Source organism: Perognathus longimembris, chromosome 20, assembly GCF_023159225.1.
Source record: "Perognathus longimembris pacificus isolate PPM17 chromosome 20, ASM2315922v1, whole genome shotgun sequence".
NCBI classification, from domain to species: domain Eukaryota; kingdom Metazoa; phylum Chordata; class Mammalia; order Rodentia; family Heteromyidae; genus Perognathus; species Perognathus longimembris.
The window spans coordinates 20,204,310-20,340,971 of NC_063180.1; the positions used below are offsets into that span (position 1 = coordinate 20,204,310).

Sequence of the window (136,662 nt, forward strand, 5' to 3'; positions counted from 1 at the left end):
GTGGCCTGAGAGGTCACAGACACACCGATGGCAGCCAATGACCTGTGTCAGTTTATTCTTTTCTTCTAGGTTGTTCCCAGAGATGGAAGCCTCACTCATAGCCTAATATCCAATCCTACTCCAAAGAAGCCCGGTGGGGTGGTGCCTGCCTGTAATCACAGCACAGGTAGGAGGATCAGGAGCCTAGGCAACACAGCAAGATCCCAGCTTAAAAAATAAAAAGGCAACTCCCCCCCCCAAACAAAACATTGCGAAACCCAGGGTGTTGGACACTGGTGCGTACACAGCTGCCCTGCCTTCCCTGTCGACGTGACTCCTGCTGTCACCAGGACAGGAAGTGCCGGGCAGCAAGGGCAGGCAGGCGCAGATCGGGCCAGAAGCAGGTACAGCGCTTCATTCCTCTAATCCCAGCACTAAGGAAGCGGGAGAGGGCAGGATCATGAGTTCCAGGCTAACCTGGGCTACAGAGAAAGACCCTCTCTCAAACAAAGGCAGTGTAAATGGCAGAGAAAGAGGAAGACACACTGTGACCACAGGTTATGATCTGGGCATAGTGATGCATGTCTGTAATCCCAGCATTTGGGAGGCTAAGGCAGGAAAATGGTGAGCTCCAGGCTAGTCTAGGCTATACAGTCTGTCTCAAAAGAAAAATATTATATGTTGAAATATTTTGAGGGATATGGTTTTAAATAAAACACATTGAGTTTCACCCATTTCCTTTTTGGTGGTCCTGGGTTAGAACCCGGGGCCTTGCACTTACTAGGCAAACCTACCACTTGAGACACCCAACTCCAGCCATATTTATTTTTTTTTTATTTTTTTATTTTTTTGGCCAGTCCTGGGCCTTGGACTCAGGGCCTGAGCACTGTCCCTGGCTTCTTCCCGCTCAAGGCTAGCACTCTGCCACTTGAGCCACAGCGCCGCTTCTGGCCGTTTTCTGTATATGTGGTGCTGGGGAATCGAACCTAGGGCCTCGTGTATCCGAGGCAGGCACTCTTGCCACTAGGCTATATCCCCAGCCCAGTATTTTTTTTTGCTAGTTATTTTTCAGATAAGCTCTTGTGTTTCTGCCTGGGCTTCACCTCAAACTGAAATTCTCCCTACATGTCCCCTGTAGCTAGAATTACAGACATGTGCAACTACGCCCAGACATCATGCTTGGTTGTGGCCTTCAAAGCTAGGCTGAGGAGGTGGTGGCAGGGGCATGCTGGGAACATGCCAGTCTCTTCCAGCTAAGGCTGAGCGGCGTTGCACAGGATGCTCTGCCCATCATGGTCCCTATGTTCCAGTGGTGGGAATGGGTGTGCTGTGCCACCCCCCTCCTACCTGCGCCTCAATCACTGGCCTTCATCTTGCCCCACTCTTGCATTTCTTAGACGCGAAAGTGAGGACTGGCTTAGGTGACTGACCGCGGCCAGGCTAGGTGGCTGCTTCCCAGGTCCCCTGACCTGGAAGAAGGTGTGGTAATCTATTAACTTCGTCCTCCAGCTTTCCTGTGGCAAGAGGCTAGCTCCAAATGGCAGCTCTCACCAGGCGCCGGAGGCTCATGCCTCTTACCCTAGCTACGCAGGAAGCTGAGATCTGAGGATCGCAGTTCAAAGCCAGCCCGGGCAGGAAAGCCCATGGGACTCTTGTCTCCAATTCACCACCAGAAAACTGGAAGTGGTGCTGTGGTTCAAAGTGGTAGGGCGCTAGCTGTGAGCTGAAGAACTCAGGGACAGTACACGAGCGACAAAAAAAACAAAAAACATATATATAATATATAAATGGCAGCTTTCACCCTGTCACTGAATTAGCACCCACTGTGTACCAGGCAATATTTGAGGTGCTGGGGGTGCACTGGAAGATAAGACAGGCAAGGGGTCAAAGGCCTTAAACAGGCAACAAAACAAGCAAATCGATAAGGTCATTTTTGCTACCAGGAAAGGCAATTTGGCCAACATGGGTGTGTAGACTTCCTCAGGGTGGTCAGGGAGGACCTCCCAGAAGGGGCAATAACGCAGAGACTTGGTGGGCTAGAAACCCGAGGCTGGAGGCAGAGCATTCTGGGAAACAACAGCAAGTGCAAGCGTCCTGAGACCTACAGCTCCCTGGGGAAGGAACAGAGCGGCACTGCACCGTCTTGTGGCATGCTGCTGAGCCTTCAGCCTGTCCTCTCTCCACTTCTCCCCATCTACCATGGCCTCCTTTTCTGTGGTCGATGAGGAATCTGGTGACACGAGACTCTTCTTTGCACGTGGCTGATGGCCCAGCTCAGTGCTGGCACAGGGGCCTGTGCCTGTGCCTTACTCCTGGTGCCTTCTCACGCCCTCAGCCTGTCGGGGGCACTCTTGCTCACACAGCACCCTGTGTGCATGGGCAAGCTGAGGCCTCTTGGGGCCCCTGAGGAAGCAGGCCATGCCCCAGATGTCTGAAGTAGAGCCTGGGGTGTGGCTCAGCTGGAGCCCAGCATGCACAAGGCCTTAGGTTACATTCTCATGGCACATGTGCACACATACACACGCGCCTCAAGTCGTGAAACCGTTTACTTGCTTCTTTCAAAAGACAGATGAAGAAAATAGCAGGCCAGAAAGGGCTACAGTTACAAAATGACACACACTCACACAAATCTTTAAATAGGAGACACACACCTCCAAGACACCCGGATCACCTAGCACCCGTAAAATGGGGGTAAATCAGTCACGCCCCGTGTCAAACTCATTGAGAGAAAGCAACTGCCGGGATCCAAGTCCACCATGGACCTGCAGGAGGCATCTGAAGTGTGGGCTCCTGGCCCCCACCTCCCCTCCCCAAAGCCCAGGACTTCCTCCTGGCCTCTGGCTACCCTCACCAGGCCCAGACCCACTTCAGTTTTGTAGAACCATTCTCCTTACACCAGACCCCTGGGGTCTCCCTAGATGGAGGCTGCAGCTCTCTTCTACCATCTACAAAACAACAACCAAAGTTCACAGCCCTGGGACCCAGGAGTCTGAGACCCTGGGGGCACTCCCCAGTTAAGGTCTACTGCCTCTTGGGGGCCTGTATGCAGGTCTTTTCCTCCCAGAAAACCTATTGAGGCTGTTTGTACTTGAGGTTCAGTGATCTAAGGGTCCTGAACTCACCTCAACATGGTGGGGGGGGGTGTCCACTATAATCAGGAACCATCTGCCTCCCCCTGGAAGGCCAGGAACTCCACATGGAGATCAAGATGTAATCCCCTTCTAGGGGCCGGCGAACCCGGAATCCCTCAGCACGCAAGGGGCCTGGAGGCCACACAACCTGGAAACGGGGAGTCGTGACCTGCACGCTTTCTCCCCAGGCCTGAGAAGCTAGGCAGGCAGAAATCACACACGAGGACTACACGTCAGCGTCAGCACCCCCTCCCCGGACCCCACTCCTCACCTCAGAGGCCCCGATTTCCAAGCCCCCCACCCCACTTCTAACGGAGATGCTGGGCCCTTCACTGGGCAGACTCCGGGGGCGCCAGCACGGCCTCGGCGTCTGCCTGCATCTCCTCCAGGGCCTGCAGCAGGACCCCGTGCGCCGCGCGGTAGCCGAGGCCCCCGGTGGCGGCGGCGCCCCCCGCAGGCCACAGGAAGGAGAGGGCGCCCAGCGCCGCGCCCCCAGCCGTGCCCTCGCCGGCCCAGGCGCCCAGCCGGGCCTCCACCTCGGCGCGCGTCACCGGGCCCGGGAAGCGCGCGCGCGCCGCCAGCGCCCCTGGTGCCAGGCCCAGGGCCCGCTCCCGCCGCGCCAGCACCCCGGGTTCGAGCCCCAGCGCGCGCCGCCACTCCGCCAGCTGACCCCGGAGCAGCGCCACGTCGCATGCCCAGCCCAGCCCCGGTACTGGGGCCGCCGCCGCCGCCAGGCTGGCCAGCAGCGCGGGTCTCCAGGCCCCGGCCCGCAGTGCTGCCGCCTTGCTCCGTGCGGCGCCCGGGGACGCGGGGGGCAGCGCTAGCAGCAGCGCCCCCGCCTGCGCCGCGGGCAGCGCGCGCCGCAGCCAGGCGCCCAGCGCCGGGAGCCCGGGCCGCAGTGGGAAGACAGGCGGCGGCGCCGCCTCCAGCACCTCCCACGTCTCGTCCTCAGGGCTACAAGGCCCCAAGCGCCCAGGATCTGCGCCGCCGGCCATCCGGAGATCCCCCACCAGTGCACGATCACCGCCACCCGCCTCCAAACCTGGCGACCTGGCGCCGGGGTCCTCCACCCGCCTCTCGCCCGAGCTCCCCAAGTGCCCGCCGTCACCACCACTGCGCTTCTCCAACGTTGCCTCGTCCACCCGTGCCTCCGGAGGATCCTCGCCCTGGCCATCGGTTCGCACGGCCACCAGCGGTGCGTCAGGCGACACCAACCCACGGGCCTGGGCCCAGTCCTTGTCCGTGGGGGCCCCTAGGGTGACGAGGATGAGAGCATTGTACTGGGTTGGGTGAGGGGTGGTCGTCACCCCTGTGGGGTCCAGAGGGATGGCCCACAGCACCACATTGGGGCGCTCCGGGGCTGGGAAGGCAGTGGGCACCGTGGGCATCGAGGCAGGCACAGCTCCTGGGTCCCCAGGATCCAACCCGAGCAGTTCGTTCAGCACAAGGCCTATGTTGGAGGTACCAGCCACTGCCAGGTCCAGCCGGGCACTTCCCAGGCGCTCCAGGCCAGCGCGCACCCACGACAGTGCAGCTTCCAAGCCACCGGTCTCAAAGGCCTCACGCACGGCCTCCAATTCTGCAGCACCAAGCACCTCAAAACCATCCTGGGCCGGTGGCAGGAGCCTGCAGAGGGCAGGAAAGGATGGGGGCGGGAGTCAGGGACAGAATGGCACTAAATGTGGGAGAGGATCAAGGCTATAGTGGATGTGTAGGAGCTTTCTAAATAATCTCTAGGGAGGAGCAGGAAAGGCAGGGGCCAAGCTAATGGAGGAGCTTAAGGTAATGCTGGAGACAGGATGAAGGGGGGGGGGGTGTGGACAGAAGTTCATATTTCCAATGGAGCCAAGGATGGGAAGCCTGGTAAGACTGCCCTGGGTTGCAGTCTTTGGGGAGCAGGGTTGCCCCAAGAGTCTGCTAGGCAGGATAGATAGGAGAGGGGTGGGCTATACTGTGGCCTGAATGAATGCCAAGCTCTATTTGACAAGAACCTTGTTGAGGTCCCCAAGGGCAATCTCTCCTAGGGCGCTAGAGGCCCTCTGTCAGCAGAACTCTCATCCTTTTACCAAGGACTGTGGCTAAGGAGACAGGAAAAACAGAATATTAGGCCTGTAACTCTCTCTGAGCCTCATTTGGAGGCCTATAAGATGGAGCAGTCAGCAGGGTGCCGGTGGCTTCAGCCTGTAATCCTAGCTACTTGAGAGACTAAGGGCTGAGTGAGGGAGGATTGTGATTTGAAGCCAGCCCAGGTAGTAAAATCTGTGAGACTCTTTATCTTCAATTAACCACTCAAAACCCGGAAGTGGTGCTGTGGTTCAAGGTGATAGAGCACTAGCCTTGAGCACAATGAGGTTCAAGGAAAATGCCCAGCCCTTGAGTTCAAGCTCCACAACCAACCAGCCAAAAAAAAAGTAACTAGCAAGGAGGCAATGAAATAGTAATGCTCAACAAGGCTTCTGTTTTAGAGAATGAGGATGGCTTTTGATCCAGGCTTCTAGAATTCTTGCTAGGGAGGGGAGATGGGGCTTGTTTTCACTTCTGAAGTCAGGACATTCAAGACAAGTCTGGATCTCCAATAGATCTGTGGCTGGGGCAAGACCTAAATGACAGCCAAGGGTCAAACATACACAGCTGATTTGGGGTGGAGCTTCCTGGCTCTCAACAACTGCAGAGCTGGGTGGGGTCTGGATGAAGAATGAGAACCTTTGCAGGTGGTAAAGCTTAGGTTCAAACTCCCTGCACTGGGGTGGGGTCTAGATGCAAGGGACCAGGCCTCTCTCACCCACCCAAGTCTGACCCCACCTCTCACCTCTGCAGAGCCTCGGCCTGGCTCCGCAGCGCCACCCTCAGGCGCTCTAGCTCCTCGCAGTGGTCGCCGCTGCCATAGTCCACCGGCAACACGAAAAGAGAAGCTGCTCCTAACCCCGCGCCGTCCAGCAAGGCCGCTGTCTGATCTCGAGCCTGGGCATCGTTCTGTGAATCGCCAGGACGTAGATTCCGCACAGCCAATAACGGGGTCCCTCGAGCCAGGGCAGCCCGCGCTGCCTCGCCCAGGGCTGGCGCTAAGGGCTCCCCATTCTCTTCAGGTCCCGGCAGCACCAATACCAGCACATTGGCCTCGGCCGCCCAGGGCCCTGGAGCCGCGGGCGGACAGCTCAGCTCGCCGAGGAAGAGTCCAGGTCCCGCAGCTTTCAGGCTAGGGACCCCGGATTCCGGCTGTCTCTCGGGGATCTCTACGGTCTGCACGTTCTTGTCGCACAACGCCGAGATCAGTGCAGACTTTCCCGAGCCTGGAGGCCCCAGGAACAAGGCAGTCACGTCACCCTGCGGAGGAGGCATTGCTGGAAAGCAAAGGGTGGGGAAAGACACCGATCAAGGCGAATCTTTCCTTACATTTCCGTTTTTCCTAACCGCCCCACTCTGGACCCCAGACTTCAGTCCTCCTCCGTCCCCGACTTCCACTCTCGGGTGTCACCCTTTGGGACCTAGAAATCTAACGCCCAGGGCCATATTCCCTAGACACCCAAGCACCTGTCAACCTTTTTTAAAATTTCCTCCGAAGGACGCAAACATTTCCCATTCGGCTTCAAATACTTAGAAATCCGGCAAGTCAACCTCTTATTTCCCTCGCCCTTCCCATACTCGGGAACCGCCCTCCCCTCCCTCGTTCCGAATCACCGACCGATTAAAGACCAGACACCCCGGGAGGCGCACTGAGGCAAACCGGTCCGCCGCCGAGGAGACCCCCGCCCCCCGCCCCCCGTCCCGGGTGTCCCGAGGGCAGAGCTGGGGAGAGATCCGGGGGGGCGCCTTCTGGCGGCTCTAACCTGACACCACACGCTTCCTGGACGAGGGGGAGCGTCCGGGTGCCCGACTGGGGAGGTTTGGCGACGGTGACGGCGCCCCCCACTTTCCCGCCCCCCCGCCGCCCCAGGAAAGGCCGAGGCGCGCCCGGCTCGCTGCTGCGTCCGCGGCACCCGCCGGGGACAATGATGGGAGCCACGGCGCCTGCGCAGTAAGCGGGGTATGACGTCATCACCGTGCGCCCCGGCGCAGAGAAGGACTCCCACGCTCGCCCGAGGCTGGCGTGACTCCACTATGTCCGGGCGACCACCGTCTGCGACTTGGGCTTCGGACAGACTTTTTCGGAGAAAAGGCTGACGACACCTCTTGGGCCTCGGGACCATGTGATGGGACCCTCCCACCCCATGCCCCAGACCCCTCCATCACCTCCTCCAACGCCTCGGCCGCCCGGAGATCCCGGTGACCGGGGTGACCGGCCTCGGAACCGTGAGCCGAAGACGGTGCTCGGGAGCCGCAGGAACCGCCCCTCCCCCCCTCCGGCTGGCTGCGGGCGTAGGCCCTGCGTGCTACAGCAAGTGTCACAGGATGTCACCTGGGAAGAGATGGGCTAAAGGGTGGGTACCACATTTCAGGTCCCTTGGGAGGCTGGGATGGAGGTGGCTGGCGTCAAAGGGTCAAGGGTAGGGTAGGGACGTGCCTCAGGCGGTTTAAAGCTCTGGTCTGGCGTGTTCGAGACCCTAGGTTCGATTCCCTGTAGCCGCTCCTCGCCCCCGCCCCCCCAAAAAAATCAAGGGACTCATTGTCAGTTTGGTAGGAGAGGACGTAGGTCACATAGGTAAGAAGGCCCTCGGACAACCCCGTTTGAGAGGGATGAGACCTTTTTTTAGTTAGAACGTCATCAGGGTATGTAGGAGATGATGTGTCGTGGGGCCATAGTAGACCGTGTAAGGCTGCTGACACGATGACCGGCCAGCCAGCCTCGCCCACATATGCTCTTCTTGATCAGAGGGGTCCCAGTTGCCACGGAGGACCAGCATCCCGAAGACATCACGGGGCCGCAGGATTCGCTCAAGGAGAAGAGTCTCTGCAGCCCAGGAGGCAACCTCTGTGAGTACCGCCATCTAGAGGAGGGTGGGTGCAGGAGCCAAGCTTTTCAAGGGGCCTCTCTCGGTGTCCCCAGCTGCAGGACTTTCCTTGTTGGGAGGGGCTGGGATGGTCCAGCTGCCTTCCAGGAACTGCCTTCTCTTCACCCTATGCTCAGATATGCACGGCCTGCTTGGGCCACACAAACTGAAAAGGACTTCCAGCTCTAGACTTTCCGCAGAATTGAGCCTCAGTTTCCCTGTCAAGAAAGTGGTCACTGCTTGCCCAGCTGGGCTTTTACAGGAGCAACTGAAGAAAAAGAAAACCTAAAGCTAAAGTGCTGGTGGGGGGAGGTATGGCTCAACCGGTAAAGCACCTGCCTAGCATTCATAAAGCTGAGTTCAAATTCCAGTACTGCCCCCCAAAGGTGGGTGGAACTTGATGCTAAGGAAGGTAGCTAGTTTTGATTTATAGCAACAGCCACTCTGGTGGCTGATTGCATGCTAGATGTGTCCAGTGAGTTTAACACTCCAGTTCTGATAATGGACTCCATGTCATTGGGACTGTACCAAGAACCCACAAACCAAAGACCACCAGGAATGCACTTACCTTGAATAAGTTATTGTGCATTCCAACACCCAGCAGAGGGGACAGCAGTGTCAGAGAGAGGGGTAGAAAGTATTGATAGGGTCGGAGCTTGTGTGTGATTTTTCAGGAAGACTTCAAAAAATCCTTTTGCTCAGGATATTTCCTCTGCTTCCTAGCAGTATCCAGGACTGGCTTAGTCTTATCTCAGAGGAGGGAAGAAACAGGTGAGGCTCAAGCTGTGACAGGTACAAAGCAACTGTCACTGATTTTAGATGATATCCTTGGTTTATGTTCTGACCTGATTGTGCTGTGATCTGGTCTTGACTAGAGTCATTCATCTCGATTCATTTTATGGCCTTGTCTGCCATGGATATGTTCTGTGAAATTGTTTACTTATATTGGAACACCAAAGCCTAGCTGCGAGTTAGCAGTTCAGCTACTGGACACTGAGGTGCTTTTTTGCCTGTCTCTGTAGCATTAATTGCAAAGATTGTATAGCACCATTTTGAGCACTGATATAAATTACTTCATTCCTTTCAACAAGCCTGTGGAGTAGCTACTGTGATTATTGTCCAGATGAAGTAGCTGTTGTCCTTGCCTAGGGAAGTGGAGCTAAGCTTCAGTCCTAGAGAATGCTATAATCACCTCACTGCTTTGTTTGGTGGGCAGACTCTCTGAGTTCTAATCCTGGCTCTGCCTTTTCATTTATGACCCTCCTGACTCAGTCTGCTCTGTCCACAAACAGTTGTCCTATACCACTGTCTAGCTTAGAGCCAGGCCCAGAGAACATCAATGGTAACTGTTGGTGTGATTCTGGGGCTCAGGAGAGGCCCTGGAGGCTCCTGCTGGCCTCCCCCGACCTCTCCCCATCCCTCAGGCCACCTAGGGGCCCCACAGTGCACCCACTGCCTCATCACCTTCGCCGATTCCAAGTTCCAGGAGCGTCACATGAAGCGGGAGCACCCGGCGGACTTCGTGGCCAAGAAGCTGCAGGGGGCGCTCTTCATCTGCTTCATCTGCGCCCGCTCCTTCCCCTCCTCCAAGGCCCTGATCGCCCACCAGCGTAGCCATGGTCCAGCTGCCAGGCCCTCCCTGCCCAGTGCACACACCGCTTCCCAGCCCACCTTCCCTTGTCCTGACTGTGGCAAGATCTTTGGGCAGGCTGCTTCTCTGAGGCGACACCACCAGGTACATGAGGCCCACACCCCTCCTGGCCCCTTTGCCTGTACTGAGTGTGGCCAAGACTTTGCCCAGGAAGCTGGCCTGCATGAACACTACATCCAGCATGCGCGGGGGGAGCTCTGAGTGCACCCCAAGCCCTCTCTACAGAGGGACACAGACCTGGGGATCCTAGGAGGGAGTCTTTCCATCCCCAGATGGCAAAAGCTCTTGACAGGGTTTTTACTCAGAGTTTCGGTCTTTGGTGGACACAGGGCCTTTAGGGAAGCAGAGAAATCAGATCTTTTGAAGAAAATAAGGAAAAATGACTTCTATCTCCCTCATTTCCAGCTAACTAACTAGCTGCAGATTATAGAAGCACCTTTAACTTTTCCCAGATGGATGCCATGGACTGCAGGGCCCAGTTGCCCTGGCTCTGGCCTGTGTGGGTAGCAGTGGTGGAGGCAGGGAGGTGAGACCATGTTGGTCTGTAGTGCCAAGCAGAGTCTTAGACCTGGCGCAACTTCAGGCTGTTGGGGATGGAGCATCAGAGACCAGAGTTGGACTCAAGAAGGGGTTTAGGTTCGTCTGTCCCCTATTTCTGCTAGCATTCCCCACTCCAAGAGGGGGGCCATACCACTGGATGGCACTAGTCCCCCAGATAATTTATGTTCTATTTAAGTAATTCTGTGTACATTCTAGTTGTACTAGAATACGTCTTATATGCAAAGAAGAGATGGCATGAATAAGCTAACAGTAGCTAAAAACAAAGCATCTCTATTAAAATGTCTAAATTGGGAGCTCTGGCTTTTGAGTGGGAATTGCCAGAACACATAAGGATGGGGGAGAGGGGGCTCAGGCAGTACTGGCCTAGTCCTTCAGGAAAACTAGTTTGGAATCAAACAGAAATACCTTCTGTCTCATGATTTACTTGGCCAACTCCAGAAGAATTACGGTTGAGGTCCTATTTTCAGCTTTCTTAAGGCCCAATGCAAGGGTTTTACATGGTCAGCACAGGCAAGGCAGAAGCTACAAGCTGGCGTTGAGCAGTGGCAGCCTGAGGGATTGCAGAGCAACAAGATAGTGGGTGCCCGGGCCTCTGGCCAGCTTCACAGAGCACTTGCTAGCTACTATATGAGAGAAACCTCTATCTCAAGCCACCATTACTATGGATCTTTGTAACATGTAGCATAACTTGCAACTTAAGGCAGAGGTCTATACTACAGCCAAATCCAGCCTACTGCTTGGTTTTAAAAATAAAGTTTAATTGGAACACACTTAGACTCGTTCATTTATTGCCAATGGTCAGCAGATCAGAGTAGTTGTGTGAGGCCCCCATGGCCTGCAGCAGCTCTTTACAAGGGAGTTTGTTGGGGCTAGGGATATGGCCTAGTGGCAAGAGTGCTTGCCTCGTATACAAGTGAGTTTGTTGACCCCTCATTGATAAACTTAGACTTTGCTGGCCTTACCTGCCTCTCAGATGAGTCTAGAAGGATTCCCAACCTAGGAACTATCAGCTCTGGCAGAAGTGTGTGCATGTGCGTGTGTGTGTGCAGGATCTAGGGCCTTGAAGTGTTTTGCTGGGTGACTTATGCATGCCAAGGGTTGGAGGAGGCACACAGACCCTACGGTGCCTGTTCACCTAGTGTCTCAGCTGCAGGCCCAGCCTGCCACGTGGCTGTCCTGCCAGAGCTTCTACAATCATTTCCCAGACTCCCTTGAGCTGACTCCTTTAAGTTCCATACCTGAAAGATGTAGATAGGGTAAAGAATGGCTAGGGGGCTGGGAATATGGCCTAGTGGCAAGAGTGCTTGCCTCGTATACATGAGGCCCTGGGTTTGATTCCTCAGCACCACATATACAGAAAATGGCCAGAAGTGTTGCTGTGGCTCAAGTGGCAGAGTGCTAGCCTTGAGCAAAAAGAAGCCAGGGACAGTGCTCAGGCCCTGAGTTCACGGCCTAGGACTGGCAAAAAAAAAAAAAAAAGAATGGCTAGGCAAGGGACTTGCCTACTTTGAGTGGAAAGGAGGGTTTCGGAAATGTGATTAGAGAGGTTGTGGAGGCTGGAGTACCTCACCTCTCCAGCAGCTCCTGGGGCTCCAGCTGGGCCCCTTTGATATTTAACCCCAGCCACACCACACCACGTCTTGGTCCCTTGCATCAGTCCCCTGTGCCTTGTTCTCCAAGTTTCAAATGCCCAGCAGTCTCACTTCTCTTTCTCTACCTGACAGTGTTGGAATGAGAGGGATTCTCACACACTGATCCCAGAGTAGCCTCGTGTCTTTATGTTGGGGTTTCTGGCCCTCTGGCACCTGTGAAGCCAACACTCCTCTCTTCAGAATGCCCCAATTGCTGCCCACATTCTGCCCAACTGGATGCTGATGCGCCAAATGTCCCTATGATATGATGGTATGAAGACGGGCATTTGGGCAATGTGCTGTTAATCTTGTCCACTTGCATGAGTGGTAATGCGCACCCCTGCCCATTAGCACAGCCTGTCCTGGCTGCTGTGAGGCAGCTCTGCCCTCCTCTATGCCCTCCTGCCATGCTCTGCCCCGCCATGGCCCATAGTAATGGAAGCCACGCTCCACAGACAAACCTCTGAAATCCTGGCCCAAGTCCATCTTCAGGTCTCTGTCACAGCCAGGGTAAGTCTAAACAACACAGGAGGTGGATAGGATTCTGCCCTCACAAATAGGACTTCTGTCTCTTTTGCCACATGACATGGTGAGGTGTGCCATCGTGGAAGCAAGAGAGAGCCCTCCCCAGATACCACATCTTGATTTGGGTCCTTCCTGTCTCCAGGCTGTGAGGAACCTCTATTCTTTAAAACATACCCAGCCATGGGTATTCTGCAATAGGAACACAAATGGACTAAGATGTTCTTCTTGTCTTTGGTAGTTGTGAGTCCTCATTTCAAAGTGTGGGGGTCAGGCCCTATGGTGAGAGATGTGAGAGAGTTGGGAGTATGCAGGACCTGGCTATATGGCTCACGCTGGTCTGGAACTCAGGATCTTTCTACTTTAGCCCTTTAAGTGCTAGGATTACAAGTGTGTACCACCACACCTGGTTGAGACCCATGGGGTTTTTTGTTGTTGTTTTTCCATGGGGCTTGGGACTCATGCCCTGAGCACTGTCCCTGAGCTTCTTTTTGCTCAAGGCTAGCACTCTGCCTCTTGAGCCACAGTGCCACTTCTGGCTTTTTCTGTGTAAATGGTACTAAGGAATCGAACCCAGGGCTTCATGCACTAGGCAAGCACTCTGCCACTAAGCCATATTACCAGCCCCCCATGGGTTTTGAAAGACACTAAACAGGTATTTTGAAATCCTCTAACAGGTATCAGAGTACCAATGTCCCACAAACCATTTTCTTCTTTCTGGGGCATGGCGGGGTGGCTGTTCTCAGACTCCCTTTGCACACTGGCTGTGGCCAGTGAACTGACCTCAGTGAGGGCACAGCAATGGAGGCAGAAGGCTCTCTAGCCTGGCCTGAAGGAGTAGTGTCCATCTTAAGGGGCACCTGGCTCCCTAGCCACGCACCTGGCCCCATCACATGAGTGAGAAGCACAAACTACTATGTCTGGAGTCTGAGGAAGTGAATGAGCCTCACATCCATGTTGGTGAACACAGGTGCCCACAGGAGGGCCTGGGCAGTGACCCACAGGAGTGCCCTGCACCCCCCTCCACATTCACACGCTGGACCCAACACAGAACTGGTTTTTATTCTGGCCTTCATGGATCTACTGCTAAGACAATACAGAAGGGGGAGCCCAGACCCCCGGGGTCTCCTCCACCCCTCCTCCCACCCATCCCTTGGCGGGGCTCAGGCTTACACCTCCCCACGCGCATGCAGCATGAAGTGGCCATGCAGCTCCCCCAAGTTGTCGAAGGAATCCTCACACTCTGTGCAGTGGTAGGTGCCCCCCTCCTCCTCATCCTCATCCTCATCCCCCCGCCCCGCAGCTTGGCCCTCCCCTGCCCGAGACAGCTCCTCTTCTTCCTCGCCCAGGGCCTGGCCTTCGGGAGCTGGGGCTTCCTGGGGTGTTGTGGCCGGGCAACAGAGCCGGCAAGGTGGAGTGCCTGGGGGAACCTCCCCAAGTGGTGAGCGGCCACACAGCTGGCAGGGCTGGGCTGGGGGCCCGGAGGGCTGGGCTGCCCGGGGGGCCCGGCGGGATGGGCCTCCCCGGCCCCCTCCAAGGCGCTGCTTCACCTTGTAGCCAGGGTCATATTCAGGGTCATCAGTGGTCTCCTCTTCCTCCTCCTCCTCATCTTCCTCTTCCTCAGAGTCTGGCTCTGAGAGGGTGTATTCAGAGTCTGAGGAGTGCTCAGGGCCTGTGGGGACACATGGGACAGACAGCATCTCAGAGGACACAAGGCCCTGCAGCTGTCCCTCCCAGAGCCCTATTCAGGCTCGCCAGGGTGGAGGGTCAGCCTGGCCCTGGGCACACACCCTGTAGCTGTGCAACAGCATGCAATGGCTTGTAAGGACTGCACTTGTTACTGTAGTTCTGTCCACTACATTCTCTCCCTCCCTCCCCCTCCTTCCCTCCTTCTCTTCCTCTCTCATTTCACTTACTTGACACAAGATCTTGATATTTACCCAAGGTTGGTCCAGAACCTAGGCTCCTTTTGCCTCGGCCTTCCAAGTGCTAGGATTACAGATGTGTACCCCCACACCTGGCCATCTATTGTTATCTTAAAAGCTACTTTAATCAAGAACAGTTCCTCAAAATCTGAGATGGGTCCTAACTAGTTCATGTTGGGTGGCTCACGCTTATCATTCTACCAATTTAGGAGGTTGAGATCTGAGGATGGCATTTGGAAGCCACCCAGGCAGCAAAGTCAATGAGACTCTTATCTCCAATAAAGTACCAAAAACTCAGAAGTGGAGCTCTGGCTCAAGTGGTAGAGAGCTAGCCTTGAGAAAAAAGAAGCTCAGGGACAGCACCCAGGCCCTGAGTTCAAGTCTCAGGACTGGCAAAAAATAAAAGTAAATTCAAATGCCAACCAGGCACACTGGCTCACTGGCTTGTAATCCTAGTTTCTCAAAAGACAGAGATCAAGGGCTGGGAATATGGCCTAGTGGCAAGAGTGCTTGCCTCGTATACATGAAGCCCTGGGTTCGATTCCCCAGCACCACATATATAGAAAACGGCCAGAAGTGGCGCTGTGGCTCAAGTGGCAGAGTGCTAGCCTTGAGCAAAAAGAAGTCAGGGACAGTGCTCAGGCCCTGAGTCCAAGGCCCAGGACTGGCCAAAAAAAAAAAAGATAGAGATCAAGAGGATTGTAGTCCTAGGCCATCCTGGGCAAAAGTTCAAATACTTCCATTTCAACATAACTATAGAAAAAAAAAGATCTTGAGGTATAGCTCAAGTAGTAGAGTACTTGCCTAGTGAGCACAAAGTCCTGAGTTCAAACTTTGGTACTGCCAATAACAGAAGGGAGGGAGATGAAAAGAAAGGAAAAAGGAAAGGAAAGGAGAGTGGGGGAAAAAAATCAAATCCCTCTGATAAACAGCCATCAGTTTATCAAATCAAGGATTGGAGCTGTGGCTCTAATAGTAGAATACTGACTATGAGCAAAAAAAAAGGATATTGTGAGGCCCTCAGTATACTCACACACGCGCGGGCACGCACACATACATTATCAAATCAAGATGAGGCAACTTCAATGAATGAATATGTTGAGCAGCACAGAAATGAGAGTATAAGGTTCTATACCAGACCAGTTACCTGGAACAGATCTGTTTATGAAAAATTTGGGGAAGTGGCACTGTGACTCAAAGTGAGCGCTAGCCTTGAGCAAAAAACCTCAGGGACAGCACCCAAACCCTGAGTTCAAGCCCCATGACCAAAAAAGTTATCAAGATCTCATTTCATCCCAGACCTGTATGCATTGTAGTTTACATGGCAGTATACATGTATAATCCCAGCTTTTCAAGAGGCACAGGTAGGAGGATATTTGTCTAAAGCCCGCCCTGGGCAAATGATGGGACCTTATCTCAGAAATAATTTAAGCAAAAACAGCTGAGTGTGTGGCTCATGTGTCAGCCTAGCATGCACAGGGCCAGTAAACTCAACCCCTAGTACCACACACACACAAAATACAAAATAAATTAGGGGCTGGGAACGCGGCTTAGTGGTAGAGTGCTTGTCTAGCATGCATGAATCCTTGGGTTTGATGCCTCAGTACCACATACACAGAAAAGGCCAGAAGTGGCGTCGTAGCTCAAGTGGTAGAGTGCTAGCTTGAGCAAAACGAAGCTCAGGGACAGTGCCCAGGCCCTGAGTTCAAGCACCAGGACTGGCAAAAAAAAAAAAAAATAGACCTCGTCTATGTGTATGTGTACTTGGTAGTACTGAGTATCTGGTGGTATTGAGGGCCTCCAGCCTGCCTGCCTGCCTGTCTGCCTGCAAGGATACAGCTGAGGCAGCCTCTGGCCCTGGTTTTCACTGGTTATTTTTAGGACAGGATCTGGCTTCCGCTCAGGCACATGCCTGAGCTGTGATGTCTCCTTTTAGGATTCCATCTTCACTTCGCTGGGATCCCTAGGTGCCTGTTACCATGTCCTTCAATGCAGACAGAGTCTCAAGGACTTCTTCCTGGGCTGGCCTGGCCCCCTGATCCTCCCCATCTCAGACTCCCAGGCAGCTGGGATGAGAGGCATGCACCTGTCAGCCCACCTGTGGGTTGAAAAGGGAAGCTCATGAACTTCTCTGACTGGCCTAGGCTCAAACCAAGATCCTCCCTTCTTCAGCCTCCCTAGTAATTAGGATTACAGGCATGAGTCACCAGTGCCCAGCAAGGTCACATGTCAAGGGCGCAAAATCTACATGGATATCCATTAATTCTCAGCAACCTTACTCTCCTAGACTATTGCCTCAACAATGCAGTCGTTCATCGTCTTAGGACAGATGTAAGCCTCATCGCAAAAATGTGTGCGTATATGCAGACATTGCACAAATGGAAGATTACTATAACTACCCCCGTGGAACAGCACCCCTGTCCCTGTATGCTCCCAAAAGATATTTCCTTCTTCCTTTTTTTTTTTTTTTTTTTTTTGCTTTTAAGCACAATGTTGCTATATCTATTCTTGTGTGTGATTTCACACATGTGACACAAGTCCTATATGGAGGAACTAGACCAAAGGGAACATATATATTTTATTTGCTTTTTTTTTAACCTCAGGGCCTTCACACCTCCCTGTCTGTAGACAGATCGAGCTCACCCTCCACCCCACCATAGCTGTGTCACCTTATCAGGAACACCAAGCTCCCTAGCACCCCCTCACATGATTCCTCTGCTTACTTTCCTCTGTTCACATTTCTGGTGGTATGCTCACTCCTGTCCCAGCAGAGCTTGGCTCACCACAGTAGCCCCAGCATCTAGAGCTCTCTTCATGCCTGCCTATTTGTGCAGTAGACACTTGAAGGCTGGACTTGCCCGTCCTAGGGTCTGGGCCCTCATGCACTCTGCCATGACTGTTCTGCTGACCCAGCCCCAGTGTCCTGCAGCTATGGTGTGTCTGGTACCTGCCCCACAGGACCAGGCAAGTGGGACAGGTCTGCTGTTGTGCCATGGGGCAGGCACAGAGCAGGTTCTGAATGTCTGCTGAGCCAGTCACTGGTGGCTCATGCCTGTAATCCAAGCTACTCAGGAGGCTGAGATCTGAGGATCATAGTCAAGTCCAGCCCAGGCAGGAAAGTCCAGGATACTCATATCTCCAGTTGACTAGAAGTGGCACTGTGGCTCAAAGTGGTAGACCGCTAGCCTTGACACACCCAGGCCCTGAGATCAAGCCCCATGACCCATCAAAAATAAATAAACATCTGCTGAAGAGCCTCCCTTAGCTCTTGCTATCTCCTATTCCTGCCCCACCCTGCTATCTCCCAGACATTCAGCAAACACTTTATGAGTGGAGGTGATGGGGTTGGAACCCAGGGCCTAGAGTGTGCCAGGCAAGCGCTCTGCCACCGAGCCACATCCTCATCCCTTTCCTGGGGCCTTCCTGTGTGCTGATCCCTCTGTCTGGAACACTGTCCCTACTCTGGCTGCCTCCTATTCAGCCTTCAGGCTGTCTCCTATGAAGTCACCACTCTGATGCCCCAGGCTCCAGGCCAAGGTCTCTCCCCAACTTTTTCTGCCCTGCCCCCCCCCACTCCAGCATCCCCCAACACTGTCCAACAGACTGTGGCCTTGAGGGCCCCATGTCTCCATCAACTTCGAAACTCCCCCCAGGGTAGGCATGACGGTGGGCCCCAGCCTGACCTCCCTCCTCTGCCAGCAGGGGTTGCTCCCTCCATATCACCTGTGGCCCACCAGGTGGTCAGCAGCCCCTCCTCAAGGCTTGTCCCATTCCTGCACCCCACAGTACCCTGGTCACGTGGGGCCATGACTGCTTAGGTCTGGAGACTCCTCAGGACAGGTCATGGGTCCTTCCCATCTCATATTCCTAGCAGGAACAGGGTAAGGTAGCAGGACACATTTGCTGAATGGCTGTGACATGGAGGGAACGCCCCCGACTTCAGGCTGTGCTCCCTCCCTCATCTCCCCTCACCTGCAGGGGCTGAGTGCCCACTATGATGCCCACTATGACTTCACGCAGCAGGCCTGTGACAGGCAATCAGGCTGTTGTCCATAGCAACAACCAGGTCTTGCCTGTCCACAGGACTAACAGAACCCCAAGCCCTACTGTGCCCACCATGTCTTCTCCACCAAAGAGATCTTCAAAGTCCAGCATGGCACCGGCCTCCTCCACTGGGCCTCCCATGCCCACCACGGCCCCCAAGTCTTCTGCCACCTCGAAGACCAAATCAACAACGCCCAACAGCTCCTCACTGCCCCGGAAGTCAGCAACAACCTTCAACGCAGTTACCAACCCAAGCAGCTCCAAGTCCACTAAAGCAACAAGTACGAACCGGCGCAGTAGCAGGTCCCAAGTACGAAACAAGACGAGGACACCCAGCCGGGTGAGCACCGACACAAAGGCCAGCAAGGTCAGCAAGGCCAGCGGCATAGGACACCACCCACGGAGGGGCACTCATAGCCGGGGTCGAACTCCCGGCAGAAGGGGAAGCCGTGGCTCCAAGAGGTCCCCAAGCCGGGCCAGCACCACCAGCAGGATGAGAAGTCAAGGTACAAGATCAGGTAGAGCCAAGAAGGCGAGAACTCCTACTTCCCAGAGAAAACAGAGTCGGGGCAAGAGTTCTACCCGACCTAGGACCAATGCCCAGGAAAGGAATGAGAGCCAACCCAGAAAGATGAGCAGGGAAAAGAGTTACAGCCCACCAGGAGTGTCTGCCAAGGGCTGCTTCACACTGGCTGCCCTCCTGGGAAGGGCCAAGAGCCACAGCCCAAGTGGAACCGGCTTCGAGCAGAAGGGTTACAAACAGGCTGTACTGTCATTGAGGAGAGTGAAAAGCTTCAGCCTGATGATGCCCTACAGTAGGGAGCAGAGTTACAGCCCCATTGACCTGTCCAGCAGGGGAAAGACTTGCAACCACCCTCGAGTCCCCAGTAGGACACGCAGTCCCAGTGTACCGAGTGGCCTGAGAAAATCAAGAAGTCGCAGTCGGAAGATGAGTCCCCACAGGAGCCACAGCTATAGCAGGTCTAGAACCCCGAGAAAATCAAGAAGCCACAGTCGGAAGATAGCTCATGGCAGGAGCCACAGTTCCAGCGGGTCCAGAACCCCTCGAAAGTCAAGGAGTTACAGTCGGAAGAGAACCCATGATGGGGTAAGTTACAGTTGGAAGAGAAATAGTAGTCGAGCACGAAGTCGCACCCGGAAGGCAACTCCCACCCAGATGACAAGGCAGAGCCAGTCTAGACCCCCCCGAAAGGTGAAAACCCCAAACCAATCTAGGACCCCCAAAAGGGAGAGAAGTGCTAGCAAGGAGAGAATTTGCATCCGGTATAAACTTTCCAACAAGGAGCAAGGGTACAGCCAATCGCAAGGCTCCAGCAAGGAAAGAGGCCACAGCCAAGCTAGGGTGACCAGCGCCAAGAGAGACCATAGCCACTCCACACCCCCCAGCACGGACAGGGGCCACAGCCACTCCAGATCATCCAGCAAGGAGACAAATCGCAGTCAAGCCGGTACCGCCAGCAGGGAGAAAGGCCGCAGCCGATCTAGACCGCCAAACACTAAGAAAGACCGCAGCCGATCTAGAACCTCTAGTAAGAGGAGAACCTATAGCCAGTCTAAAATCTCCCAAGCAAGAGAATGGAGCCAATCCAGAGCATCCAGCAAGGAGACAAATCGCAGTCAATCCAGTATCTCCAGCAAGGAAAAAGGTCACAGCCGACCTAGATCGTCCAACCTGGACAGAAAACGCAGCCGATCAAGAACCTCTAGCAAGAAAAGAGCCCACAGCCGATCTAGAACCCCCAAAACAAGACAGCGCAGCCAATCCAGAACATCCAGCAAGGACACAGATCCTAGCCAACCTAGAACTCCCAGCAAGGAGAAAAGTCGCAGATCTAAAATATCTAACACAGACAGAGACCACAGCCAATCCGGAACCTCTAGCAAGAGAGACAATAGCCAGTCTAGGTCCCACTACGAAGAGGTCAAATACAGCCAATGTGCAATCTTTGCCACAGAAGCAGATGTCTGCCAAACTGGAAGCGGCAGCTTCTGCATCATCCCTCAGAGATCTTCGTCTAAGACGAGGAGTCCCAGTCAAAGCAGAGACCAGAGCAAGACACAGAGCCCCCCACCATCCAATCTACCCAGTGAAACCCAAGCCCAAAGCCACAATGACAGTCAAGCCAACACCACCACCTCCAAGACCATCTTACCTGGGGAAAGGTCTTCATTGTCTTCCTCCAAGCTGGCATAGCCTCCGGTCTCAGCTGGCTCCCGGGTCTCAGTCATGGCCAGGGGAGCAGACAGGAGACGGGAGCAGAGCAGCAGCTGGGCAGCGTCCCTCCCCGGCCAGCTCTCCAGTCACAAGTTCTCCTAACACAGGATGTTGGCAGGTAGAGAGGGATGCTGGACATGAGGAAAGAAAGGCCTGTGGTAACTCAATAAATTTTTACATATCACTTATCCCTCAGAGCAAGCCTAGCTACGTGTTTCTGAGCAGGTAGGGGTGAGACACTAGTGGCTCCAGATGCCTCTGACTGCCCACCCAGCCTTAAGCACCCATCTTGCCGCCTGTAGTTTTTCATTTCCCCATCTGACCAAGACTTATGGATGGGGTATCCTTGGCATGGGCACCAATGAGAACTAAGAACAGAGTGGGGCCTAGGGCAGACATTACCTCTAGTTGCTGTGGGGGGGGGAGGGGTGCTAGAAGAGAATCCAGTAGAGAATCCAGTGTGTTGAGGACACACAGTACTTGGTACAGCAGTGGTATGTCCAGCAAAACTGGAAGCATGTCAGTATTTAAACCACCCATGGAGCTGCACTAGTAAGTAAATGTTGACCACCTTCTGCATCAACTGACAAGTGCTTAGGTTTGAATGCCACAGCTGTCACTTTACAGCTATGTGGCTTCAAAGGTCTTCACCCCTCCAGCCTATCCCCTTCTGTAGGAATGGCATGTACTACTCATATCCAAGTGGAGATGGGATCTCTGGAAAGCAGATGAGGAAGCTGAGCCACAGAGAGGATAGACAGGTGGTCCAGTGTCTCACTGTCTTCTAGGTGGCTGAACTAGGGTTTACAGCCAAAACTCAAGATGCTTTCCAGACCAAGTATGCTTACTGGCATAACTTGCTAGTGCAGCCAGAACTCTACACCACTCTCATTAACCCTAATCTTGCCAACGGGAATGTTGTCTTTCTTCCCAGTCAGGCTAGAGACCTCACTCTTCAAAGCCCAGATTTAGTCAATAAAAACAGGAGTTAGCCAGGCACTGGTAACTCATGCTTGTAATCCTAGCTACTTGGGAGGCTGCAATCTGAGGATTGCAGTTCAAAGCCAGCCTGAGCAGGAAAGGCAGTAAGACTCTTATCTCCAATTAACTACCAGGAAACTGGAAGTGGCACTACGGCTCAAAAAAGTAGAGCCCTAGCCTTGAGCACAAGAGCTTAGGGATAGTGCCAGGCCCTGAGTTCAAGCCCCATGACAAAATAAAAACAGGAGAGTTAATGTTTAATTTCATGTAAATTATCAGTTGTTAGGAAAATGGAGGTGAATGGAAAAAAGGCAGGACTCATCAACAGGCCAGGACTATTTGTTGCCAGTGAGGGGCACAGACCTGCCTGCAGGTCTGGAAGTTGTGCAAGGGACTGGATTTGGGTCTTAACAAAGAAGCAGAAAAAAGAAGGCTATGGTCTTTTGGGGGTGCCTAGAGCAGTGTCCTTGGCCAGGCCCAAAGTAGAATGCTCCACATGGGGTGAGGGGCTATGGTCTCCTGGGAGCCAAGGGCTGTGTCCTTGGCCAGGGTGAGTGGAATGGCCTGGGGTACGGGAATTTCAGCCAGGTTGGAGTGGCTGGCCTGCTGAAGAGCAAGTGAGTGGGCATCTGGTGTTGTGCTTGACCTGGAGGAATAAGGCAGGAGTCAATCCTTCATATTCCATCTTTAGATACATAAAAAGACGGGGCTGGGGATATGGCCTAGTGGCAAGAGCGCTTGCCTCGTATACTTGAAGCCCTGGGTTCCATTCCCCAGCACCACATATACAGAAAATAGCCAGAAGTGGCGCTGTGGCTCAGGTGGCAGAGTGCTAGCCTTGAGCAAAAAGAAGCCAGGGACAGTGCTCAGGCCCTGAGTCCAAGGCCCAGGACTGGCAAAAAAAAAAAGAGGAGAGAGGCAAGTCCTTCATATAGGGTCTTTGAAAGGGGAGCAACATGGAGTTATAAGAAGCAGATTCCCATCAAATTATATGTATGTTTCTTGCACTATTTGAGTTGTACTCTTCTAAGAAATTCAAAATTAACTAAATGTATTAACGGTATGTGTATGTACACATACACACATGCATACACACATACCCGTTTTTATGCTGGGGATTGAGTCCAAGGCTAGCAATACTGCGTTCTACACATAAGCCATGACTCCAGCAACTTTTTTGTGTGTGTGTGCCCCTGTCCTGGGGCTTGAACTCAAGGCCTGGGTACTCTCTCCCTGAGCTCTACCACTTTGTGCCACAGATCCAGTTCTGGCTTTTTTTGGTGCTTAATTGGAGATAAGTCTCATGGACTTTCCTGCCAGGGCTGGTCTTAAACCATTCAGATCTCAGTCTCCTGAGTAGCTGGAATTACAGGTGTGAGCCACAAGCACACAGCCTCACCTTTGTTTTTATGTGTGTGTGTACACATACACATACACACACACATACACACCCTGGTTCCTGAACTTGAACTCAAGGCAACTCTCAGCTTTCTTGCTCTACCACGTAGGCCACGCCTTCCTTTGGCATTTTTTGCTGCTTATTTGGAGTCTTGCCAGGCTGGATTAGAATTTCCATCTTCAGATCTCAGTTTCCCGTGTGACTAGGATTACAGGAGTGTGAGCCACCAGGGCCTGGCTATATCTTGTTTTGGGACAGTTTGCCTTGGCTGGCCTCAAACTCCACATCCTTTGGCCTCTATGTCCCAAGGAGCTGGGACTATAGAGGCCCATCAAGGCACCACACCCACTTGAGGTATTTGCTATCCTAGAGGGCAGTCATGCTTGGCGACAATCAGCACATCTGAGGTTTCCAGGAGACAATTTCCACCAGTCTAGCTTACCCTTCCCTTTGCCAACACAAGCAGTACCAGAGCATTCCAGTAATCAGATGGAGGTTTCTCTTGGTCCTTCAATCCCACCCCACCTATGGCGACGGGGCTGGCTCCCACATTAATAAAGGAGCAAAGGAGGCTCTCTCACTATTGCAAGTAACTCGGACACAGACTTGTGAGGCAACACTAACCCGGCCCCAAGACGGGCCAAGAGACCCCACAGGGCCCAAAGGCTTCCCCAGAACAATAAGGGCCAGGCCTCGCAAGGCCCACGGCCGCTTCCCAGGGTGCCTCGCGTCCGTAACGACCGCGCTCCCCGACGCCATGCTGGAAGCCCTCGGCGTCTGCACGACGACGGCGGCGGCGGCGGCCGGCGGCCGGCCACGGCGTGCGACAAAAGGGACCGGGGTCCTTCCCAGAACGCCCGGAGCCGCGCGCCCCGTCCTCTCCGTGTGCCGCCTCCCGGGCCGCCTGGGGGTGGGAGGACGAGGAGCCTCGGGTCTCGGCCCTCCGATCCCACGTCGGCGGGCTCGGTCTCCGCGACGCCGGCCGCTGCCGCCCCTCGGGTCGCCGCGGCCGAGACTGCTCGGCGGGCTCCGGGGTGACGCCGGCCGCCGCTCCCAGCATGCAGCGGGGCCGTAGCGCCCGCTTCCCGGCATGCCCCGCGCGCCCCGACCCTGGACAACTCACCGGCGCCGGCGGCCCCGGCTCGGGCTCGGCGGAGGCGGCTGCGCGCCCGGGCTCTGCGCCTGCGTTGCAAAAGAAAAAAAAAAAAAAAGAAAGGAAATAAAAGAAAAGAAAGAAAGAAAGAAAAAAGGCAGGGTGGGAGGGGGAGAGCAAGGGGCGTGAGGAGCCCAGGGCGCTTGCGCGGCCGGTTGGAGCGTTCCCGTTGCACAGTGGGAAGAGGGGGCTGTCAGGAGTCGGGTCGTCGACGCCACCCACGCAGAGATGGCGCGGCGTTTGCCCCTCAGTACCCGGCTTGCACTTGGTACGGTCCGCGGCCTGAAGGACCGCGGCGCTTCGGGGGCATTGCGCGTGCGTGTGCCAGGCAGGGACGCGCCTCGTCAGATAAATAAATAAACGAGCCGAGCTGGAGGTGGAGGTCGCCCGGGCCGCCGGGTCCCAGGCAGGAGGCTCGCTTTATTTGCATAATCCTAGCGCGGAGCCCTGAAAGGCCTTCAGCCACGGGGAGATTTGCATATTCCTGGGAGAGGCTGCACTCGGAGAGCGCAGTGATTTGCATACCGGCCGGAGCTGGGGGGCGGGGGTGGGGTGGGGAGGGGAGGGGAGGGGAGGGTCGCCTGAGCAAAGAAAGCGCATGCGCGCAGCAACGTCCGACTAACGCCAAGTGGGGTACCCTGGCCGTCTTCAGGGGCCACTCGCACCTAGGAAAGCGCCAGGACCTCGACTTGCGCTGGCAGGCACGGATGGGTTTTGCAGTCCCCATCCCAGTGACGCCCCCAAGGAAAAGAGGACCACACCAAGGAGATGGTTACCCAGAACTGTTAGACCTAGACTCCGGGGGAGCACAGCCTACGCGTCGGCCCCAGCCTGGGGTTCTAGAAAGGCTTCCACGAAGTGATTTTTAAGCCAAGTAAGGAACCGGAGCCAACTAGAATGGAAATCATTCTGGCAGAGGGACCGGCAAGGGCAAATGCCCAAGGAGCAAGGGAGTGCGTGGTTTGATTGAGGAAAGAAAAAAGCAGCCTCCTACGCCAAGAAAGGCTCCTCTGGGTGTTTTTTGAGTCAGGAGTGGGAAGATCCTCTGACCAGTCAGGTTTTGGAAGATGTTACTGTCATGTGGCAATTAAAAAGTCTCCAATGGATTCCCATGAACTCTTCTACTTTTCTGACCTCACCCACCTTTTCACCCTTCACACACCCTAACAGCTTTACCCTCTTGAGCCTTAGGTCTTGCTGTTCTCTACCAGAGCATATTTCCCCTCTGATTTCTGTGGAGCTGCTCTGGGCTCACGATTCCTGTTTTGGCACCATGCCAACCCAAGAGGCAATAACCAGGACTCCAGTCTGAGTGGGGTTATAAAAGAGAAGGCTAGAAGGTGGTTGGAAGCAGGTTGAAGTAAGGGGACACGGGACGTAGAGGCCCCTAAGGTCTACTCTGATATGCTCAAAACTTTGCATAAATAATCCCTCACATCAATGACTTTAATAGTCCTCAATCTAATCTGAAATTGTTTCCTTCTAAAGCCCGTTCCCTCATAGAGGCTCCCTGAGGGTCTCAGAATGTGCCCCACCTAGAACAGCATCTGATTTCACATTGTATCCGTGGTATCACCTGACTTTTCTTGGTGTGTGTGTGTGTGTGTGTGTGTGTGTGTGTGTGTGTGCTGGGTACTGAACTCCAAGCCTAGGCACTGTCACTAAGCTGCTTTTTGCTCAAGACTAGCACTCCCACTTGAACCACAACTCCACTTCCAGTTTTTTCTGTGTATATGGTACTGAGGAATCAAACCCAGGGCTTCATGCATGCTAGGCAAGCACTCTACCACTAAGCCCAGCCTTTTCTTGGCTGTTTCAAGAACTTTATGCAGTATCAGGCACATTGTAATGATTTTGTTATGCTTGTTTTTGAACATGGATCTTGCTTTTAGCTCAGCCTGGCCTTGAAGTTTTGATCCTCCTACCTTTGCCTTGACTTGATTTGGTTTTTTTTTTTTTTTTTTGGCCAGTCCTAGGCCTTGGACTCAGGGCCTGAGCACTGTCCCTGGCTTCTCCCCGCTCAAGGCTAGCACTCTGCCACTTGAGCCACAGCACCGCTTCTGGCCGTTTTCTGTATATGTGGTGCTGGGGAATCGAACCTAGGGCCTCGTGTATCCGAGGCAGGCACTCTTGCCACTAGGCTATATCCCCAGCCCTTGATTTGGTTTTTAACACAGTCTCAAACCAGGTACAAAGCCAGCATTTGGGAGGTAGAGGCAAAAGTATCTAGGGTTTCAGGCTAGTTTAATCTACATATCAAAACCCTATCTCAAAACAAAGGCAAGTTGCACTGGTGACTCTCACTGTAATCCTAGCTACTCAGGAGGCTGAGATCTGAGGACTGTTGTTCAAAGCCAGCCTGGGCAGCAAAGTCCGTTAGACTTTTACCTCCAGTTAACCACCAGAAAACCAGAAGTGGCACTGTGGCTCCAAGTGACAGAGCACTAGCCTTGAGCTGAAGAGCACAGGGACAGCACCCACACCCAGAGTTCAAGCCCCATGACTGACCAAAAAAAGACAAAAAAGAGACGATGTCACCATGTTACCCAGGCTGGCCCCAAACTCCAGCTTAAGCAGTTCTCCTTCCAGAGCCTTGGAGTAGCCACATGCATGCAGCAGCCCCAGTTATAAAGGTTTGAGTCTGCCATGCCACACTGAAGGGACTTGATATGGAGGACATGGGAAGGAACGGAGTAAGATGTGAGCAACTGGAAGTTTCCTTGGAAGCTAGGAGGAGTGGGACTATGGCTCTATCCCAGCCCTCAGGGGCTGAGGGCAGGAGGATGGAGACAGTTCACAGCCAGTGGCCAGCTTGAATTATGTAGCAAGACCCTGTCTCAAAAATATAAATAAGAAAAGCAATCAAGTTTCCCTGGAGATGAATGTCAGAGTAGAGGATTCGCATCTAGGCTGTGAGGATGAGACTGGGTGGTTCAGGAGCTACCAGACAGATTCAGTGACTTGTTTTATTAGGCTGAAGACTGGATGGTGGGTGAGGTCAAGACCTTGTCTGGGTCTAGGCACCAGCAACCTGGGCTCTCCATCCTTTCCCTCCCTTCCCTTTAGTCCCCCAGGCAGTGATGCAGCCCTGGGCCTAGGGACAGACAGACAGCCACCCCACACACTTGTTCTCTCCTCAGTTTAATGGTGGTTAGTGGGATTGCCAAACCCCCTCCCTTTCCCCTCCCCGTACAAAAATGTGTGTTTTTAAACAAGAAAAAGGGGGCAAAAGCCAGGAATAGGGGGAGGGGGGTGCAATCTGATATTTTCATACAGATTTTTGAATTTTTAATATATTATATATAAAACCATAGAGACCACGCACCCTCCCCCCAAACTCCTTTCTCCTCCCCGGGGGGCCTGGAGGAGAGATGGGGAAGGCCCCCCCAGGAGTGGGTGGACAAATATGGGTGGGACAGACATGGGGAGGTGGAGGGAAAGGGAGCCCAGGAACCTAGGGAAGAGGGTTGGGGATAGAGTTGGGGCTGCCTCCCTCACTGCCCCCATCAGAGTTTTGACACAAAGACACAGAATCCTGTTTCCAGGCCCCTCCCCCCACCCGTCCCCCCACCGTGCAAACATGGCTTTGCAAAGAGGTGCCCAGAGCTCTGTGGAACTCTTACAATGGCTGGCATGGGGTCTGGGACCCCAAAGAAATCTGTATTCCCCTTCCCTGCCCACCCCTCCCTTCCCAGAATCTGACCCCTCCCCACAAGACCTGGTTCTGTTGCCGAGGGGCCTTGGCTTTCCCCCAGTTCTCTTCCCACAACCCAATCCCTACTGCCTCCCTGGACTTGGGGGTGGGCCTTTGGCCCCTACCCCCCGGGGGGCCCGGACCTCTGGGCCCTCCCTCACTTCTGGCCCTGGCACAGATCCAGGCATCCAATCCCCCATCCCTGCCCAAGCGTCTGAGGTGTTAGTGGTGAGGGGGAAGCCCACCATCCCAGACTCTGGTAATGTCTTTGCTGGTTCCTTGCAGCTGGCAGTGGGGGGGACCTGGCCCAGGCCCAGGCCTGGGGTGGGGGTGGGGTCAGATGAAGAATTCTTCTTTCCTTTTGTGCCCATCGCTGCCATTGAGGAAGGCTTCTCTTGCTTCTCCCTGCTCATCCAGGCCGCTGGCCTCATGGGTCAGATAGGAACCTAAGGGATGATCGATCCCACAGGCAGTGGGGACATACATGGGGAACCACATGTTGGGCAGAAATATGGAAAGAGGAAGACAGACCAGGCAAGACAGAGGGAGAAATAGAACACATGAAAAGGGAGTCACATCCAGGGAAGAACAGAACAGTGGTAGAGAAAGAGGTAAAACCAGAATTAGAATTACAAGTGCTCTGTTCCCTGTAGACTCTCAGCCTGAGGTTTCGCAGAATTTCAAATCTTCAATTCCACACCCCCCTTATTCTGACTCTAGGCCACGCCCCTCCCCAATCTCACAACCATCCACACCCACCGCTGATGCCCAGGCCCTGCCCTCACCCTCACTCACCCTTCTGTCGCACGGAGCACCACACCATGCCCACTAGCACACATATGATCAGAAACACCAGTAGTGCCAGGATGCCGCCTACAATGGCGTAGGGAACTGACGTCTGGGCTTCTACCACCGCACCGGGGTCTGCCGGAGGGACAGAACAGGGCACAAGACCATATCCTCAGAGATGGTCCCGGCCCTGGCCCACCGCTACCACATCTTTCTGCAGACCACATCTGAAGCTGGCCCCTTTCTGTGGCACGTCCTTTCAAAAATTACTGCTCCCCAGCCCCCTTCTAGGCCTCCTCTTTCCAGATGCTCCTGGAAGAATACTTGGTTTCTTCTCCCAATACCTGCCCTGCCTCCCACCCCGACAGAAACATGACAGACATCCTCCACCACCACCACCCCTTTCTTTTTTACTCAGGCCTCTTCCCTAGGGAGGGAGAGAGAAACAGTCCAAGCCTGTTACAGAGGCCGGAGAGCAGTTAGCCCCTGAGTCAGACTCGTGGCTCCAGCCCCGTCCCCAGCCCTGCACCCAGCCCAGTGCTGTCCAGCCCGGCTGCCCTCACCATAGACCACCAGCACGTAGAGTGCCCTCGCGTGGCCGTGCTTGTTCGACGCCTCGCAGGTGTAAGTGCCGTTATCTGCGGATACCAGGCCCGGAAGCGTGAGTGTCTCCCCGACGGCCTCCGCCCTCTCAGGCAGAGACTCATTTCCCCGGTTCCAGCGGATCTGGTTCGGCCTGGGGGGGGGGGGGGTATCAGTTGGGTGGGGGTGGGGAGAGAAAGTACAGTGATAGTTAAGGACCCAAGCTCCTTCCTAGCCCTTCCTTACTGGAAAACCACCAGGCCTGGGTCCGACCTCCCTTGTCCCAGGATTCAGGCTTCCTTGCCCACCCTGAGCCCTTCTGAGAATCCCGGAGTCCTGGGCTCCAGAGAATTCCTTCCTGAGCGCCCCGCTGTCGGGTGCTGGGCCCTGGGCGCGCCCAGGCCCCTCCTCCCCGAGACTCGGGTGTCCCAGCCCCCACCTCAGGACCCAGCGCCCACCTGGGGTTGCCAGTGACGGCGCACGTCAGCACCAGCGTGTCCCCCTCCCTCACCACGGCTTGGGAGGCGTGGATCCGGGCGGTCGGGGAGTCTGTGGGCAGAGGGAAGAGGGGAGATCGCGGAGGGACCAGGCCGCCCCCCCCCAGGCGGCGGGCGGCTGGCGCGGGGAACCCCGGTGCGGACTCTGCCCTCCAAGCACTTACACTGCACGTCCAGCACGTACTGCGTCTGCTTGCTGTGCCCCGAGGGCAGCGCCTGGTTCTGCGCCTCGCAGATGACGATGCCGCCGTCGTCCTTCCGGTCCACGCGGAACCGCACGGTGCTCGCCACACTCCAGACTTTGCCGTTCTCCTGGCCGCTGCTCACTCCTGCCCCGTCCCGCCCCCGACAACGTCAGGCCGGGCTCCAACTCCCCACCAATCCCAACGCAGGCTGCGCGCCAAGCCCCGCCCTCGCCCTCAGGCCACGCCCACAAAAGACCCAACCTCCACGGCTAGCCCCGCCCCCTCCCGCATCCAGCCTGGGCACCTTTCAGCTCCTTGCGGTCGCGGTACCAGCGCAGGACCGCCGCGGGACGCGACCGAGGAACCAGGCAGCTGAGCTCCACCTCTCCGCCCTCCACCGCCTGCTCCCGGACCTCCACCACAGGATTCTCCGGGGCCACTGGGAAGGAGAGAAGGGGCTCAGTGTGTTATGGGGGCGGGGGGGGGGGCACCAGACCAAGCGGTGCACTGGGGGCTCACGCCTGTCATTCTAACTATTCAGGAGACTGTGGTATCTGAGGGCCACTACATCAAAACCAGCCTGGGCAGCAAAGTCCATGAGACTCATATCCATGTAACTACCAAAAGGCCAAAAGTGGAATCGTGGCCCAAGTGGTGGTGCACCAGCCTACACACACACACACCAAAAAAGCAACCAGGACCAAAGATGTTCTGGGTATCAGGGGTCAATCACAGAAATTAGATGTCAGGAAGGCAGCCATGGTCACTGGAGCCAGATGTCCAGAAACTTAACCACAGCCAGGCTGAGAAGCCAAGCCAGGGCGAAAGAGATGCAGATGAGGAGGGAAGGAAGGGGTCTGAGGAGGAGGACAGTACCTAGCACCGTGAGCGTGGCAATCTGGTGGTGAGTGTCCTCTGTGTAGAGCTGGCAGAAGTAGCCGCCCTCATCCTCCAGGCGGGCATCTGAGAGCCGGATCCGCACCCGGCGTGGGGAGAACTCTTCAAGCTGGAAGCGCTCGTCCTTCAGGGCTAGAGAAGAAAGGGAAAGGCATGAACTCGGGACAAGCTGACCACAAAACCTCACATCCAGGACTTTGCTTTGTTCCAGCTGGACCTATGAATAGCCTGAGCTATCCAACTGCTTCCTCTTTCTGGGACCCATAGTGATTCAGGTCTTTCTGCCTGCCAGAGCCAGGAGCCAAGTCCCAGGCCCCTTCCTCCCTCCAGACTCAAGCCCCAGCACTCACCTCGAGTGCCATTGAAGAAGAGGGTCTGCCGGGCTGGGTTCTGGATAACAACAATAGATCCATCGTATTGGTGCAGACGGCAGGTGATCTCAGCCACACCACCCTCAGCCACTGTCACATTCTCTGTCTGTACTTCTTGTCCTGCCCCTGGAGCAGCAAAGATAATAGGAGAATCACTGAGGGTTACAGTTCAGTCTTCTCTTTCTATCTCACGTCCTTGTCCAGTCTGCCTCCTGTCCTCTCAGCCAGTTCATTACTAGCTGGAAGCCAGGACAGCTCCAGTTCTAGGAGTCAAGACCAAGGCCCTGTGACCTATGCTGTGTAGGGACAGTCCAAGGACTCACCAAGCACACCTCAAGGTCACAGAAGGCTCTAAAACAATGTCCTATTGGGATGCTGAGCTGGAGTGCACTAGTGTGGGAGGCTGAGGTGTATTCACCAAATCACGCCTATCATACCTGGGCCCTCCTTGTGGCTTGTCTCCAAGCCACAGACCAGGCCTCAGCAAATAAGCTTGGCTGTTCCTCCCAGAAAGGAGGGGGAGCTCCACCTACCCTAAGCGAGGCAGGCCTTGCAATGGCACCCACCAGTGGCATTTGCTAGAGGTGACATAGAAGTCACAGAACCTTCTGCCACCCATGGATGGTTGGTGGTCATGTTCCATTAGCATCGAGCCCCATGCCCCAGTGTCTGCCATGTGAATGGATCCACATCCTGGATCCCCCAGCCACCATTGCATCACAGGGTAAATGGGGGTTATATAAATAATCCCAAGTGAGACCAAGAGAAGACTGCCCACTTGACCTAACCTGAATCAGTAACCCAGCATCATGAACAAATAGAGTGTGGATGTTGTTTGTGTTAATAAGGTTTTGCTTTATTTTTGTTTACTGTTTTTTGTTGTTGTTTATTTTTGCAGGTCCCAAGGGTTGAACTCGGGGCCTGGGCACTGTCCCTGAGCCTCTTTGAGCTCAAGGCTCTACCACTTGAGCCACAGCATCACTTCCAGCTTTTTCTGCTTATGTGATACTGAGGAATCAAACCCAGAGCTTCATACATACTAGGTAAACACCCTACCACTAAGCCACATTCCCAGCCCTCTAATGTTTTTTTTTTTGTTTTGTTGGTCATGGAGCTTAAACTCAGGGCCTAGGCATTGTCCCTGAGTTCTTGTCCTCAAGGCTAGATCTCTACCACCTTGAGCCACAATGCCACTTCTGGTTTTCTGATGGTTCATTGGAGATAAGAGTCTCATGGACTTTCCTGCCCTGGCTGGTTTTGGACCACAGTCCTCAGATCTCAGCCTCCTGAGTACCTGAGTAGCTAGAATTGCAGACCTAACCTAAGCCACCAATGCCCAGTAGTCTACTGTTTGTTTTTTCCCTAGTCCTGGGGCTTGAACTCAGGGCCTAAGCACTGTTCCTGGCTTCTTTTTGCTCAAGACTAGCACTCTACCTCTTGAGCCACAGTACCACCTCCAGCTTTTTCTGTATATGTGGTGCTGAAGAATCAAACCTAAGACTTCATGCATGCTAGGCAAGCACTCTACCACTAGGCCACATTCCCAGCCCCTCTATTGGGTTTTGAACTAAGCTTGTGTTTGGTAGACAGAGACACTAGAGCCATGATCCCAACCCTTTTTGATTTCAAAAGGGTTTTGAGCTTTTGCCCTGGTTTTCTGTTTTGAATATAATTTTATGATTACTTTTTTGTTTATGTGGTACTGAGGAATTGAACCCAGGGCTTCATGCATGCTGGGTAAGCACTCTACCACTAAGCCATATTCCTAGCCACTTGCCCTGTTCTTAATACTTCTGCCTCCCACATAGTTGGGATTATATGCATATGCCACCAAGCCCATCCCTAGCCACTAAGCTCGGAATGGTCTGTTCCACTGTAAAGGTAATGGATACTGTAAAATTAATGGCTACTTTCCCAGCATCCTTTGCAGCTGGGCAGGACCATGTGACATCTCTGACCATCTGAGTATAAACAGGAAAGATAAATACCTCTTCCTATGTAGCTCATAACCCTTGCAACCCTTCAGGCATGGGTGTGGAGGACTCCAGGGAGCCCCCAAGAAGTAAAGGAACACAAGCTGGCAGAAGCTCTGGTACCCAACTGATGGTTCTCTATAGTCTGCCCATTTAGGACTTCGACAAGAGCAAGCAACACACTTTTTTGTTAAGCCATAAGATTTCATGGCTAGGGGCTGAGAATGTGGCCTAGAGGTAGAGTGTTTGCCTAACATACATGAAACCCTGGGTTTGATTCCTCAGCGCCACATAAATTAAAAAGGCCAGAAGTGTTGCTGTGGCTTAAGTGGTAGAGTGCTAGCCTTGAGCAAAAGAAGCTCAGGGACAGTGCCCAGGCCCTGAGTTCAAGCCTCAGGACTGGCAAACAAACAAACAACAAACAAAAAAACAAGACTTCAGGCTAGTGGGGGTGGGCAGGAACTACTCAGGAACCTGAGATCTGAGGATTGTGGTTTGAAGCCTACTCAAAAAGCCAAAAGTGGCACTGTGGCTGAAGTGGTGGAGCGCTAGCCTTGTGCCCAAAGAGGCTCAGGGACAGAGCCCAGGCCCTGAGTTCAAGCTCCAGGATGGCAAGAAAAGAAAAACATCAGGACTGTTTGTTATAGCAGCTAACCCACCCTGACAAATCTACCAGAGGAGCAAGGGGAAAATTAGAAAACGTTGGCTGGGAAGCTTGCTTAGCAAGATAAATGCCCTGGGCTCATCCCTAGCACCCCCCCCCAAAAAAAAAGAAGAAAAAGAAGAGGAGCAATGGAAGTAGAGAAGGAAGAGCCACTGTTTACAGAAAAACTGAACCAAGACTAACCAGCACTAGCCTCACCGTCATCATCACCAAATAGCAATCATCACAGTAGCTATGGTTTATTAGGTAGCTGCCAGGTTCAGCCCAGTGCTGAGGGCCTTACTGACTTATCTCCTCGCACTTCACAGTACCTACTTGAGGTAGCCACCATTGTCTCTTTCTCTCTCCCTTCCTCCTTACTCTTTCTTTCCTTCCTCCTTCCCTCCTTTCTCTTTCCTTCCTTTTGTCCTCCCTCCCTCCTTCGATGGTATTAAGGCAGGAATTTGCGGCCTCTTTGTGTAGGCATACTCTCTACCACTTGAATCACACTCCTGTTTCCTTCTTTATTGACTGGTTGGTGCTGAGGATTGAACTGAGGATCTGACATCCAAGTTCCCATTTTACAAGAAAGGAAACTGGCGGAGACAGATGACATGACTTACCCAAGGTCAGAACCAACTGGCAGAGCAAGGAACCTGCACCTGGATCCTTCAGATCTCCCATGCGGGACCTATGTCTACTCTCGGCTCTGTGGGTGGAGTGGTCAGCCTTGGCAAGGGATTTGTGGGACATGACTGTCATGGGCTTGGGATGATGTCTTTATTATACTATTTGTACTGGAGGTGTGTCTAAGAGGTAGTGGTAAGTGGTTTGGGCTAACTGCTGCCCCCTGGTGCCTGGAAGAGTGTATGGTACTTGATAAACACCAAGGAATGCCGGGGGGGGGGGGGGGGGCAGGACACGGGAGCTGCCCAACAAACTGGGGCACCAGGCAGGAGTTCATCATGGCAACACTGGGAAGAACCGTTACTGTCATCGGAAACACTGGTGGGTCACAGCTGTACCCCCTGCCACCAGTGCCTCACCTTTCTGAGCTCACCCTGCCTGTAGTAAAACGAGAATGCTGTCAGCACCAGCCTCACGGGAATGAGCACGGTGCCTGCAGTTCAGGGAGCCCAGCCTGAAGGCCATGGTTATTTACAGCCTGTGGGGGCCAGCCCATGCCAGGAAACAGACTCGGGTGTCCTGGCCCTTTTAAAAGCCTACTGAGGGTCCTGGATCTGGTGCTAGTGTAAACTAAGCCCCCCATTTTACAGATGTGGAGAATGAGGCTTGGGGGGGAGAGCCAAGGCGTCAGTGACAAAAGATACTATTTTGTGGGAGCCATTTGGACCTCAGGATCTGCCTCCCCCCAGTTTACCCACTGTTCTCTTAAGGGTGCATATGGGGTAAGGGTGGGGGGCTTTTGTTTTCTTTCCTCCCCCTCCTGAGGAGTCAGTAACCAACAGGGCTTGTGCCTGGAATACTAATATTCCAAGAGCTTTTGTTTCAGGGTTCGGGGGTGGTGAGGGCGGGACTTTGTGGTTGGAGAGGGGCTGAGCTTTGGGGACTGGGGTACTGGCCCTTTAAACCATGTTGACAGATTTCAGTAGTCATAGGGATGGGGTGCCTGGATAAAGAAGCAGGTGAGAGTCTGGAGAAGTATGGCTGAGCAGGTGATATGTTGAGAGCCAGGAATTCAGCCTCCTCCCTCAGACCCAGAAGTTCAGGCCCAGGCCTCCTCCCTCAGACCCAGAAGTCCAGACCCCAGGCCTTCATCAGACCTAGGATCAAGGTCCCAGCCCTCCTCCATGAGACTCAAGCATCCAGGCCTTACCCCTCTAGGAGTACAGGCCCCAGCTTTATTTCCTCAGACATAGGGTACAAACTAAGTCCTCCTCCCTCAGATCTAAGCATCAAAGCCCAAGACCTCCTCCCTCATTTCAGGGCCCAGCCTCCTCCCTCAGACCCAGGGGTCTAGGCTCTCTGCATCCTTCCTCCTTCAAGACAGGAGACTGAGACCCCAGCCTCCTGCACCCCTCAGACCTAGAAGTCCAGGGCCCAGCCCCTCCTCCTTCAGGACCCAGAAGACAGGGGTCCAGAGCACACAGCTGGCGGATGTTTCCACGGAGACTAAGCAGGATGGGGGGAGCACTTCCTGGGTCCTGAGTCAGCGAATGCCCAAGGGAGTCTCAAGGTCACTATTTCAGGAAGGTCACAGCCACCCCCCTCTGTATCCGCTCCCCAGGGGGTTCCTGGCATCAGCCCTCCTTCCCCTTCCTCTGCTAGGGAGGTGGTACATCCCTGAGTCCCGATGGAACCCCCCCTCCACCCCCCATCAATGGCGGAGTCCGAACATCCTCACACAAAGCATCAATTCTTCACCAGCTCAGCCTTGTGAAGGCGCCTGTATTTGCAGGACCTAGGCATCAGGGTCCCAGCCCCCCCCCCAACTTGAAACCCCAGCTTCATCCTCTCTCAGGACCCAGTCTATGACCCCTCTCTTTCTCCCCCAGAACCTAGGAGTGTGACTTACAGACGCCTCCATCCTTAGACCCAGGATCTAGGACCTAGCCTCCTCCCTCAGACCTAGGGGTCCAGGACCCAGCCTCCTCTCTCAGACCCAGGAATCTAGGGCCTAGCTCTCCTCCTTCAGATCCAGAAGTCCAGGTCCCAGACTCCTCCCTTAGAACCAGCAGTCCAGTACCCCAGCCTCCTCCCTCAGATCCAGGAGTCAAGATCTCAGACCTCCCCCCTCAGACTCAGGGGTCTGGACCCCAGCCCTCCTCCCTCAGATCCAGGAGTCCAAGCCCCAGTCCTCCCCCCTCAGACCATGCGTGCTGGCCCAACCCCTCCTGTCTTGGAAACTTTGGGTTCCAAGTCTATGGCTCTCGGTCCCCAGAACCCGGATCCTGCCTTTCTCTGTCCATTGTCTCTTTGGGGACCCAGGCATCAGGTGGGGGCGTCGGGTGAGTCAGCAGCCTCACACACAAAGTCCTCCCTGTGGCCCCCACGTTCCTGGAATATTAGGGACTCCCTGCATTCCAGGCCCAGGCTGGGGAGGGGAGGCAGGAGAGGGGGACTTGGGAGGGTCACGTTGGGTGCAGGTTCATGGGATAAATAAATTCCTGTTCCCGGAAGAGTACTGCCTACACGAACCCCCCCCCCCCACTTCACCCCCTGTGCCCCTTATTCACCCCCTTTCCAGAGAAACCCCAGCTGTGTCCCACCCTCTACTACAGCACATGTTCCACAGAAGAGCTGGGGGCCTGAGCTCTGTGGACTGGGTCTGCCCAGGCAGAAACCATGGGTGTTTGGGGAGAGAGAAAGCTGTCTTTGTGTTCCCCGAGACGGGGACAGGCCAGGCTCGCACGACATTAACCCCCCCCCCCAGGCCCCAGCCCTGCTGAGGTTAAGGCCTTGGAATCCATGATGGAACCTGACCCCCACCCCCGGGATGCTGGAGACTCAGGCGTCCAGTTCATGGGTGGGTGGGGTGGGGGTGCCCATGATAGAAATCCCCAGAGACCTATTCCTTATAGCATAGCACACAATGAGGGGAGGGACCCCTTCTTCTCAAGAGTGGCTGGTCAGTAGTGGGGGAAAAGTTGACTCACTCTGGGAGGAAAACATTATTTGGAATCAACAAGCTCCCCCTCTGTAAAGCTCCCCAATAACTGAACAGCCTCTTTCTTTTTTTCTAGCTCTGTGTATATCCGCTTTCTAGGCTGTTTTCCCCTCCTGCCCAATGTTGGGGGTCTGAGGGTCTCTGTTCCACCTCAGCTCATACCCACCTCTTTCACACCCGCCGACCTGCCTGCCCTGTACACTTCTTCACACTGATGACAATCCCACCATGCCTTCAGCCAGCCTTGGTGGCTGAGTGGGCCAGGAAGGGAAGAATACAGTTTTGAAAAGACACAAATATATTGCTTCCATCTTCCATTCCCACTCCTGCTGGGGGATCAGTGAGGGGAAGAGGGAAATAGGGGAATCCCTCATCCATCCCCCCCACCCCTGTACAATTTGGCAGCCAAGACCATGCTGAAATAGCCAATGGCCAGGAAAGCAGGCAGGACTCTCGGAGGCCAAGTGTCACAGCTTCCTATTCCTACTCTGCAGAAGGGGGAAACTCAGAGGCTCGGAGGAGAGGGGCTGGCACAAAATACCAGAGGTAAGGTGAGGCTGAGACCTAGGTCCTGAGCTTCCAGCCCAGAATTATCCCCATGACGCCAAGCTTGTTCTCCACCTATAAAGCCCCATGCCTGTAATTGAGAAGGACATTTACAAGAGAAGAGTTGGGTACCAAGCAAGAGTGGCTATAAACAAAGCAGAAGCAGAGCCTAGCAGCAAGCTCTCTAGAAAGAAGCACAGGAGGAAGGAATCCTGAGCCGTGTAGGTGGATCAGCTGAGATGACATTCTCATTCTGAGAAGCCGGTCCTTCCATTCTACACTCACTGGCTGGAATTCCTTCCACAGGCCAGCAAGGCCAAGATTCAAGAACTCTAACAGCTCAAGATTGCAGAATTGTAAAGATGCCAACCAAGCAAACCCCCATCGAGGTTCTAGAACTTCAAAAGTGTCAAGGTTCCAGATTCTAGAATCCTAAAGATGGAAATGTTCCAAAGGCCCTTGGAGCTTTTGTTTACTGGGTTCATTGGTTCTAACATGCTATGAAAACCTGGCTTTAGAGCCTGAAAAAAAAAAAAAAAAGAGTGGAAATGTAGCTAAGGTAACAAAGCTCCCAGTGGGGAGATTGGGCTTGTGTGTTGTAAAGAGAGGATGAACAGAAGGTTGTGGAACAGGAGGAAAGGCAGAGAGGCTCTGGGGTCCTGACATGAGGGGGGCTCTGCCTCAAACCTTGGAGTAGAGTAGGTGCGACCCCACTCCATGGTTGGAATCATTTTCCCCTCTGAGCTGACATTCTTTGTGTGTGTATGTGTGTGTGGGTTCTGGGGCTTGAACTCAGGGATCCCTTAGATTTTTCCCTCAAGGCTGGTGCCTAACACTTGAGTCACAGCTCCACTTCTGGCTTTCTGGCTACTAACTGGAGATAAGAGTCTCACAGACTTTCCTGCCCGAGGCTAGCTTTGAACGGTGATCCTCAGATCTCTGTCTCCTGAGTAGCTAGGATGACAGGCGTGGGCCACCGCACTTGGCTGACATTCTCTTGTAAGTCACTGAGCTCCACATCCATGCTCACTTTACAGAAGGGGAAAAGTGAAGCCAAGGAAGATGGGGGTGTTTTGTCACTGGCTGCTTTAAACCCCACTCCCCCTGGCCCTGTGCCACCTGACCACAATTCCTTTCCCAAATTGTTGTAGCATACCCCTCAAAGCCTGCTTCGGCTCAGCTTCTTCCAAAAGGTATGTGACCCACCAGGGAAGGGGAGACCCCTGGTAGCTCTGAAACACACAATATGAGTGTGTTTGGGTGACATTTCCTGACCTTGTCTCCAGCCTCAGGGTCACCCTGTCTTGGGTGTCCACAATGAATGACAGGGGTGTGCAGATGGCTCCCCAGGTGCCCCAAGGGGAACTGCTCTGTCGGTCAGGGCCAGGATGTGTGGTTGGGTGGGGAGGGCTGGGGAAGCATATGTTCCAGCCACGTGTGTACCACTTCCACACACATTCACATGGCCCTTCAACCCCAGGGGGGCTCCATCAGCTGCCCGGCTGGACTCAAATTCCTCTCCAGGGGCACAGAGGGGGTGCAGACATGTTGGAAGGAAGGATGGGGGATCCTGAGATGGACATTGTGTGGGTAGAGGAAGCAGATGGACAAGGGACAGAGAGAAGGAAAGAGATGACAGAGGTTAGGAAGAGGAACTAGAGGGGCACAGAGAGAAAGAGAAAAGAACCGGGGTGACAGCGACACAGGGACAGAGGTGGAGAAAGGGGGCATAGAGGGAGGACAGAAAATACAGAGGGACAGAGCGGGGTGAGTGTTGAATGGTGGTAGTGGGGGGTTTACAGAGTGACCCAGGGGAAAGGGACAGAGATGGGGGCGGGGGGGGGCAAAGGCAGGATGGAGAGATGGGGAACAGGGAGGCAAGGAGGACAGACAGAAGGCTTGGAGACTGAGAGACAGAGGACAAGGGTGGAGGGACAAGGAGAGAGAGGGAGCGGGAGACAGAGGGATGCAGAGGCCGGGACAGAAGGACAGCGGGGTCCGGCGGGGAGAAGGCGGGCAGGGATATGTGGGTACGGGGGGGGTCTAGGGCCCTTTGTCCCCGCGGGGATCCGGGCCTGTGCGGGGTGGGGGGGCTGCGGCACGGCGGCCGGGCCCGCGCCCCCTCCCCTCCGCTCCCCTCCCCCCGGCTCGCGGCTCGCAGCCCGCGCGCTGCGCTTTGTCCCGGGGAGAGGACCCGAGCCCGGGCCCCGAGCGCGCATTGTTCGGCCTCTGCGGCCCCGCACCGGCGGGGCTGTCACCGCGGCGCGACCCCCCTCCCCCGCAACGCCGCCACCGCCGCCGCCACCACCCCGCAACCCCGTCCAGCCGGCCGACCCCCGGCCTCCGACCCTACCTGGCCCCGCCGCGGCCGCCCACAGCAGCAGCAGCGGCCACTGGAAGCGCCGGGCCCGGCCCATGGTGCCGCCGCCGCCACCGCCGCTGCCGCCGCCGCCGCCGCCGCTCGCTCCCGGCCGGGCACCTGCACCGCCCGCGCCGCCAGCCCCGCCCCGCCCCAGGCCCCGCCCCCTGCCCACCCGGGGGCGTGGCCTGTGGCGGTGGGCGGAGTCGGGAGGGAGGGGCGGGAGGCGGAGGCGGGGGCGGCCGCGTCCCCGGAGCAGGTGGAGGGGCGCCGGCCCGGGGAGCGGTGCGCGGGTGCTGCGCGCGCGAAGGCGCCGCGGTGCGCGTGGAGCCCACGGCGGGGGCGGCCGGCCGCACGGAGACGCAGCGCGTGCGGGGGGCAGAGGCGCGGGAGGGCCGTGCCGGGAGCGCGCGCCAAGCTGCGGGTCTGGGGGAGACGTGGAGGGGGGCAGGTGTGCGCCCCGAGGGAGGCGGGACCCGGGAACGGTGAGCGTGAGCGGACAGGTGAGGATGCAGAGTCCCCACATCGGGACAGCGTCCCCATCTCCCAGACCAGGGCCCACCTGGGGCCCCCTCCCGCCCTCCCTCCCTGACCTGAAACCTAAAGCCAACCCCTTGGAAGGAAGCCTGGATCCTGGGGCCTCCGGGGGGAGGAAAATGGGGAGAGAGGGAGGGAGATAGGCAGGCTCCTATGATACCTGCCAGGCCTGACATCCCAGCGCCTCCCCCTGGTCCCCTCCTTCCTGCGCAGTCTCTGCCCTCTCCAGGTCATTGAGGCCCATTCTAGATCCCAGTCCCTTCTCCCTCCTAGGAGTCGGGGACCCTACCCCCACCCCAGCCTATTTCTAGGAACCTGAAGACCAGCTGATACCGAATTACCACCTGCAAGGTGCAGGAGCAGTAAGAAAGCCACGGGAAATAGGAGACTTCAACCTCTCATGCACCCATTGACAGCCAGGTAAACTGAGGCCCAGCCATGTCCATTCTGACACTTCTTGCTCTTATCTCCATCACAGACCAGAATTAAAAATAAATAAATAAATAAATAAATAACCTATGTCCATGCCCACCAAGGAACTTCAGGTCCCATGAACCCCAGGACCACAGCACCACAAGCTCCTATTATCTTCTTCTGCCCCCAGAACCACAGTTTCCATGTTCCCCAGGAGCATAGCTGTTTGCGGGCTTCTGTACACTGGAGGGAAAAAAAAAGGTGGTCATGTTATAATTTCTACTTCTTTTTTAATCAGCATACATTAGTTGTACAAGTGGAAGTTTCATTGTGACATTGCCATACATTCACACAAGGCACCCTCAGCCTCTCCCACACTGTCACTCTCCTTTCTGAAAGCAGTTTCAACAGGTCTCGCTCTTAATGCAAACTCCTTTGACCACATTCACCCTCATTCATCCTCTTCCTCAGCCCTCCCCTATCCTGCTGTTGCCCACCCCCCCCCCACAGAGTCTGTTTTACTTTTCTGTCATTCATTATTTTTAGTGTGTATTAATTGGACCAAGGGGTTTCACCATGGGATCCCTGACATTGCATCTATTATATTTGAATCAGAATAATTCTCCATCACTTTCTCTTTCCCCGTGCCACTTCACAACCTCCTATTGATCAACAGCTTTCATTGAGATTTCTTATCTGGCTGATAATTTCCAATCTCTTTTTCAGTGGTTCACATTCTGTGGCCTGACTTAAGTGGAATGAGAAGTGTTTGACTTGTATTCAGTTCTCTGGCAGGGGGTTGCAGGGGGTGGGGTGGGTATTATAGCCTGCTTTCTGTTACTATCCCCAGTAACAATGCCTTAGACTCAGTGAGTGGCAAAGAAAGGTTTATTTTGGCAAAAGATGAGGGGCCGCAGCTGCTGACGTTCTTCTTGGCTGGCAGAGTCCCCAGGTGGCATGGGGCATCACATGGCAAGACACAGGGAGCACACGTGTCTCTACTGGTCTCTCTCTCTCTCTTGCTCGCTCGCTCGCTGACAATGCTGCCAGAATTCAATCATGGGGACTCCACCCCAATGATTTTATCTAATCCTAATCACCCCACAGGTTCCACCTCTAAATGACATAGTCGGATTAAGTTTCTACCCCCTTAATTCCTCTTATTAAGGAAGATTATATTTCAATGCAGAAAGCCTTCCTAGGCCATATTTAAACTACAGCAAGAGAGTACCAGTGGTTACTTTTCCCAAAGATCCAATAGGCTCTTTCTGGATCAAGGAGCTAATGAGTGTCTCCTACCTCAGTCCTTAGGAACGGAATGTGTGTGTGTGTGTGTGTGTGTGTGTGTGTGTGTGTACATGTACTGGTTTGGGGGCTTGAACGCAAGGCCTCTTGCTCTCTAGATTTTTTGCTCAAGGCTAGATAGAGCTCTACCAATTGAGCCACAGCTCCCCTTCCTGCTTTGGGTGGCAAATTGGAAGTAAGAGTCTCATGAACTGTTCTTGCCCTAGGCTGGCTATGAACTAAGGGTCCCCAGATCTCAGCCTCCTAAGCAGCTAAGACAGGTGTGAGTCACCAGCACCTGGCTGAAAAATTACAACTTTGAGGATATCTTGCAATAAAATCAGAGTAGGAGAGTAGGACGGAAGGCCAAACTACCATTCCAATGGCTTAGGCAACCCATGCAGATAAATTATGTTTCTAAAATGACTTCTCAGGAAGAGGGATAAGAAGGAGGAGGAGGATAGATAGGATGTCTTCAGTGATACCTAGGGGCAGATGAAGGAAAGGCGTTTGTTTTGAGGACTTCCTTTGAGTAAGTATCATCAGCTGTCCTGGTGGGAGTTTGAGGGAGGGGATTCCATGTCTCTCCAAGAGTCCACCAGTCTCAAGCAAAAAGATGGATTTATTGAGGAAGCAAAAAGCAAACTGACCGGCCAGGGATGGCAGCACAGACTCGGGAGCAGAAACTGTGATCACTTTTACAGGGTCTGTTTTCCCAGCTCTGCCTGAGGAGCAGCAGGGAACAGAGAAGCTGTGTTTGAGCTTCACCAGTGGTGACTTGGAGGTGAACTTCCCTGACCCTAGCAGATGGGGTTGTAGCACAGTCTTGACCTTGGCCCTGACTGAACCCAGTCAGCCTTGTAGATAAGCTTCCAGAACTAAGACCCAAGTGGTACTTGATGCTTGACATCAGTGAGTGAGCACATTGGCACTATTTGTGAAGGAAATGTGTGTGTGTGTGTGAGAGAGAGAGAGAGAGAGAAGAGAGGAGAGGAGAGGAGAGGAGAGAGAAGCTGATTTTGAAAGAGGGACACATTTGATTTTATACAGCCTTTCTTTTTAATTTTCTTCCTCCTGTACTGAGGATCATACCCAGGGCCTATGTGTGCTAGGCAAGTTTTCTACCCCTGCACTGAACCCTGAGTTTCTCCACAGTCTTTCATTTCAATTCATTCTCTTGTCCCTGATGAGCCCAAGAACCCTGGGTCTTGCTTGGATTCTAAACTTCCAATAACAGCGTTTTTGCTTAAGTCAGCACAAACAGCTTTTCTTTCTTGGAACCAGAGATTTTTGAACAAAACTTCAGGAGCCACTAAGGATAAGGTCTTGATCGCAGACAATCACAGATGACATTGAAAGAAACTTGTCCCTAGCCTTAATATCTGCTGGAGGATATCATGGGAAAGGCGAAATTATCCTCAATTTAAAACATGGAGCAGCTTAGAAAATGTCATTTTAGCTTTGATCTGCCATAGGGCATTATGGGAAATCCAAGCCTGGCTGGTTTAGTTGGAAGAGAGCATCAAAAATACAGCTTTCCTTCTTTCTTTCTTTCTTTCTTTCTTTCTTTCTTTCTTTCTTTCTTTCTTTCTTTCTCTCTCTCTCTTTCTTTCCTTCCTTCCTTCCTTCCTTCCTTCTTTCCTTCTTTCCTTCTTTCTTCCTTCCTCATCAGGCTCCAGGTGTATTCCAAGCACTAAGAACACAGCAACAAGCAAATAAACAAAAGGCTTCATCCATCATGACAATTAGAGCAAGATTTCAAAAAAACACAAAGATCAAAGGTGCCTCAGTTAACTACTATTGCATTAAAAAAAAAAAAAACACCCCAGAGCATGGTGACAAAACAGCAAAGTTTTCTGTTTTTACAAATTTGTAGGTTAGGATTCCACTTGTTTATTGATCCAGAGTCTCACTATGTAGACCGGGTGGGCCTCCACTCTCAATCCTCCTTCACCAGCCTCCAAAGTGCTAGGATTACACGCTTGTACCACCACACCAAGCCAAGACTTCTCTTCCTGAAACTACCATGACAGCTGATGACACTTGTTTAAAGGAAGTCCTCAAAACAAATGCCTTTCCAAAGGAGCTAAAGAGAGAGACTTCACAAGAGAATAGATAAAAATGGCAAAGAAACACATGAGGAAATGTTCAACATCCCTGGTAGTAAAGGAAATGCAAATAAAAACAACCCTGAGATACGACCTCACTCCAGTTAGAATGGCCTATACTCTGAACTCAGACAACAACAAATGCTGGAGGGGGTGCGGGGAAAGAGGAACCCTTCTCCATTGTTGGTGGGAGTGCAAATTAGTACAACCACTTTGGAGAACAATATGGAGGTTTCTCAAAAAGCTCAATATAGACCTACCCTATGACCCAGCCATTCCACTTCTAGGCATCTATCCTGAACAGCAGGTCCCAAGATATCAAAAAGACATTTGCACTTCCATGTTTATCGCTGCACAATTCACAATAGCCAAAATATGGAAACAACCCAGAAGCCCATCCACAGATGAATGGATCCAAAAAATATGGTACCTATACACAATGGAATACTACATAGCGATTAGGAATGGTGAAATGTTGTTATTCGCAGGGAAATGGTCAGAACTCGAACAAATAATGTTGAGCGAGACAAGCCTAGAACACAGAAAACAAAGGGGCATGATCTCCCTGATATATGACTGTTAAGATGGGGTAACGGGGAGACAGTAGAGACCAGGTCTGTGAAACCAAAAACCTCTTGTCAAATGGTATTTCCCACAGGTTTGGGTCAGCGACCCTACATTATGTAACTAAAACCAAATAACTACTCAACATATAAAAGTCAAAAATTGACCTCTCAGTGGATCACAATAGCTCAAAAGCTATGTATGTACATTCATATAAGACTATTGTCGACATACTGTCTATTGTAGTCATTACATTTAAAGCCCTAGGTGAATTTTCTTGGGCGTAGGCCATGTGGCTACTGTATATGTTCTTGGTACATTGTGTATTGTATATATGTCTACCTGACCTAGGGAAGGGAAAGAAAAATACGGTGTAAGATGACACAAGAAATGTACACACTGCCCTACTATGTAACTGTACCCCTTTTGCACAACACTTTGTCAAAAAAATTTTGTTTAATAAATAAATAAATTTAAAAGAAAGGGGAAGGGTGGGATTCAGGGGGAAGGGTGGGGTTCAGGGGACAGGGGTAGATGAATGAAGAGGGGGAGAATGCAGTCAAGAATTCAATGTATATCCTACACAAGTAAGAGTGAGGGAAATGGGGCTGGGGATATAGCCTAGTGGCAAGAGTGCCTGCCTCGGTATACCCGAGGCCCTAGGTTCGATTCCCCAGCACCACATATACAGAAAATGGCCAGAAGCAGCGCTGTGGCTCAAGTGGCAGAGTGCTAGCCTTGAGCGGGAAGGAGCCAGGGACAGTGCTTAGGCCCTGAGTCCAAGGCCCAGGACTGGCCAAAAAAAAAAGAGTGAGGGAAAGACTGAGATGGGGAAGGATGGGTGAGAATGTTGAACGGGGTGACGCTGATCAAAATGCATTGTATTCATAAACTGCTTTGTTAAGTGACAAAAAACAAATGCCTTTCCTTCATCTGCCACTAGATATCACTGAAGGCACCCTATCTCTCTTCTTCTTCTTCTTCTTCCTCTTCTTCTTCCTGAGAAGTCATTTTAGAAACATAATTTATCTGCATGGGATGCTTAAGCCGTTGGAATGGTAATTTGGCCTTCCTTTCTACTCTCCCAAAGCTAAACCTCACTGGCATCCAATCCTAAGGAACAATAAATTTCACCCTAATGCTCACCCTAAACAGAAACAGAATAAAAGAAATGGTAGTCCTGACTTTTCCCCTCTAGTCCTAAGGCATCTTGGGAAATGGAACCCAGCTTCTCTCCCCTTCCCCTATGGGAAATGCGGCCTGGTACTGATTTCTCACTGAGTGCATCTAGCAAGTGGGAGTCAGTTAAGTTCTCTGGAGCCATGGCCTGCCCCAAAGCACCCTGGGAAATGCAGACCTGGCTCTTTAGAACAATGAAGTCATTTTAACCTTTGATGTGCCAGAAGAGTAGACTGGAAGGTCAGTGCTTGTGTGGCTGAATGAGAAGACTGAATTTGATCTCTAAGTGCAGTGTCGCACAGCTGTCTCCCCGCACTCAGGAGGCAGAGGCAGGAGGATCATGGGTTTGAGATCAGGAAAGTCTGATTAACAAGCCAAAAAACAGAACTGAATCTGTGGCTCAAGTGGGAGAGCACTAGTCTTGAACAAAAAAGCTAAGGTACACCCAGGCCCTGAATTCAAGCCCCAGTATGGGCACCAAAATAAAATTGTTACTGGTAGACAAATGTTGATGTGGGGGAAGCTTAAGAGTTAGGGTTGCTGGTGGCTCGTGCCTGTAATACTAGCTACTCAGGAGGCTGAGATCTGAGAATTTCAGTATGAAGCCAGCTCAGGTGGGAAAGTCTGTGAGGAAACCAGGAAACCAGAAGTGGCGCTGTGGCTGAAGTCGTAGAGCACTGGCTTTGAGCAAAAGAAGCTCAGGGGCAGTGCCCAGGTCCCAAGTTCAAGCTCAGGATTGGCAAAAAAAAAAAAAAAAAAGCTAGGATTGGGTACTGACCCTGGGCTTCTTTTGCTCAAGGCTAGCACTCTACCACTTGAGTCACAGTGCCACCTCTGGCTTTTCCTGTGTATGTGGTACTGAGGAATCAACCCCAGGGCTTCATGCATGCAAGGCAAGCACTCTACCGCTAAGCCACATTCCCAGCCAGGGTTAACTTACTTCGGTAGAGACCACACCCAAGACAGGGGCCTCAAATGCCTGCATCTGACATTCTGACCTGTAGTTCCAGAAACCTGCAGAGCCAATCAATGGCCCTCGCTCTGATGTTCATCCTCCCCAAAAGAGATGCTACTGGGGACTCAGCTTGTTCACTCGTATAAAAATTTTATTTATAATATAAAATAAATAACATGAATAGTTATAATAATAACTTTGATAAAAATATTAATAAAACCAAACCCACTCTGATGGCCCATAGCTCATCCCCAGATACCTCAATGAGACAATGTTATTGTGGTGAGTTGTTGGGGTTTTTTTTTTGTTGTTGTTCCAGTCCTGGGGTTTGAACTCAGGGCCTGGGTACTGTCCTTTAGCTTTTTCACTCAAGGCTATCACTCTACCACTTGAGCTATACCTCTACTTCTGGCTTTTCGGTGGTTAGTTGAAGCTAAGATTGTCACAAACTTCCCAGCCCTGGAGGTGGCTTCCAACAGTGATGTGCAGATATCAGCCTCCTGAGTGGCTGGGATGACAGGCGTGAGCCACCAGCACCCAGCTGGAGACACTTTTTGTTTTTTGACAGTGGAGGAAACCAAGAGGACAGTGCACTGGCACATAAGTCTGCAGAGACGGAACTGAGGGAAGGGCAAAGGGGTCCCTGGATCCAGCCAGGGTGAAGGCTTCAGGGATCAAGTCCAGAGGAGAAGACCCCCCCCTAGTCTGGCAGTCATGAGAAGGGTCATGGTGAGGCCGAGGTAGGCAGGGCGGGGCCGGGAGCCACCACCACTGCGATACTGGGCATCTCCAGCTGGGTGGTTGCAGCCATTGCCGGTACAGCAGGATGCACTGACTCGCGTCAGGCTGAAGATGTCAGCTACGTGGGAGCCTTCGCACCACGAGGCTGTCGCACAGCCTCGCACTGTGTAGTTCAGGTTGTCCATCCCTGAGGAAAGAGAAGGCAGCGTGAGCCTTCCTGGCTCTCACTTAGACCTGGAATTCTCCAGTGGATAGCTTGGCACCCTGCCTGTGGGTGTTACCAGCACAGTCACCTGGAGAAAGCAGCACATGTGGCCCAGTCACCTGGGAATGTGGCTTAGCGGTACAGTGCATGCCTTCCATGCATGAAGCCCTGGGTTCCATTCCTCAGCACCACATATATAGAAAAAGCCAGAAGTGGCACTGTGGCTCAAGAGCAAACAGAAGCCAGGGACAGTGCTCAGGCCCTGAGTTCAACTCTCAGGACTGGCCAAAAAAAGTAAAACAATCAAAATCATTCTCATTATGGAAGGAACAGTCTCGCATATTGCACACCTGTAATCCAGCTATACAGGAGGCATAAGTAAGAGGATCAAGGCCCAAGGCTGGCCCTGAGCACAAGAGAGAGACCCTATCCGAAAAAATAACTAAAGCCAAAAGGGCTGGGGGTGTGGCTAGAGTGGTAGGGTGCCTGCCTAGCAAGCACATAGCTCTGAGTGCAAACCCTTGAAATGCCAACGCTGTTGGGGACAGCTGTGCCTTTAAGAGGCCACAGCTGGCTTTAGCCCATCCCCTCTTCTTCCGCCTTCCACAGGAAGAGAAGCCCTCACCTCCAGGGGCGAGCACGTGTCTGATGGCCGGGGACCCCAGAACCCAATCCTTGGGGGGCTGGGTCTCCGCCCACAAAGGAAGTCCTCTGACATCACTTGATGGACAGCCCTCGTGGCCAACCTGTAGTTCCTCTCTTGTGCCCGCCCTTGGGGGTATATCTGTGGGCTACTCATTTGAATAAATCAGAACGCCCCAGAGGTATTCTCCGAGGCCACCATGCACTTGTCTCTTTCCTTGGGCTGGTGGGCATGGGGTCTTGCAACCACACGCAAACCGAGGCTGCATTGGGACCCCGCTCCCACGATTAATCCCGATGGCCAGGGGACATGAGAGAACGAGTACGGATCCCAGACGGAAGAAGCAGACAAGCCCAGGACCCCCCCCCCCACGCAGATGGGGGGCGGTAGAGCAAGGCCCGGAAAACGCAAAATGTATTCTTAATGTAATCTAAGATACATTTTGGGTTTTGCTTTCATGAGTATACAAGGGAGTTTTCCAGAAACTCTGGAATAGGTGAGGTTGCTACAGCTTAAATGCAAAGACAGAGCCAAGGGTCCAGCTGATTACTACTAAAGCCAGCCATCAAAGAGGTTTACAGTGCAAGAAAACAATGCCGGTCTTCCCATTTCAGGTTTTTACTTAGAATATAGCTGTTTTACATTTAAAAATGCTATTTCTGTTCCTATGTCATGGGAGTGTTTATTTTTCTTGTGGTACTGAGGTAGAAACCTAGGGCCTTATGCATGCTAGACAAGTGCTCTACTCTAGAGCTGTATTATAAGAAAAAAAGACATTTTATAAAATTATTTCATTTGTAGTATTTTTTTTTTGAGATGATGGGGATGGAACTCAAGTGCTAAGGATTGGACTCAGGGTCACCAAGCTACGTCCCCCAAATACATTTATAAATACAATTTTTCCCAGTTTTAATTTTGTGTGTGTGTGTGTGCGCTAGCACTGGAACTCAGGACCTGGGCGCTGTTCCTGAGTTTTTCCCCTCAAAGCTGGGGCTCTACCGCTTGAATCACAGCTCCACTTCTAACTTCTTGCTGGTTCACTGGAGAGAAAGAGCCTCATGGACTTTGCTGACTTCAAACCAGATTTCAGCCCCCTGAATGGTCTAGGATGACAGGCGTGAGCCGTTGGCTCATTGAATCCTCGTTTCTAGTTTCTGCTGCACCACACATCTGCAGATCTCACTGACATACACAGTTGGGTGTGGAGAGCCTGAAGGAGCCAAAACCTTCCGAGAATCCCTGGGCTCCAGATGCCTAAAGAAGTAGGCCCTTGAAGGCTACAGGAAGTCCCTCCCCCTTAGACATCTCCCTGGGTGGACCACGGTGGAAATACCCATTTCCTAATGGACAAGTCTCAGTACTTTTGAGGACTTCAAGAGGTTGCAGCTCAGGGCCTTCAGCTTGCCAGGTAGGCAACTCCAGCCGCAGTTACCACCTCCAGCCCAATTCGTAATTCTTGTTTGATTTTTTTTTTTTAAATTATCTGCAAAGCACATAGTGCTTATTTATTTATATTATTTTATTTTTGCCAGTCCTGGGACTTGGACTCAGGGTCTGAGCACTGTCCCTGGCTTCTTTTTGCTCAAGGCAAGCACTCTGCCACTTGAGCCACAGCGCCACTTCTGGCCGTTTTCTGCATATGTGGTGCTGAGGAATTGAACTCAGGGCTTCATGTATACCAGGCAAGCACTCTTGCCACTAGGCCATATTCCCAGCCCCTCTTGTTTGATTTTTGTCCGTGGTGGGGCTTGAACTCAGGGCGTGGGCTCCGTCTCTGAGCCTCTTTGTGCTCAAGGCTAGGGTACTACCACTTGAGCCACAGCGTCACTTCCGGTGTCTGGGTGGTTCACTTAAGAGTGTCATGGGCTTTCCTGCCTGGGATGGCCTCGAACCACGATCCTCAGGTCTCAGCCTCCTGAGTAGTCTAGGGTCACAGGCATGAGCCGCCAACCGCCCGGGTAATTCCCAATTCCACCCAAATCCTAATTCCTGACCTCTAAATTGTAACTCCCACCGGAAGTCCCGCCTTCCCCACCGGAAGTGGCGCGCAGAAATTCCCCCCCGCCAGGTCCTGGGGGCCTCACCTTTGGTACCAGTGGCCTCCAGGCATCGGTCCATGGGGCCTCGGCAGGGGATGAGGGCGGCCTCCTCTGAGGAGCACCCATGAGTGCCATTCCCTTCACAGCTGTAGCACTCCACGGCATTGGGCGGCAGATCCTGCAGCTGCACGACTTGGGAGAGGCGATACGGAGACCCAGGTTAGCCCTGGGTGCCCCACCCCCATGCAACCCTACCTGGGGCCCGGGTCCCTCGGGCGTGGGAACAATACTTTCCTTTGTCCCCGAGGAATCTCCACCATGAGCCTCACGTCTGGCCAAGCGCCAGGCCCCAGACCTGGCTTTGCCTGTCTGTGACATCAGACAGCCCCTTCCTTCTCATAACAACATGGCGGCCACTGCCTACCTAGATTACATTGAGTACTAGATTTTATAGCCAAATCTGGTTCCTATGTCAGGTGCTCTATAGCCACGTCCACAAGGAGCTATGGTACTGGGCACCATTGGCACAGAGCATTTCCCCACTGTGAAAAGTTCTGTGGGACAGAGATTTTACTGGGGAAGGGCGACACTGGAAGTCTCTGAGGACATCAAAGTTAAGATGCAGCCAGGTGTGCTGGGGCAAGAGAAGGATCATGAGTTCAAAGCCAACATGGGCTTCCCAGTGAGTTCTAGGCTGGCCTGAGTTACAGAAGGAGATCTTGCCTAAAAACGGGGGGTGGGGGGGGGGCGCTATACTATACTCCAGTAAAACCACAGAACAGACAAAAAAAAAAATCCTAGGCAAGGAGGGTTATGGGAGAGGTAGAGCCTTTGCATCCTGTGTGCAAAGTCTTGGGTTCCATTGGGGTTGGGGGACTGAGATGTAATAGATAAGCAGTGCCAGCCCGGTGATTTCTTGGGGTGGGAGGGGAGATGCAGGAGCAGTGTTCTTGGCAGAAGGAAGTGTATGTGCAAAGGCCCTGAGGCAGGATGGAGTTTGGCAGAAACCACAGGAAGATTATGAGACAGGTGCTAAAGCAAGGCCTTCGGGTTCAATGCTGAGAGTCATTGAAGTGCTTGAGCAAAGAGTTATCTGCTGCAACCTTAAGTCAGTGAAAAGGTGGCGAGGTGACAGTGGAGGTGATCAGTGGTGGAAAGATTAAAGACATTGGAGGCAGAAAGCCTGGGTCTTGGCAAGTGATTGATGGGCTCATTGAGTTTCACAAAATCTTACTTTTTTTTTTTTTTACTCAGTGCCTAGGCACTGTCCCTGAGCTTCTTTTTGCACTCTACCACTTAAGCTACAGCACCACTTCCAGCTTTTCTGTGTATGTCATACTGAGTTATCAAACCCAGGCTTCACGTATGCTAGCCAAGCAGCACTCTACCACTAAGCCACATTCCCAGCCTCTTCGCAAAATCTTTCTTTCCTCTTCTTCTTCTTTTTTTTTTTGACAAGGTCTCCGCTGGCCTTGAATTCCCCATCCTCCCAAAATCTGGGATTACAGGTAGGCAGGTGTTGCCATGCCATGCTAAGTTCTTTGAGAAAAGCCTTGCTGTGCCTACTGGAGCAAATGGATGGCCACCCCCACCTGTGGCCAGATGCTAGGTTTCCTGCTAAGCTCCCCCCTTGACAAGGCCCCGCCCCTCTCCAGGCCTCTCCCCCTTACCTGGGCCCTGGTTGCACTTGGTGGAGTTGCAACACCGCAGGAAGTGGAAAGTGTCGTTGCTGTGGAAACCGGTGGGGCCTGGGCAGCCAGGAAGTCTGCCACAGCCTCTGATGTGCTGCTCATCCTTCCTGCTCCCTGTGTGTGCTGGGACATTCAGGAGAGGTTAGAGGTCAGGTAGCAGTGAGGCGTTAAGGCTGGCCTTGCCCCATGTAGCAGGTGTGTGTACCCATTCTTTGTGTGTGTGTGCGGGGGGGTGGGGGTGGCGGTGAACCCTCGTTTGATTTAGGGAAGGACTACATTTTCTAATCTGTCCATGTTGATGATGCTGGAGCTGATGTGATCTACATGAAAGAGCTCTGGAAAGAAAAGAAAGCAAAACAAAAACAAAAAAACCCTTTCCTTCCTTCTTGCTCTTTCCTGGAAGCTGGGACACAAAGTCCAGAGAGCTCTGGCAGCCATTTTGGGCCATGCATAAGTATGTGAGGAATACAGTGGCATTTATGGTAGGAGGTGGGGAGGAGGCTCCTGATCAACTCAGGAACTGTCTTTAGTGACCCTGGCCTTGTGTGTGATGTGAGAGAATTAAATCCCTTCTGTTCTGTGGAGGGGGGAAGAGACTCACTTCCCAGGCTGTGGTAGGTCACCACCTCCAGGCACTGCTCTCTGGGATGGCGGCATTGCAGGCTCTGCTCCCTGCCCCTCTCACAACTCATTCCCAATGAGCTGCAAGACATACACTCCAAGTAACGGCCCATAGGAAAGGAGGGCGCCCGGCCTGCAGGGGAGAGGAGAGGGACAAGATGGAGAGGCTCTGGAGGTTGTCCTGGAGATCCAGCCTTCTTGTGGGCTTCCCGAAGCACCCCAAGCCATTCCAGAACCCTTCTCCTCTTTTCCAGCCCCATGACCCACTCCAGCTAGAGCCCCATTTAACACTAGCTTCCTCCACTCCCGTGTATCCCCACGTGATCACAGAGGGAACTCTCAGGACTCAGGTTTCCCCAGTTCTCCTCTGCTCAAGATCCTCCCAAAACTCTCTTGCTTTTACAACAAAATCCAAGCCAGGCACTGGTGCTCACACCTGCAGTCTTATCTACTTGGGAGGCTGAGATCTGAGGATGGCAGTTCAAAGCCAGCCTGGGCAGGCAGGAACCTCAGTGAGATCTTACCTTCAAGCAACTAGCTAAAAGCTAGAAGTGGAGGTATGGCTCAGGTGGTAGAGCACCAGCCTTGAGCAGAAGCTACCAGACAGTTCTCAGGCCCTGAGTTCAAGCCCCCAGTACCCCCCACACACACACTCTAGGTAAACAGAATAAAATACAAAATCTTGAGTATAGCCCATTGCAGACTAGGTCTTAAACACCTGTTCTTCCTGTTTCCACACAGTAGCCTCTCAGGTTCTCCACTGACTTTTCACAACCCTTTAGACAGGCTAACTAGCCCCTGGGCCTCTGCATATGCTGCTGCCTTGGCCTAGTCCATCTTCCTTTGCTTCTGACTTTCTCCAATTCCACTTAGTTTCTTTTTCTTTTTTTTGCCAGTCCTGGGCCTTGGACTGGCCTGAGCACTGTCCCTGGCTTCTTTTTGCTCAAGGCTAGCACTCTGCCACTTGAGTCACAGCGCCACTTTTGGCCATTTTCTATATATGTGGTGCTGGGGAATCGAACCCAGTGCTTCATGTATAGGAGGCAAGCACTCTTGCCACTAGGTCATATTCCCAGCCACTCCACTCAGTTTTCAAGTGTCATTTCCAATGTCATCTTTTCCAGGAAACCTTCCCTGCCACACAAAGCTGGGAATGTCCTCCCCCCCCCCAAAAAAAAAGTCCCCTACCCGAGCCCTGCCCGTTCTGTGTCATCACTGTCTAGTGTCAGGCTGTGAGCACCAGGAATGTGTCTCATGCATGTCTGGGTCCCACCACAGGGCCAAGGCCAGAGAAGGCATTCGATAAATATTTATTAAATGAATGAATGAATGACTTAAAACCCTCTATTGCTCACTGTTGTAATCAGTTTGTAAGATGGACTCCAGTGGCTTGCTCCTTCTTTCCTTTTAGGTCTCAGATCAGGACTTGAACTCAGTACCTGCAATCAGTTTTCCTCATTATGTAGCACTCAGTGAGCCAATGAGCCATGCATACAACCCCTTTATTTCTTTTTTAGTCAGTCATGGGGCTTGATTGAACTCAGGGCCTGGGCGCTATCACTGAGCTCTTTCACTCAAGACTAGTGCTCTACTACTTTGAACCGCGGCACCACTTCGTTTTCTGGTGGTTAATTGAAGATAAGAGTCTCACACTTTTCTGCCTGGTCTGGCTTTGAACTGCAACCCTCAGATCTCAGCCTGCTGAGGAGCTAGGATTGCAGGCTTGAGCCACCAGCATCTGGCCTCTTTTCTCTTTTTTTGTGCTAGTCCTGGGACTTGAACTCAGGGTCTGAGCACTATCCTTTAGTTGTTGTTTTGTTTTTGTTTTTGTTTTTTGCCAGTGTTGGGGCTTGAACTCGGGGCCTAAGCACTGTCCCTGGCTTCTTTTTGCTCAAGGCTAGCACTCTGCCACTTGAGCCACAGCACCACTTCTGGCCGCTTTCTATATATGAGGTGTTGAGGAATCAAACCTAGGGCTTCGAGGCAAGCACTCTTGCCACTAGGCCATATTCCCAGCCCTAGCTTTTTTTTATTCTGAGTCCCAAACTCAGTACCTGATGCTTTTGCTCAGTGGATGGTGCTCTACCTCCTGAGCCATGCCTCCAACCATCCCTTCGCTTTTCTGGTCAGGGCTGGTGCTCTCCCACTGAACCAAAGCTTCACTTCCTGCTTTCTGGTAGTTCACTGGAGGTTAGAGTCTCACAGACTTTCCTGCCCTGGAATGGCTTTAAACAGTGATCTTCATATCTCAGCTGCCTGAGTAGCTGGAATTACAGACATAAGCACTGGCACCCGACAAATCCCTGGCCAACTGGACGAGCTACTTTTCCCTGGAAACATGGGGTCACTCCTGTGCCAGGGCCTTGGCTCACCTATCTCCTGGGCGGGCATGCCCTCCCTTCCCAGCCACAACATCCAAGCTGCATCAGGGCCAAGATTCAGAAGGAAGACAAAGTGTTAGCCAAGGGCCTCTTCTGGCAGGCCTATGGTCATTAGGAGCACCACTCCCAGCCAAGGCCAGCTCATCACCATCAAAGGCCCACGACCACGTCTTCTCAAGTGAACCCCACACAGACAGCTGCGCCATGCCAGGGCACCTACCTCACCGCCCTGCTCCGCTCCTCTGTAAACCCTTCTACCTCAGCCGTCCCTCCCAAGGCCCTGCCTCAGGCCCCTTCCCTGCTCCCTCCATCCTTCTCGTTTCTTCTTCTCCTTCCCTCCCATCCAACCAACAAACCTTCCTTCCTCTCTCCCTCCCTCCCTTCTTTCTCTTTTTTATATTTTTTGTCGGTTCTTCTGCTCAAGGATAGTGCTCTACCACTTGAGCCAAGTGCCACTTCCAGTGTTCTGGTGGCTCATTGGAGATAGGAGTCCCATGGGGATTTCTCTGCCTAGACTGGCTTTGAACCATGATCCTCAAATCTTAGCCTCCTGAGTAGCTAGAATTACAGGACTTTCTTTCTCTTCCCTCCCTTCCTCCCTCCCTCCCTTCCTCCCTCCCTTCCTCCCTCCCTCCTAAGCTGACCTCAAATTTATGATCCCCATGCCTCTGCTTCCCAAGTGCTGGGATACAGGCATGCACCACTGTGCCCAGCTGACTTGGCCCTTTTCACGTTAAAAGAGTCTCTCCCTTGGCAGGGTGGTATCTGTCGATGTGGCTTCATTCCTATCCACTCACAAATCTCTCACCAGTTTTTGTTCAGCCAGCTGCCTCCTGGCTGCAGCCCAAACACCTGGCTCACTGCATGCCCTGCTGGGGTGGGTTGTGGTTTGTCACCCAAGGGTTCACAGTCCTCAGTGTGGTGGAGGCAGGAGGTGACAAAGCCTTTAAAATGTGGAGCTTAGTGTGGGTACTAGGGCTTGAACTCAGGACCTAGGCAGGGTTCATTAGGATTTCTTCTCAAGGTTGGTGCTCTACCACTTGAGCCACAGCGCCACTTCTGTTTTTTGGTGGCTCATTGGAGATCAGAGTCTCATGGACTTTCCTGTCTGGGCTGGCTCTGAACCACGATCCTCAGATCTCAGCCTCCTGAATAGCTAGGATTACAGGCGTGAGCCACGGGTGCCCTGCTCGGAGAGGCTTCTTTAGGCCCTCTCTGATCCACAGAGGTCTCTGCTGCAGGAGGCGGCTGGCACTTCTCTCTGGCACCCCATGCCCGCGGGAAGCCGGGCTCGCCTCTGATGTGTAGCTCCTCTACTATTTTCTGCTGCATTCCTTGGCATCTTAGTCTAGGCATGCACTGCCTGCCAACACCCGAGGGAAACTTGTTCACAGATCTGCGGACTTGTCTTTCTGGGGTCTCAGTGATCCTCAGATTGTACCTCGCATTTTCCTGCTTCCGCCTGCAACCTGGGGCTCTTGTCTAGCGAGTGTGCCTGGGCAGGCAGATTGGAAAGCGAAGTCGAGGAACAAGCCAGGCTGCCGGGGAACCCCAGCGTCTGCTCTCCCGATCTCCACAGCTGCAGCCTACACAGCCCCTGACATAAGGCATTGCATAGGACTAGATAGGGAAGTCTCTGCTCCGCATTTCACCAGACAAGAAGAAGGCTGGCATGTCTGTCTGTCTGTCTGTCTGCCTGCCAGAGTGCCTCCATCTGGCCACTTCTGTCATCTCCTCTGGCCACTTTCTTCAATGCCAGCCATCATGCTGGCTTCCTCTCTCTCTCTCCCTCTTTTCCTCCCTCCCTCTCTGTCTCTGTCTCTCTCTCCTCCCCCCCCCCACCCCCCCACCTCTTGGTAATGGAGTCTGAACTCACAACCCTGCACCTTGCTATGCAGGGACTCCATCACTAAGTCATACTTGCAACCCTTTCTCCTTACTCTTTGGTTTTTATTTTTTCTTCCAGTTAGAGTCTTAATGCTTTTTTGCTCAGGGCTGGCCTCAGCCCTTGTGTGATCCTCTGACATCTGCCTCATGTGTTGCTTGGATCACAGGCACACCCCAAAAACGCCTCCCCACTCCCCCAGCCAATCTGTCCTCCATTCTGGGACTGGGTTAATTTGTTAAAAATATAAAGATTGGCCAGGCACCGGTGGCTCACACATGTAGTTCCAGCTACTCAGGAAGGCTAAGATGTGAAGATCATGGCTCAAAGCCAGCCCAGGCAGAAATAGCTGTGAGATTCTTGCCTCCAATTAACCACCAAAAAGCCAAAAGTGGAACTGTAGCTCAAATGGTGGGCAACCAACTTTGAGCAAAAGAAAGCCAGCCAAGAGTACAAGGCCCTGAGTTCAAGTCACAGTACTGACACAAAAACAATGAAACAAAATAAATAAAAAGAGAAAGTATTAGCTGGGTGCTGGTGGTTCATGCCTATAATCTTAGCTACTTAAGAGGCTGAGATCTGACGACTGCAGTCTGAAACCAGCCTGGGCAGGAAAGTCCATGAGACACTCATCTCCAATTAATCACAGAAAAAACTGGAAGCAGTGCTGTGGCTCAAGTGGTAGAACATTAGCTTTGAGCAAAAGGAGATCTGGGACAGTGCCCAGGCCCTCAGTTCAAGCCCCAAGACTGGCAAAAAGAAAAGAAAAAGAGTGGGTGCCGGGACTCACATGCAACAAATAGCCATTCAAGCATGTGGGGTACAGATGGCTGGAGCTAGGTGAGATGGTGCTCAGTTTGTGTTGGAGGCGCTATTGGGTGACATGGAAGTTGGGGCTGATGCTGGGGTGGAGTGCTAGCTCGGGGCTGAGGCACGCCAGGCTGCAGCACTTCCTTACCAGGCCTGGGCTGGTTGCAGAGGTCAGAGCCGCACACTGTCTCCCAGAGGCTGAAGATCTTCGCCTCCACACGGTAGCTCATAGTTCTGTTGGTCTTCGACAGATCAGCACAGCCCCTCTCTACCTCCTCCACGTCGTCTGCGGGTGAAGGGACCATGAGTGCCCTGGACGCTCCCTGGACCCCGTGACCTCTGACACTTGGCCCCAGGGTCACCCATTTCCAGCACTGATCCTGGCCAGGTTTCTTGTCTTGAGACCCAACCCCTGTCTTTTCTAGAAGTTTCTCCTTCTGCTGATTTCATTAGGAATGATTTCATTAGGAATAAGCCTATTATAAGAATTGTTTTGTTCTTCTATTTTTTGTTATGCCAGTCCTGGGGCATGAACTTGGGGCCTGGGCACTGTCCCTGAACTTTTTTTTCCCCTCAAAGCTAGTGCTCTGCCACGTGAGCCACAGCTCCACGTCGGGCTTTTTAGGTAGTACATTAGAGTGAAAGAGGCTTTCCTGCCCAGGCTGGCTTCCAATGATCATCTTTAGATCCAGCCTCCTGGGTAGTTAGGATTACAAGCATAAGCCACAAATGCCTGGCGGGGTTTGCTGTTGTTTTCTTTTTTTGTTTTGTTTTTTTTTTCATCTTGGAATCCTGAATGGCCTAAAACTGGAGATCTTTCTACCCTGCCATGTGCATAGTCACACACCCAACTACTGATAGGAATATTTCATATTTTTATTTTTGGCTGCCAGTACCAGGGCTTGAACTCAGGGCCATGTGCTGTTTCCTTAGCTTTTTGACGGAAGCCTGGCCCTCTACCACTTGCGGCACACTGGCTTTTTGCTGGTTAATTGGAGATAAGATTCTGTTTCAGATTTATCTGCCCTGGGCTGGCTTTGAACCATGATCCTCAGGTCTCAGCCTCCTGAGTGGCTAGGATTATAGGCGTGAGCCATCAGCGTTGGGCCTAAAATCAGGCTGGCCTTAAACGTGACATCATTCCTGTCTCAGTTCATCAGTGCTGGGGATCACAGGCCTTGGTGGGGAGGAGAAAAGGCTTCTGGGGTCCTCGCTTGGGGGGCGGAGAGGCTCACCTTCCCAGATTCGCAGGACGGTGGTCCTGCAGAGGTCCAGGCCCGGGGCGCACTCCTCCTCCTCGCAGCGCTCGTTACTGTCACACCGCACACAGCTCAGGGCCCAGGAAGCTGGGGAGGGTGGAGATGGTCACTGGCCCGGGCCAGCCCCGGCCCGCAGCCCCCGAAGTCCCCCGCCACCTAGGAGCTCCCCAGCGTCCCTCAACTGCCGGCCCCACCATCTGCCGGCCCGACGTCCTGCCAGCCTCACCCAGTCCCAGGCCTGATTCTTTTCCCACCCGTCCGTTCTTCGCAAACTCGGCTAGGGGAAGTCCGAGCCCCTCCCGCCTCCCAGTGTCAGGAGCCCGCCTTTGGCGCTCAGGTCTCCAGATTCTTCTACGCGCGCTCCCTGCCCAGCACTCCACGCGGAAACCCTGGCCCCGCCCACCCAGCCGCAATGAGCCAATCGCGGCCAATTGAATCGCCTCTGAGGTTCTCTTCCTGCCCCTAGGCTCTAGCCCCGCCTCTAACTCCGCCCCCAAGCCGCTTAGTCCCACCCAATGGCCTTTCCCCGGGGCTCTCTCCGAGCCACTAGTCCCGCCCCGTCAGGACTGGCCTGGCTCCACCGCCAGCCCCTGGGTTAGCCACGCCCACGTCCGGCATTTAGCGCCGCCCCTTGTCTTGGCGCCGCCCCTCCCCTGGGCTGGGAGCTGGCTGCTGGCTGCGGCCCCAGCCCTGCTCTGGTCCCGGCTCCGGGGCGTCCGCTCCGCGCCCAGCGCCTCTCTCGGACCCCTGCTCCCCCGACGTCCCTTTCCGCTGAGAATGAGGAGTTATTACTCATCCTCGGCCTCCTGCGGCTTCATTCCTCGCTGCCCGCCGCGCCCTCGGCGCAGTTTCTTCCGAGTTTCCTCTGGCTCGTTTGACCTGAGCTCCCACGTTTCTGGGCGGACGCGGATGAGCCGGCGGCGGTGGGTGAGGGGGACGGACAGGCCCCAGATCCCTATCCCCCACCCGATCCCAGTCCCCCCCCAGTCCAAGCCCCAGGTCCCCAGCCCCACCCCCAGCACCCCCAGCTCCTCCCCCAGCACCCCAGCCCCTCCCTCCACCAGGGCCCTAGCCGCAAACGGGCCGCTCTCTTCCCTAAACTCCCAAGGTGGGGAGGGGGCGTCCGGAGAACGGAGAACACCGCCGCGGGCTGGGAGGTCAGATCAGTATCTTCAACCTCTCGGTGCCTAAGGAGTTCATTGAGTTTCACATTGAACAAGCTTTCAGAGCGCCGAGAAGAAGGCCTGCGAGGCGATCGCCCTCCTTGGACGCCGCCGCCGCCGCCTCTCGGCCCGCAGCTTGCTGACAGCACCTACTGTGTGCCACGTAACCGGGATCCTTGGGTGGGCGGCGGTCGCTGGGGCCCGAACTCCTACCCACACGCTTACTCCCCAGCTCATTAGCCCTCAGCGCAGGTAGGCGGTGCGCCGGCCCTTACCTGGGATGCAGGTGGAAATCCACAGCAGCTGCAGCAGCAGGCGGCTCATGGTCCCGGCTCCTGCTTTCTTGTACCATTCAGATCTGGCTCAGAGAGTTTTGTGGGTCCAGGGGCTCCTCCCAGACTTTCAAGCGCTCCCCCCACCTCTCCCAGACTCTACAACAAAACTTCCCTTTCCTGGGGTTAGCCAGCCCCGTTGGTCATAGCTGTGTCCTGACTCATGAATTTTCGTCACTACTCTGTCATCAGACTGCCTGGGTTCACATCTCAAATCTCTCTCCTCCGAGATGCCAAACCTTGTCTAGAGAAAGATGATTACTAGTGTTAGGATTTTTGTTAATATTGTGAGGGGAATGCGATGCTGGCCTTGTGGTTGAGTTAAACACACACACACACACATACACACACACACACACACACACCAACAGCTGTCATTATTGCTTAGCGACAGGACCTGAAATTTGGGGATGTGACAAAACAGCTGTCATCTGCCTTGAAACATTTCAGTCCCCAAAGGAGAGACCACCTACTGTTGTGGGAAAGCCACTGTGGTTTTGTAAAGGAGATTGTTTTTATTTAAAATAAATAAAACACTCAGTGAAATATTTAGGCGTGAATGATATTAGTGTCTTTCAAATGCTTTAGAAGAAAATAAAAGCAAAACAAAAAAGCTGGGCAGGATGCTGCCAGTCTGTGATCCCAGCACTTGGAAGGCTTGGGTAAGGTGGGAGGTGAATGCCAGCCTCAGCTGAGACTCTTTCCCCAAAGGAATAAAGAAAGGAGGGAGAAAGAGGAAAGAAAGAAACTCAAATATTTGTATTAATTACATCAAGTTTGCCAGGTGCCAGTGGCTCACGCCTATAATCCTAGCTACTTGGGAGTCTGAGATCTGAGGATCATGGTTCAAAGCCAGCCTGGGCAGAAAAGTCCCCATAAGACTCATCTCCAATTAACCACTCAAAAGCCAGAAGTGGGGCGGGGGTAGAAATGGAGAAGGGGGAAGGGGTGAGGGATGGGGGAGGAGGTAACAAGTTGGATAAGAAATGTATGCACTGCCTTATGTATGAAACCATAACTCCTCTGTACATCACTTTAACAATAAAGAAATTTCTTTTTTAAGCCAGAAGTGGTTGTGACAAGTGGTAGAGTGCTAGCCCTGAGCAAAAGAGCTCAGGGACAGTGCCCAAGCCCTGAGTTCAAGCCCTAGGACTAAATAAAAAGGGAGAGAGAGGGGTGTGGCTCAAGTGATTGACTGCTTGCCTGAGGGGCTGAGTTCAAGTCTTGTCAGAATTAGAGGGGAGGAAAAATATAAAATAGAATAAAATACCAAAGGTAAAATAGTCTGTGTGTCCCGATACACTCAGCCAGTCCCAGTATTGTCACACGTGGAAAATGCATCAAATAAGGGCTGACCAGAATAGGAACAAATTCTTACAGCCTTTACCAAGGGTATCCTTGGTGCTGGACACTGATCTAGGAGTTGGGGACACAGCGAGAAGCCAAGCAAAGCCACCATCCTGTGGTGCTGAGGGTGGAAAGTGGATTTTTGTTCTCTAACCTTTCCCTTGTCCTTGATAAGCAAAGCTGAGGAAACAAAGCAGGCTGAAAGGAGGTAAAGGGGTATGAGTAACATGGGAGCCGTTTTAGGGGAGATAATCTGGAGAACCCACCACCCCAAGCAGGTGACATTGGAAGAAAGAAGCCTGGTAACATGAAGGACATCCTTTCCAGAAAAAGAAAGCAGCCAGTGCAAAGGCCGTGAGGAGGAATCTGAGTGATGAAATCTGGGCTAAGAGTGGCTGAGGAGTAGCTACTTATACAGGAATAATTAACCTTGAGCTGATAATTTTGTGTGTGGGTGTGGGTATGTGTGGATGTATGCTGAGCTCTGTCCCTGAGCTTCTTTGTGCTCAAGGCTAGCATTCTACTGCTTGAGCCACAGCACCGCTTCTGGCTTTTTCTATATATGTGGTGCTGAGGAATTGAACCCAGGCCTTCATGTATATGAGGCAAGCACTTTACCGCTAGGCCATATTCCCAGCCCAAGCTAATGTTTTTAAGATGAGTTACAAAAATATCTTCTCTCCTAAGAGGTGCAGAGAGAGCCATGGTTAAGATTGTGGGTGCTGGCCCAGTGTGTGGGATGATTTGATTCCAGCTCTTCACTGCTGTATCTGCCAGTGTGGGTGCCCAGCTGAGAAGGAGGAACTGGAGTTCGAGGCTTGCCTGGGCACACAGCAAAACCCTGTCTCAAAACAAAACAAAAATTCAGCCTGTCACTGGCATCTCATGCTACTCAGGAAGTTGAGATCTGAGGATTGAGGTTTGAGGCCAGCCTAGATAGACAAATCTGAGAGACTTCTATCTCCAGCTAACCACCAAATAAACCAGAAATGAAGATGTGGGTGAAGTGGTGGAGAGGAAAAGCTAAGTAGAAGTGAGAGGCCCCGAGTGCCAGCTTATACACACGCACACACACACACACACACAGGACCTGAGTTCAAATTCCAGGCTGGCACACACACACACACACACACACAAACCAGAAAAACCACCATACCTGTGATTCTTGCCACAGGCGTGGGATATAGTACTAACTCAGTAAAACGGTAACCAGGATCGCCCTTGTGGCTCCAGCTCTGGACTCTGAGCCTGTGTTTCCCCTTCCTGGAATGACAGAGGACTGGACACATGTAACGAAGTCTGAGGTCAGCCCCTGCCACGCAGGTGTGGGCCACTCGGGCTGAGTCACCACGAGCAAATACGGACCTCTGTGCTGAGAGGCCTCCGCCTTCCCAATGCTTTTCTGGAAAACTAGGTCCCTTCCTGTGCTGGGCAGGAAGAGGGAAGAGGCCAGTGACGTGAGGGGAGAGGAGGGGAGCTGGGGTGTGGGTGGTGCAGGCAGGTGTGGAAACCTCCACTTGGCTCCTGGTTCCCTGGTGTTCCCACCAGTGAAATGAAACCTGGGGTAGCTGGGATGAGGGTGCTTGGGTTGTGGCCCGGGGGGGAGGGGAGCTTGTGTTTCCATGCAGTCCCAGTTCCCACTTTCAGTTGAGCGCGCATGACTTTCTGGCACAATTTCTTCTTTTATTTAAAGAATGACGGCTGTTTCCTGGAATTATTCACTTGCCTCGATGTCTCTGGCTTCCTCATATCCTTTCTCTTCTTCCCTCTTCTGTGTCAGTCTTCATTCTTCTCTTTGGCTCCTGTTTCCCTGTATTTCCCTGGTGTTTCTCTCTCTCTCTCTCTCTCTCTCTCTCTCTCTTTCTCTATTTCTCTATTTCTCTCTCTTGTACTCATAGCTTCGTGCGAGGCTAGCACTTTACCACTTGAGCCACAGCTCCACATCTGGCTTTTTTGTTGGTATATTGAAGATAAAAGTATTACAGGCTGGGCTGGGAATATGGCCTAGTGGTAGAGTGCTTGCTTCGTATACATGAAGCCCTGGGTTCAATTCCTCAGCACCACATATATACAAAAAGCCAGAAGTGGCGCTGTGCCTCGTGGTAGAGCCTTGAGCAAAAAGAAGCCAGGGACAGTGCTCAGGTCCTGAGTTCAAGCCCCAGGACTGGCAAAAAAAGAAAAAGAAAGTATTACTGGCTTTCTTGCTCAGGTTGGCTTTGAACCACGATCCTCACATCTCAGCCTCCTGAATAGCTAGGATGACAGGCGTAGGCCACCCACCAACACCCAACTTGTCTTTTTGTGGCCTGGGTTTGTTTTCTGCCTTGGCCTCTCCCATCTGTCCGTCTGTCATCCCCTCTCTCTGTCTCCCTGGCTGTTTCTGACCCCACTTCTGCTCCCCATGACTCTTTTGGGCTTTTTCTCTGGTGACACACACCTGTAGGTCCGGGTGACGTGTGGAAGGTGGGGATGAGTCTGTGTCAGGGCCCAGGCACAGCAGAGAAGCGACAGGAATGCTCCTTTCCACCTCGCTATGACTCACCTGGGCCTCACCCAGCTCCTGGCCTCTGGCTGGGCTGTTGGGCAAGGTTTAGAGTTTCGGGGGGCCTCTTGGGCTTGAGGGAGGCAGGATTTGTACAGAAGCAGGTGAGACAGGCAGGAAGTGAGGGAAGGGAGGACAGAATGCCAGCTGGAAAGACAAGCAACTAACAGCAAGGGACCAGAAGGAAGAGGACAGAAGAGACATGGCTTCAGTGGCAGAGACAGAGGAGAGAAGAAAGAGAGTAGAGATGGGAGAGAATGAGAGTCCTGGGGCTTGAACTCAGGGATCGGACACTCTCCCTGAACTTCTTTTGCTCAAGGCTACCAATCACTCTACCATTTGAGCCCCAGCACCACTTCCAGCCTTTTCTGTGTATGTGGTGCCGAGGACTAGAACCCGGGGCTTCATGCATGCTAGGCAAGCACTCTGCCACTAAGCCACATTCCCAGCCCTGGCTACATCCTTTAGATGCCACCTGGCTTATGGAATTTTGCCATAGCAGCCCAGACTGAGATGGTGACTTTGCTCACGTGTGGGCCCTCAGCCATGATGCCATGCTGGCACCTTCCGCAAGGAAGCCACGTTTTCCTCATCTGCAGGCCCTGGGCTGGGGCTCGCTTCCCAGTGGCGAAAGGGTCCTAGTGAAACTTGGTATACTTTCTGAGATACTGGCTTAGAATCCATGCCACATTAGAAATAAAACTGGAAATACCACTGGTGGCCAGCCCTGCCCTGCCCACAATTCTCAAGGGGCAAAAAATCAAGCAGGAAGCCGGCACCAGTGGCTCACACCTGTCTTCCTAGCTACTCAGGAGCCTGATCAATAAGGATAGTGGTTCAAAGCCAGCCTGGGACATGAAAATCCATGAGATTATTATCTCCAATGAACTACCAAAAAGTGGAGGTATGGCTCAAGTGGTAGAGTGCCAGGCTTGAGCACAAAGCTCAGGACAGCACACAAGCCCTGAGTTCAAGCCCTAGGACTGGCACAAAATAATAACAACAACAACGCAGGATTTGAGGCTCCATGGGTTGCTGAGATGCTAGAAAACAGACACTTGTCTAGGGGAAGTAGAAATTGTTACAACACTCCTGAAGGCGATTATTTCACAAATGTTCTTAGAATTACAAACTCAGGAAATCTTTTTTTTTTTTTTTTTTCTGCCAGTCCTGAGCCTTGGACTCAGGGCCTGGGCACTGTCCCTGGCTTCTTTTTGCTCAAGGCTAGCACTCTGCCACTTGAGCCACAGAGCCACTCCTGGCCATTTTCTGTATATGTGCTGCTGGGGAATCAAACCTAGGGCTTCATGTATAGGAAGCAAGCACTCTTGCCACTAGGCCATATTCCCAGCCCTCAGGAAATCTTTTGACACAGCAAAAATACTTACTAAAATTGAATGAGGTAGTATCAACATTTAATCTTAGTGCTTAGGAAATTGAGGTAGGAGGATGTGAGTTGGAGGCTGGCTGGGGCTACAAAGCACAACCCTGTCTCAAAAGCAAGAAGTCAACATCGGCAATAACAATTATAATTTGAGGAGAAGAGAACCAGGAAGAGATGGAGAGGGGATAAGGAGTGAGCGATGTATGAAAATAGCAAAGAAGCTGAGTGCTAGTGCCTCACACCTATAATCCTCCAACTCAGGAGACTGAGATCTGAGGATTATGGTTCATAGCCAGCCTGGGCAGGAAGGTCTGTGAAACTCTAATCTCCAATTAACCACCAGAAAACTGGAAGTGGCACTATGACTCAAAGTGCTAGAACAAAAGAGCTCAGGGACAGCACCCAGGCCCCGGAGTTCAAGCTCCATGATTGACACCCCCCCCCCAAACAAAAAAGAAAAAGAAAAACTTAGTAAGGGCTTAGAATATGGCTTAGCTGTAGAGTGCTTTTGCCTAGTACACATGAAGCCCTGGGTTCAAGTCCTCAGTACCACATAAACAGAAAAAGTCAGATGTGGCACTGTGCTCAAGTGGTAGAGTGCTGGACTTCAGCACAGAGAGGCTTGGGGACAGTTCCCAGGCCCCAAGTTCAAGCTCCAGAACTGGCAAGAAAAAATAGTAATAATAACAATAAAAATCTTAGTAAAAACGAAGGCTGGGCACTAGTAGCTCACACCTATTTATAAAAAAGAAAAATCCAGGCAAGGGAGGGGAAGGCTGAGCTGGGGTGTGGCTGCTGCCCAGAGCCCTCTTCCTTCTGGCTTATGCTGACCAGGGTCAGAGTGGGTGGATTAACACCTGGACCGCTCCAACATTTTTCTCTTATTTCACTCAGCGCTGGCCAAGCTAAATCTCAACCCTCAGAGCTTGTGGGACATGTAAGTCTGCACAGAGGCGGCAAGTGAATGGGGCACCTGGAAACTCCTGGGTGGACTGTCCAGCAGGGCCAGGCCTAGAGATGAAGGTCAGGCTGTGCTGTGTGTGTGCATGTGTGCGTGCGCACACGCGCGTGCATTATGGCACTGGGACTTGAACTCAGTGCCTCAACCTCTCACTCACTTAGCTATTTGTTTTGCTCAGGGTTGAACCACAGCTCCACTTCCTGCTTTTTGCTGGCTAACAGGAAATGAATCTCACAGATATGTCTTCCGGGGCTGGCTTGGAACCAGGATCCTCACATCTCAGCTTCTTGAGTATCTAGGATTACAAACGTGAGCCACTGGGCACCCCAGGCCAGGTTGCAGAATGTGACTTTATCTTGGGGTGTGATGGAGACCTGGGAGAATTTAGAAAGCTTTCTCCTGGTCTACCTAGTATGGAGGCCTGGCCTCCCGGACTCACTGAAGCCCGGCCCCCTGCGCGCCCAGGCCCCGCCCCCGACGCCAGGATTGTATTATGAGACCAAGCCTGGCTGACCAATCAGCTGCCACTTGACCATACAATGGGTCCTAGCAACTGAATGTGATGTGGGGCTCACAGGGGTGGAGACCCCACCAGTGGGGCTAGTGTGAGGGCAGAGGGAGAGCCTGCAGGGCAGGTGAGTCCCCGCGGCCAGGGCTGGCCACCTGCGCCCTGCTGGTGGGTGCGCACAGCCTGGAGGACTTGGGAAGTTCCCAAACCTGACCCCTCAGCCCTAATTCCAACCCCAAGATCACTGACTTGTCTGCCCCCTTGCTGCCAGGACCTTTCCCAGGCCACCTGAGGTGGGTTAGGGAGCGGGTGCGGGAGCGGGTGGGGAGAAAGGGGTGAAGGAAACATCCCTGGACCTGGGTGTGTGTGTGGGGAGGGGGGGAGGGTCACCCAGAATATAGAAGTGGTGGCTGGGGCTCAGGAAAAGCTTCCTCAAAGTCACAGGCCATTAACAGAATATTCATCATGATGGGTGATGCTAAAATCCCAGCGCCTGCTACGTCCCAGGTGCTGGATTTTTTGTTATTGCTGTTGCTTATTTTGAGTAGTATGGGGATTTGAACTCACGATTTCGCACTTGCCTAGGCAGGTACTCTACTACTTATGGCCATTTTCATGGTCATTTTTGTTTATTTTTCAGATAGGGTCTAGCACACTCCCACTTTGACGCACAGTTCTACTTCTTTCTTTCTTTCTTTCTTCTTTCTTTCTTTCTTTCTTTTTTCTTTGTCAGTCCTGGGACTTGAACTCAGGGTCTGGGGCACTGTCCCCGAGCTCGTTTGCTCAAGGCTAGCACTCTACTACTTGGAGCCACAGCACCACTTCTGGTTTTCTGGTGGTTTATCAGAGATGAGTCTCACGCTCTTTCCCTCCCCAGCTGGTTCTGAACTGAGACCCTCAGATCTTAGCCTCCTGAGTAGCTAGGATTATAGGCATGAGCAACCAGCTCCCAGATTTATTTATCTGAATTTTAATTTTTGTTGTATGTCTGTGTGTGCTGGTACTCAGGCTTGAACTTAGGGCCTAGTCACTATCTCTGAGCTTTTTTGGCTCAAGGCTAGTGCTCTATCCCTTGAGCCACAGGACTACTTTCAGTTTTCTGGTGGTTCATTGGAGATTAGTGTCTCACAGATTTTCCTTCCCAGGCTGGCTTTTGAACCATGATCCTCATATCTCAGCCTCCTGTGTAGCTAGGGTGACAGGTGTGAGCTGCTGGTTTGGAGATGCAGGGTATTATTAAGTCAAGAATTGGGCACTCTGAGCACAGGACCTCACAGGGCTCATGCTTCCCCTCAAAACTGATCTCATTTCTAGGTTACCTCATAGACCCCACCCCAGCCGAATCTCAGCTAGCAGCTCAGTTAAAATGCCCGTTACTCAAAATTGAAAACAATCAAACCAGGCACTGGTGGCTCACGCCTGTCATCCTAGCTACTCAAGAGGCTGAGATCTGAGGATCCCGGTTTGAAGCCAGCCCAGGCAGGAAAGTCCAGGGGACTCTTATCTTTAATTAACCACCAGAAAACTGGAAGTGGTGCTGTGGGTCAAAGTGGTAGAGTGCTAGCCTTGAGCCAAAGAAGCTCTGAGACAGTGCCCAGGCCCTGAGTTCAAGCACCAGGACTGGCACAAACAAAAAGGCAAACTGGGGAGGTTCTTCCTATATCACACAGCAAGTTAACCACCCGGGTCATGTGTACCCCAGGTTCCCCATCCCACATCCAGACCCCTCCCTCCCCCCACCTTTCTCCCCAGACGCAGACTCTCCCCCGTGTTCACCCAGTGCTCTGACCCCACTGGTCACCATGGCTACGTCCAAGTTGCCTGCGGTGTCTGGCGAGGAGGACAGCACCATTCTCATGACCAAGGAAGAGCTGGAGGCCCTACGCTCGGCCTTTGAGTCCGGCGACATCCCGCAGGCCGCGTCCCGCCTCCGGGAGCTGCTCGCGTCCTCCGAGATCTCCCGGCTGGAGGTGGGCGTCACGGGCGAGTCCGGGGCCGGCAAGTCGTCCCTCATCAATGCCTTGCGTGGCCTGGGGGCCGAAGACCCCGGTGCGGCACTCACGGGGGTGGTGGAGACCACAATGCAACCCTCGCCTTACCCGCACCCCCAGTTTCCCGACGTCACCTTGTGGGACCTGCCTGGGGCCGGGTGTCCAGGCTGCCCAGCTGATAAATACCTGAAGCAGGTGGACTTTGGCCGGTACGATTTCTTCCTCCTGGTGTCCGCCCGGCGCTGCGGGGCCGTGGAGACCCGCCTGGCCTCCGAGATCCTCCGCCAGGGCAAGAAGTTTTATTTCGTGCGCACCAAAGTGGACGAGGACCTGGCGGCCACGCGCTCCCAGAGGCCCTCGGGCTTCAGCGAGAGCATGGTCCTGCAGGAGATCCGAGAGCACTGCGCCGATCGCCTGCGGGCGGTGGGCATCAACGACCCCCGCATCTTCCTGGTGTCTAACCTGTTCCCGGGCCGCTACGACTTCCCCATGCTCGTGGCCACCTGGGAACACGATCTCCCGGCCCACCGGCGCCACGCGGGCCTCCTGTCTCTGCCCGATATCTCGCTGGAGGCCCTGCAGAAGAAAAAGGACATGCTTCAAGAACAGGTACTGAAGACAGCCTTGGTCTCCGGGGTCATCCAGGCCCTGCCCGTGCCCGGCCTGGCTGCTGCGTATGACGACGCCCTCCTCATCCGCTCCTTACGTGGGTACCATCGCAGCTTCGGCCTGGACGACGACTCGCTGGCCAAGCTGGCCGAGCAGGTGGGCAAGCAGGCGGGAGACCTGCGCTCTGTCATCCGCTCCCCGCTGGCCAACGAGGTCTCGCCAGAAACTGTCCTGAGACTCTATTCCCAGTCGTCTGATGGCGCCATGCGGGTGGCCCGCGCTTTTGAGAGGGGCATCCCTGTGTTCGGGACCCTGGTGGCTGGGGGCATCAGCTTTGGCACTGTGTACACCATGCTGCAGGGCTGTCTCAACGAGATGGCCGAGGACGCACAGCGCGTGCGCATCAAGGCCCTGGAAGAGGACGAGCCCCAGGCGGAGGTCAGCTTGGATGCTGCCGGTGACAGTGGTGTGGAGAAGCGGGGACCCGGAGAGGGGTGCAGCGAGGACGCCCCGCTCTCCACCCGCAGGAAGCTGGGCCTTCTTCTCAAGTACATTCTTGAAAGTTGGAAGAGACGTGACTTGACAGAAGAGAAATAAAAGTGCAGCCCCACCCCCACCCCTCACCCCCAAACCGAGCCTTAAAACCCATCTGCAATCAGACTGAGCCAGTGTCATTTTTGGGGGGGGGGGGGAGAGAAGGAGCATGGGGTGTGTGTGTGTGGAGACGCTGATATCCCAGCTGGGTGGGGGCACACATTTGAATGGGGTGGGAACTGAGTCTGGGGGTGTGGGCAGGTCATGGCGCGGTGATGGGCACAGGACTCCTTGGTGGCAACACCTGGGGGGGATCTCTGTGCCAGGACAGCACAGGCCTGGTGCCAAGATGGGAAGCCATGGCTCACTGGCTCCAGCTGCAGTGTGCTCTGGAACTCCTGGGATGGGACCAGAAGCTGAGGAGTTGGGGGAGGAGGGGACAGATGAGGCTGCTCCTCTGCAGTGGGTGATGGCGGGCAGGGCCAGTGGGGAGGAGGGGGCCTCCTTGGAGGGGAACTGGCAAAGGCTGAGAGCTTGTGTGGCACCTGACAGGTGAGGTGTGTTCAGCAGCACCCGAGGCTGGGTTTCGGGTACTGAGGTTGGAGCAGGGCAGGCCCTGCTAACACTGATAGGAAGGGGGCTGGGGGTGAGGGGCCAAGGAACCACCCCACTTCCCAGGGTGGCGGCGGCGTGTGTCTGTGTGTGCACACGCTTGTGAAGAAAGGCGAATGAGCAGGCTTGAACAACATTTATTTGCACCACCTGATGGTGTCCACTTGCCTCACCTCCAGGGGCGGCTGGGCCTTCCCCAAGACGACCCTGAGGCCCCTCCCCTGCCGACCCTGTGGGGCTCAGGGTGGGCTGCTCCACCTGGGCTGGGGTGCGATCTCTGCAGTCACCCCGTGAGCAGCCATCCCCTCCCCACTGGCTCTCCGATCTGCCCTGGACGGGGACGTCGCCAACCACCTCTGGCCCACGTGGCCACCTCGCCGCTCCCAGGCCGTCCACCGAGGCCCCTGCATGTTGCCACACTGTGTTGTCCCCGGGCCTCAGGCCAGCAGGCGGCTGTACTCTGCCAGGGCGGAGGACTTCTTCACCCCGTCCCAGATGCGGGCGGCGTAGTGGAACCTGCGAGAAGCCGGGGGTGGTCAGGGCGGCCTGGAGCACCGGCCCTGGATGGGTGGGAAACTGAGGCCCACATCCCATCCAGCATGACTTGGTCACCAGGAGGCCCAGTGCCACTGACGGGGGGACACAGAACGCTCACCTGAAGATGCCAGGCATGCAGGTGGTTCCTGGGCCCCACCTTGGAGGCCCTGTGGCCTCCACAGACACCCCATGTGCCCCCAAGCCCTGCCCCTGCAGGCCACACAGCCCCGCTTCCAAACCTGACTCCCTGGAGGAGGTGTCCAGGACCCAGTTGCTCGGGGCCCCAGACACCGATGCCCAGTGGCACAGGGTGGATGGGTGCAGTGGGGAGGGGCAGGGTGAGGATTATGAGGGACAGAGCTGACTGCAGGACCTCAGAAACCAACCTCCACGCTTCACTTGACGTCCTGGGCCTGGCTCCCAGCCAGGTGGCACCTAACCATGCCAAGGTGGATGACTCTGCTGTGACATTTTCTTTGGGCTTAACTTTCCCCTAGAAACATCTGACAAGACCTACAGCGCTGGCTAGTCAGGACTGCAAGTGCTTTGTTGTGGCAGCAGGCCATCTACAGGATAGGGGCCTATGGGACAGCAGCCATTTCCACTGTTCCAGAAAGTTCCAGGAAGTTCCAGAAAGGTAAGGTCACACAGAGCCCTCGTACAGGCTCTTACCAGTTCTTTCTTTCTTTTTTTTTTTTTTTTTTCTGGTTCTGGGGCTTGAACTCAGGGCCTGATCACTATTCCTGAGCTGCTTTTGCTCAAGGCTAGCACTCTACTCCTTGAGCCACTTCTGGCTTTTTCTGTGTATGTGGTGCTGAGGAATCAAACCCAGGGCTTCATGCATGCCAGGCAAGTGCTCTACTGCTAAGCCACAGTCCCAGCCCCATCGTACCAGTTCTTCTCGGTGAGGATGGTGTGGGACAGCTGTGGCCGAGCCATGGACATCACCTGGCTCCGGAGCTTGCTCACCAAGGACTGGAAACTCGGGTGGCCTCGGTACCCAGGCAGCAGGGAGAAAAGTGGGCTGGAACCGGGCCCTGCAAAATTGGGGTGTGCACCACTGAGTCCAGCCCTAGGCCAGCTCTCCAAAACTGAAACAGGCCCCCAAGAAAGGGCCCCCCACCACCCTGGGGACAGGTGTCCGTCCCCCTCTCCCCAGCAAGGGCACCTGCTCTGGGCGGGTTCTCACTCTCCGCCTCGCTGTCCATGAAGGGCACAAGGAACAGGTTGACCTCGGAGTCCAGGAAGTCGGGTGGCAGCCCCGGGAAGACGTTGCACTGAAGCATGGACAGGGTCCCTGTGGGAGGATGCGGTTAGCCTGTGGGCCCTGGGCTGTGGGTGGGGCATGGCGTGCGCGTGTATGTGTGTGCGCACGCGCGCACAGGGGGCTCACCCTTGTACCGCAGGTGGGAGTGGGCCATGAGCTGGTCGATCATCAGGTGCATCTGGCGCAGCTTCCGGGGACAGAAGTCCTCGCGGCGAGCCTTGTTCTGCAGAAAGACTGGGGGGAGGGGGGAAGGCCACAGGTATGAGGCTGGCCTCCCCTCGCTCACCCCATCATCTGCGGGGGTACTCAGCGGCAAGGCCTGGTTTCTACCCTCAGGTGAAACAGCCAGGAAATCAGGACAGGACGGGAGGCCCAGGGGTGCTGCAGGCTGGGGGGGTGGGAGGGGGCGGGGAAGCCCACTAGGTCAGCCCAGCACCCACTTCCCCACAGGAAGGGCCGCAGTAGGCAGGGCAGCACCCAGACCCGATGGCTTGAGCTGGGCTGCTTCCCTTCCCCCTCACAACTCTCCAAAGTGCTGCTTCCAGATCCCACTGCCTGCTCCCCGGTTCCTCCGGCTGCCGCCCCCTCTAGCCCCGGAACAGCTCCTACCCAGGTGTGGGTAGTACTCGGTGCCTTCCTCGGAGCCCGCGGAGCTGCTGGACTCATGGCTGGGGGACGGGGTGGAGGGCTTCACCATCTCCGCCGTTTGCAGGAACCTGGGGTGCAGAGGAATAGGTGAGGCTCCTGTTCCGCAGCCCCTGACCCCCAGCCCAGAAAGAGGCCACCCTAAGAGTTTCATGAAAGCCACAGATGCCCCTCATACCATGTGAAGGAGGTCAGACACAACCACCCCAGACCAACACTGGACCAATGAGAACTGTGGGAAACTTCTTTGTTGGTGGTTGTGGGGCTTGAACTCTGGGCCTGGGAGCTGCTCCTGAGCTCTTCAGCTCAAGGCTAGCGCTCTACCACTTGAGCCACAGCGCCACTTTTGGTTTTCTGGTGGTTAACTGGAAGTTAGAGTCTCATGGACTTTCCTGCCCTGGCTGGCTTTGAACTAGAACCCCACTGTCTCAGGGCCCAGGTCCCATGTCCAGCCACTCAAAGGTCTCAGTCTCCTGAGTAGTCAGGATGGCAGGCCTGAGCCACCAGTGCCTGCCTAGCTCTGTGTGAACGTTCTAAGAGAATTTACCATCCCCTCCTTTTCCTTTTCTTTTAAAGAAAGTGGCTGGGTGTGGTGGCTGGACCTACTGTAGTCCCATTTACGTGGGAGGGTAAAGGGAGGAAGACGAGGGTTTGAGACTAGCCTGGGTCTCGAAAGAAACAAAAACAAGTTTTAACTTCTCAAACAGCTGTAGGTTCCCAGCAAGCTGAGTTTCCACAGACCCCTGGCCCTCCATGCGCTGCCCCCAGCCCTGCTGGCAGCACCCCCACAGGGGTGCCCATGTCACAATAAATGTCACAACCGCTGTTAGATGCTGCAACAACGCCCCCCCAGACCCACAACTCCCATGAGGGCTCCGTGGTTCTGGCGGGGGACATGGGATGGGTCCTACCCAAGGTGTGACTGTGAGGCCACACGCCCCAACATAACCCCCCCCCCCCCCAGCCTCCTCCATCCTCCTGAGACCACAACCCCTCACCAGGCCCTCTTCCTCTAGCTCTGACCACGCCCCCTGTCACGCCCCACCCACAACATTCTCCCTGGCCCAACCACTTCCCACCTTCCACTCCAGCATTTGCCCCGCCCTCTCCCAGCTGTGGCCCGGCTCCAAGCCACACTCCCCCAACCATGTCCTGGCTCAGTGTCACCCAGGTGGAATAGCAGGGCGCAGCCTGCCACACCGCTTAGTCTTTCAGAGCTCCGGGCTTTGTTCCTCTTAGCACTGTGTGGTACCCCACTGCCTCAGGTACCAGGTCCCCTGTCGAGCCACCCAGTCAAAGACGTTGATGGGGCTTCCAATCCTGGCCGTTAGGAACCAAACTGCTTTAAATATCTATGCACAAGTCCCAGATGCGCGACTGATCAGTGTATGCTGTTCCCCGCCATTTGCCCAGGATGGAGAAGGAAACAAACCATCACCTAGGGCCGGGGAAAGCGGGGCCCGCCGGGATGTGGGCACACATGCACGCGTGTGCACACAGTCACTTATACACATGCACACGCTCACATACACACCCCCCAGCATGACATCCAGAGGGTCCACGGGCCACCTGGTACAAAACCAAGGCTCTTCCCGGTGTCTCCCTGAGCCCGCCTCCCCCTCTGTTTTCTTCTCCCCTCTCCTCAGTGCCTGGCATGCACACTCAGGCCCAGGACCCTTGCCATACGTATGATCCCGGATCCTGGTGTGTGCGTGGCGATAGGCCATGGCCAGGACACCCGGCCCCCAGCTCCTCCTTTCCTGCCACCCACCTCCACTGTCACCAAGCAGCAAGCCACACTGCCGGCTGCTCTCTGTGGACCAGGCGCTACCAGGCACAGGCTGTGAGGTGTGTGTCATCCCCACCTCCCACACAACAGCTCTGCCACATCCAGCCGGGACTGCGATTCAAACCCAGGGCTTCTTGACCTACAGGGTGTCTGCTTCCTAACCCCAGCTTGCCCTTCCTCCCTCCTCCCTTCCCTCTGTCCCTTCCTCCCTCCTCCCGTTCCGGGACCTCTTTTCCTGCCTGCCCCACTCACTCCATGACCCCCCCCCCAGCCTCTCACCTGTACAGACTGAGGTCTGTGAACCAGTCCTGGACTACGATCACCACGTGGCAGACGGTGAAGAGGAAAGCGGCGATCTGCAGGGACTGCGGGGTGGCAGGAAAGAGGGTGGAATTGGGGGGGGGTTCCCCTCCCCAACCGGGGATTCTGAAGGCAGGACTCAGCCAGGAGCAGCCGCAGGACAAGGCAGTCCTCTGTGCGTGCTGCGTGCTGGGCCCTGGTGGCCCGCTGGGGACAGGTGGGTCAGCAGCGGGGCATGCAGTGACACCGGGCAGGGACGGCCCTCCCAGCCGTCCCCTCCCTCTGGCTCAGTTCCCCACCGCCACCACCGCCGGGCACCCTGCTCACCTGCATCTCAACGTAGGTGTGGGGAAGGTTGTACTCGGGGGGCAGCTTGCGGTCATTGTTGATGAGGTGGTCCAGGATGGAGGGGCTCAGGATGGGCTGAAGGGAGCAAGGGGGGGAGGGTCACGTGGAGAAGGGGCAGGCCGGGTCAGCAAGGGCCAGGTCCTCTGCAGCCAGACCAGGCCAGGAAAGGTGCTAGACACAAGGATGTCTCTCAAAGCCCCCTTGTTCCCCTCTGGGGGTGTTACTAAATTTACCCTTCACTTGAAGGCGTCGCGGCCCTTAATGATGCTTCATGATGTTTGTTGATATTCATTGTTCCATAAGCTTTTAAAGCTTTGCTATGATAATTATTTGGGTCAAGAATAATTGGCCCCTGGGCGCTGATGGCTCACACCTGTAATCCTAGCTACTCAGGAGGCCGAGATTTGAGGTTTGTGGTTCAAAGCCAGCCCAGGCAGAAAAGTCCCCATGAGACTCTTATCTCCAACAACCACTCCAAGACCGTAAGTGGTGCTGTGGCTCAAAATAGTAGAGCACTAGCCTTGAGCGAAAAAAGGCTCAGGGACAGTGTCCAAGCCCTAAGTTCAAGCCCCATGAACGACAAAAATAATAAAATAAAATTGGACACATGAATTGTGTGAGTGAGAAGCTTGTGAGGCTTTGAAAACACCATCGGTGCACAGAAAATCATCAGCTAGCATCTGAGGAGGGAGAACCTGGCAAGGAGACCTGCCCTGCTCGGGGTGCCCTGTGTGTCTGGGGGCCCCTTCGAGGTTCTGACTTAGGACACCCTGGGCCGGGCCACAGGCGCACCCATGCAGGAGGGGGAGGTGACGGCACCTGTGTGTCCAGGAACACGATCCGCTCCTGCGTGATGAAGAAGTCGATGCCACTGGTCTGGTTGCCGCCTCGTTCCTTCATCTCGGCGCTCTGGGCCCGGAACACATAGGCCCTGCCAAGGGAGAGGGCAGGGGAGAGCTGAGGGCGGTTCCTGGCCTTCGCTGCCCAAAGGGTGGAGGCCGGGAGAGGAGAGAGGCGGGGTCCTCGCCAGCCCATGCAGCCTCCTCATGGGACCTGTGCCTGGGGGGCCACTTTGTACCCCACACTTCACTCCTGCCACTCAGCTCCTGAGCTCAGCTGACAGAGCTAGGACACAGAAGTGCTGAAGAGCACACACTGCCAATGGTGGGGCTTCAAATAAGATTTGTATGTGTGCTGGTCCTGGGGCTCGAACTCAGGGCCTTGTCACTGTCCTTGATCATTTTTACTCAAGGCTGGTACTCTACTACTTGAGCCACAACCCCATTACCGTTTTTGGTGTTTTTTTTTGTGGTTAGATGGAGATAAGCATATCCTGGACTTTCCTGCCCTGGCTGATTTCAAACTATGATCCTCAGATCCCAGCCTCTTGAGTAACTGGGATTACAAAAGTGCACACTAGTGCTCTTGTTTTCTGTATTCCCCGTGACCCCACCACCCCCCACTGACGATCAGAGCCAGGGAGGGAAAGCAACTTCCCAGAATCCTTTGGTAATACCAACCACAATGCCCAGGCCTCCTGTGCCCCCCCGGGGGTCCTGCCTCCCCCCCCGCTCCAGCACCCCACACACCCTCACCTCTGGTCTTCCTCTGGGGTGTTGCCTGACAACAGGGACATCACCATGGACTTGCCTGTCCCCTGGAGGCCCAGGACCCCGACCACTAGCATGTCTGTGTGATCCAGCAGGTACTGCAGGTGAGGGAGACATGGGGGACATGAGCCTTTCAGATCTTCCAGGGGCTGGGGTCGGGGTGATGGGGGGGCAGAGGAATGTGTGCCTCATCCTTTATTAGATAGTAAAGAAAAATGTCCACGGACTCAATCCCTCATTTGTGGGAGGAGGAGGGTTACGTGGAATGTTCTGGCCAAAGAACAGCCACTGGTGAGAGCAGGGAGGTAGAAGAGAGGCTGTTGCGTTCCAGAATCTGGGGGGCCGGGGGATGAGAAAGGATGGAGGAGGACCAAGGGGATGAGAGGGGACGGAGGAGGGGAACCACTGCGATTGCAGGAACTGATGACCCGGCATGGGGAAGTGGGCAGGAGAGAAGACAAGCCTGGGCAAGGATGGACCCCGGGGCAGCGCCTGGCAGGCCCCCTGCTCCAGGTAGCCCGAGAGAAGAGGAGCTGGGCCAGGGGAGTGGTGACTGAGTACATGCGGGCCTGATCTTGGGCTCTCAGGAGCCTTTAGGCTTGAGTCACCCGCACTGCCGATGGCCACCACCAGGGGGCGGAAGAGGCACGCCTCCAGGCTCTGCTCATTGGCACCAAAGGAAGAGCTTTAATGATGATGATGACAATGATGATAATAATAATAATCAGAGGCATGACCCAGCATGGCAGGTGGTTGTGCACCTGCCAAGCAAGCTTGAGGCTGACCTGAATTTGGAAGTGCAACAATCTCACTCGGGTTTTTTGTTGTTGGTGGTGGTCATGGGGCTTGAACTCAGGGCCTGGGCGCTGTCCCTGAGTGCTTTTGCTAAAGGCTAGCGCTCTACCACTTTTGTCACAGGGCTACTTTCCGTTTCCTGACAGTTAATTGGAGTTAAGAGTCTCACAGACTTTCTTGCCCGGGCTGGTTTCTAGGATTTTCTTTTCTTTTCTTTTTCTTTTTTTGGCCAGTCCTGGGGCTTGGACTCAGGGCCTGAGCACTGTCCCTGGCTTCCTTTTGCTCAAGGCTAGCACTGGGCCACTTGAGTCACAGCACCACTTCTGGCCATTTTCTATATATGTGGTGCTGGGGAACTGAACCTAGGACCTCATGTATACGAGACAAGCACTCTTGCCACTAGGCCATATCCCCAGCCCTAGGATTTTCTTTTTAAGGCCTCAGTTGATATGAACACAGAGGCAGCGAGGTGGGTAATTTGAGGGGTGGCATATTGTCCTGGTCAGGTCAGGCTGCCAGGAGGGAAAGCAGGACGGGGCGGCAGGCGGGCTGCTTCAGGAGGGGTGGGGGAGAGCGTTCTGCCAAGGGGATGGCTGGGAGGGGGGGTGGGGGGTGTTCCACAGGGCATTTGGGATGGATGGGACAGCACACCCTTGTGTGCTTGTTTTAAAGTTTCATTTTTGGATAGGACCTTACTGTGTAGCCCAGGCTGGCCTGGAACTTGTGGCTCTCCTGGCTCTCCCTCCCATATACCGGGATTACAGGCATGCAGCACCATACCTGGCTGTTGAGAAGGCTCAGCAGCATGGAAGCATTTCAACAGGCAGCACGGCCCGAAGCCTTCTCCTTGCAGCTGTGGCTGAAGCAGCGGGTGGGGTGGGGGACAGGGAGGGGTGTGGGGGACAGGGAGTCAGTACCTCGATGGCGCTGTCACACCAGTTCATCTGGTCATCCACCAGCTTGATGCTGTGCTTCATGCGCTCTGGGGGCAGTAGTTTGGCCTGGCCCACGACGGCTGCGGGGACAGGGTTGGGAGGGGGGACAGGCCCAGGTGAGGGTCTGCATGTGAGGGGCTTCCCGCCCGGCCCCGCGCGGCCCCCACTCACGGTCCATGGCGGTGGGGGCGGCCGTGCCCATGCCCCGGTTCTGGATCTGGTACACGGGCTGCGTGGGCCTCTGCCCCTCCTTCTCTCCCTTGGGTGGAGCTGGGGCTGCGGCGGGGGGCGGGGCGGCGCCCTCGGGGGTGGGGGCACCCGTGGCAGGGGGCCCCTTGCCCTCCTCCCGGGCCTTCATGAGCACGATGGGCTTCTCCAGGGGGGCCGGAGCGGGGGACGCGGCGGGGGCTGTGGGTGGGGCTGGCTGCTTGGACTGTGGGAGCGAGAAGGGAGGTCGTGGTGGGGGTCTCCCCTCCCCCGGCCCTCCCCCCGCTCCCCCTTTCCTGGGTGTCCACTCACCCGCTCAGCTGGAGGCTTGGACAGGATGATGGGGGTCTTCTGCATGATGGCTGTGCTGGAGTCCTCGCTGCCATCCTGTGCAGAGGGAGGACGGTCACCCTGTCCCCCTCCTCCAGCCGCAGCCTCCCGTCAGCCATCACGGCCTCCCACTACACACAGGGAGGCTCAGTCGCTCTTCAGGGCCACCCTCGCCATGTGCCCGGGAGCCCAGAGGTGATGCACGGGCAAGGGGGGACGGGGTTCCCCACAGTGGACTCTCCTGAGGACTAGCAGAGGTGGAGCAGCCCAGCTCCAGCCACAGGGGGAGGGGGGTACCGGCAGGCCGCCTCTCCATGCCTCTCCCAGTCACTTTTGGTGGTGGTGGGACTTGGACTCAGGGCCTGGGCGTGGTCCCTGCGCTCTTTTGCTTTAGACTTGTGCTCACTCTTCCACCTTGGAAGTGTCATAGTTCCCAGAGGAAGGTGGGAAGGGGCTAAAGCTCATGGGGAGATGTAGGAAGATGGCAACATCTCCACGGAAATGGTTTCATTTACGCTGTGGGCTCAAAAGGATGGGCCAGCAAGTGGCTGATTTGTCATCTCATGGCCCAGAAAGGGGCAGGATGTTAACTTCCCTCTGCCTTGCCTAGTGGCTCTGGTGTAGGGCAGAGCTCTAGAGGAAGGCCTGGAGGCAGAGCCAGGCATGGTACTGCACACCTGTAATCCCAGATTAGAGACCTGGGAAGTGGAAGCTGGAGGATGATCGGGTTTGAGGTCAGGCGGAGCTACATAGCAAGACCTTGTCTTGAAACACACACACACACAAACACACACACGCACACACACACGGTGACAGAGAGCCTGCCTAACATGGTTCCCGCCCCAATACTGAATCCTCTAACCCTAGCTTATACCTGCCATCCTAGCCATTCAGGAGAATGAGATCCGAGGATCACAGTTCAAAGCCAGGCCAGGCAGGAAAGTCCGTGAGACTCTCATCCTCCAATGAGCTTCTAAAACCAGCTTGGGGGTGGGGGTGGGGGGCTGAGCCCTGGCTCAGTGCCTGGCTGGGCACTTGTGGAACACAGTGGAGACACAAATGCTGCACACCAGACACTCACCCGCCTCTCTCTTTCCCACGGTGCAAGGTAATCTCTCTCCCGACCTCCAGGCCCAGAGAGATTCTGGGGGCCAATGGAGCCCGGTTCCTTCCACCGCCGCCGCCGCTCCATCCCGTAGAGCCCAGGCTGACTGTGCCCCGACTCAGACATGCTCCCCTAGAGACCAAGAGAGGGGTCAAGGCAGGACGGGGATCAGGGCAGGTGGCCTCTGGCTCCACTCAGCCCACCCCACCCTGCAGAACACAGGCTCTGCCATTCAAGGCTACTGCTGCTGTTCTGATTGGCTATTCCTGTCACCCGTGGGGCGGGGATTATTAGAACTGGGGAACCTTGTCACTTTTTATTTTTTTATTTTTTTGCACTGGTCCTAGGCACTGTCCTTTTGTGCTTAAGACTGGTGTTCTACCACCTGAGCCACAGTTCCACTTGTAACCTTTAGTGGTTCACCTGCGATTAGTCTCATGGACTTTGCTGCCTAGGCTGGCTTTGAACCATGATCCTCAGATCTCAGTTCCCTGAGCTGCAAGGATGACAGGTGTGAGCCCCTGGTGCCCAGCTCTGGCCACCTTCTATTCCTCATGCTCCACCCTCCTGGCACTCCAAATTTCACTTCAAATGTCTCCCCACCCGGCTGGACTTCAGCGGCTCACTCACACCTGCCATCCTAGGGACTCTTATCTCTCCAATGAATCAACAAAAACCTGGACATGGAGCTTGTGGCTCAAGTGGTAGAGCACCGGCCTTGAGCAGAAAAAGCTCAGGGACAGCACCCAGACACTGAATTGATGCCCAAGTACTAGAACAAAAAAATAAAAGTCTCATCATCCCTATGTAAGGTATTCTGCGGAAAGCTCCCAGGTGTCTGTGCTTCCTCCTAGAAAGGTCTTTGAGTGTTCACTTACTCAATGACAACAGGGCCCCAGTGGTGGCCAACCTCCATTCAGCTCAGGCCTCTGGGCCAGGTCTGTTCTTTCCTCCAGTTACCCAAATTCCAAGGTCTGAGGGGCACCCGGCAATGCCCCCTTCAATCCAAGGGCAGAGTCTAAGAATGGTCGAGGCGGAGAGGCGTGGCCTGCAGTAATGGCTACAGATCTGCCTCACCTCCACAAGGGTCCCCAGGGACCTCTCCAGACCGGAAGTCCCGTCCCCATGACCTGTGACCTCTCCCCCAACTACACACTGGGCTGGAGATGGCCTTCAGACACAGACAGACAATCATAAGAAGGGGGGCACCAGCCAGCACTTGTGGACGATGATTCATCCAACGCTTAAATGGCTGATTGTGTCTGGTTGGAGCTGGGGAGTCCTTTCCCTGCAATTAAGTGTCTGTTTATCTTTTCTCTACTTAGTGTCCATTTACACACCCAAGGGAAACTCCTCCCCAGGCCATGAATGCCCCTGGCCCCAAGGTTTCTATGACCATCCTCAAGATCTCAGTCTACTTAACAGCCCTTAAGGTGAGTGTCCCAGGAAGTCACAGGGCACAACAGCAAGGCAATCTGGGACCCCTCAGGGCGGCTTCCAAGCTCCTTTGGGGGTGGCCCCCTGAAATTTACAAAGCCATCGTCTATTTAAGTGCCTGTTTAAATCTGATTTACCCATTCTTTGGGGGGAAGTGGAGGAACTTTCTTAGAAAATAAGTATCTCTTCACACACCCCCTTTTGGGAATCTTCCAAAAGCTAAATGTTTGCAAATTGTATATATATTTTTTCAATGCCAGTCCTGGGGCTTGAACTCAGAGCCCAGGCGCTGTCCCTGAGCTTTGCTCGAGGCTGGTGCTCCACCACTTAAGCCACAGGTGCAATTCTGGCTTTTTTCCGGTAGTTATTTAGAGATGATAATTATTTAGAGATGCTCTCAATTCCCGGGTTACTAATACATAGGCTTTTTGTCACAGCCCAGAATTTAAAATCTACCCACTAGTCCAAACACAGAGGCTACTCGGTGGGGGGAGGGGGCGTGTGCTCCCCCCACAGGGAACACCACCATTCTAATTTCTGTAGACACATTCCCTGGGCAGGAAATTCTTTGCAAACAGTGTTTGCAAGGTATTTGCACAAATGGTTCCTGTTTCATGAGTTGCAGAGACTTGCAGAGTACTTGAGCGGCAATCTATGAGCCCCTCCCCGGATGGATTTGCACATTACTTATGTTTTCCCAATCTAATTTCCCGCCAAACAGCACTTGAACCTTACAGTAACCCTCCCCCAAACTCAGTTCCCCCGCCACCCGCCTCCCAGACACCGCTTAACAGTCGGGGCGGGATTAGGGAGGCGGGGCAGAGGGCGTGGCCACGACCATGCTCCGTCTTCGGCCACGCCCCCTCACGCGCGCGACTCTCCCCAGGGCTCCTTACCTAATGCGGTCGCTGATTGGCTAGCTGGGGTACGGCGCGCGCTCTCCAGCGATAGGAATAGAGGGGGGCGGGGCGCTCCCACCAGGGCCCGCTGGCCAAATTAATGGCGTCTGGGAAGGTTAGGAGTGTGAAAGAGACAGAAAAAGCGGACATCGACCACTCCGGAACCGACCCTGGCGTCCCGGAAGCGACACCTAAGGAAGAGATACCGCTTTCGGCAGAGTAAAAATCAAGTCCTGGCCCCTGCGCATGCGCTGCGGCCTAGGCGCGCGGGAGCGGCCCCTCCTCCCGCCCAGCGTGAGCAGGCGCTGACGGACGGGAGCGCATGCGTGTTACCGGAAGGAGGTGGGAGTGCGCCGCGGTACGCAGTGCGCGTGCGCGGCGGGGGCGGTGCCCTGGAGATGACGTCGGCGGGCTGGGGTGGGAATGGAGCGATTTCAATGTCCCGGGCTGAGTGATGGCCGAGGATTCAGGGATGGTTTAGCCTGACATGTGTCCTGGAAGGGATCCCAGCCCGTGCTGGCGATCAGCCCGGGGTCAAATCACTTCGAGAAGGGCGCGACGGGCCGGGGCACTGTGATCGAAGGTCCAGGGGTGGATGAGGAACCCCAGCTTGCCCTGCGATGCCTGCCGCCCTTCCTCCTAGCATGCAAGCCGTGGGGCAGCCGAGATGGGCCGTCCGGATCCCTAACCGCCGGAGACAGGCGGGGGCCAACCCTACGTGTGAACTCCCCGGGGAGCCGCGGGGACGCGGCGTCTTGTCCAAGGCGGGAAGATTCAAAACAGTCCGGGGGCGGCGCGGTGCCGCGTGCGGCCGGCAGAGGGCGCGGCAGCCGAGAGCTGATGGGAACTCTGCTTTTCCCTTGAAATCCCACCCAAGCGCCTCTTGGTCCCTCTTTCTTTTCTTGCAGTACTGGGACTGGAACCCAGGGTGTGTTTTGCAGGCCAGCAAGCAAGCACTCCAGCACTGAGATACATCCCCAGCCATTCTTGTGCTTTAAAAGATAATCGTATTTGGGGGCTGGGAATATGGCCTAGTGGCAAGAGTGCTTGCCTCGTATACATGAAGCCCTGGGTTTGATTCCCCAGCACCACATATACAGAAAATAGCCAGAAGTGGCGCTGTGGCCCAAGTTGGCAGAGTGCTAGTGTTGAGCAAAAAGAAGCCAGTGACAGTGTACAGGCCCTGAGTCCAAGCCTCAGGACTGGCAAAAAAAAAAAAAAAAAAAAGTTGTATTTGTACAAGTAAACATGGGTACATACTGATGAGGTTTAAGGAACTCAAGGAGTAGACAATAAAAGTGAGGGTCCACCCGTGGTCCCCAACTTCTGTTTCCAAAGTATAGCTTCTGTGTTTCCTCTGGAATTTCAGCTAAAGTTATCAGAGCATTCTCCATTTTTCTTATATGAATACTTCAACTTTGGCTCGTCCTGTATTGCTAGTTACAGATATAGGCAGCCATTGGAAGTTTTGAGGATTCCAATGACTTAAAAAGAAAAGGAAGGCCAGGTGACCGTTGCTCACACCTGTATTCTTAGCTATTCAGGAGGCTGGGATCTGAGGATCACCGTTCAAAGCCAGACTGGGCAGAAAAGTCTATGAGACTCTCATCTCCAATTAACCACCAGAAAACTGGAAGTAGCTCTGTGGCTCAGGTGGTAGAGCGCTAGCCTTGAGCTGAAGAGCTCAGAGACAGAATACAGGCCCAGAGTTCAAGCCTCATGGCCAACCAAAAAAAGAAAAAGAAAAAAAGGGGCTGGGAATGTGGCCTTGTGGTAAAGTGCTTGCCTCACGTACATGAAGCCCTGGATTCAATTCCTCAACACCACATATATAGAAAAAGCCAGAAGTGGTGCTGTGGTTCAAGTGGTAGAGTGCTAGCCTTGAGCAAAAGAAGCCAGGGACAGGCCCTGAGTTTAAGCCCCAGGACTGGCAAAAATAAAAATAAAAAGAAGAAAGAAAAGGAGGTCAGGTATCAGTGGCTCGTGCCTGTTATCCTAGCTACTCAAGAGGCTGAGATCTGAGAATCATGGTTCAAAGCCAACCTGGGCCGGAAAGTCCATGAGACTGTTATCGCTACTGAACCAGAAAACCAGAAGTAGAGCTATGGCTCAGAGTGGTAGATTTCCAGTCTTGTGCTTAGGAACAGAGCTCAGGGTTCAAGCCCCAGGAGCCAACAAAAAAAGAAAAGGAAGTCAGGTGCTGGTGGCTCACACCTGTCATCCTAGCTACTTAGGAGGCTGAGATCTGAGGATCATGGTTCAAGGCCAGCCCAAGCAGGAGAGTTCATGAGACTCTTCAGTTAAGCACCAAAAAAGCCAGAAGTGGATCTATGGCTCAAGTGGTAGAACATTAGCCTTGAGTACAAATACTCAAGAACAAACCTTGGGTTCAAGCCCCCAGACTGGTACAAATAACAAAAATAAAATGAAAAAAAAGGGGCCTGGCCTTGACCTTGGGCCCACTGTGTGCCAGGCTGTTTTCCCTGACCATGATAGCCTCCCCACCATTCCTCATTTATCAGAGACAGAAACATGTCTGCACGCATAGAGGGCCTGGAGTCCAGCCCCACCCTGTGTCACTCCGGGGCCAGCTCTCACTTCCCCCCAGTGCTGGGCACTGTGCCCGGCGGTGAGTCAGGAGGTTAGATATTCAGAGAGCAGCTTATGTTAGCCGCATGCCAGGCGGTGGTGAGGTCTCGCCCATCTCCCGGTGGACAGACATTTCCAGCTGTTCCTATAAACATCTGTTGCCAATCAGCATGCTTGCACATCAGGTGACATGCAGAGGGCAGTGTTCTTGCAGAATTATCCACCACGTGTCTGTTTGCTCTGAGGCAGAGTTATCTAGCCAAAGGGCATGTGCATGTGTGGGGAATTTTATGAATGGTTGCCACACGATCCATTCATCTCTTTATTCACTTCTCTGTTTCTCATTCATTCATACATGGAATGAATGGAAGAGGTGTTGGCAGGCTGATACAAATGTTTAGCTAGGGAGGAAGACATTCAAGAGGCCCAGTGTATAATATTGTGACTACCTTTCATAAATCATATGATATCTTTAAAATGGCTAAGAGAACTGGGTGCTGGTGGCACACACCTGTTATCCTATCTACTCAGGAGGCTGAGAATCCCTGTTTGAAGCCAGCCTGTGCAGAAGAGTCCCTGTGAGACAATTATCTCCAATGAACCACTAGAAAGCTGAAAGTGGTGCTGTGGTTCAAAGTGACAAGAGCGCTAGCCTTGAGCAAAAGAGCTCAGGGACAGTGCCTAAGCCTCAGTTCAAGCTGCACAACTGGAAAAATGAATGAATGAATGAATGAATGAATGAGTGAATAAATAAACAAAATTGCAAAGAGTACGGATTTTTGTGTGTGTGTGTGTATGTGTGTGTGTGTGTGTATGTGTGTGTGCCAATCCTGGGGCTTGTACTCAGGGCCTGAACACATCCTTGAGCTTTTTCACTCAAGGCTGGCGCTCTACCACTTGAGTCATAGCTCCACTCCCAGCATTTTGCTGATTCACTGGAGATCAGAATCTCTCACAGATTTTCCTGCCCAGGCCAGCTTTGAACCGTGACCCTCAGATCTCAGCCTCCTAAGCAGCCAGTATGACAGGCGTGAGCCATTGGCGCCCGGCTTTAGTCGGAATCAATTTTGATTTTCTCACACATAGCCAGAAGATAATTCAGGATGTGAGGTGGGAAGGATGCCGCCCTGGCTCAGCTCAGATAGAACGGCCTGGGCCGGGTGATGGCAAGTGAAGTGGGGGTGCAGAGAAGGTTCTGGGCACGGGTTCCCTCGGTCTCTGGGCCCTGGTGTTTTCTCTGGGTAGCCAATGTGAAACCGGACTAGAAGGAGAGGCCTGGCAGGTGGCGTGGGCTGCAGAGGCAGTTGTTCAGCATGTGGGGGACCCTCCACCCCAAATCCGGTGTTAGAGGCGGTTACAAGCAGTGGGAGAAACTGAAACTCAGCTGGTTGGTTTTGTTTTGTTTCAACTCTGGAGGGCACAGATGCAGGTGTAGGCTGGGGCGCAGGCCCTCGCCACCCCAAGTCTCTCAGGCCTCTGCTCAATTTTCGCCTCTTCCAGTCACCTTCTTTGACCGTCTGCCTGTCATTCTCCACATTTTCATCTTGGTTTTCGTGTGTGTGTGTGTGTGTGTGTGTGTGTGTGTGTGTGTGTGTACACGCATGCACACCTGTGTGCATGCCAGTCCCAGGGCTTGAACTCGGGGCCTGGAACTGTCCCTTAGTTTTTGTGCTCAAAGCTGGCACTCCACCCATGGAGGCACAGCTCCACTTCCGGCTTTTTGCTGTCCAATTGGAGCTAAGCGTTTCATGGACTTTCTTGTCCCCGCTGGTTTCAGTCCTCGGATCTCTGCCTCCTGAGTAACTGAGGTTACAGGCGTGAGCCACCGGAGCCTGGTGCCAGACTTAAGTGTTACACATTCTTGAATCTTCCTCCCAGCCCTGACTCACACTGATTTACAACTTTCGCCCCTGCAGGCAAATGGTATAAAGGTTGGGTTGTTTGGAAGGGAAATATTTTACGAGGTAATATGAGAACCCATAGGTCCCCACAGCCCTCCCCGCTTCTGATGACAGTAGACATTTCACCTCTTACCCTGGCCCATGTTTGTCCCTAAAGAATCTTGTTCTTGTCCCATGGTCCTGCTCCTTCCGGCCCTTGTGGCCATCCTGGCCCAGTGGGGGGCACCTGCAGTCCCCATCACTGAGGAGGCTGAGGTAGGAGGTTGGCTTGGGCTCAAGAGTTTGAGGCCAGCCTGGGAAACAGGGAGATCCTGTCCCTCAACACACACACACACACACACACACACACACACACACACACACACACACTATAGCCAGGCTAGCCTCCAACTCTCCATCCTCCTACTCCAGCCTCTCAAATGCCTCCATCCCAGGCGTGAGTGCCTCTTCTTCAGAATGTAAGGTGCCCGCTGAGATCCTTGTACTAACTCTCCAGGGTCAGTTCAAACACCACGTTTTACAGCAGAGAGAAGTCATATATTTGCTTTCCAATTTTTCTTTATAAAAGGAAATAGCCAGGCATGGTGGCATATGCCCATAATTCCAGCATTCAGGAGGTGGAGGTAGGAGAAACCCAAGTTCAGGCTAGCCAGGGCTGCAAAGTGCTAGTACTGGCACAAATAAAAGAAAGGAAGAGAGGGAGGGAAGAAGGAACAAAGGGAGGGGGAGGGAGAGAGAGAGAGAGAAAGAGAGAGAGTGTGTGTTTACCTGGGCACAGTGGTGCATTCCTGTACTCCCAGCTACTCATCCAGCTCATCAGGGCAAAAAAGAGAGTGAACTTCTACTGAAAAGTGAAGCAATAGAAGGGCCAAGGGTAAGGCTCAAGGGACAGAGGGCCTGCCTAGGAAGTGCAAGGCCCTGGGTTTAAACCCCAGAATCACTCACCACACATGCAAAAAGAAAAACAAAACCTGTTCAGTTTTGGAAGCAGGCCCGCTGGGTCTTCCTCACAAAATGGTGACCTTGAAACCAGGCTGATGGCGGTGCCTGGCAGGTGGAGGCAGAGGGAGCAGTTGTGCCCACTTGAGCCCTGGGGGCCTGGTAAGGTGGGACGCTGACAGACAGGGCAAGGGCGGAGGGGCAGGCACATGGTGGAGCAGGAAGCTTGAGTCAGAGGCCACCCCGCAGTTAGCCGGCCTCTCATTGCTGTGGCTGGAGTTAATAACATGGAACTGAAGGGGAGGTTGCTAAACGCAGGGTCACAAGTGTTCCTGCCACAAGAAAATAAGTACCTGTGTGGGTGGGCGGGTCCAGCCTATGCTAATTAGCCAGGCTGGGCTGTGCCCACAGGTGAACAGGACCCCTGGGGAAAACAGCTGGAAGGGACAGCCGGGTGGCTCTCACAGCTACTCAGGAGGCTGAGATCTGAGGATCTCGATTCAAAGCCACCCCTGCAGGAGAGCCCGGGACATTCATCTGCAACAAACCAGCAAAAAAGCCAGAAATGGAGCCATGGCTCAAGTGGTAGAGTGCCAGCCTTGAGTTTAAAAACAGCAAGCAAGCAAGCAAGAAAGAGAGAGAGAGAGAGAGAGAGAGAAAGAAAGAAAGAAAGAAAGAAAGAAAGAAAGAAAGAAAGAAAGAAAGAAAGAGAGAGAGAGAGAAAGAAAGAAAGAGAGAGAGAGAAAGAAAGAAAGAAAGAGAGAGAGAGAGAAAGAAAGAAAGAGAGAGAGAAAGAAAGAAAGAAAGAAAGAAAGAAAGAAAGAAAGATAGAAAGAAAGAAAGAAAGAAAGAAAGAAAGAGAGGGGGCTAGGGCCTTCCAGCATGGCCAGAGTGAATTGATCTGGGGGTTGAGGGGGCTCCAGAGGTGGGAAGTGAAATCGGGGTCTCAGTTGCCGGTCTGTGTGTTTTGTGCCCCATTGTTTAACACGAAAGAAGAGAAGAAATATTGCAGTGAATGAAGATTCTTTTGCATTTTAGCACTGCTTTTTCTACTCTAGTTGGCTTTTGAATGAGGATAACAATGGAAGAGATGAAAAATGAAGCTGAGACCACTTCCATGGTTTCTGTGCCCCTCTGTGCAGTCATGTATCCTGTGTTTAATGAGCTAGGACGAGTAAATCTGTGTGCAGCTCAGACACTGAGAGCCACTTTCACTAAGCCTGAAAAAGAAAATCCAGGTCTCACACAAGACATCATCATGAAACTTTTAGAGAAAAAAAGTGTAGAAGTTAACTTCACGGAGTCCTTCTTCATATGGCTGCTGATGACATAGAAGAGTATATGACTGAAGGGCCAGAGCCAGAATTCCAGGACCTAAATGAAAAGGCACGAGCACTTAAACAGATTCTCAGTAAGACCCCAGATGAGATCAGTGACAGAGTGAGGTTTCTGCAGATAATCAAGGACATAGCTAGTGCAATAAAAGAACTACTTGAGGGCTGGGAATATGGCCTAGTGGCAAGAGTGCCTGCTTCATATACATGAGGCCCTGGGTTCAATTCCCCAGCACCACATATACAGAAAATGGCCAGAAGTGGCGCTGTGGCTCAAGTGGCAGAGTGCTAGCCTTGAGCAAAAAAGAAGCCAGGAACAGTGCTCAGGCCCTGAGTCCAAGGCCCAGGACTGGCAAAAAAAAAAAAAGAACTACTTGATACAGTGAATAATGTCTTCAAGAAATACCAATTCCAGACCCAGACCCTCAGGGCACTCGAACACCAAAAGAGTTTGTAAAGTACTCCAAAAGTTTGAGTGATACCCTGAAAACATATTTTAAAGATGGCAAGGCAATAAATGTCTTCATAAGCGCCAACCGACTAATTCATCAAACCAACTTGATACTTCAGACCTTCAAAACTGTGGCCTGAAAGTTGTATATGTTAAGGATGTACTTCTCAGTGGCAGTATTAAACTGCCTTTATCTGTAAATTTTAAAGTTTGACTGTATCAATTATCAGCCCCTCCTGAAGGGATATAATCCAGGATGTTGAATGGAATTATTACCATCTTCCACCATATTTTTGTAAAATGTAGCTTAATCACAATCTCACATTGAAGATTTTTGCATCACTTTTACTATTATCATTCTTTGAAAATTATAAGCCAAAAGAATTTACACCTTAATGTGTCATTACATAACATTCCTTAAAAGAATTGTAAATATTGGTGTTTGTTTCTGACATTTTAACTTGAAAGCAATATGCTGCAAGATAATGTATTTAACAATATTTGGTGGCAAATATCCAATAAATAGTTTACATCTGTTAAAAAAAAAAAAGAAAGAAAGAAAGGGAGCTGGGAATGTAGCTCAATGGTAGGGCGCCAGTCTTCAGTACCAAAGAGGCCCAGGAACAGTGCCCAGGCCCTAAGTTCAAGCTCCAGGTCTGGCAAAAAAGATTAAAAAAAAAACAACAAAAAAAAGCTCAGGGATAACACCCAAGCCCTGAGTTCAAGACCCACAACTGACCAAAAAAAGAAAAAAAAAAAGAGGAAGATGGAAGTGGTGCTGTGGCTCAAGTGGTAGAGTGCTAGCCTTGAATACAGAGAAGCTCAGGGACAGTGCCCAGGCCCTGAGTTCAAGCCCCAGGACTGGCAAAAAAGAAAAAATAATACATGCACACACATGAATACACAGAAGCAGCCAGGCCTTGCAGCAAGCAGCTGGCAGAGGCCTGGGATCTGCAGGGGGGTCTGGAGCAGCCCCTCCCTCCACACAGGACAGAGCTCAGCCTGAGCCAGCCGTACCCCCCTGTGTGGGCCCCTGACCCTCCCACACCTCTTGTGAAGTGAGGGAGACACAGAAATAGGAGAAGGAACTGACGAGGCCCGTGACTCATCTATCTGCAGCTAGCGCCTGGCTCGGGGCCTTGAGCAAGCCCAGAATATTCCAGAACACTATGCATCTGCTAACTCATCCTGACCAGCTGATACCAGCAGAGAAGGTTCTGGCATTCATGGAGGACTGACGTCTGCCAGGCTTAGGCCTTGAACAGTTTGATGGACACTGAGACGGGAGGATCTGGGACCTGAGGCCAGAGAGGCTACCTAGGGAGACTCTGTCAAGCCAACCAACCACAAAGAAGCCATCGTGACCAAAAGCAGCCCACAGCAGTTAGCTGAGTGGAGGGACTTGTCTTATTATGTAGCCCAGGCTGACCTTGAATTTTCTGTTGCTACCTCAGCTTCTCAGGCTTGAGCTACTGAGTTCAGTTTTCTCCTACCTCTTTGCTATGGCTTTGGGTGGGTACCTTAACCCCATCCTCAGGACTCAGTTTCTCCATCTCTAAAATAGTTTCCACAGTGCCTATCTTTTTTCTCTTTTTGTGAGGTCGTTTATATGAAGACTTAGCACAATGCCTGACCCAATAAATTTTATTATGGCAGGGACAAGCAACTATACACGGGCTGGCCAAGCACCCTATCACTTGAGCCATGTCCCCAGAACTTTTATTTTATTTTAATTTTTTTTGTCAGCTGTGGTGCTCAGGGCCTGGGCGCTGCCCATGAGTTCTTTTGCTCAAGACTGGCACTCTACCACTTGAGCTACAGCTCCACTTCTGGTTTTCTGGTGGTTCATTGGAGATAAGAGTCTCATGGATTTTCCTGCCCTGGCTGGCTTTGAACTGCGATCTTTAGATCTCAGCTTCCTGAGTAGCTAGGATCGCAGGTATGAGCCACCAGTGCCCGGCTTATATTTTATCTTGTTTTGCTTTTGTTTGTTTGTTCTACTGGTACTGGGGCTTCCACTCAGGGCCTCAATCTCTGTCAGCTTGCTTGTTTCCAGCTGGCTCTTTACCACTTGTACCAGGTCTCCATCCCTGCTTTTTTCTGGTTAGTTGGCAATGGAGTCTCAAGGACTTTTCTGTCTGGCTGACTTTGAACTGCCTCCCGAGTAGCTAAGATTACAGGCGTGAGCCACCAGTGTCTGATTTTTTTCTTGTTTTGGAGATAGCATCTCAGGTAACTTTGCCTGACTTCAAACCCCAGTCCCCCTAGGGCTCTTTCTGGGAGTCCGGGCAGGTGCTCCCATACCCGGCTGCGGCCTCTGCATGCTGGGTAGAGGATGGTCCGGAGTGGAAGGAAGTTGGCAGTGGCCTTGGCTCCACTTGTGAGAGGAGGTCCCTGGGGGTAGGATTTCGGGGATATCTGCAAAGGGCCCCCAGTTCCTTCCCGGGCTGCAGTCCAGGGGAAGGGCTGTGGTGGCAGAGGCTGGCGGAGGCCGGATTTAGCTCTGGGGGCTGAGGTCGGCTGAGGGCTTTGAGTCAAATCCTAAGATAGCTGGGTAGGGGCGGATGACTGTGGCCGGGCTTCCCCGGGTGACTCAGCCCCTCCAGGAACGAGGTCCTGTGGGAAGGCAGGCCGGGGTTCGAGGCCCAAGGCCGCTGGGCTGTGACTCACCGTGGGCAGGGCAGGGAGGGGCCGAGCCGCCTGTGGATCTGGACTCAGCTGGCTGGGGGCCTCCGACCATGCCCTGCTGCTCTGCAAACCGCCGTTTCTCTAGGTTGTACGCAGGGACGGCAGGCGGGAAGCGCAAAGCCCAGCATTCCTTACCCTATTCTTTTCCTCTCCCAGGACTCGGGGTCTCTAGTCCCTGGATGGAGGTGCTGTCACCCAGGGCCTGACTAGAGGGGGCCTCAGTATAAGAAGGAGTTCCCTCCCCTGCTGCTTCAGAGAGGTGGAGCCACTGGCCCTGGTCACACAGCAAAGATTTGGTCCCCATCGGGTCTGAATTCAAGGCTCTTGCTCTTTGCCTGAGACCCAGAAATGGGGTTGTTGGGACCACCAAGCCCATAATAGGGGGTAGGGGGGAAGGGACTTCAGGAGGCCTCTTGAGCCCGACACCAGTGGTGGCTCACGCCTGTCGTCCTAGCTACTCAGAAGGCTGAGATCTGAGGATGGCAGTTCAAAGACAGCCCAGGTAGGAAAGTCCATGAGACTCTTATCTCCAATGAACTAGCAACAAGGTGGAAGTGACGCTGTGGTTCAAGCACTAGAACGCTAGCCTTGAGCAAAAGAAGCGCAGGCACAGTGCACAGGCCCAGATCTCAAGCCCCAGGACTGGCAGAAAAGAAGAGAAAAGAAGATAAAAGAACGACTGGCAGCGGTGTTGAATATTTATTAACAAAGTAGAAAGGCAGAGGACGAATGGCGTCCTCCTGCATGACCACCAGGGGGCGCTGCCCGCGCCTCCCGGACCGGCTCCTTCCAGTTTGCTGATCCAGGGCTAATGGGGTTCCAGACACCTTGTGGGGGGCCCAAGAGCTCACCCCTGACCCCCAGCTCCTCCACTTCCACCTGGAGGCTGGGGGTCATCAATAGCAGCACAGTGAGGTTTGAGAAGAGGGTGTTGGGGGTCGTGGTGACCTTGCGGCCTTGCCTCCCCCGCTTTGGCTGGGTCGCCCTGGCAGCTGGGCCCCCCCCAAGGGTCTTTGCACCCAGTGGCGCCTCATCCCTGGGACTGATTAGGAGGAGCTGGAAGGGCGTCCTTCACCCCAGAACTGGAGCCCAGCTCCTGGACACACAGATGTGCCCCCCCCCCGGGAGGAGGCAGCGCCATTGTGGGCTGATTGCTGGTGGGTGGGAAGGGGGGGCTGCGCCAGGCACCGTTGGACATTGGGACCCAGCCCTGGGCTGCGTGGGGAGAGGGGGACGGAGATCAGAGGGACACAGCTCTGCAGGCCGGAGCCGGGCAGCCCGTGTGCGGCGAGTCCTCCCCTCCACCGCCAGCCCAGCCCTGAACGCCAGGCCTTCCCTCCTGCCACAGCTGATGCCCATGGGAAGGGGTGGCCTTTGTCTTTTGGCTGTGGCCAGCCAGGCCCAGGCCTTGGGGAATGGGGGGGTGTCCCAGTTTCCTCCAGTGCCTCTCCCAGCCTGAGTCGCGGCCTGCCCTCACCAGCTACGTGGCCTCCTGACTGGGTTCTGGGGGCTGCTGAGGCCCCAGGGCAGCGGTGAGCAGCTCGGTCAGGGCGTCCAGCTTCCCGGCCAGCGCGTCCATCCGCTTCTCCAGGGCCCGCTGCGAGCTGCTGAGCCCCAGCTGCAGGTCACACAAGATCATGTGCATCTGGGTGGAGACATGGGAGGTGGGTGGGGGGCGTCAGGGCGGGGTGGGGGGGGCAGTCACCTTCCTGGTTCATTGGTTTGATTCCTTTGTGGAGATGGGATCTTGCTGCATAGCCTCAGGCTGACCTGGAGGTCACTTCCTTCTACCTCAGCCTTCTGAGGGCTGGGATTACAGGTGTATGCTACTGTACCACCATGCCACCTGATTCTCAGTGAGCTGCCCGGGTGCTTTCCCTATCAGTGTGGGGGCCTGCGGCTGTCACCCGGGCATTGGGACCAAAGGCTGCTGTTTGAATTGTCACGGGCGAGCGAGAGAAAGCAAAGGCCCATTGGGGAAAGGAAGGGTGTGACATCCCGGTCACTGGCCCCGGCCCAGCGTGGCCCCAACAGGCCCTGGCCGCGGCCTTTACAGGCCGTGGCAGAGATGGAGGTTTTGGCAACCGAGGCACCGTCCTCTTGGTGCCAGGCTGGTTCCCTTGGTTTGCCATTGAGGTTTGAATCTGAACATTCAGTTGGGTTTTATTTGCTTGGGGGGGGGGGGAAGTGGGGGCTGGGGGCGTGGCTCAGTTGGGAGAGCGCCAGCAGTCTCAGCCCCAGGAATAAAACATAATAAAGTCTGAAGGGATTCTAGATCCGCCCACGTGGAAGTAATACAGATCATTTGCTTTTTTTTTTTTTTTTTTTTTTTTTTGCCAGTCCTGGGCCTTGGACTCAGGGCCTGAACACTGTTCCCTGGCTTCCTTTTGCTCAAGGCTAGCACTCTGCCACTTGAGCCACAGCGCCGCTTCTGGCCGTTTTCTGTATATGTGGTGCTGGGGAATCGAACCTAGGGCCTCGTGTATCCGAGGCAGGCACTCTTGCCGCTAGGCTATATCCCCAGCCCCAATCATTTGCTTTTTGATCACATAAAATAATATTTATCAGCATGAACTCCGGGAAATGGAAACAAACAGAACTAGGAGAATTTGATACCACACACATTGGAGTTCTTTCTTTCTTTCTTTTTTTTTTTTGGCCAGTCCTGGGGCTTGGACTCAGGGCCTGAGCACTGTCCCTGGCTTCTTTTTGCTCAAGGCTAGCACTCTGCCACTTGAGCCACAGCGCCACTTCTGGCCATTTCCTGTATATGTGGTGCTGGGGAATCGAACCCAGGGCTTCCTGTATACAAGGCAAGCGCTCTTGCCACTAGGCTATATCCCTAACCCCAACATTGGAGTTCTTTATACATGGCTTTTTTTTTTTTTTTTTTTGGTGCCAGTCTTGGGGCTCGAACTCAGGGCCTAGATGCTGTCCCTGAGCTTTTTCACTCAAGGCTGGTGCTCTGCCATTTGGAGCCACGGCACCACTTGCAGCGTTTTGCCAGTCCATGGGACATGAGCGCCTCACAGACTCCCCTGCCTGGGCTGGCTTCAAACCACCGTCCTCAGATCTCAGCCTCCCGAGTGTCTGGGATGACAGGCGTGCACCCCGGTGCCCAGCACCAGGCTTTTCCTCCCTGCTAGGTCTAAAGGAAACCATGTTCTCCAGGCACAACAAGCTCTGTCTCCCCCCTTCCTCCTCGAAGCCTTCTCTGCACGCCTGCGTGTGCCGTTACACGCGTGCCCTGCCCCGCCGGCAGCCCCGGCACGGAGGCCCCGTACCTTGGAGATGTCCACCATGGAGTTGACCTGTTCCCGGAGTTTGCGGTGTTTCAGCCGCACCTGGCGGAACCTGGGGTGCAGAAGTCGGGGTCACATCCCTTCACGTCCCCACGCATCCATTTCGTGGTCCCCACGCCGCGTCCCAGGCGCAGGGCAGGGGTGAGGCGAGGAGAGGCGGGGGTGGGGGGCGGGAGAGGAGAAGGGGGCACAGAAAGCAGCAAAGGGCTGCAGGGCGAGGCAGCTGCCAGGCGACCAGCAACTCCGGGGACCGCAACCCGGGGCCAGGGGCCCCCCACCCCGCGCCCGCCTCCCTTGCGTCCCTCCCCCCCTCCCCCCGCCCCGCCCCGCGCGCCCTCACGTGTAGATGGCGGCCAGCAGCCGGCGCTGGTGCCTGCGGGCCGCGCGCGCGTCCTTCCTGCGCGTGTGTTTGTAATACATCCACGCCTCCTGCAGCAGCCGGGCCGCCGACTCTTTCATCTGGGGGAGTTGGGTGGGGGGGAGGGACAGGGGGTGAGAATGGAGCCGGGGTGGGGGCTCCGGGAGAAGGGGCTGAGGAAGGGCGGGGCGGAGGAGCCTGGCTCCTAGTATTACTGTTTGACAGTACTGGGATTCGATCTCGGGGCCTGGGGGGCTTGACCACTGGAGCCACGCCCTCCCCCAGCCCATTTTTCAGATCGGATCGCCCTGCGTCCGGGAGCCTCCCACCTGCCCCTCCTCGCCCCAGTGGCGGGGACTCCGGGCGTGCGCTGCCCGGCGAGCTCACCTCTTTGGTGTAGTGAATGTCCATCATGAAGTTGTGCACGTGCTTCTCGGCCTTGTTGAACTCCAGCTTGCGAGCCACCACGGCCACCAGCAGGGCCGTGCAGCACACGCCCTGCGGGACGGAACGCAGCCGGTGCGGCGCGGGTTGGGGGGCTGTGGGACCCCGGGCTCCTCCCAGCTGACAGTAGGGGGGGATGGGGAGGCTCGGGGTGTTGGGGTGCCGAGGAGGGGGCAGCCGCGCCCTGTGGATGGGGTCTCGGCCGGGTGCTCACCATGACGCCGGTGCAGAGGCACACCAGCTTGCCCCACAGGGTGCCCGGCACCACGTCGCCGTACCCGATGGTCAGGAAGGTGATGGGGATGAGCCACAGCGTGTCCGCGAGGTGGCCCGTGGCGTTCACAGCCTGCCTACGGGCAGGGAGAGGTGAGTTCCGAACCCCGCCCTGGGGTTCGCCGTGTTCCGGCCTCCTCCCCTCCCAGCCCGGGCCTCCCCTGCCAGAGGGTGGCCCGCAGCCAGCCACGCACCGTGGGGCTCGACCCTGGCTCCAGCCACTTCCAAAGCCTGTTTGGTGTTGTGGCTGGGGGCAGAGGGGGCTGGCTAAAGGTGGTTCGTGCGTGACCTTCGAGGGGGTCTCCCAGGACCGGATAGGAGAGCTTCCGAAAGGGTCCTGTTTAGGTTGGGGTGAGGGTGGGGGAGAGGGGGGGTGCATGCCTGTAACCTAAGCTACTCAGGAGGCTGAGATCGGGTGGATCGTGGCTCGAGGCCAGTCTGGGCCAGGGGGTCACAGTTTGAGGACAGTGTGAGACTCTCATCCCAGTAAACCACACAGAAAAAGCTGGAAGTGGCGTTGTGGCACAAGTGGTAGAGTGCTAGCCTTGAGCGCCAAGAGGCTCAGGGATAGCGCCCAGGCCCTGAGTTCAAGCCCCAGGTCCGGCACCAAGATAGATGATAGATAGATAGATTAAAAGGGAATATGGCAGATCTAGCTTCCTTCCTGCTTTCCTCCCTACCCCTCTGTCTCTCTGTCTCCCCCCCCCCCCCACTCTCTCTTTCTCTCTGTTTCCAGGAGTTGCTCTAAGTCCATCAGATCTCCTCCCAGTCCCCCAGCAAGTCCTGCCTAATTTGGCAGGACTGAGATTTGAACTCAGGACCTCAGCTTCCTGGGGGGGGGGGGGGCGGGAAGGAGAGACCTGAAGCCAAGGTCGAGGAGCAGATGCTTGGAGCTGGGCATGGGAGGCCCCAGACCGGGTGGGGCTTCCTGGGGTGCGGAGACTAAAGGCGGGAGCCGGCGAGCAGGCGGGCGGGCGGGCGGGAGGAGGGCGCGGCCCACATCCCAGCCAGGGCCCGGAGCCAGCGGAAACTGTGAGCCTCCATCCCCATAACCCGGGCCGGGCCCTCACCTCTCGGCCACCGACAGCACCCAGGCGGTGGTGAGCCAGAGGCCGAGCGTGAGGCCGAGCAGCAGGCGGCCGGGGTGCGTGTTCATGTAGAGCTTGGCCACGAACCAGTGTCGGAAGCGGACCTGGTTGAGCGCGCCGATGCTGCGGTAGGAGGCGTTGAGCAGCACCCCGCTGCGCAGCAGCACGGCGCGCGGCACCAGGTAGAGCCGCAGCAGCATGGCGAGCGACAGCAGCGCCTCGCCCTGGCCCAGGAAGCCGCGCCACGGGCCCGCGCCCGCCGCGCACGCCGCGCCCCGCGCCGGCGCCGGGTGCAGCCCGCACACCGCCAGCTCCAGCAGCACCTGCAGCGCCTGCCGCCGCGTCAGCGCCACGCGCCAATCCCGCAGGCCGTTGTCCGTCATGAACAGCTGCGGGGAGCGAGAGGGGCTCAGGGGCGCGCCCGGCCTGCGCCCCGAGATAAGCCCCGGGCCGGCGGGGCGGGGGGGGGGGCAGAGATAGCGCTGGGGCGTGGGGCAGGCGGGGAAGAGGGAGAAGGGGGGCCCCCAACCTTCCACCCCCACCCCTAGCCCCCATCCTTCCAGCCCCCCAACCTTCCAGCCCCCCAACCTTCCCGCCCCCCCCAACCTTTCTGCCCAGGCCAGAACTCGCATAGTACAGGCGTTAATGCAGCAACTACTATGTGCCCCACTACCCATCGCCAGGACTGGTGCCCGGCCCGCTGTCCTGGGGGACTGTGTGCGTCTTTCTGTGCGTCTGTCGTGTGTGTGTGTCGCGGGGCTGCGGGTGGGGCAGGGATGGGGTGGCGCCTACCTGGACCTCCTTGGCGTGGAAGGCCACGATGAGGCCGAGCAGCAGCGCGGTGGACAGGCTGATGAGGCACTTAACCAGGAGCAGGTGGAAAGCCCACTGCGGAGGAGGGAGCGCGCTCAGCCAGTCCCTCCTCCCCTCCAGCCTCCAGCCACCCCCCACGCCCTGCAGCCTGGTCCCTGATCCCCAGCTGGCCAGCCCTGAGCCCACTCCACGTCCACCCTCTTCCTTGCGGGGGGGGGGGCTTGAAACTCACATTCTTCCTTTCTCCTGCCCCCCTCAGTTATGTGGGCGGGGGGGGGGTGTCTAGAAAAAGCCACCTGACCTTTAAAGAGCCCCCTCCCCTTTCCTGACCACTCAGCGGGTCCCCTCCCTAAAATCACCCACGATCCACCCTAATTCCAGAACAGGCCAGAAACTTCCATTGAACTCCCCAAGAACAGATGAATGACATCGTTTCTATCCTGAGGACTGAATCCCCAAGATCTCAGCTCTGTTTTCTGAGAAGGGGGACCCCCCCCTTGTTTTCTCCTCCTGCCCTCTCTCTGGGCTTGGAGCCCAGCGCAGATCTGGCCGGAAGCGTGGGGCCTCCAGAAACTACCAGAAGTTTTCTTTTTCCTCTCTTTGTGTAACACTACCTTGCAGGAAGGTAGAATTCTGGAGGGAGGGTGTCGAGGGCCTGGGGACCACTGAGTCCCCTGAGATGAGTTGGGAGCCCCTGGTTTGGGGGAGGAAGCTGTCAAGAGAGGGGGCACCTGCTCCTGCCCCCCCCCCCAGGCCATGCACCTGTTTCTCCCAGGGCCCCGCCACCAGCTCCCCCGCTGGGCCCCAGCCAGGGCCGCGCCCCTGAGCCTGGGAAAAGGGGGGGACAAGGGCAGTTTCCTGCCCCGGGGGGCTGCCCCCACCCCTCCCCGAACAATGGCATCCTTGTCCCCTGCCCTCCCCACCCCTGCACTCTCCAAGGGCTCCCGGTTCCTGCTTCCCTCTTCTGTCTCTGCTCCCCCCCTCAATCCCACAGCCTCTTTCCCACAATGCAATGCGCTTCTGCAGGGGGGTCCTTGCTCAGCCCCCTGCTCTCCCCCTCTCCCTCCCCTTCCCCTCCCCCTCTCCAGCCAACTCCTCTATCTGTGTCTGTGTGTCTGTCTGTCACTTTGGCCCCCCCCCCCCCCCCGCCTGGGGTTCTGCGATGGCTTCTGAGTGCTGGGATTACAGGCCGGTGTAAATCTCCCCCTTGGGCCATCTATCTGGCCCACTGATGGACTCCCTTGGTTGTGCTGGTGTCCCCTCTCTCCTGCCCACCTTCCCTCCCTCCATCTTTCCTCCCTCCCTCCCCCCTCACTTCTATCTCTCTCGCCCACCCACGTCAGGGTTTGCCTCTGCTCCTCCTGCCTCCCCCCGGGGGGGCCGATGTCTGGGTTTTTGATAGAGAGGGTGTGAGGTGCAGGGCAGATGCAGAAGCCGGGTGAGGGGTGGCAGGACTGGGCCTCCCCGTTCAATCCCCAGGACGGCAAAAACTAACAAAAAAAAGCCTTTCTTCTAAAAAAAAAAAAAAGGACAAGAATAAGGAGCCACAGCACAGAGAACCTGCTTGACGGCTGGGGAAACTGAGGCTCAGAGCGAGGACTGCAGCCCCCCACCCAGGTGGAGGAGGAAGGGGGTGGGCAGGGGAGCCGCGGCGGGCCCGGCCCTGCTTCCTGTTGGCACATCAGGGCAGCCCCACCCCCGGGGTGCCCTCCCCGCCGTGACCCCCCGCTGGCCTGCGCCCTTGGGGTCACTGTTGCCCCCTCCATCTGCCAAGTTGGGGCTGGACCCGGACCCCCCACCCCGTGCCCGGCCAGGCCTGCAGCCCCTCCCTCTCCTGTCACCCCCCAAGCCACCCGGGGGACCCCGTGTCCTCCACCCACCTCCCGCATTGCCCTCACCAGGGGCTGGAATGTTCCAGGGCCTGCGGGGACCTGTCTGGGCCCTGCCCACCCCACTGGCCTCCAAGTCAGCCCTTTCCCCCCCAAACATCCACCCGGCCTCCTCCCTCCACCTTGGAGCCCCGGCCTCCCGCACCCCTCCGCCCCAGCCACCCCTATCTCAGCACAAAGCAGCACCCACACGCCAGGGAAACTGAGGCTCCAGAGGGAGGAGGTGAGGGGCACCTGGCTCCCCCCCCACCCCAGTGCACACAGAGACCCAAGCTCTGCCAGGCCCACTGAAGCCCAGCCCAGACGCACAGGTGCAGAGGGAAGAGGACCCGGCCCAGACACCTCACTGCCACCCACACCTCCTGCACCCTCCTCCCTCAGACTCAGGGGGCCAGAAACAACCTCCTCCCTCAGACCCAGGGGTCCAAGCACAGCCTCCTCCCTCAGACTCAGGGGGCCAGAAACAGCCTCCTCCCTCAGACACAGGGATGCAGACCAGCCTCCTCCCTCAGACCCAGGGGTCCAAGCACAGCCTCCTCCCTCAGACACAGGGGTGCAGACCCAGCCTCCTCCCTCAGACCCAGGGGTCCAAGCACAGCCTCCTCCCTCAGACACAGGGGTGCAGACCCAGCCCTCTGCCCTCAGGCCCAGGGCATCAATAACAACCTCCTCCCTTAGACCCAGGGGTCCAGACCTCAGCCTCCTCCCTCAGACCCAGCGGTCCAGACTCAGGTTCCTCCCTCAGACGCAGGGGTCCAGCCGCCAGCCCCTCCCTCAGCCCGCACTCACCGGGCAGCCCCCGAACCACAGCATCTCGGCGTGCAGCACCATGAGCGCGATGCCCAGCGCGGCCAGCGCCAGCGCCCAGCCGGCCAGCAGCTTCTCCTGCTCCAGAAGGCGCTTGCGACGCCGCAGGGCCCCCAGGCCAGCCATCAGCTCCCCGCCCATGGCCCCCGAGGTCTTGGGGCTCAGCCAGCTTCCTGCCCAGGGTCCCCCACCTCTCAGCACGCAAAGAGCAGCCAGTTTGGCTTGCGGGCCGGCCGGCGAGGGCACTTCCAGGCCCGTGCCCTCTGGGGAGTGGTGGCGGCTGGCGGGGAGGGCGGGGAGGGCGGGGAGGGCGGAGGGAGGGCAGGAGGAGGCACCCCAAACCTCCACCCCCCAGGCCAAGGAAGCGCTGGGCGTGTCCGGGGCGGGGAAGAGCCTTCCTTGCACGTGGAGGCAGCCGCGCTGTCCCAGCAGAGGGGACAGCGACACGCCAGGCCCCACGGTGACTCACGCCCACGCCGCGCCCCACACACACACGTGTGACACAAGCCGACATGTAAGGCAGGCTGCATGACACGCGCCCACCCGGACCCCGCCACACACAACCACAGGCGGAGCCGCCGGCCGCCAGGCCACCGCGGTCCCACAAGCAGCCAGACGCGAGCGAGGGGCACAGGAAGCCGCAGATCACAGCCCCCGTGATCCCCGCGCACGCCCTGCACAGTGGGCGTGTCCTCATGCACACACAGGCGGGGCCGGCTCTCCAGGCTCACGCCTGTCACCCCAGCTACTCAGGAGGTTGAGATCAGAGGAGCGCAGTTCAAAGCCAGCCTGGGCAGGAAAGTCTGTAAGCCTCCTATCTCCAATGCACCAGCAAAAAAGCCAGAAGTGGCGCCGTGGCTCAAGTGGTAGAGCACCAGCTTTGAGTGACAGCGCCCAGGCCCTGAGTTCAAGGGACACACCACACACTTGGCGACTCAGGAAAGCAGTGGACGGCCCCCGGAGGTGACGCGCAGATCCGTGCACGTGGCCAGCGTGGGACGTGACCGTGGCTCCTCACACAGCCACACGCCACTGGGAGACACCGCGAGAGACGCAGATGGCACCGCACACGCCAGCCACAGGACATGACACACTCTCGGATAGGCATTTCTGGCAACACCCAGTGACACCAAACCACACACACAGACACACCCGGTGACAGAAACACAGCCCGTGGGGGGGGGCACCCGGCACCCGCCATCCCCACACGGGGACACGCCCCGGCACACCCACACCACACATGGAGAAAGTGCTGCCTGGGCGCCATGGCTGCTGCCTCCCCTCCTCTCCCTCCTCATCCTCCCTCTCCCTATCTCCCTTCCCCTCCCCCCCCCCTCCTCCTCCATGCCCAGCCCCGAGGCCTATGGTTCTCTCCCCCCCCCCCCCCACCATCTCTGCCTCTCTTAGCCTCTGTGTCCCTTGGATTCTGTCTCCACCTTTTTATTTTATTTTATTTTATTTATTTATTTTGCCAGTCCTGGGCCTTGGACTCAGGGCCTGAGCACTGTCCCTGGCTTCTTTTTGCTCAAGGCTAGCACTCTGCCACTTGAGCCGCAGCGCCACTCCTGGCCATTTTCTGTATATGTGGTGCTGGAGAATCGAACCCAGGGCTTCATGTATACGAGGCAAGCGCTTTTGCCACTAGGCCATATCCCCAGCCCCACCTTTTTAATTTTTGAGCTGTTACTAGGACTTGAACTCTTGGCCTGGGCACTGTCCCTGAGCTCTTTCACTCAAGGCTGGTGTTCTACCACTTGAGCCACAGCTTCACTTCCAGCTTTCTGCTGGTTTGTTGGAGATAGGAGTTTCATGGACTTTCCTGCCAAGGTTGGCTTTGAACCAAGATCCTCAGCTCTCAGCCTCTTGGGTAACTAGGGTGACAGGTGTGAGCCACCGAGGCCCGGCTCTGGCCCTGGGGTTGATGGGTAGGAACCCCCTCCACTGCTCCCCAGCCCAAGGAGGGGCTGAACTGGGGTTGGGGGTGACTCAGGGCCCCAGAACTTCCTGTGACTCAGCCTTGGACTCACCCTGGAGCGAGGAGTGGAGGGAGAGAGGGGTCTCTGTCAGGAGAGGGGGATGATGTTGGGGGTGGGGTCTTGGTGAAGAAGAGGGACCCAGGAGATGGGGCCCAGAGCCCTGGGTCTGAGGGAGAAGGGCTGGGTCCAGAAGCTTGGGTCAGAGGGAGGAGGCTGGGGTCTGGACTCCCAGTATGAGGGAGGAGGCTGGGTATGGACCCTTGAGTCTGAGGGAGTTTAGATCCTGGGTATGATGTAGGAGACTGGATTCTGGACCCCTGGGTGTGAGAAAGGACAGGGTCTAGAACCTTGGGTCTGAGGGAGGAGGCTGGGGTCTGGACTCCTGGGCCTGAGGGAGGAGGCTGGGGTCTAAACCCCTGGGTGTGAGGGAGGCTGGGGTCTGTTCCTCTGGGTCTGAAGGAAGAGGCTGGGGTCTGGACTCCTGGATCAGGTGGCACTAGATCCCATCATTCTGCTCCTGCCCTGGGAACAGGGAAGAAGGTTCCAGACCTTTCCGTTGGCCCTGTCCCAGGCCCTGTCTCCGGGTCTGGAAGGGACCCAGGTGCGGGAGGGGGGTGCAGCCGGAAGGGGCCAAGGACAAAGGGTTGTTGAACCGGGCCGGGTGGCGAAGGGAAGGAAGAAGCGGGTGTCTCGGGCGGAAAGGTCACTCGTCGCCCCAGGGCTTGTGCAGGGCCTGGCAGCCTGGGCGCTGGGAAGACTGAAAATCAGGGCGATGCCAGCAGTCCAGGTCTCCTGCGGGCCGAGACCGGGAGCCGGGCGCGCGGACACTGCCACCCTGTGGCCACTGCGGGAAACTGTAGACACCCTGCGTGTTCCAGGTTCAGTAGCTGCTGGGCTCTCCCCAAGCCAGCAGGTGCCGGGTGCATGACACCCCCGGCCTGAGAACTGGGGACCCGGCTATGAACCAAGCAGAGAATCCTCGCCTGCGCTGTGTGTCCTGTCACTTCCGGACCAAGGGTCAGCCTCAGCATCTCATGTTCTGTCTGTTTCCAAGTCGCTAGCTCTGTCAGCGTTTCTTTCCCTTGGTCTTCATTTCCCATTGCGGGCTTCTGTCCTCTTCCTTTTCCCTTTTCCTTTACTTTTCTTTTTTTACTTTCCTGCCTGGCTGGCTTTGAACCCTGATCTCCAGATCTTATCCTCCTGAGTAGCTAGGTATACAGGCCAGAGTCATGGCTGACCGGCTATCAGAATTTTGAGAAATAATATGTAGTGGGGTTTTTTTCCCCAGATAGAATATGTTGGGGTAGTCTGTTTAATATTAATAATTAATAATATTTTTGCCAGTCCTAGGGCTTGAACTCAGGGCCTGAGCACTGTCCCTGAGCTTTTTTTTGCTCAAGACTAGTACTATAGCTCTTGAGCCACAGCATCACTTCCGGCTTTTTCTGTTTATGTGTCACTGAGGAATCGAACCCAGGGCTTCATGTATGCTAAGCAAGCACTCTATCATTAAGTCACATTCCCAGCCAATAATACTAATTAATAAGAATAAGAAGCTACTGTACTCCTGCAGTCTTTTGTAGGCTCCAAATTTTCCACAATCAAATGTATTCATGTATGTGAATCAAGAATGGAAATTGGGCTCTATAAATTGTCATTTTGCTTCTATTTGCTTCAGTTAATCTGTGCTGGTCTCTTTTCTCCTTCTCCCCCTCCTTTTTCTCCTCCCTCTCCTCCCCTGTCTCCTCCTCCACCCCCCCCCCCGCCCTTCCCCCCCCAGGCTGCAGGAGTCCTTTTGTCCCTATTAGCTGAGTTGCTGTGTTTTGAGACCTGTCCTTGGTGCTGACCGGGGCTTCCACTGTGTGGGTCTAGGGAGGGCCGGGGAGCCCAGGAGCCGACAGCATCTGGTGTTGGCCTCAGGCTCTGGGCTATGTTCACTGCTGAGGAAAGACCGCACCTGCTCGTCCAAAGGAGGGGGTCGGGCCGCCATGAGCACAGTGGGTGTTTGGCCTGTCATTTTCTGCTTGATGTCGGTATACACACACACATTGTGTGTGTGTGTGTGTGTGTGTGTGTGTGTGTGTGTGTGTGTGTGTACCAATACTGGAGCATGAACTTGGGGTCTGGGCGCTGAGCCTGAGCTTTTCCCCTCAAAACTGGCACTCTACCATTTGAGCCACACCCCATCACTGCCTTTTTGGTGGTTCATTGGAGTATCACGGACTTTCCTGCCCAGGCTGGCTTTGAACTGTGCTCCTCAGATCTCAGCTTCCTGAGTAGCTAGGATGACAGGTGTGAGCCACCAGCACCCAACTGTACATTTCTATTTTAAAGATGGCTTTTGAATGTGTTCTGTGCCTCTCCCTTTTTCTTATTATCTGCCCCAAGAAAGCTTTAAAAAATCTTTAAGAGCTTTTATTGAAAAGACTGAATATGTATGTGGAAAGGCAATAGTCATAAGTAAACAGATCACCGAGTTTTCAGACCAAGTAATTGTGTGTGAACCCCTAGAGCCCAGCTTCCCTCTTGTAGCCATTAATCCCAAGGATCATTTCTATCCGATGACCCATGCTTCCTCTGAGTCCAGGCCTCCAAGCCTATTCTCTCAAACTAGCGTGATCTCCTGTTCTTCCCCCTCTCCCTCTCTTCCTTCCTGCCTTCTTCCCTCATACTTTAGTTGTAGTGTTCGCTGTGACACTTCCACACATGCAGACACGTATCCTAATCAACTTCCCCTGCTTTGTCACTCTTCCCCTATCCTCTCTTACATTCATTTTTTTTGTGGTGCTAGGACTTGAACTCAGATCTTTCCACCTGCCAGGGGGACACTCTACCATTTGAGCCATATCACCAGTCCTTTTTGTTTTAGTTTATTGTTCATACTTTTTTTTTTAAACATGGGCCAGCCTCAGACAGCAGTCTTTCTTTCTTTCTTTTTTTTTTTTTTTTCCAGTCCTGGGGCTTGGACTCAGGGCCTGAGCACTGTCCCTGGCTTCTTCTTGCTCAAGGCTAGCACTCTGCCACTTGAGCCACAGCGCCACTTCTGGCCATTTTCTGTATATGTGGTGCTGGGGAATCGAACCCAGGGCCTCATGTATATGAGGCAGGCACTCTTGCCACTAGGCCATATCCCCAGCCCTCAGACAGCAGTCTTAATACTTCCACCCACCACATAATTGTGCCAGTCCAACCTGGCTTATTCTTTGAATTAGAGTCTCACTATCTCTTTCTTTTACCTTTTTTGTTTGTCTGTGCTGGCTGTGGACTATGATCTGGCCTGTGTCTCTGCCTCCTGAACAGCTGGGATTATAGGTGTGCACCACCACACCGGGCCCCACATTTCTGTCATTCTCGTACAAAAGCTTCCATACTGTGTTCAAATGGACCAACATAACATGTCCTCTTGGGTGTCTATTGTTTTCCTCAACACTCTGGGCGTGAGATTTGTCTGTGCTGCTGTATGTAGCTGTAGATAGCTCATTCTTGGTCGCTGTATACTATTCCATTCTGTGTGTGGGACACCATCGCTTTGTGTGTTTGATTGCCCATAGGGGTAGGTATGGGGTTGTTTCTACCTGATGACAGTGACAGACGGTCCATGCAGTGTGTTTGGGGGGAATGGTGAATTAGGATCAGTAGGCTGTGGAATCGTTGGGTACCTCGTGGAGTACCGTTCTTTTGTTCCCTGTCTGGTGGGCTACTGAGAGGTGCTGACTCCTCAATGGCTAACCATGGATGAGGCCTGGGTGACCTGGGACGTGGGGCGGGGCAGGGCGGGGCAGGGCAGGGCCCTCCCTCCCTCCCCCAGCTTGAGCAGGGGCAGCAGAGGAGAGGGAGTCGATGGAGGTGAGTCACGGCCACTCCTGGGTCATCACTCCCCAGTGAGCCCAGAACAGACGGGAGCAGTGAGGAGAAGTGGGGGGGGGGTGCAGGGACTCTGCCCCCAGCACCTTGGGGAGGGGGTGGGGAGCTGTCTATGCCACGAGTCCCAGGGGCCCTGCGATGGCAAGGGCCAGCATGGGGGCAGCGAGGAGCAGGGCCAGGAGCCGGGGCGCCCGGGCAGGGGCGGCCGACAGGAAGGGCTGGTCCACGGCGCCCGCGTTGCACAGGTGCCCCTGGCAGCAGGAGCCCTGAAGGTCGATGGACGTCCAGGGGCTGGTGGTGCCCATGGTGGTGCAGGCCGGCCGCTGGCAGGTCCTGATGTACACGGGCACCGAGAAGTTGCCTGCGGTGGGCAGGGGCGGGAGGGTCAGGCACGGGGGGCGGGGAGGCTGCGCTCGGATGCCCCGGAGCGGCCAGGGCCCGAGCCGGGCCTCCTCCTTCAGACTAGGGTGGAGCCTCCTCCCTCAGACCAGGGCCTGCCCGGGGCCCACGGTGCCCGGTCCAGTCCCGCCCGCCAGGCCCGTCCCTCACCGATGTTCATCCGGCCGCTGCCCTGGAAGCAGGCGCTCTGGTCCTGGTGACACTGGACCCGACGGGACTTTTCGGGGGAGCAGTCCTCGGGGTTCACCCCCACGCAGGCGTAGCACTCGGTGCCGCTGAGCCGGGGCGGGTCAGGAGCTGGCAGGGGTGGGGGTGGGGGGGAGGCCCAGTCAGGCTGGGGAGGCCTGCGCTGGACGCTGGACGGGAGGCCCAGAGAGGTAGGAAGTTGCCGGCGGAGACCACGCCCACCTTAAAGCCACGCCCCCTAGAAACCACGCCCTCATTCAAGCCACGCCCACCCAGAAACCACGCCCGTGTGTCTTTAGGCCCCGCCCCAGGCTGCCCGGCCCCGCGCCCCTCCACAACAGGGACATCTGCAGACCCCGCCCTCATGCAATTAGGCCCCGCCCCCGCCCGAGCCCCGCCCCTTCCTGCCCGGCCCCGCCCACCGTGGCTCAGGTTCGGGATGCTCTCGTGAGTCCGGAGGTCCATGTTGCACAAGTCGCTGGCACAGCCGCGGACCACCGCGTAGTCGGGCGGCAGCGCGTCCTGGTTGGACTCCATGGGGCCTGTGATGGGGCCGGTCCAGCAGCCCTTCCGCACCAGGGTCACCGGTGTCCGGTACCCTGGGGGAAGAAGGGAGGAGGGGGAGAGGGGGGAAGAGGGGAAGCCTCTCATTATCTCTGCTCTCCTCCACCTCTCTCCCTCCCTCCTCCAGCCCTCAGCTCCAGGCCCCTCTCCCTCCCATCTGCTTCTCCTTTCCCTCCCTTTCTGTTTCCCTCTCTCCTCTTCTTTCCTTTTTCTTCTCCCTCCACCCTCATCCCTTCTGTCCTCTCCTAGCAAATTCTCCTCCCTCTTTCTCTCTTTCCCTTCCCTTCCTTTCATCCCTAATTTCTCAGCCCTGGCTCTCCCCTCCCCTCCCCTCCCTCCCCTCCTGCTTCCTCTTCTCACCCTCCCAGTCCCTCACCAGTGTCCAGCGACAGCAGCACCTCGGAGCACCCCTGGGTGCAGGACACACGGGGGAGCCTCAGGGCGCTGAGGTCGAAGGGCCCGAAGTAGGTGTGCTCGAAGCTGTAGCACTGCAAAGCTTGGGACCCTAGGAAGGGGAAGGGCTGGGTCCATGGGGCAGCCGGGGGGGAGGGGGAGCCCGGCCCAGGACCTCAGGGTGCAGCCTTGCTCCTGATGGCCGCAGCACCACAGGGCCTGTGACTGTGGCCTGCTGAGTCAGGGGTTGTGACATGGCGGGGCTGCCCGTCCAGTTCTTCCCTCCAGACTATTCCCAAACTCCTCGTCCAGGAAAGCCCCGTGATTTAGATAAAGAAATGACTCACGCGTGTGCTCCCGCCCCGCTCTGCCCTGGCTCCGCAGAGGAGGTGCACTGTGGCAGACAGACACCCCACCACAGCGCGCACGCGCACACACACACGGCCGGGCCGGCCACGCGCACGCAGCACGCGTGAACACAGGCAGAATGACCAAAGTGACACCAGGCCACGCACATCCCACACGGGACCCACACGGCTGTCCTACACACACCAAGGCAGGTGTGGCTGCCACTGGGATTTGACAGGGGTGACAGCCGTGACACACAAAGGGACCGGAAACACAGGAAATCCCAGAGAAAGGCGCACACACGAATCACAGACGAATTGCGCATGTCAAGTGAGAAGACATCATTGGTACAAAATCACAAACAGCAGGCCACAACGGTTCAGTTTAAAATCATAGATGAAGCTGGGCACAGGTGGCTCACGCCCGTCATCCTAGCCACTCAGAAGGCTGAGATCTGAGGACTGAAGTTCAAAGCCAGCCCAGGTAGGAAAGTCCGTGAGACTTATTTCCAACGAATCGCCAAGCAAACAAACAAAAACCCCAGAATTCGAGGTGTGGCTCAAGTGGTAGAGCACCAGTCTTAAGGAAAAAAATAAAGCTATGGCACAGCACCCAGGCCCTGAGTTCAAGCCCCAGTCCTGGTACACACACACACAGACCTAAATACGGACCTCCACCTCACGGAGGTGCTCAATGGAGAGGAACGCAGACACTGGAGTTCCACACCCGTTTCTTTTATGAAAACAGCGGGGTTTAGCGATGAATGGACCCTCAAATTCACTTTTGAGAGGGGCGCGATGTAGAAACGGGAGCCAGGGACCCGCTGGGGCCCCCAGAGCCCCAAGCCGGCTCCAAGTGAGCGCATGCCAGTGCGCACAGCTTCCACTCAGGAGCAGCCGCCTCCCCGCGGCTCCAGGGCCCTGAGGACTCTTCCACTGAGACCGTGGAGGGGAAGGCAAGCCCTGCCAGCTTGCAAAGTGGCCCCTGGTTCCCAGAAATAGACTCGGGCAAGAGGAAGGAGACAGCAGTGGAAAGAGAGAGGAGAGAGACAGAGACAGAGAGAGACTGAGAACAGAGCAGAGGAAGAGAAAGGAAGTGGATTGTCTACAGACCCTCCTCCCTCAGACCCAGAAGTCCAAACCCTAGCCCTCCTCCCTCATACTAAGGAGTCCAGGCCCCATCCCTCCCTCAGACCCAGGGATCCAGGCCCCAGCCTCTTTCCTCAGACCTGGGGTCCAGATCCCAGCCTTCTCCCTCACATCCAGGGGTTCAGGTCCCAGCCGTCTCCCTCATACTCAGGAGTCCAGGCCCCATCCCTCCCTCAGACCCAGGGGTCCAGGGCCCTCATCCTCTTCCTGTGGGACCAGCAAGTCAGGTACCTGCCAAGCAGAGGACAGCTCCTAAGAGGCAGAGCAGGACATCTCCGGGGAGCCCCATGGTGGCGATGGAGCTGAGCTGCGACTCCCTGGGCAGCCCCTGCAGCTCTGGCTTGCTGTCTGGCTGGTTCTCCCTGAAGATCCCTAGGCATCCGGATGCCCAGCCCTGCCGGGATTCCTCTGCCCCGCCCTGGTTCAGGTGGGTTGGTCCCCTCCTAGGTAATTGGGATGGGGCCCCAGTGAGTTCTGAGCATGGAAGGAGGAGGGGGTGGGGGCCTGCACTTTCGGGGTACACACCTGTAACGTTTTATGTGGGTGGCATTAGTGTTTCCTGGCCTCTGCCCTTCTCCCCACCTTCCATTCGAGTCTCAAATGGGTTTGTCGGTTTGTCTTTGCCTTCCTCACCCCAACACACAACACCCACATTAACAGCCACACGCAGGTCCCAATCTAGGGACCATATCTCTAGACTGAGACACCAATCAACCCCTCCTGCCGCCTTTGGGACCCATGAATCCTCACTCTGCAACTCGTCCTCAGCCTCAGAGACCTCACCCGTGTCCTCCCTCCAGCTGTAAACCTCTTGGGGACATGCTAGGGTGCTGATGATACTGAGGGAATGGATGAACAAATGCATGGATGAGTAAATGGACGGATGATGAATGGATAGATGCATGAATGAATGGGTAGATGAGTAGATGAATGGCTGGGTGGATGGATGGATAGATGGATGGATGGGTGGATAGATGGATGGATGGATGATAAGTGGATGGATAATGGATGCATGAACAAATAGGTAGATGGATGAATGAATGGGTAGATGAAAATGGAATATGGGTAGATAGATGGATGAATGAGTGAATGAATAAATTAACAGAGAAAGAGAGAGAAGGAGGGAGGGAGGGAGGGAGGATGGGAGGGAGGGAGGGAAGTGCTGGTGGCTCACACCTGTAATCCTAACTACTCAGGAAGCTGAGGTCTGTGGATCACAGTTTGAAGCCCGCCCAGGCAGAAAATTCCATGAGACTCTTATCTCCAATAAACTACTCAGAAAAAGCCAGAAGTGGCGCTGTGGCTCAAGTGGTAGAGTGCTAGCCTTGAGCACATAAAGGCTCAGGGACAGCACCCAGGCCCTGAGTTCAAGCCGCAGGACCAGCAAGAAAAGAGAGAGGACTGTGCATATGTGGATATAAATGGAGTTGTACAAGCCCAGAGGGGGAAGGGTACATTGTGGCAGAGAGGAGATGCCCACACATCCTGTGGAAGTTGCTAAGTGTTTATTATGCAAACAAACTATTGCTTGTGGTGCTGGTGCACAGACTTCATGCTGATGGGCACTTGATAAAGTAAGGGCTCTGTGGTTGCTGTCTGAGACAGAGGAGGATGGCTGACAGCTTTAGTGGGGTTTCTAGGCACCCCACCCCTACTTTCAGGGATGCTTGCGACAGAGCACCACTGCCTCTTCCAATTCTATTCTGATGAGCTTGCAATAGAGGCTTGGGATGAGTAATTCTTGCCTATACAAAAGATCTTTATTTGGTTAATTAATTTATTAATTCATTTATTTTGTTGGTTATGGGGCTTGAACTCAGGGTCTGTGTGATGTCTCTGACCTCTTTTTCCTCAAGGCTAGTGCTATACCACTTTGAGCCACAGCTCCACTTCCAGTTTTCTGGTGGTTCATTGGAGATCAGAGTCTCACTTTCCTGGGCTGGGGGTATGGCCTAGTGGCAAGAGTGCTTGTCTTGTATACATGAGGCCCTGGGTTCGATTCCCCAGCACCACATATACAGAAATGGCCAGAAGTGGCGCTGTGGCTCAAGTGGCAGAGTGCTAGCCTTGAGCAAAAAGAAGCCAGGGACAGTGCTCAGGCCCTGAGTCCAAGCCCCAGGACTGGCCAAAAAAAAACAAAAAACAAAAAAACAGAGTCTCACTTTCCTGACAGGGCTGGCTTTGAACCATGATCCTCAGATCTCGGCCTCCTGAGTAGCTAGGATTACAGGCATGAGCCACCAGTGACACACACACACACACACACACACACACACACACACATACACACACACATCTTTAATTTTTTTTTCTGGCCATTTTCTGTATATGTGGTGCTGGGGAATCGAACTCAGCATACAAAGCAAGCACTCTTGCCACTAGGCCATATCCCCTGCCTCTAAAATGTTTGTTTTATAGATTGCTAATGTGTAGGTGAACAGTCATATGTGAAATCATCATCATCATCATTTTGCAGTAGTAGGATGGAATGTGGGGAACCCAGGGCCCTGTGCTCTACAACTGAGCTACCCACCGCACCCCCACCCATCCTGTGTGGAATAGAATAAATAAAATGCTGTGTCCTAATGGCGGCATAGAAAGCGGATAGGAGCAAATGTGGAGGAGAGGTAAGAGACACACAGCTAGAGGGGCCACCTTGACCCTCCCATGACACACGCAGGTAGCTCTCTCAGGCACAGACCTCAGGCTTGAACTCGACCTGTGTCACCTGCTTGGAGTCAGACCCACCCTCCTGTGCCAGGCTGGGGGAGCCCCAGGCACGTGCAGAGATCTGGGGACTGTGAGCCACACACATGGGAAGGACGTAGTCATCACACTGGCCGGGACTCAGAGGGTCCCCTGAGCTGGGATATACTTTACACAGTTTTTTCCTTGATTCCAGGCCTCTAACCTCCAATTTCTTAGAGGATGGCTAGGGCTCAAATGTGTCCCCCTCCCAAAAGTTCTTAATTCAGAAACATGACCCCCCCCCCAAAATCCATATGGGGCTGGTCTTTAGAGGTGAGGCCTTGGGAGGGTAATTAGGAGGAGATGAGGTCACCAGGGCAGGTCCCCCGGCATGGAATTAGTGGCTTCAGGAGAGCAGAGAAAGCTGAGTTAGCACACTCAGGGTCTGAGTGATGTCCCTGACCTTTTTTCCCCTCAAGGCTCGCGCTCTTCCACTTTGAGCCACAGCTCCACTTCCAGCTTTCTGGTGGTTCATTGGAGATTGTCTCAACTCCTGGATGCCCTCTGCCATCTTGAGACACCCGGAAGCCAGGCACAGTGGTGCGTGCCTGTGGTCCCAGCACTTGGGAGGCTGAGGAGGGATGGTCCCGGGAAAGGGACAGCAAAGCTAGGTGCCAGTGGCTCACAGCAGTAATCTTCACGACTTTGGAGGCTGACATTGGGGGGATCACGGTTTGAGGCCAGCCTGAGCATACATGTGAGCCACTCCCCTCCCCACTCCTCAACGTAACAGCTGGGCATAACAGCATGCCCATCATCTCAGCTAACAGAGGAAGCCTAAAATATAGGTGGATCACAGTCTAGGCATGCGCTCAAGAAGGGAGAGCCTATCTCAAAAATAACTAGCCAAAAGAGGGCTAGAGCTGGGGGCCGGTGTCTCACACCTGTCATCCTAGCTACTCAGGAGGCTGAGATCTGAGGATCGCAGTTCAAAGCCAGCTCAGGCAGGAAAGTCCATGAGACTCTTATCTCCAATGAGCCACTAGAAAAACCTGGAAGTGGAGCTGTGGCTGAAGTGGTAGAGCGCCAGCCTTGAGCAAAAGGGGTTTAGGGACCGTGCTCAAGCCGACTTCAAGCCCCAGGACTGGCAAAAAAAAAAAAAAAAGATGGCTAGAAGTATGGCTCAGCAGTACAGTGCCTGTCTAACAAGCTCAAGGTCCTGTGTTCAAACCCCAGTACCACAAAAGAGAAGAAGAAGATGATGACACAGCACCAAAGCTCTGATTGCAATCCATGCCATAGTTGTGGGTCTTCCAGCCTTCAGAACCACAAACTACTTCAATTTGTATCATTATTACTACTATTATTCTTAGAGCTAGTGTCTTCCTCTGAGTGACTTTTGCTCAAGGTGAGTGCTCTACCAGCTTTTTAAAGTAGTTTATTGGAGATGAGAGTGCCATGGAGTTTCTTGCCCGGGCTGGCTTTGAACTGTGATCCACAGATCTCAGCCTCCTGAGCAGCTAGGATGACAGGCGTGAGCCACTGGCACCTGGCTAACGTCTTTATAAATGATTTATACTATGAGATTCTATTACCATAAGAGAACACAGGCCCAAATGAGCCTAGTTTGAGGAAACTTCCCATTGCCCTTTCTTTCTTCACCCCTTCAGGCAGATGACTCTTCTGCGGTGCAGTCTTCTAGCTTTCTTTCTTTCTTTCTTTCTTTCTTTCTTTCTTTCTTTCTTTCTTTCTTTCTTTCTTTCTTTTTCTTTCTTTCCCAGTCCTGGGCCTTGAACTCAGGGCCTGAGCACTGTCCCTGGCTTCTTTTTGCTCAAGGCTAGCACTCTACCACTTGAGCCACAGCGCCACTTCTGGCCGTTTTCTATATATGTGGTGCTGAGGGATCGAACCCAGGGCTTCATGTATACGAGATGAGCACTTTACCACTAGGCCATATTTCCAGCCCCTAGCTAGCTTTCTTTACAGCCTAGGAAGACTTTTCGCCAGGACCAGGGAGCCAAGTGTTTGGAGTCAGAATCAGGGAGATTATCAGCCAGGCATGGTGGGAGGTAACAGCCTAACTTGGATAAGCAAGCAGAAACGGGCACAGTGGCCTCATCGGAGAGATAAACCTTGGCCTCTCAGGACACATTCTGTGGGTCACCCTCCCCTATTGCCACTCCAGTACTTTCCCGCTAGTGAAAGACCCTCTCAATGTTGTTCTCTAGGGAGTTGAGTTTCCCTCTGTCTTATGAAAATAATATTTTTTTTTCTGTCAGTCATGAGTCTTGAACGCTGGGCCTCTGTGCTGTCCCTGAGCTCTTCAGCTCAAGGCTGGTACTCTACCTCTTTGAGCCACAGTGCCACTTCATAAAAATAATCTTGAATAAAATCTTGCTTACTTATTTAACTTTGGTGCAATCCTTCTTTAACCAGAGACATCCTCACCCCCTTCTCTCTCATCTGGCCCAAATCTCTGTCCCTCCCATCCGCTCTCACTTCTTGGAACAATCCAAGAACTTACTTTGTATCCAAATTTTAGCATCTTAACCTACATAGGTCACAAGTCATTAGATTTTTTTTTTTGCCAGTCCTGGGCCTTGGACTCAGGGCCTGAGCACTGTCCCTGGCTTCTTTTTGCTCAAGGCAGCACTCTACCACTTGAGCTATAGTGCCACTTCTGGATTTTTCTATATATGTGGTGCTGAGGAATCAAACCCAGGGCTTCACACATGCTAGGCAAGCACTCTGCCACTAGGGCACATTCCCAGCCCCAAGCCATTAATCTTAATAACAGTTTTTCTTTTCAGTACTAAGGATTGAAACCATAGCCCTGTGCATGCTAGGCAAGCACTGTACCACATGAACTACACCTCCAGCCCTAGAAGTTTGTTTTTATACTGATAAAATTTCTAAAGCAAGAATAAACAACCATGATAATATTACAAACTGTCCATTGCATAACACTCCTTAATTTCTGCCCACTCAAATTCCATGGGCATTATTAATGGTCATTGGATGTTAGTTAACCTGTAATGAAAAGAGGTGTAGATGATTTAAATTTGGAATGCAGCAAACCCAGTCTGGCACAGTGAAGTATCAGCTGAAAGGGTGAAGCAAAATATGAAATACCAAAAACAGCCAATGTGAAAACACTAACAGATATTTTTGTGTGTATGTGTACCGATACTGACGTTTGGATTCAGGGCCTGGGTGCTGTCCCTGAGCTTTTTTGCTCAAGGCTAATGTTCTAACACTAAGCCACAGCTCCACGTCCAGCCTTTTAGTGGCTAATTGGAGAGAAGAGTCTCACAGATAAGTTTCCAACCTTGCTCCTCAGATCTCAGTCTCCAGCAAAGCTAGAATTACAAGTGTGATCTGCTAGTGTCCAGCACACCTGTGATCAAATAAAATGAGGATAATTTTGCTCTTTGTTTCACATTCTGCTGGAGGGTTCCGTCTCCTTTTTGCTTGTTCTTAGCCACAGGTGAATCTGGGCCGACATGCTAAATCCACAGTTTAAAATGTCCTTTGTTACTTTTAGCTAATGCGGGTTTTTTTTTCATAATTTCTCTTCATAGTAAAGTATTTTCTTTCGATATTTCCAACTTCTGACGTGTAAAAAGAAACAATGAAGAAAAAAAAAAAGGCAAAGTGGGAAGAGCAAGTAGATTGCACCAGCTAGTGGTAAGGAAAGGAATTGCAGGCTGGAGGGAAAGTGCCATCTTACAGAGGATTCTGGGAATTGTAGTCCAGCCGCTTCCTGTGGCTTGGAGCACTTCCGCCCCCGGGAAAGCTCGACTCTGGTACATGCTACACCGGAAGAATTAGAACATTAATGTAATATAATATTATACTATAATATATAATATGTTGGCATCTCAGCAAAGTGAAGACAAGAATCCAAAACCCGCTCTCCCAGGGGAATGTGGGAAACACGCCGGTTCTGGCACTTCCGCCCGGAGAAGGAGCCTCTTTTTCTTTGGGGTTCAGTCTGGTGAGACCCCGAGGGGACCCCGCTGGGGTCGAGGGGCTCCACGGCCCTCCCTCCCCCCCCCCCATCTTCCTCACACCCGGGCAGCTTTCCATTTTTGTGGTTGAAAGTTTGAGTCTTGGGGCGAGGGGTGGGGGTGTAGGGGGGCTGAGGCAGGTGGGGCAAGTGTTGGAGGCCAGCCTGAGCTACATAGTGAGACCCTGCCTCTGAAAGGAAGAGGAGAGGGAGGGAAGGAGGGAATGGGGGGAAGAAGCGAAGCCGGAGAGGCTGCGGGGAAATGAGGAATGGTCAGTGTACAGCAAATTCAGGAGCTATTCCTTCATGTACTTCCCTTGCGATTAAGGAAACAAAGCCATTTTAGGGGAAATGAAGCGGGATAGGCAAGGGGGAAGTGAGGAATGGTAAGCTTACAGCAGAGACAGGACAAATAATGAGGAATCTGAGCAGCCGTTGCTCCTCCATATTATAGCTTGGGCCTGACCGGGCCCCGAAGCTTCCTGGAATAACTGCAGAACATGTCAATGTGAAGCCTGAACAAAAATGCAGTCTAAAATAATCAAGGTAGCCAGAGAGACTTCATTTGACCAGAGGTCAGTTAAAGTTACGATGCTTTAGCCATTGTTTGTTAGACGCTTCACTGCCTTGTTTGACAATTGTGCTGTATACTGGAATATGTTTCTCATAGATGTGATTAACTATTAACAAAGTTCTGTTACTAGGTAAGGGCCAATTCCTGGCAGCTATGTGGCTATAGCTTCCCCTCACCTCAGTGACAAAATGCAGACTCTAGGAAACAAGTCAAGGATCCTCATTCCACGAAAGGCATAAACAACCCTCAGCTTGGCACGTACACCCTTGCAGCTCAGAGCCAGTCATTTTAGAAAATTGTTTTATGATTTTTCCCGTGGTGTGATATGATTTGCGGAGTAATGCCATGATGTATAGAGGGTTCCTGAAATCCCTATAAAAACCCTGTTGACTGGGAGGTTGGGGCTCTTGATTCAGACCCGCTGCATTGGTGACAGTCGTGAGCCCAGGCTCAAGCTTGCTAATAAACGACCCTTTTGCTCTTACATCAGAATCGGCTTGTTGGTGGTCTTTGGGGGTCTCGAATTTGAGCATAACAATTCACTCCCTTAAGATTAAGGGACCAGAGGGGGGAATGTGGGAGGAGGTACAGTCCAAGAAATGTATCCAATGCCTAACGTATGAAACTGTAACCTCTCTGTACATCAGTTTGACAATAAAAATTAAAAAAAAAAAAAGATTAAGGGACCAAAATCATTGAGGGGAAAAATGAAGCCTGGAGAAGGCAGCTCAGACATATGGTATCTAGAAACACAAAAGGCCACCTTCCCTTCAAGGAGAGACACAGGATGCATTGTTTCCTGGGGGATGCATTCCTCACCCCAAGAACGCTTTTCTGACAGGATGTATGCCTTCCTGAGAAAATTGCCTGCCCCAAACTTAAGCAGCCTCCCGCTCCAAGCACAAGGCACCTTATCTTAAGGATAAGGATCTGTCTTTTATGGCAGGATGCACTCTTGCCTGGAAAAAATGCCCCAAACATCCAGACACTCAGAAGCTGCGCAGCACCAGGAGTGATTAGAGCAAAGCTGAAAAACTTATCTTTGCATAACTTTGAAGCCAAACCCCTGCCTTTTCCACATAAATACACCACCAACTGTGAGTCTCTCTCTCTCCCTGTGAGAGCACCCACACTTTGTTAAGAATGGGCCCCTGACCTTCTATTTGTCTGTCTGTTGTTTGTCTGTCTGTTTGACAGCTTGCATACTCACTCAATAAAACTCTGCCAAGTTTTCTTACCATTGTGACTTGCCCAGAGACTCTTATTAAAGTCAATGACCCTAAGTGAAGAGTTCCTGTATTTGTTTTGTTTTTTGTTGCCAGTCCTGGTGGGTGGACTCAGGGCCAGAGCACTGTCCCTGGCTTCTTTTTGCTCAAGGCTAGCACTCTGCCACTTGAGCCACGGCGCCACTTCTGGCTTTTTTCTATATATGTGGTGCTGAGGAATCTAACCCAGGGCTTCATGTATACGAGGCAAGCACTTTACCACTAGGTCATATTCCCAGCCCGAGTTCCTGTATTTAAAGGGAAATTTCACAAACCCTCACCTGCATCAGGTGACATAAGGATGAAGTGGAGGGAGGAGGGGAGGGGAGGAAGAGAGAGAGGAGGAAGGAACCAATCAAATGAAAAAGACTTGTGGCATGAAGAGATTAATAATCTGTCCATGATTTCACAGCTAATAAATAGCCCTACCATGAATCTATAGATAGTTGGGGCACAAGATTCTTTTTTTCTTTTTTCTTTTTTTTGCCAGGCCTGGGGCCTGAACTTAGGGCCTGAGCACTGTCCCTGGCTTCTTCTTGCTCGAGGACAGCACTCTGTCCCTTGAGCCACAGCACCACTTCTGGCTTTTTTCTATATATGTGGTGCTGAGGAATGGAACCCAGGGCTTCATGTATACGAGGCAAGCGCTCTTGCCACTAGGCCACATTCCGCGCCCACAAAATTCTTTTTTTGTAACCTTAAGAGGGGGCAGGGTAACAGTTTATTCTCTGTAGAATTCCCTGAGTCCCACAGGAGAACCTGTTTTAGGGGACACTGCGTGGGGCTCTTAGCTGAAGGGGTGACTGCAGTCCAGCCACGTGACAAAGGCCACCATATCATGTCTCCTAAAATGGCCATGTGTGTTAGCGCTGGCCGGAGCCAGGCTCCCATGGCCTCTCCTCCTCCCTCTGGGAGGACAAAATGGCCAAATTCCAGGTTTGTTGGGCTCCTTTTGTGGGTTTTGGTGTGTCCTGGCAGGCACCATGCCACCCACAGGCTGCCCTTTCCCAGGGAGTCAGTGCCCACAGGCGTTTAAGGCCCTGGCCTCATTTATTTCACCTGGACTTCATTTCCACTCTATTGTTTTATAATTGTATGAATAAACACAGACTAAAAACACATAACAAGAAAGACCGTCTCAATCCTGTCATTTCTCTTATGAAACCCTGCTTTCTTTTGTCTCCTTTTTATATGCCTTCTTTTTTTTTTTTTTTTTTTTTTTTTTGGCCAGTCCTGGGCCTTGGACTCAGGGCCTGAGCACTGTCCCTGGCTTCCTTTTGCTCAAGGCTAGCACTCTGCCACTTGAGCCACAGCGCCACTTTTGGCAGTTTTCTGTATATGTGGTGCTGGGGAATTGAACCCAGGGCTTCATGTATTAGAGGCAACCACTCTTGCCACTAGGCCATATCCGCAGCCCTATATGCCTTCTTTATGGCATATTTGTAGCCACTGTGGGGAGGGGGGGCCTGGATTATAGATGTGCATCACCATTCCTAGCTTCTACCATACATCTCCACATCTCTCTTTTTAGTTTTCTTTGTGCTGCTACTTGGGCTTGAACTCAGGGCCTGATCCCTGTCCGTTAAATTTTTTGCTCGAGGCTGGTTCTCTGTCACTTGAACTACACCTCCAATTCCTGCTTTTTGGTGGTTATTTGAAGAGTCTTGTGGACTTTCCTGCCCAAGCTGGCTTTGAACCATGACTCACAGATCTCAGCTTTCTGAGCAGCAAGGACTACAGGCTTAAGGTACTGGTGCCCGGCTAAGGTGCATCATTTTGAGGTTGTGTAATATTTGACATTGCAGTTTTTTGTTTGTTGGTTGGTTGGTTTTGCCAGTCCTGGGGCTTGAATTCTGGGCCTGGGCACTGTCCCTGGCTTCTTTTGCTCAAGGCTAGTGCTCTACCACTTGAGCCACAGCGCCACTTCTGGCTTTTTCTGTGTATGTGGTACCGAGGAATCAAACCCAGGGCTTCATGAATGCTAGGCAAGCACTCTACCACCGAGCCACATTCTCAGCCCAACAGTTTTTGTTGTCTAAGTGAACGTTGTTAGATGAGTGGAGTCACCTGTGTAGCAGGAGGCAGGAAAGTCCCATGTACTCTCTTAGCACTGGGAAGGGCTGACCACACATCCCTTCCGTCTTTCAGTGGCCATTGAATGTGACAGAGGTGTGTGTTTGCTGTGGCAGGAGGCAGTGACGTTCAGGGACGTGGATGTGATCTTCAGCAAAGACGAGCTGTGGCCGCTGTCTGGTGTGTGGAGGAAGCTGTAGGTAGATGTGATGCTGGAGACCTTCTGGAAGGTTCTGGCTGTGGGTGAGGAGAGGCCTCTAGCTGAACATCAGCACCTGTGAGGGGTCAGCCAGAGCTCTTTCAGGGGTGTCCTTGGGGAAGGGCTGGGGGCGTGGCCTCAGTGTGGGCATGGACTTCATGTGGGGGCGTGGCCTTCATGTGGGGGCGTGGCTCCAAGGTACAGCACACTCCCAGCATACGTTTAGGCCCTGGGTTTCATCCCCAGCACTGAGGTGAGAAAAAAACTCCAAAAACATAGCAAGCCAAACTAGACAAAAAGATTTTATTTCTTTTTTTTTGTTTTTGTTGCCAGTCCTGGGGCTTGAACTCAGGGCCTGAGCACTGTCCCTGGCTTCTTTTTGCTCAAGGATAGCACTCTACCACGTGAGCCACAGTGCCACTTCCGGCCATTTTCTATATATGTGGTGCTGAGGAATCGAACCAAGGGCTTCATGTATACGAGGCAAGCACTCTACCACTAGGCCATATTCCCAGCCCAACACAAAGATTTTACTAACAACATAGCTCTGTAGTAGAGGGCTTTCCCTGAGTTTGAACCCCAGTACTAAACTCTCTCTCCTCGACCCTCTCCCCCCTTCATTATGAGATGAAATGACGGGCATTTTCCTGTCCTTTCTGTCCAGGCTAACCTGTCTATTTTGTAAATGAACTGAAGATGACGGCTGGCTTCCCTTCCACTCCTCCCCCCCCCCCGTGATTTATACTAACATGGGCATTTTCAGGGTCTTTGTGTAAAATCCCTTTCACCTGCCAGGTCTGCAGAGGTGCTGGGGGGAATGGGAGCTGGTGGCACTCGGCGCTCAACTGTTGGCTTTCTCAGGGCGTCCATCCGCCAGCCAGGATGACCTTCCCGCCCTAGAGAGGGGAGCGAGCTGTGGATGGGGAAGATGGCCACCCAGGCTTTCCAGCTGAGGGCCGGGGGGCTGAGGCTGCCCTGCTTCTTGTCACCCCATGGCTTTGGCATGCCTGATAACCGTGGTGGCCTTCGCGCCACACTGCCCTCCCGCCCTGCGTTCAAAGCCAGAGTGGGCAGGAAAGTCTGTGAGTGTCTTATCGCCAATTAGCCAGCAAGAAGCCAGAAGTGGGGCTGTGGCTCAGTTGGTACAGTGCCAGCCTTGAGTGCAAAAGTCCAGGGACACAAGAGGGACTCCACATCCACGCGGGCAGTGTGTGCGTGCTCTCACCACCATGGAATCCTCCCAGAGGGTACATTCCAGGCCAGGAGACAAGTAATGACCCGTGTGCACTCAGGTCTCACTGGAATAAACCTGACCAGGAGCAAGAGAAACCAGAGGTGTTACACCCACACACCCACACACACTCACACACACACGGGGGGGGGGGGGGAACTGTACTTTTGAATGATTAGAAAGCCACTGAAAAAAAACAGGGAGGAAATTTCAAAGTTTAAATGAGAACATAATACAGCGGGACCTGTCGGCTACAGCTGGGGTGCAGCAGAGATAGTTTTAAGAGGGAAGTTTCTTGCTGAAGAGCCCCCGCACTGAAAAAATAATTACTTGCAACAATAACACAGAATAACAAAAGCTACTGAAATTGCTTTGGGGAAGGGCAGACCGGGGAGGGGCACAGAGGTAAGACTGATCACATTTGCACACATGTACAACCATTCCTGTATAACTGTAGCAAAAGCTAATAATGTAAGAGAAAAAATCACATATTATAGAAAGCATCCTAAGGTCTTAGAAAAACAAGTGAACCCTGTTGGGGACAGTTGTGCCTTTAAGAGGGGACAACCCACTTAGCCCGTCCCCCCACCTTCTGGCTTCAACCAGAAGAAAAGCAAAGCAGCCCCCGCCTCTCGGCTCGGCCACGTGTGTAATGGCGGGGACCCCAGAAACCCGGTCCTTGGGGAGCTGTGGTCTCCGCCCATAGAGGAAGTTCCGTGACATCCCCTGATGGACAGTCCATCAAGCCAATCGTTAAAATCCAGTAGCCCCTCTCCTGCGCGCGCCTCTGGGGGTATAAATTGTTAGCCCCTCCCTTTATTAAACCAGAACGCCCCTGAGGCCTTCTCTGGGACTCCCTCGCTTCCGTGTCTTCCTTGGTTGAAGGACATGGGGGGGGGGGGTCCTGCGACCACACGTTGACTGAGGCTACCTGGGGTCTCCGCTCCCGCGATTAATCCTACTGGCCAGGGGACGTGAGAGAGCGAGAGACGACCACATGGGAGAGGCGGACAAGCCTAGACCCTCCACATGGATGGAGTGGTAGGGCTAAGCCTGGCAGAACCCTAATATCAGTGGATAGAAGAGACACCGGGGCAGAAATGAACCAACAAAGCCTCGAAGAACAATGCAGGGAGTCCATGCGTCTGACACGGCCTTTGTGGAAGTAGCTGAGAGGGAGGATTCCCTGAAGTTCTGAAAATAGAGATTCAAAAAGGATGCATCCCCACAGGGAACTTTGAGCTTTACCAAAACTGGACACGAGGGAGGAAATAAACCAATCCACAAGGAGCAGTCACGGCAAAACGGAAATGCTCTCCCCAGACCTAACCTGTGAGCCCGCCATCCCACCATCTAAAGTGGCTAGAATACAGGGACGGCCCCTCACAGACCCCACTCTGCTCACACACATGCACCGTGAACTAGTACACAGCCGTACAAAGTGCAAGCCTGTCATCTGCAGGAAAATGCATGGGGTCTGGAGAACATGGTAAGTGAGACAAGCTGAGCTCAGGAAGGAACACACCTGTCCACTCACACGTGGAAGCTGGATTGTGGACAAGTATGCGTCTATGTGTGCCCCTCTACACACTAATTTGTGTGCGTAGAACATGATTCTAACTGTGGAACTATATCCAGGAAGATGAGGGAAAGGAGAGGAAAAAGAAGATGGAGGGTGAATGATTTGATATTCACTGCACCTACAGAATGCCAGTGTAAGGGGCATCCCTGAAAGCTGGAGGTGCGCAGGGGACAGCAATGGAGAATGTTGCAAGTAAAGCACATTATATGCAGTGAGTCCCTTTGGTGCAATTAACACACACACTCTCTCACACACAAAAACAACCAAAACAAAGAACTTGGCACTAGTGGCTCACACCTGTAACCAGCCACACAGGAGGCTGAGATCTGAGGATCACAGTTCGAAACCAGCCTGGGCAGGAAAGTCTGTGAAGCTCTTATCTCCAATCAGCCAGCAAAGAGAAGTGGAGCTGTGACTCAAAATGGCACCCTAGCCTTAAGCAGAAAGGTCAGGGACAGCACCCCGGCCTGGAGTTCAAGCCCAGCACTGACCAAAAAAAAAAGATTTCCAGGCACTGGTGGCTCATGCCTGCCATCCTAGCTACGCTACTCAGGAGGCTGGGATCTGAGGATGGTGGTTCAAAGCCAGCCTGGGCAGAAAAGTCTGTGAGACTCTCATCTCCAATTAACCACCAGAAAATGGGAAGTGGTGCTGTGGCTCAAAGTGGTAAAGTGCTAGCCGTGAGCAAAGGAGCTCAGGGACAGCGCCCAGGCCCTGAGTTCAAGCCCAGGACTGGCACCAAAACTAAACAACAACCAAAAAAAAAAACCCTGTATTTTTTTTTAAAGTGAGCTCCAGAAAGTCTTCAACTGCCCCTTTGCACAGCTTGGCTCACGCAGCAGAAAGCAGAGCAGCTGCTGACCCCGGGAAGCGCGTGGCGGGTGCCCGTGGCGCACTTGTCCAGCCCCGGCTGCAGGCAGAGCTGCTTCCTGGCATGACCACCCCTCCCTCAGGCTCCTGGCCGTGACTTTGCCACCTCTGCCCTGCGTCGTCTCTGCTCCATGGCATCCCAGTGGTCAGATATGTTGGGTGAGAACACCCCACTTGTTTCTTGCCTGTGTTGAGCTTGAACTTGGGGCCTTGGACTTGCTGGGCAGGCACTGTGTCCCCCCCCCCCCATCCCCCAGCCAGGCTCTCAGCCCCACGCCCCCCCCCCTCTTTTTGTTTTAGTTATCTTTCAGATCCCGTCTTTCTGCACGGCCCGGCCTCTGACTGAGAGCCTCGAGCTGTGAAGCCAGACGCGCCTCCGGGGCCCGCGCGGTGAGATCGGGTCTGGCTGGCAGTCTGCCCGGGCTGGCACTGCGTAACGCGTGGATTTCCGGGAAATCTTCCTTGGTTTGGTGCTGCTGGCGATGGGCAAACTTCAGTTGGCCCTTGAGGACCTGGCGGCCCACGGCTGAGGTGGGGGGGGGGGGGGGGAGGAAGGGGGCTGGGCGGCTGTCTGGGGCGAGCCTAATGGTGGATGAGGAGCCCGGAGCCCCAGCGGAAGCCCTTCCCACAGGCGTCGCAGGTGTGGGGCGTCTCGCCGGTGTGCAGCCGCTGGTGCGCCCGCAGGTTGGAGCGCTGACTGAAGCCCCGGCCACACACGGGGCAGGTGAGCAGCCGCTCGCCCGTGAGCACGCGCAGATGCGGTCGGCTTCTCCGCGCCTGCGCCTGCGCCTGCGCCTGCGCCTGCGCCTGCGCCTGCGCCTGCGCCTGCGCCTGCGCCTGCGCCTGCGCCTGCGCCTGCGCCTGCGCCTGCGCCTGCGCCTGCGCCTGCGCCTGCGCCTGCGCCTGCGCCTGCGCCTGCGCCTGCGCTCTCAGGGCGGAGCTGGCTCTGCATGTGTCCTGTGGGGGCGGCTGTGGCTTGGGGGGTGGGACCCCCCCCTCCCGCACTGGGGTTCCCGAGGCTGCGAGGACGCCCCACAGGCACCGCCCCAGCCCCCAGAACCTACCCAGGAGGCTGAGATCTGAGGATCACAGTTCAAAGCCAGCCCAGGCAGAAAAGTCCAAAAGACTCTTATCTCCAATCAACTACTCAGAAAAAGCCACAAGTGGTGCTGTGGCTCAAGTGGTAGAGGCCTAACCTTGAGCACATAGGAGCTCAGGGACAGAGCCCAGGCCCTGAGTTCAAGCCCCAGGACTGGCAAAAAAAAAAAAAGAAAAGAAAAGAAAAGAAAGAATGTAAAATGGAACACAAGTTCCCCACCCCATGGGGCTCCAGTAAGAATTAAGTGTTAATCCATACAAAACTCTTACTGTCATATATAACACTACAGATTGATATACCACCTTTATTGCTTATACCCAAGTATTCCCCACACACACCTTTGTACATTTATTCAACAACAGAATTTGCCAATGGGTAAAAGAATCATCTTTACACCTGGGCAAGCCAATTCTACTCAGGCTGGGAGAAATCAGGTCATGGAAATTGCCCAGAAATACAGAAGTTGTGCCAGGCAGGGGCGACCCTCTTAAATAATGATGATGGTGATGTCAATAAATAATTAGGAATTTGGGTACAGCCCAGCTCCTTACAGAGCTCAAGGCCCAGCAGCACCTGGGGCTCTGACTCTACCCCAAGGTCACTAAGGCCTCTATTGCCCCTCAAAAGAACAAGTACTAGTAACTAGTGACTTCTTTTAATCTGGGCCAGGCTCAGTGCACAGCCTTTATGTACTGCAAAGGCCTTCTTAAGGTGGGTAATGAAGAAGGTATTAAAGAGAAAGCAGGGAGAGACTAAAATATTGCCTGATTATGACAGTGCGAGGCAGTGGTAGAGCAAACTGTGGTCAGAGTTGGGGGTGCAGGGGACCCCAATCCAGGGGGAAAGATTGTGGGTAGAGGGGACCTCCAATCCAGGAGAAAATAGTTGAGAATACAGGGGCCTCTTACCCGCAACCCAGGGAGAAGGTTGGGGGTACAGAGGATCCCCCAATCCAAGGGGAAAGAGATGTAGGTAGTGGGACCCTCCAATCCTGGAGAAAAGAGTTGGTGGTACAGGGGCCCCCTAAATCCAGGGAGGCTTCATCCCAGGTAATGAGAGGACCAGGCCAGGGACCTGAAATGAGTGGGGGCACCCTGGGAAGCCTCATTCACAGGAATGCAAGCCCCGCCCTTCGCCCAGGGCAGATTCTCGGTTCCCGAGGTCCCCACCTGCTGGCCGCCGCCGCGCAGGGCCGCAGCGCAAGGCTGCTCCACAGGAAAGGCCGAGGGGGAGGGCTCACCTTCCTGAAAGAACGGAGGCCACAGCCTCCCAGTCCTGGGCAGGAAATGACGCCATCCAGGTGCCGCCCTGATGGACTACGCTTCCCAGAATTCCCGGCGGAAGCAGGGCACAGATTGTCTCCTGAACCCTAAGTGAGTCAGTCCACCGAGGTCAGGGACTACATTTCCCAAAAATCCACAGGACAACCCCCACCACACATCCTGTCTAGGTTGGAAATGCCAGAAGACCCAGATTGAGTTGCACTTTCCCACCAATACACATGGAATTCCCCACTTAACTCCTCTTTCTTGGACTTGCAATGACTGCAAAAACTCTAGTGGAGATCTCTGCCGCAGATCCAGCGCTCCAGGCATGCCTGTGCTCTTCTGGATCACAATTCCTGCAGGGCAGCCCTTCAGGCACTTCTGCTCTTTGTCTCAAAGCATGGTGCCTGCGTGGTTACTGCTGGGTTTTGGATAGTTTGTCCTGAAATGGGGAGGCTGGGTCTAGCCGGGGCCACCTTGACCACAGGGTGAATAGGGAAATGGGTTTAACTGGCACCATCTTCTCTTCATGGTGGAAGAAGGTGAAGTCCCACCTCCCATGTGGTTGGGCGGGCCCGAATCCTAGAGGCAGGGGCGGGGACTTGGAGGATATGTTACTGGAACTGTCAGTACTGTGCCTTAAACTTGGGAGACTCTCGAGCTTTCTGTGGCCTTGCCCCCTGCCCCTGCCACTATTTAGGCCCAGACCAGCTCAGTCGCCATTCCACCATGCCTTTTGTTCCTGTTCTTCCTTGTCTCCTGGCTTTCCTCAGCTCACCATGGCATCCCACTTCAGCTCTCCATTGGTCTGGTTTGTTGGTTTTGTTTTTCTGCTCTTTCTTTGCTTTACTACTGTCATGGCTCAGTTTTCTAACAGAGTTAAATGTATTTGAGGGGCAGCAGGTCTTTGTGACAGGAGTCCAGCTGCATTCGCTGGCTTCCCAGTAAAGACTCCCAATTCCACTTCTCAAAATGTGGCTTCTCTTGTTATGCCCAGATTGGGGGTCCCCGAAAGACTACCAAGGAGCCGATTCTGGTGCAAGCACACAAGAGCCTTTATTGCAAGCTCGAGCCTGGATTTACAACCATCACCAACACTGCAGATCTGGATTGAGAGCTCCGACCCTTCAGTCAACAGGATTTTTATAGGTTTTTCAGGGTCATAGCATCATTCAGCAAATCATATCAGACCGTGGGAAAATCACAAAACAATTTTTTAAAATGATTGGTGTAACCAGTGGCAGGAATGGACCTGGTAAAAGTGGTTGGTTGGCTCATGGGGTTTATGCTCTCCAAAATGGTAGGCTAAAACAGATGGTCCGAGCTGCAAGAGTGTTGCAGGGGTGTTGCAAGGGTGTCGCCCAAGTTATGCTTAACTGAGGGGACATCTGGAACTTCCTGGTACTTCCTGGTACTTCCAGGTACTTCCTGTCATCTGCTGATTAGTTGTTGCTAGGAGAGTTTACCACCAAGGGGGTTGAAAACACATTTCCTGGAATTTGGGCTTAAGGGGAGTTATTGACATATTACTTAGTCCTAGTGCATTAACAAGATGGAATCTAACCTTGGGATGGCTGTGTTTTTTTCAGGCTTTACACTCTGTCTCTAGATACTGAGTTCCCTTAGAACAGTCTGAACCCATGCTAGCTTCTATTTCTTGAAATCTTTTTCTTTCAAACCTGACACCCTAAGAAGTTCAACCAAACCAAGCTCTTCCCCCACCCCATCCCTATTCCAAGAGAGTACCCCACAGAGGAGAGAATGGAAACTTTCTGTTTGGACAAAAGGTTCACAACTAGGCACTTGGATGGATGCACCAAACATGGATAGTGGGACACTGGGTGACAAATTTCTTAAAGACACATCTTACAACTGGCTATGTCACACTTACACACACACAATATACATGCATGCATATAAATACACACATACATACCTACAAATATATACATGTATAAACATAAATATATATATGCATGCATATGTCATCAACTCTACTAGAGAACAGTAAAGTATAAAGTTACAAAAAATTCTGGTGAAAATTCTGACTGCCAAACTCATTGCCAAAGAACAATTCCATTTTTTCTATCTAAACACTAAGAAGTGATCTTCTAGGGGGCTAGGGATATGGCCTAGTGGCAAGAGTGCTTGCCTCATATACATTAAGCCCTGGGTTTGATTCCCCAGCACCACATATATAGAAAAAGGCCAGAACTGGCACTGTGGCTCAAGTGTCAGAGTGCTAACCTTGAGCAAAAAGAAGCCAGGGACAGTGCTTAGGCCCTGAGTTCAAGCCCCAGGACTGGCAAAAAAATGAAGTAATCTGCTCCTTTTAAACCCAATGACAGGGGCTGGGAATGTGGCTTAGTGGTAGAGTGCTTGCCCAGCATGCATGAAGCCCTGGGTTCAATTCCTCAGTACCACATAAACTGAAAGAAAAAAGAAAGGCCGGAAGTGCACTGTGGCTCAAGTGGCAGAGTGCTAGCCTTGAGCTTAGGAACAGTACACAGGCCCTGAGTTGAAGCCCTAGGACTGGCAAAAAAAAAAAAAAAGGCAAACTCAAAAGCATAGAAGTTCTGTGGTTGATCTAAATGGGCCAAAATGGAAATCTTCGTGTCTTTTTCCTTGCTGATCAGTTTTAATTCCTTGTATCATTTGTTATAGCAAAATGGGCTACACCGCCCTTTAAGGGCTAACCTGAGAACCTGAGTGACTAAATATAGTAAGTTTTAGTGTAAAATTATAACAGCTTCTAAACCCTGGTAAAGACTTCGTGCTAGAGGGCTGCACCCCCACCCGTGAGACTAGTTTCTTGTAGTTTGACATTTAAAATATAGGGCGTCCTTGTTCCTCTCTGTACCTAGGTAGCAACCATGGTAACAGACAGTAAAAAATGATCACAATCATAGACTATAGAAATAACCAAAACAGTAGTAGAAATGCCAAGATAACTGTCAGGTTGGTTTACTTATGATTGAGTACTGGATTGTTCTGGCCCATTCATGCTTGCTTAGTGGTAATGGGAAACATGGTGGCAATTGTTAAAACAAAGTTGGTACTAGTCAGCCTGACTGCAAAATTCTGCTTCTATAAACAGCTTGCTTAACCCATTTGTGACTTGCTCTACCCCCTGCATTAACCCCCTGCATCAGTGCTACATGAACGCCTGCTGTCAGTTCCTGATTCCGAGGCCAGTTCCCAATATCGAAGCCAAAATAGGTAACTGAAAGGGTAGATAGCCAATCAGGAAAACCCATGCTGGAATTTCCCTAGTGTGAGCTAATGGTGTTAAAGGGAAGCTGTTGGCATTGCAGTTTGCAGTTACTTTGCTTTAAAAGTAGCTTGTGAGATTATGGAAGCATGGCTTTCCAAGGAGTGGCCCTGGATGGTCGGCTAGTGCTCTTGATGCTTGATGCGAAATAAACTTTCTCATTGGGTCAGTCTCGTTCCTGTGATCACGGACCCTATCATTTGGGGGCTCATCCAGAATCAAATGACAAGGACTGAGCAGGCATCTGAGTAGCAGGAAAATGCTCTGGAGGTAAGATTCTGTCTGTTGCAGAGCTGTAGGTGTGGCCTACTGAGGAGAAACTGGACACAGTATAGCTCCCTGGGCTGGAGTGGATGCAGGGACGCCCCATCCCTCCAGTGGGAGACCAAACAAGAAGGACTGGAAGTCCTCTTGAGCTGTCGTCAGGGGAATTTTTGAGTGTGTTGGATGTAGTGTCAATTTTGTTTATTGTCTAGGAAAGGGTTGTTGTAGAGAACTAGCCCATGTATGAGTTATGTATTAAAATTTTTGATTTGGTTCCTTGTTCTGTGTATGGTCATGTCTGTCTGTATCTGCTTTTGCTTTTGCTTGCTGTGTTTGTAATCAGACTTACTTTACGGGAAGACATGGGACAAGCAGCATCTGCTGAGGAATTTCCTCTAGACTTGGTCTGGCAACATTTTAAGGACCAAAACGTTGACAAGCAGTTTGGGTAGTAGTATCTGTTACTGTCCTATTTCTGTGAGCTAGTTTGTCTCTACTCTTCCCAGTCCCGAGCAGGGCATCTGGGTTCCTTGAAGCCTCTGGTGGGTGGCCTCAGCAGGCTGATTGCGGGGGGGGGGGGGATGGAAATCTCCACAGGGGAGAATCCCCCTGAGACGTTTCAGGGACCCATGGTCTTTCCTTCACTCTGGTGGCCAGCTTGTTGACGCTGGACATGCCATCCAAGGCATAAATTCTGTTTCTCTGTCCTATTTTGTCTTGATTGGTTCTGTTTTTTTTTTTATGTTGGTACCAGTTTTAAATATGAATTTTTGTTTCCCATGTTTTTATTGTTCATTTGCACATCTATGGGGGAAAAAATCAGAGTCTGCAATGTGCTGTGTTCCCTTCTGCAAGAAAGCAGTTGGGAAACTGCAGGCTGCTGAGGACAGCTGGATAATCTTAGTCTCAGAGTAAATTAACATTGTAAAAATTCTCCTGGCTAAAACTGGCAAAAGATAGGCTGGTGGGCTAAGAGATCAGCTTTAGGTAACCATCTTCTTCCCCCAACTCAAAAGGTAAATTGATAATTTAATAATGCTATAGTCAAAATTGGTAAAGACTAGAATCAAGTACTGAGTGGGCTCAGCTTAGCTCCAGGGGACCCCCACCCAGCTTTCTTCAGCAGAAAAGTATTTGAGGTACTAAAATGTCTTGCTCAAACAAGCCCTGGAAAAATGAGGCCCTGCTAAAGTGCTTTGTTAAAAAAGTTTTATCTTGGGCTGGGGATATGGCCTAGTGGCAAGAGTGCCTGCCTCATATACATGAAGCCCTGGGTTCAATTCCCCAGCACCACATATACAGAAAATGGCCAGAAGTGGCACTGTGGCTCAAGTGGCAGAGTGCTAGCCTTGAGCAAGAAGAAGCCAGGGACAGTGCTCAGGCCCTGAGTCCAAGGCCCAAGACTGGCCAAAAAAAAAAAAAAAAAAAAGTTTTAGCTTAAGTCTTGGCCATCTACAAGAGTATGATTGACAAAAATATCTCTTGCCATAGAAAAATGTATGCCCAATGTTTATTTTGTGTGCTTTAAGATCCCTTTGCAAAAGTACATGTGTTTGCGTATAAATATGAACATATTCAAGATTAAAACTGTCAGCGTGACGTAAAATGTGTGAGCTTAAGTTTAAACTCCAAAAAGGTCATGAGGTTTAGACATTGCCAGAAGTCTCAAAGGATTATTGCATAGTTAGAAAAAGCCAGTTAAAAGTATCCAAGGACTCTTTCTTTAATTTGCTGTTTTAAAAATCTGGTATCTTAATGCATAAGGTTGTTAATGTAATCAAGTTATCAGGCTTAGCAAAAGGCATTGGGAACTTGAAATTTATTTCCCTCTATTGTTAAATTTTGGACTAAATGTAAGGAATTTGGGTATAAAGGTTTATCACTGTTAAAAAAAAAAAAACTGCTGGGGCTGGGGATATAGCCTAGTGGCAAGAGTGCCTGCCTCGGATACACGAGGCCCTAGGTTCGATTCCCCAGCACCACATATACAGAAAACGGCCAGAAGCGGCACTGTGGCTCAAGTGGCAGAGTGCTAGCCTTGAGTGGGAAGAAGCCAGGGACAGTGCTCAGGCCCTGAGTCCAAGGCCCAGGACTGGCCAAAAAAAAAAAAAAACTGCTTTGGGGTTTTCAATCATGATCAAGAGAAAAGGACAGGAAAACTTAGGATGGGTGGGGGTGACCTGGCAAAGGTGCAGTTTAGCTGGTCCATGCATGATGGGACAGGCCTTGGGTGGAGTCCATGCATGGTTGGGGGGAAAAAGAGTAAGCTGACATGGAGGTAATTCATCAAGCCCCAAGGAATAGGACAGGTATGTGCCCATTCTGTAGGATGGGCAAATGGAGACTTTTCTTTGTCCTATATCTTTTCCTTACAGGTGGACATAAAAACCTGATGGCAAAATAGGTGATGTGATGATGCTATTGAAATCTAAAACTGCCCCTTGGGAAGTTTTAAAAAATTTAAAAAGTTTTCAAAAGAGAGGTAAAAGTTAATCTGTATAATGTAATTTGATTTCTATGCTATGTTGCAATTTAGGTGTATCTTTAAAAAGGCAAAAATCTTAAGTCTGGATTCTCATGTTTGTAATTCTGGTACTTGTAATCAAGGAAAACTGTCATTTGAGCAGAGGTGTTCTAGGCAGTAACTCAGACTGCAGGAAAAAAATGGCCCTTTTTGGACAAGCCATGCTGAGGCAATGGACTGTGACTAGTGCCTCTAGATTTCAGAGTTCTTCAAATACAATTGAAAGCCAAAGTGTAAATGTTAAAGCAGAGGTTAATGTTAGACTTAAAAATCAGGAATAGATTTCTGGACATAAAATTTAAAAATAAAGTTGCCCTAAATTTTATTAAAAAAATAATTAAGGCTGCCAAAATGATTGTTTAATTGCTATTCCAGTTTGCCTTGCAGGATTTATAACAGTTTCCAGGAAGGACTACAGTAAGGGACAGATGATTCTTACAAGTTTATCAAATGTAACTTTGGCCCTTAACAAGTTCCAGGTAAGATACTGCTTGAAAACTACTTCTGTGTGGACCACCTTGTTGCTTTTAATTGGAGTAAAGTGGCCTTTTGATTTGAAATCTGCAGTTCGAAGCCAGCCTGGGCAGAGAAAGGTCCCTGTGAGAGTCTTCATCTCTAATCAGCCAGCATAGTGCTGGGAACAGAGTTGTGTGGAGCTCAAAGTGGCAGAGTGCTAGCCTTGAACTGGAAAGCTGAGGGACAGTACTCAGGCCCTGAGTCCAAGACCAGCAACAGACCAAGAGAAATGCCAAAGGTGCATTTACCTCAGCATACAAAAGTGACTCTTGGGACAAAAGTGATGGAGCATCCAGAGGCAGTAAGCCACTGCTTGGATGGCAGAGATGGTGTCAGATCCTACAGTCATGTGTTCTTGGCCCTTCAAAAGTTAATCAGAGGGCTGGGGATATGGCCTAGTGGCAAGAGTGCCTGCCTCATATACATGAGGCCCTGGGTTCGATTCCCCAGCACCACATATACAGAAAATGGCCAGAAGTGGAGCTGTGGCTCAAGTGGCAGAGTGCTAGCCTTGAGCAGAAGGAAGCCAGGGACAGTGCTCAGGCCCAGAGTCCAAGCCCCAGGACTGGCCAAAAAAAAAAAAAAAAAAAAAAAAAGTTAATCAGAGCTGGGAGGTTCTAGGAGAATAGTTTGTAAGCATGCCTTTCTAATGCCCATGTCTGTCTGCTGGGCAGGAACTTGCCAGTCATTTGTGATAGTGGGTATTAAAGTTACGATTGTCAAATAGGGGGATAGTTTAAAATCCCACCCCCTGCATCTGCTCAAAGCCCTAACTGGCAGTGAGAATTTTAAGGTTGTGGACCTGAGATCATGTCCTTATTGAGACCTGTCTAAGGCCTACAAAGGTAATTTAGGCATTGTTAGGTTATCAGAGATCATTTTCCCCAGCCAGTTAGGAAAATGCTTTTGCAAACTAAAATGTTAAAAGGCTACACTTCTGTGGCCCCAAAAAAGTCTGTATTAAAAGTTAAATGTAATTTCCAAGTTTGGAGTAAAGTAACATCTTAGTAACATTTGATCCTGCAGCCCCTTGGTAAAGCAGGCTAAGGGTGTAGGTTCCTGGTTAGGTAAGGTAAACACCCCTGAGCCAGCCTGAGTTACAGAAGATGGATGATATTCACCCATCAGCTCCCCTTTAAGATCAAGGGACCAGAGTTATTTTTAAAAGATGAGGCAGGATAAAGTAGGGGTCTCCCCTTCTCCCCCTTCTGTACTCCCACTTCCACCCTCCCTTCTCAAAGAAGCCTCAGGCACTAGACATCCTCTTCACCACTGAAGAAAAAGACTGGATTCTCTGGGAAGCCAAGAAGCTAGTGCCAGGACACAATGGCAAGCCATCAGAGGACCCCCCTCGAGATAGAGGAAGCCTTTCCCTCATGGAATCCAGACTGGGACCCGAATTCGTCGGCAGGTAGGGAGCGGCTAAAAGTTTATCACCAGGCTCTTTTGGGGGGTCTCCGGGCCACTGGAAAGTGCCCAATCAATTTGTCTAAGGTAGGGGAAGTTACACAGGCAATGGATGAGTCTCTGACAGCCTTTTTAGAAAGGCTGCTTGGTGTTTACCATACTTATACTTCCAAAATGCAAAACCAGGGCTGGGGATATGGCCTAGTGGCAAGAGAGCCTGCCTCGTATACATGAGGCCCTGGGTTCGATTCCCCAGCACCACA

The 136,662-nt window shown here is 53.7% G+C and overlaps 9 protein-coding genes and 1 pseudogene across 15 annotated transcripts; 3 read left to right on the forward strand and 7 right to left on the reverse strand.

Annotated features, from left to right (window-relative positions):
* Window positions 1-3,395: 3,395 nt before the first annotated feature.
* Irgq (immunity related GTPase Q) lies at window positions 3,396-7,086 on the reverse strand. Its single transcript, XM_048368826.1, has 3 exons — window positions 6,938-7,086; window positions 5,920-6,451; window positions 3,396-4,736 (listed from the first exon to the last, which is right to left on the reverse strand). The coding sequence occupies exons 2-3, from the start codon at window positions 6,447-6,449 to the stop codon at window positions 3,440-3,442; spliced, it is 1,827 nt and encodes a 608-aa protein (XP_048224783.1). The 5' UTR covers window positions 6,450-6,451; window positions 6,938-7,086; the 3' UTR covers window positions 3,396-3,439.
* Window positions 7,087-7,173: 87 nt separating this feature from the next.
* Window positions 7,174-11,040, forward strand: Znf576 (zinc finger protein 576). 3 transcript variants are annotated; one of them, XM_048368834.1, is made up of 3 exons: window positions 7,174-7,817; window positions 7,859-8,021; window positions 9,463-11,040. In XM_048368834.1, the coding sequence occupies exons 2-3, from the start codon at window positions 7,904-7,906 to the stop codon at window positions 9,888-9,890; spliced, it is 546 nt and encodes a 181-aa protein (XP_048224791.1). In that variant the 5' UTR covers window positions 7,174-7,817; window positions 7,859-7,903; the 3' UTR covers window positions 9,891-11,040. The 3 variants fall into 3 exon arrangements, with proteins under 3 accessions (XP_048224791.1, XP_048224790.1, XP_048224792.1); XM_048368833.1 differs by having other exon boundaries at window positions 7,175-7,528; window positions 7,921-8,021; XM_048368835.1 differs by having other exon boundaries at window positions 7,774-7,817; window positions 7,851-8,021.
* Window positions 11,041-13,440: 2,400 nt separating this feature from the next.
* On the reverse strand, window positions 13,441-24,559 carry Znf428 (zinc finger protein 428). Of its 2 annotated transcripts, none has more exons than XM_048368830.1 (3): window positions 24,112-24,559; window positions 20,547-20,739; window positions 13,441-14,075 (listed from the first exon to the last, which is right to left on the reverse strand). In XM_048368830.1, exons 2-3 carry the CDS (start codon window positions 20,620-20,622, stop codon window positions 13,573-13,575), a joined length of 579 nt encoding a protein of 192 aa, XP_048224787.1. In that variant the 5' UTR covers window positions 20,623-20,739; window positions 24,112-24,559; the 3' UTR covers window positions 13,441-13,572. The 2 variants fall into 2 exon arrangements, with proteins under 2 accessions (XP_048224787.1, XP_048224789.1); XM_048368832.1 differs by lacking the exon at window positions 24,112-24,559 and adding an exon at window positions 23,431-23,884.
* A 3,271-nt stretch (window positions 24,560-27,830) lies between these two features.
* Window positions 27,831-40,364, reverse strand: Cadm4 (cell adhesion molecule 4). The gene is made up of 9 exons (XM_048368827.1): window positions 40,300-40,364; window positions 31,136-31,282; window positions 30,765-30,917; window positions 30,193-30,327; window positions 29,868-30,032; window positions 29,665-29,755; window positions 29,188-29,360; window positions 28,631-28,759; window positions 27,831-28,281 (listed from the first exon to the last, which is right to left on the reverse strand). Exons 1-9 carry the CDS (start codon window positions 40,361-40,363, stop codon window positions 28,172-28,174), a joined length of 1,167 nt encoding a protein of 388 aa, XP_048224784.1. The 5' UTR covers window position 40,364; the 3' UTR covers window positions 27,831-28,171.
* Window positions 40,365-47,893: 7,529 nt separating this feature from the next.
* Window positions 47,894-61,337, reverse strand: Plaur (plasminogen activator, urokinase receptor). Of its 2 annotated transcripts, none has more exons than XM_048369284.1 (7): window positions 61,060-61,337; window positions 59,598-59,708; window positions 58,511-58,648; window positions 53,267-53,419; window positions 52,645-52,788; window positions 51,020-51,166; window positions 47,894-48,274 (listed from the first exon to the last, which is right to left on the reverse strand). In XM_048369284.1, exons 1-7 carry the CDS (start codon window positions 61,106-61,108, stop codon window positions 48,021-48,023), a joined length of 996 nt encoding a protein of 331 aa, XP_048225241.1. In that variant the 5' UTR covers window positions 61,109-61,337; the 3' UTR covers window positions 47,894-48,020. The 2 variants fall into 2 exon arrangements, with proteins under 2 accessions (XP_048225241.1, XP_048225242.1); XM_048369285.1 differs by lacking the exon at window positions 61,060-61,337 and adding an exon at window positions 60,414-60,462.
* Window positions 61,338-69,615: 8,278 nt separating this feature from the next.
* On the forward strand, window positions 69,616-71,058 carry Irgc (immunity related GTPase cinema). Its single transcript, XM_048329458.1, has one exon. The coding sequence runs from the start codon at window positions 69,661-69,663 to the stop codon at window positions 71,053-71,055; it is 1,395 nt and encodes a 464-aa protein (XP_048185415.1). The 5' UTR covers window positions 69,616-69,660; the 3' UTR covers window positions 71,056-71,058.
* Window positions 71,059-71,725: 667 nt separating this feature from the next.
* Window positions 71,726-84,118, reverse strand: Smg9 (SMG9 nonsense mediated mRNA decay factor). 3 transcript variants are annotated; one of them, XM_048329645.1, is made up of 14 exons: window positions 83,806-84,118; window positions 81,449-81,604; window positions 80,350-80,424; window positions 80,002-80,263; window positions 79,813-79,910; window positions 78,086-78,198; window positions 77,310-77,421; window positions 76,470-76,565; window positions 76,122-76,207; window positions 74,018-74,124; window positions 73,535-73,642; window positions 73,310-73,438; window positions 73,034-73,178; window positions 71,726-72,120 (listed from the first exon to the last, which is right to left on the reverse strand). In XM_048329645.1, exons 2-14 carry the CDS (start codon window positions 81,596-81,598, stop codon window positions 72,042-72,044), a joined length of 1,560 nt encoding a protein of 519 aa, XP_048185602.1. In that variant the 5' UTR covers window positions 81,599-81,604; window positions 83,806-84,118; the 3' UTR covers window positions 71,726-72,041. The 3 variants fall into 3 exon arrangements, with proteins under 3 accessions (XP_048185602.1, XP_048185604.1, XP_048185601.1); XM_048329647.1 differs by having other exon boundaries at window positions 83,978-84,117; XM_048329644.1 differs by lacking the exon at window positions 83,806-84,118 and adding an exon at window positions 82,809-82,829.
* A 6,039-nt stretch (window positions 84,119-90,157) lies between these two features.
* Window positions 90,158-91,236, forward strand: LOC125368512 (annotated as a pseudogene).
* Window positions 91,237-94,397: 3,161 nt separating this feature from the next.
* Window positions 94,398-102,955, reverse strand: Kcnn4 (potassium calcium-activated channel subfamily N member 4). Its single transcript, XM_048329671.1, has 8 exons — window positions 102,667-102,955; window positions 99,968-100,063; window positions 99,158-99,564; window positions 98,029-98,164; window positions 97,758-97,868; window positions 97,353-97,471; window positions 96,995-97,064; window positions 94,398-95,355 (listed from the first exon to the last, which is right to left on the reverse strand). The coding sequence occupies exons 1-8, from the start codon at window positions 102,823-102,825 to the stop codon at window positions 95,191-95,193; spliced, it is 1,263 nt and encodes a 420-aa protein (XP_048185628.1). The 5' UTR covers window positions 102,826-102,955; the 3' UTR covers window positions 94,398-95,190.
* A 5,679-nt stretch (window positions 102,956-108,634) lies between these two features.
* Window positions 108,635-111,851, reverse strand: Lypd5 (LY6/PLAUR domain containing 5). Its single transcript, XM_048329944.1, has 5 exons — window positions 111,794-111,851; window positions 110,050-110,178; window positions 109,532-109,708; window positions 109,074-109,220; window positions 108,635-108,885 (listed from the first exon to the last, which is right to left on the reverse strand). The coding sequence occupies exons 1-5, from the start codon at window positions 111,849-111,851 to the stop codon at window positions 108,635-108,637; spliced, it is 762 nt and encodes a 253-aa protein (XP_048185901.1).
* Window positions 111,852-136,662: the final 24,811 nt, after the last annotated feature.

Coding starts and splice junctions, on each gene's coding strand:
- Kcnn4 (XM_048329671.1), bottom strand. CDS start 102,825: ATGGGCGGGGAGCTGATGGCTGGCCTGGGGGCCCTGCGGCGTCGCAAG. Junction 100,064..102,666: donor TGTGGTTCGGGGGCTGCCCG/GTGAGTGCGGGC, acceptor CCTCCTCCGCAG/TGGGCTTTCCACCTGCTCCT. Junction 95,356..96,994: donor CCATGGTGGACATCTCCAAG/GTACGGGGCCTC, acceptor GTCTCCACCCAG/ATGCACATGATCTTGTGTGA.
- Znf428 (XM_048368830.1), bottom strand. CDS start 20,622: ATGACTGAGACCCGGGAGCCAGCTGAGACCGGAGGCTATGCCAGCTTG. Junction 14,076..20,546: donor CAATGAAGACCTTTCCCCAG/GTAAGATGGTCT, acceptor GTGTCCCCACAG/GCCCTGAGCACTCCTCAGAC.
- Plaur (XM_048369284.1), bottom strand. CDS start 61,108: ATGAGCCGCCTGCTGCTGCAGCTGCTGTGGATTTCCACCTGCATCCCA. Junction 58,649..59,597: donor CGTCCTGCGAATCTGGGAAG/GTGAGCCTCTCC, acceptor CTTCACCCGCAG/ACGACGTGGAGGAGGTAGAG. Junction 53,420..58,510: donor CTGCAACCAGCCCAGGCCTG/GTAAGGAAGTGC, acceptor TCTCCCCTGCAG/GCCGGGCGCCCTCCTTTCCT.
- Irgq (XM_048368826.1), bottom strand. CDS start 6,449: ATGCCTCCTCCGCAGGGTGACGTGACTGCCTTGTTCCTGGGGCCTCCA. Junction 4,737..5,919: donor CAGGCCGAGGCTCTGCAGAG/GTGAGAGGTGGG, acceptor TGCCCTCTGCAG/GCTCCTGCCACCGGCCCAGG.
- Lypd5 (XM_048329944.1), bottom strand. CDS start 111,851: ATGGGGCTCCCCGGAGATGTCCTGCTCTGCCTCTTAGGAGCTGTCCTC. Junction 109,709..110,049: donor GCTGCTGTCGCTGGACACTG/GTGAGGGACTGG, acceptor TTCTTCCCCCAG/GGTACCGGACACCGGTGACC. Junction 109,221..109,531: donor CATCCCGAACCTGAGCCACG/GTGGGCGGGGCC, acceptor CACCCCTGCCAG/CTCCTGACCCGCCCCGGCTC.
- Cadm4 (XM_048368827.1), bottom strand. CDS start 40,363: ATGGGCCGGGCCCGGCGCTTCCAGTGGCCGCTGCTGCTGCTGTGGGCG. Junction 30,033..30,192: donor CGACCGCAAGGAGCTGAAAG/GTGCCCAGGCTG, acceptor GGGACGGGGCAG/GAGTGAGCAGCGGCCAGGAG. Junction 28,760..29,187: donor CTACGTGCTGGTGGTCTATG/GTGAGGGCAGCC, acceptor TCCCTCCGGCAG/ACCCCGGTGCGGTGGTAGAA.
- Smg9 (XM_048329645.1), bottom strand. CDS start 81,598: ATGTCTGAGTCGGGGCACAGTCAGCCTGGGCTCTACGGGATGGAGCGG. Junction 76,566..77,309: donor TCGTGTTCCTGGACACACAG/GTGCCGTCACCT, acceptor TGCTCCCTTCAG/CCCATCCTGAGCCCCTCCAT. Junction 73,179..73,309: donor TGAGAACCCGCCCAGAGCAG/GTGCCCTTGCTG, acceptor CCAATTTTGCAG/GGCCCGGTTCCAGCCCACTT.
- Irgc (XM_048329458.1), top strand. CDS start 69,661: ATGGCTACGTCCAAGTTGCCTGCGGTGTCTGGCGAGGAGGACAGCACC.
- Znf576 (XM_048368833.1), top strand. CDS start 7,500: ATGTCACCTGGGAAGAGATGGGCTAAAGG. Junction 7,529..7,920: donor GGGAAGAGATGGGCTAAAGG/GTGGGTACCACA, acceptor CTTCTTGATCAG/AGGGGTCCCAGTTGCCACGG. Junction 8,022..9,462: donor CAGCCCAGGAGGCAACCTCT/GTGAGTACCGCC, acceptor CCCATCCCTCAG/GCCACCTAGGGGCCCCACAG.